Source organism: Myotis myotis, unplaced genomic scaffold (assembly GCF_014108235.1).
Source record: "Myotis myotis isolate mMyoMyo1 unplaced genomic scaffold, mMyoMyo1.p scaffold_m19_p_7, whole genome shotgun sequence".
Taxonomy (NCBI): Eukaryota; Metazoa; Chordata; class Mammalia; order Chiroptera; family Vespertilionidae; genus Myotis; species Myotis myotis.
In genome coordinates this window covers 82,045,150-82,189,328 of record NW_023416379.1, presented here as the reverse complement: position 1 = coordinate 82,189,328, position 144,179 = coordinate 82,045,150, and the positions used below count along the sequence as shown (strand labels likewise).

The window sequence follows — 144,179 nt, the reverse complement described above, 5'->3', positions numbered from 1 at the left end:
GCAAATAAAATGAGCAGCTGAAACTAATAACACCCACCCCGAATTGGCGAAATATACTCAGCTGGTGTTTGCAGCCGGGAAGGGCAGAGTTCCCCTGGAAAGGTAAAAACCAGGGATCTGGGCAGGAAAGTTTGCCAGACCTCTGAGCCCAGAGGGTCAGAGGGAGAACACGTGGCACCCAGCCGCATCCCTTGGGACAAGCACAGCCCCCTGACTGTGGAAAGGAGATCCTCGGGATTGCTGGCCCTGGGGGATTCGAGATCTGGGTTCTGTAATTACAGAGGACTGAGCCTAAAAGGGGCAGCCTGAAGCACTGACCAGATCATGCAGTGCCAGTAGGAGAGGAGCTTACAGAAACTCAGTCTTCTCCATTTCTGTGGCCAGCATTTGTTTGTTTGTTTTCATTGAACCCTGTTCATAGGACATTTCGGATACAGACACTCACCCGTGCTGAGGAGCGGGAGAAGGTGAGGATGAGTGGAATCTGGGGAGAGGCTGGGGAGAAGGGGGTCCAGGAGAGGTGGCAGCAAATTGAGTGCTGAGTCACACCTGAGCCCAGGACTTGGGCAGCCATTTTCTCCTGAGAATATAACTCTTCCCTCCTGGCCCCAGGCAAGGAATACAGCCACACCCAGATTCCACCCTGAATGGGATGAAGGATTAAAATAATCTGATTAGTCCCTGGGAGTTAACAGGGTCTGGCCTATAGAGGGGCTTTCAGTCCCAGCAACAGAAAAAAAAAAAAAAAAATCACAGACATTCCAGAAAACTGGGATCTTAAGCCAGCCAAAGGAATGACATTTCAATTTTTCATTTTTATTTTTTTATTATTATTTTGTTAGCTTTTTTGCTTTTTTCTTTGTTCTCCTTTTTTTTGTTTGTTGCTTTATTTCCTACTTCTTTTCACGTTATTTTTTCAACCACGTGAGCAGCAGACACATGAGCAGCACACTCTTGTCCAAGGAGCATCAGCCCCGTGAGCAGCCTGCCTTAGGCCTAAGAGCAATAGCTTCATGTGGCCTGCCCCTATCCAAGGAGCAGCAGCTATGTGAACGGTCCGCATCCCCTTCTGAGGAGCAGCAACCACACGAGCACTCTACCTACTTCTGAGGAGCAGCAGCCCTGCGCAGCCCGCCCCCACCCGAGGAGCAGCAGCTGCACACAGCCCGCACCCTGCACTAGTTCGAGGAGCAGCAGCTGCGCAAGCATCTTGCCCTCGTCCAAGCAGCAGCAGCTGCAGGAGCTGCCTGCCCAATCCAAGGAACAGCAGCTGTGTGAGCAGCCTGCCCCCATCTGAGGAGCAGCAGTTCTGTGAGCAGCCCATCCCCATTTGAGGAGCAGCAGCAGCCCACCCCAGTCCAAGGAGCAGCAGCCACATGAGCAGACCGCCCACATCTGAGGAGCGGCAGCCCCCCGCAGCTTGCACTGGTCCGAGGAGCAGAGCCACACACAGCCTGCACCTGTCCAACGAGCAGCAGCTGGGTGAGTGGCCCGTCCCCGTCCGAGGAGGAGCAGCTACGTGTGCAACTCACTCCTGTCCAAAGAGCAGCAGCCGCGAAAGCAGCCCACCCACATCCGAGGAGCAGCAGACTTGCAATCAACCTGTCCAAGTCCAAGAAGCAGTAGCCCCACAAGCAGCCCACCACATCAGAGAAACAACAGCAGTGTGCAGCCAGCTCCCATCCAAGGAACAGCAGCCACGTGATCAGTCCGCCCCAGTTCAAGGAGTAGCAGCTGCATGTGTAGCCTGCCCCCATCCAAGGAACAGCAGCCTCGTGATCAGCACACCCTCTGTCTGAGGAAAAGCAGCTGTGTGAGAAGCCTCCCCCCACCAGCCAGAGGAGCCACCACGGCTGTGATCAGCACCCACCAGAGGAGCTGCTGCCAACTGAGGAGCAGCTGCTACCACAACCGCCTGAGGAGCAACCGCAGCCCGAGGAGCCACTGCCACCCAAGAAGCAGCCCCTGAATGACTCAACATCTAGATATGTTGGTGAGATCAAACATGGGTAGACAAAGAAACCCCCAAAGGAAAGAAAAGGAGGACTCGCCAGAAAAGCAGCTAAGTGAAACAAAGGCATGCAACATGACAGAAAAAGAATTCAGATTAAGGGTCCTAGAATGCATACACCGGATGGAGGAAAAAAATCAACAACTTATGCAAGAATCAAGAAGAAACGGATGCATATGAAAACATGCTCAAAGTCACTAATCATCTGAGAGATGCAAATCAAAACAACAATGAGGTACCATCTCACACCTGTCAGAATGGCTATCATCAACAAATCAACAAACGACAAGTGCTGGAGAGGATGTGGAGAAAAAGAAACACTCGTGCACTGCTGGTGGGAATGCAGACTGGTGCAGCCACTATGGAAGACAGTATCGAGTTTCCTCAAAAAACTACAAATGGAACTCCCATTTGACCCTGTGATCCCACTTCTAGGAATATATCCCAAGAAACCAGAAACACCAATCAAGAAGGTTATATGCACCCCTATGTTCATAGCAGCACAATTCATCATAGCTAAGATCTGGAAACAGCCTAAGTGCCCATCAGTAGATGAATGGATTAGAAAGCTGTGGTACATCTACACAATGGAATACTATGCTGATGTAAAAAAGAAGGAACTCTTACCATTTGCAACGGCATGGATGGAACTGGAGAGCATTATGCTAAGTGAAATAAGCCAGTCAATGAAGGAAAAATACCACATGATCTGACTCATTTATGGATAATAAAGACCATTATAAACTTATGAACAAAAATAGATACAGAGGCAGAGCAGCCTCGAACAGACTGTCAAACTACAGCGGGAAGCCGGGGAGGGTTGAGGGGTGGGAGGGGGTGGGGGTAAGAGATCAACTGAAGGACTTGTATGCATGCATATAAGCATAACCAATGGACATAAGACACTGGGGGTAGGGGAGGCCAGGGGATTGTCAAGGTCGGGGAAAAAAGGAGACATATGTAATACTCTTTGTAATACTTTAAGCAATAAAACAATAAAAACAAGTGAAAAAAATAAAAAATAAATAAATAAATTTATGTATTGTTTATCTGAAATTCAAACTTAACTGGGTGTCCTGTATTTTATCTGGCATCCTTACTGTGTAATAGGTTTTATGCTATAGATTCAAGATAGAAATGCTGAGAGTGAGTTCTAGGAATAATTAAAACCAAGATAGCCCTGCTGAAGTTGAGCATCAACCCATGAATCAAGAGTTCCCTGGTTCGATTCCCGGTAATTTGGGACAAATGCCCAAGTTGCAGGCTTGATCCCTAGTAGAGAGTGCAGGAGGCAGCCGATAGATGTCTCTCTCTCTCTCTCTCTCTCTCTCTCTCAAAACATATTTAAAAACAAAAACCAAGATATGAAAAATGACAAACAGATGGAATACTGAGATGACGCATAAGGAAAGATCACACCTAGTTGTGTAGTTAGGAAGGGCTAACAGGTGATATTTGCATTTGACCTTAGAAGGCAAGTAGAATTTGCCTGTATGTGAAGGAGAAAGGTGGCATTTCAGGCCACCGAATGGTGTGAGCAAGGACGTGGGGGTGTGGAAAAGTAAAGTTATAGCTAATCTAGCTAAGAACAATGAATTGAGCTGAATTAGAATCCACTTTTTTCTGTCTCCACAGTCCATGCCTACCAAATTGTACTAATTACAGAAGAATGAGGTCTACACAGGGTAGAAGCCAGTGACAACAGTTGTTTGGGAACAAACTGTCCAGGGACTAGAATGCCAGGATGAGTCTTCTGGGCTTAATTAAGAACAATTTAAAAATAATGAGGAAAGATACCACCTCTAGAGGACACTACATGCCCAAGCCAGAACTAACAGAGGGGCTCCAGAAACGTTTGGGACTGAAGGTGAGGAGGGCGGTAGGGGTCACAAAGCTGGTCAGTTGGCTAGATGCTTTCCTCACCACGCCAAGCCCACACCCTGTGTGCACATCCCTAGCATATGTAACAGTGTGACTGGGAACCAAAGAGGCCATGGCATTTTATTGGCCAGAGATGCATTTGGCTTCAACTAGTTATCAGTGTTCCAAGCATCCATTTTGTTCTTGTTTTTACCAAAAAAGTTTCAAAAGTGTGCATCTCCATTGTAAGACACCAACAAAGAGAAAAGCAGCTTAACAACTTCACCCATGATTGTGCTGACTCTGAAAATGCTTTCCTGATGAGTGGCTAGGTCATGGCAACAGTCATTCTGACCTTATCTTGTTTGCAAAAATGTGTCTTCTCACCCAGTTGTTCCTCCTGTGGAGGGTGAGGTTGGTCAGGTTGGTTGAGACTTTGGAGTGGGGGCGGGAGGGGCCGGGGCAGTCAAAGTGGATAAACGTGCATTGTCTGTTACCAATGACTCACTGGAGAGCACCTGATTCCCCCAGGGCTGTGTATCTCCAGAGGGCCTCATCCTGAAAAGCAAATCACTCACCACACAGATCACCCAGTTTACACATCCATCTGAAGCTCCAGAGGGAGTTAGGGTCCATTTATAATCATACCCATGACCTCAATATTGAAGAGCTTTGTGAATGATATGCCCTAGGGAAGGAGAGCCCTTTAGTCAGGGCATTAAATGAGACCTCTTCTGGCCAGAGAAAGGACACAACCAAAGCAACTGCTGTTTGTCTGTATCTGCCATTTGGCAGGTACTATGTATCTTTGAAAAGTGGACAAATTTATTCTGTAGTTATGAGTAAGATCACTTAAAATTTTTTTAACTTGACCACACTGAATGTGGCTCAAAGATACCATATAACTAATTTATGGGGATAAATTTATGGGGATATAAAGCAGAGTAATGCCTTCCCCCACCTCCAACCACCCTCCCCACCCCCACAGTGGAAGAATGATTGACTAGAAAATGGCACAATGTAATTTTCCAGGGTGATGAAAAGAGTCATGTCTTGATTGGGATGTTGGTTTCAGACAGTATACATTTGTTAAAACTCATCAAATAGTACACTTAAGATCTATGCATTTATTGTATACTAGAGGCCCGGTGCATGAAATTCATGTACAGGTGAGGGGGAGGGGGGGGTCCCTCAGCCCAGCCTGCACCCTCTCCAATCCGGGACCCATCTGGGTATGTCTGACTAAACCATCAATTGGACATCCCTCTCGCAATCCGGGACCACTGGCTCCTAACCACTCACTGCCTGCCTGCCTGCCTGATGCCCCTAACCATTCTGCCTGCCTGCCTGATCACTCCTAACCACTCTGCCTGCCTGCCTGCCTGATCACCTCTAACCCCTCTGCCTGCCTGCCTGATGCCCCTAACTGCTCTCCCCTGCTGGCCTTATCACCCCTAACCGCCTCTGCCTTGGCCTCTGCCACCGTGGCTTTGTCCAGAAGGACATCCAGAAGACATCGGGTCTATCCAGTCTAATTAGCATATTACCCTTTTATTAATATAGATTATACCTCAATTTAAAAAAATACAAGCTTTTTTTTTAATGCCTGCTCCCTAATCCTACAACCCAGAGTCTATGGAAATCATCTCTCACTGGAGCCTGAGTAAGCCCTGTGGCCTAAGGAGGGACTTCCACAAATTCTACATCCCCACAAAGCACTCCAGAAAAACACTGGTAGTGACAGTCCTATTTCCAAAGTTAGATATTTAAAGTCTTTATGGCTATGCATTTTGTGTTTTAATTTTTGTTTTACATTTTAACATGTATTAGCTCACCTGGCCCAATAGGTACATGATTGTATAGATATTTCTTAAGAAAGATTGAGAAAATAGATGTTGTGATATATTTTTGCTAGTTGTCTAGACTATCTCGTCCTCTTATTTTATTCATAGAACCCAAGTTTTATTCTTAGCCATGTTACTAGTTAAAAATAGTTATCTCCTCAGACTCTCTTACAGCTAGGGTGGTATGTGGCCAAGTCTGGCCAATGAAATGTAAGCAAAAGTCTATTGGAGAGGAATTTGGGAAAAACTATTATTTTCCTGATAAAAAGGATCAGACACTGGTAGATAACTCTTTCCCTTCAATTCTCCTCCATCACCCTCTCCAGCACCACCATCCATCTTCCTGAAAAACTAGATGAAATGGCTGGCTAAGGTACAGATATTTTGGACAATGAAGATGCTAAGGATGGTAGAAAAGGAACAAAGAGGCTGTTTCCTTGAGCAGCTGCCCTTGTGCTGCATATTTAACTGTAGTCTCTTCATTACATGAAAAACAATTCCCAAGACTGGTTAAGCCACAGCAGTTGGTTTTCTTGTATATCCAGCCAAATCAAATTCTGCTACTTTATATTTAAATTTTTCAACTTGAAAAGTATGTTACTTACGTATAAGTATAGTTGATCTATTATGCAGAAGACATAAGTATGAGACACAAATGACTGATATCTAAGAAATACTGTACTATACCATGAACTCTTTGAGGATGGGGACCATGTCTGCTTGTCGTAACACCTTTTCATGAGCCCAGCACTGGAACACAGTACAGGTATGATCTATAGCTACTGCGTGGAACTCCCTGCTGCCCCATGCAAGGAGCCAAATTTCAAGAGAACCTATTTCCCAGGTCCTGGAAATAGGTTTTCTCTATAGAAACTTGTCCGAATAGGGACAGTTCTTGCATTTAGGTGACTCTTCCTTCAACCAAACTTGAATTCTTCCTGAGACTATGTAAGCACTTAAATTCACTCCTTTTTTTCCCTTTAGTTTTATTGAGATACTACTAGCCCTGCAAGCAAATCCCTGCACCAGTAGCTCGCTGCCACCCTCCAGTAGCTCTCTGCCCGCTGCCCTGCCCTCCTGTAGCTCCCCTGCTCCCCCCCTGCCCACCGCCTTCCCCATAGCTTGCTGCCCTGCCCCCTCCTGTAGCTCTCCACTGCCCACTTGTAGCTCACTGCCCTACCCTTCTGCTGATCCACAATCCGGTTGTTATGCAGTCGGTTGTTATGCTTCACGACGTAACAACCATTTGCATATTACATCTTTATTATATAGGATAATTGACATATAATATTGTATTAGTACAAACTGCACAACATAATAATTTTATAAATGTATAAATTGTAAAATGATGACCACAACAAGTGGTTACACAGTTACTTTTTTTTATGATGATAATTTTTTTTTTTAATATATTTTATTGATTTCCCACAGAGAGGAAGGGAGAGAGACAGAGAGCCAGAAACATCGATGAGAGAGAAACACCGATCAGCTGCCTCCCGCACACCACCCAGTGGGGATATGCCTGCAACCAAGGTACATGGCCCCAACCGGAATCGAACCCGGGACCCTCCAGTCCGCAGGCCGACACTCCATCCACTGAGCCAAACCGGCCTCGGCTTATGATGATAATTTTAAAGGTCTCTCTTAGCAATCTTTAAATATACAACACAGTATTACTAACTATAGTTATCATGCTATATATTTCATCCCCAGAACTTATAAATGTAAGTGTTTACCATTTGACTACTACAACCTTCCCTCCTTGACCGGTCTTTATGCAAGGCAGAAAATAACATATACTCTCATTCCAAAAATTATGAACTCAAACTCAATGCAGATTTTGAAAGGTTATTTTACTCATATTGTCTCTGGGCTCACATTAATATTCTGGCCTCCCTATGTGAGGATTATGTTGAGAATCACCGTAATGTTTTGTGATGAGACTGGGTTTGAGCTTCTTGGGGTGATGTGCTGCATGGAGAGACCTGATTTGTGTATCTTTTCCCTACTTCTGATTCAGTGACTTCTCATTGTAGCTTAACATGGGCCATGGTGGAAATATTTATATCATGGAAATAGGTAAATGCTACAAATCAGGGGTCTTCCCACCCCATTTTGGTCCCAAGAACTGGCTACTAAATATTTAATAGCACACCACTACGCTTATCAATCCATACTTCCTGTCTCAGTTATAATGACAGCCTTGTATTTAGATAATGGGTTACAGTTTTGGAAGTGGAACTACATAAATTATCTAATTTGGCTCTCACAGAAGCTCTAAGAAGTAGACAGGGCAGTTATTATTTGTCTCCTATAGTTTCCTACTGCTACTGTAACAAATTTTCACACACTTAGTGGCTTAAAAATAACACAAATATTATCTTACATTTCTGGCAGACAGAAGTCCAAAATGGGTTTTATGGGGCTGAAATCAAGGTGTTGGCAGGGCTGTGCTCCTTCTGGAAGCTCTAGGAGAGAATCAGCTCCTTGCCTTCTCTAATTTAGAGAGACCCCTGTATTCCTAGGCTGGAGATCCCCTTCTATCTTCAACGACACAGCAACCTGACTTCTGCGTCGGCGGCGGGCACATCGCCTTCTCCCGCTCTGACTCTCCTACCTCTCCCTTTCACTTATAAGGACTCACATTGAGCCCACCTGGATACTATAAGATAATCTACCCAACTCAAGACCCCTAATCACAACTGCAGATCCCTTTTTACCAGGTAACATATTCATGGGTCCCAGGGATCAGGGTGATCTGGGCTTAGGCCATTATCTTGCTTAACTCCCTCCTTTTCTCAGATGAGGAAGATAACAGTCCTGCGCAAGTTCATGAAGCTGTCAGTGGACTTGGGCCAAGGTCAGTGCTCTGTCCACTGCAGTGTGCTGCCTCTCTTTGTGAGCATTTGTCCAATAGCTAGTCCAGGAAAGGACATACTCTGGGGCAATGTGCATAGCATATCTAAGGATAGAGCCTCTAGGGAGCTGAATTTTGGATCTTCTGAGCCCTCCCAGGCCCAATCTTCTACTAGCCAAACTTTCTTAATTTTTCTTCCCAGCATCCCTGGGAGACTTGGGAGGTCAAGGTACAGTGACCTGAAGTCCCTACGAGCTGGATTTTCTAAGTGTCAGCTGAGACATAACTGAGGACCTGCCAAGACACAGGGACACATTTCCTCCCACCCCCTCTTTAACCATTCATGATTAACCCCTTTCTTTTCTGGGGCTTAGCCTCCAGCCTCATCACTTCCTACTCTCTCCTCCATGGTAACCACCACCTCCCTTAGTCAGATGAAATAGTGGGTAAACAGGGGAAACTATTAGGATATCAAAGCATGGCAAGGACATCTGTTCCACTCAAACTGATGGGATGGCGATGGCCTTAGAAATCCAAACTGGAAGAGGGACTAGAGCCCTGGGCTACTCCTCCTGCTCAAAGTCAAAAGAAGTCAGACTAAAAGATTCTGAGTTAGGAAGCCTTCATTCACACTCTCCTTCCAATTCATTGCATGCATGAGTCACTTCTTGTGAACTTTCATCTCCTTGTCTGGATTGATGCAAGGGGCCCTTTGCTCCATAAGGTCCTCTAACTTGGTGTGAGAGTGCCGGATCTAGCATCAGACTGCCTGAGTTCATAACCATGGTTCCATCAGTGGGTACATAGGTGAAGCTGGGCAAAATACTTAACTTCTCTGTCTCTCATTTTTCTTAGAAATAAAATAGGGATTCTAATAATGTCACCAACCTTACACTTAATGTAAGGATTAAATGACCTAATATGAATAAGGCACTTAGTACAGTGCCTGAAACATACTAAGCTCTTAATAAATGTTAATTATTGTTGCTATTGATCAGTGATTTTCAAAGTGTGCTCCCTGGATCAGCAACATCAGCCATGCCTAAGAAATTGTTAGAAGTACACATGCTTAGGCCCATTCCAGGTCTTATGAACTGGAAACTCTGTGAGGTTGGGAAGTAGGATTCTGATGCTGCAGGTTAAAGTTTGAGAAGCACTGTATAGACGATTCTAAGATCCTTTCCAGTTCTTGAATTCTACTTCCTGCAAATGTATCCAAGGCTCCAGGAAATCATTATTATTTGCCCATGTTGTTCCACAAGCATTTATTATATCTCTGTTCATGCTGAAATCTGGGGGGTATTGGGGGTGGGAGAGACAAGACAAGACAGAGCTAAGACTCAACTAGTTTACAGTTCATCTCACTAACTCTAACTTAGAATTTTAAAAATATGCTGTTTGTAAGTTTTTCTGCATTTGTTCATGAATACATGAGTTTCACTACATGAAAACAATATTTTTGAAAGTGCTTTCCTGTGGTTACAGTTTGAGTAAAATATTAGCTAAGTGACCTTGAATCTCAGTTTCTTCATCCTAGAACAGGATTTGTGATACCTATCTCACTAATTTGTTATGAAGATTAATATGATTAAATATGATGACATGTATGAAATGTCCTAGTTTGTTATAGATATCCAGTAATGGTCAGTTAGATCTCAATCTGGATCTACTTCATAATTAAATATTGTTGATTAGTATTGATTTGGCCTTATGGTGTATGTTATTAATATACAAAATAAAATGAACATAGATCAGCTCATTATATGTTGAAATACAGCTCCTGAATATTATAGAGAGCATGCACCACTTTCTCTTTTCTAGACTTCAGGCAATGAAGACCCTTTGTACTTCAGAGATAAGTCACAGACGTAACTTGTGTTTATCCTAAAAGCAAAGTGCAGGCCAGGAGTCAAAGGAAAGTTCACACTCAGCTACAGGCTTCTCACTATTTATAGTCAAAACTTTGAAATCCCCTCTGAAAACTCCCTTTTGATTATTATCTCATTAACCAGGCAGTCCATAGATTCCAGAAGACTTTCAACCCTTGTTATTTAAAGTCCAAGACCTGCCCTGAGCTTGAACTGGAAATGGGACTCCTTCTAATTCACCAACTTCCATTCAACAAACATCAAAGACCACGAGGCACTGCTTTTGAAGTTCATGACTTCTTCAACCACAAGGGCTCACTCAGAACTTGAAGACTTTCTAGATGAGAACAGAAACTTTCCCCACACAGGGAGAAGGACAACCACCACCCAACCCACTGATATGAAGCATTGTATCTGTTTTTCCTTTATCTGCCAGGCTCCTGAGAGAGTACTTTTCTTGAAACACTTTGGGCTGAGATTTGAAATGTGAATCAAGATCTTGCTGCTCTGATAAGTCCCAGCCAGAGAAGAAAGACTGCTGAAAAAGGCACCTCATCACTCCTTAGGGCACTAGGAGTATTCCTCACCCTTCCCTGCTGCTTCTCACTCTTCCCCAATCTCCAGTTGCCGAAATCCAAGTGGTTTCTTTCTTGTTAATGAATCCAGGTGAGCTTTGAATTTTTAACCAGGCAATGATAGTCCCAGGTCCTATGAAGTGAGTTAGCACATCCAAATAAGAATGTTGTGAGGGTTCCTATGTTAAAAGTATAGCTCTTGATAATTGCTGTAAGGGACACAGTCTAAGATGCCTTTGTCTATTTGGGGAGATGTTTTATCTACAAGATGTTCTTCAGGGAGCTGGGATTTAGCATGTTGAAACCCCAAATATCATCATCACTCTATTTCACTGAGTGTTTGTTATATATGTGTCAGGCACTGTGTGAGACCCATTTCTTACTTGACCTCATTTCAACCCTCATGACTCTGCAAGGCTGATTTTATCAACCCCATTTTCTAAGGGGAGACATCAAACCTCAGCCTGGTCAAATAATGTAGCTAAGTGTCCATGGTTAATTCAATAAAAGTGAGATTGAACCCCAAAACCCATAATCCAAATCTGTTTGTTCTGATCTTTCTCCTTTTCCTATGCTCCAACCATTGGTAACCACTTAGAGTTTCCTGAATGCACTGTGCCCTCCAACCTTAGTGCCTTCCAATCCATAGTTGGCTCCCTCTGCCTACATCCTATGCAATTGATTCTCTCTCATTCTCTGAGACTGAATTCAAGCATAACAACTCTAGTAGAACTTCCCTATGATCACAGCTATCCTCTGAGGTTTATACTAAAGGCACTGTCTATACCATAGTGATCAATTTGCCAGACTGTCAGTTCCTTGTGAAGTGGGCTACAGGCTTCTTGAAAGGGACTGGCACATAGTAAGTGCTCAGTAATTTTTCTGAAGTGACAAATAGTGAAGGTAGTATATGACAAGGGACAAATAAGTTCTACAGAAAATAAAATAGGGGAAAAAAGCTACAAAAAAAGTTTGAGAGAAGGAGACCATAGTCACTAGAAAGTCCAGCAACATCTTCAGTGTACATAAGAGAAAACTGAGGCACAGAGAGTTTTAATAAGTTTCCCACAATCACACAGCTAGTAAGTCAAATCTCAAGTTGTCAGGTATCAGATTCCATACTCTACCTATATGAACTTTTTGTATTTTAACAGTATGCATTTAATTCACAGTGTATAAAATATACATATGAACTAGTGATTTCATGAATATTATCATTTAGAATGAAGATAAGATAATGATTAGCTCATTGAAAAAATAATAGGGGTTTTCAAAAGAACAAAAATCAGGAATGTTAATAACTGATTAAGGGTCATCTTTATGAAACACATAATTAACTATGATAAAAGTTAACAGGCACATAATTTACATTACTGTGGCAGATAGTGGATGAGATGCACTGTAATGCTAGGCTTACGTGACTCAATGAGAATTGATTGACTGGTTAAACCTTATTACTGTACCCTCAGGAACTCTCATTCCATTGTCAATAAATTCCTTTACACTTTGGACCTTTGGCCTGAATACTTGCACTTTTTCCTCCCCCTTCCATTTCCTTCCATTACTGAAAAGCTAACTTTCCCTCTAACCAGCTGTGGTCACCCTCTTGGTAGATTTCCATCCTTCCTCATTTCTCCTATATCTCAAAGTCAAGAAAGGGACATATCTCACTACCCTCTACTCCAATTGCACCCAGATCGATTTGCATTATTTTTTTCCTCCTAAACTCAACAACCTCTCCTGTTTGTGCTTTTTAAATATATATATATATATGTTTTTATTGATTTCAGAGAGAGGAAGGGAGAAAGATAGAAACACTGATGAAAGAGAAACACCAATTGGCTGCCTCCTTCACACACCCCACTGGGGATCAAGCCTGCAATCCGGGCACATGCCTGACTGAGAATTGAACTAGTGATCTCCTGGTGCATGGATTGATGCTCAACCACTGAGCCACACCAGCTGGGCCCTCTCCTGTTTTGAAATCCATGTCAGATTATCATCTTTATCTTTGCCCTGCTATCTAGTAGTCTTCCACATGCTGAAGACTCTGGCCACAACATTTGCGTGTGACTGCCTTTTCCTTCTTGAAAAATCTCTTCATTTGTCCTTTGCTGGCTTTGTGCTTCTCTACTAAAAAGGTGGGATTTCAAGGTCCCCCTACATGCAGCACTTAGCTCTTTTTCCTTTCTCTTCCCTCCCTGGTGACTGCCACATCTTCAACCATTATCTCTTTTCAAAGGTCTCTCAACCCCACATATCTTGCTCAAAACTACTCTGAGCTACAGGCTGTAATTTCCAAAGGTCTCTTTGCAATATCTCCAAAATATCTTGTCTCTATAAGAAAAAAAATCAACACTGTCTTCTTTCTAAACCTGGCTCTCCTTCTGTCTCTTTTCTCCCAGAGAATGGTAACGATATAGAAGAGAATGCTGAGAGTGACTTCCAATGACTTCCTCTCTTTGGTCATTCCCAACATGCCTTTGGTCACCATGCCTCTCCAATCAATCATCATCTTTCTGTTCTTATAGTTGCTCAACCAGGCTATCCCACATGCCTCACCTTCTATGGACACACTGCATCAGTTAACAGAATGGGCTACTAGACTAACGGTAGAACACATCATTCTCTGACTCAGATCTCTCCCAAGTGTCAACTTTGTGTATAAAATGGAGTTAAAACTTTTTAGCTTGAAAGCCAAGATTCTCTCCCCAATATTTTTCATCCTCACTTATATACTAGTATATCCTATGCTATCCAACCCAGATTTCTTGATGTCACCTGAACAATCAATTCATTCATTCACTCAAGAAATTAAAAAAATAAAATAAGTAGCCCTAGCCGGTTTGGCTCCGTGGACAGAGCATCAGCCTGCGGACTGAAGGGTCTCTGGTTCAATTCCAGTCAAGGGCACATGCCTGGGTTGCCCTTGTAGGGGGCGTGCAGAAGGCAGCCGATCAATGATTCTCTCTCATCATTGATGTTTTTCTCTCTCTCTACCTCTCCCTTCCTCTCTGAAATCAATAAAAATATTTTTTTAAGTAAAATGATAATAAGATACCTTAGGGCTTGCTAGATTCATCTTTAACCTCTCAAAATATTTCCACTATTATTCACATACTTTACATATTCTAAATTTTAAAAAATCATTACCAGTTTGATTCTGGATATAAATGAATACTCTACAAACCAAATTTCTGATTCAAGTGAAACAATCCACTCAACTTTTTTTGTTGGTTTGTTTTGTTTTTACTTTCTGACTTTATTATAGAATTTTTCAAGCATACATAAAAATAAAGAGTCTAATGAATCACTAAGTATGCATCACTCAGCTTCAATAATTAATAGCATGTTGCCATTTGTTTTATCTACTACTACTCTCATCATACCTTTGAAATATTTTTATATATGTAGAGCAAATCTCAAACGTCATGTCATTGCACCTGCAAATACTTAATATGTATCTCTAATAAATAGACTTTAAAACATATCACAAAAAAGAAGAACAAATGTAATAATCTGAACAATAAAGATTTAATTAAAAAAATAAAAAACATATCACCAAAATTCCATTATGATATCTAAAAAAAAGTTACAGTAATTCCATAACATCTACTATCCAGTCAATTTTGAAATCTTTCTGATTGCCTTAAGTTTTTCTTTTGGTAGTTAATTTGTTTAAATCAGAATTCAAACAAGTTTCTACTTGTGCATTTAGGAATTATGGCACTACATTTTTCTTTTTTTCCCCCACTCAACTTTTTAAGCTCAAAACATTCAAGTAGCAACTCATTAATGAGGCTGAGTTAACTATTCACACATATCTCCCTTTTCCAGAGAACAACCTAGGAAATTGTTAAAGCAAGCCAAAACAGAAAAGTGACATTGGACTTTTGGTTTTCTAAGGATTGAAACCAAAAGGATAAGTCATATTCTTAAATTCTAAATTGTCTAATGGTCATTTGGAGATGGCTGATTTGAAGAGGGCAAGGACAATAGCTAGACTGATGGATGAATTTATTACATTGTAGATAGAAGGACTTTGAAAAATGTTCAAACATTTTAGTAGCTGAGGACATTAAGATCAACTTAAACTCTAATTTGTACAATTGATAAACTTCAGTTTTAAAATATTTTAGAATGTCTATTAAGAATTTTTCAAAATTATTCTGCAACAGAATCTGGAGCTTTTGTCACCTCCCCCCTCCCAAAGCCCAACCTTTAAAATTTTTTATTTATCACATGATTTTTTTTTTTTTAATGGGGAGAGAGAGAGCGAGAGAGAAAGGGAGAAAGACAAACACAGAGAGAAAGAGAGACATGACTTTGTTGTTCCACTTATTTATGCATTCATTGGTTGCTTCTTGTATGTGCCCTGACAGGGAATTGAACCTGCAACCTTGGCATATCTGGACAATGCCCTAACCAACTGAACTACCTGGCCAAGGCCCCCAAAGCCTCACCTTTTAAACACAAAACATGAAGGTCGCCAGCTAATCCCTAGGACACAGGATAGAACTGGTATTCAAGTGCAATGCTACATTTCTTTAAAAAAACAAAACCCCGAAGCAACTACTGCTAAATGTTAATATCTGACAAACTGGATTCTTTTCTATTGGTGTGAAATATTTCATGTCTTTACATGAGAGGAAAAATGCCCATGTATTCCAAAATCACTGGAGAACTCAATAACTGAAAGAATTTTCTGTACTGTTTCTTAATTATCCAAGTTCCCTACTTGCCCCATGAGCACCTAGGCCAGAGCTATTTCTTCAGTTTCCAAAGGAAGAAATAAAAGGAGTTAGGAGAAACCAAGTGATTCTGGAGTAAGGGCAGATCCAAGTTCAAGTTAGAGTTAGAATCTCAAACACTGAATGCCATAATAGACATTCAATTAATACTTATTTGATTAATTGGTTGCTTGTTTAACAGGAGTTAAAGCTCAGCTCCTTAAGAAAGCTGGGATATGTCACCTTCTATTCACCACTGACATGGCAGTGCTGGCTCAAACTCGGGAGACCTTTGTGTGAGTTTAGTAGTGACAACAGTTTATTAGTAATATGGGACCAATCCTACTCTCAAGAATCCCTGCTTGGGGCTGGTGGACCCAGGGGTATGGGTACTTTATATAGCCTCAGTGTGAAGCAATGTAAATAAATCCAAGACTAGAAAGAACAACTGAATCGAAGGACAAGAAAGAGCAGAGCTATCCCCAAAGAAATTGATTTCCAAGCTGCTCCCTCATTTTGCCAGCATTTCAGTGGCTGCAGAGGTGACTAGAGGGTGTTGATTTGGTTGGTGGAGAGTCCACCAACAAGCAAGGAAATGGGTGGTAGTCCCAGTACAGCTCTCGATTTCTGCTCTCTCCTTCAGTTCCATGCAGCAGCATTTATTAAGCACTAACCTTTACTGAGCACCAACAGTGAGACACCACTCTGTCTTCTCCCCTCCCCTCTCAGTGTGTTCTCTCTCTCTCTCTCTCTCTCTCTCTCTCTCTCTCTCTCTCTCTCTCTCACACACACACACACACACACACACACACACACACACACACGCCCTGCTCCCCTCCCCCTTTCCAGGAGCCAGCTGCTCAGCTCATTCCCAGTGTCCTTGACTCATGCCTCCTTCTCTCTCTCCAACACCACTGCCCATGAAACTTTGCCTCAAACAGGCCAGTCCAGGCTTGTGGCCCTCCTCTTTCTCATACGCATGTTGGCCCATGTTCTCCTGAGAAGTCTCTGAGTGTCCACCCACTCACCCAAATCCTCCCAATCCTTTCCCCCTGGAAACCTTCCCTGGACCCATCAGCTCCTCAGCTTCCTGAAGAGTCTGCGGCACTGAAAACCTCTCCTGTCAGTGGGGGTTTCCACCTAAACCTCTCTGTAGGGTGGGTTACCTCACTCCCTTCACCAGACCTAGATCCTTCCTGCTAAAACCCTAGCCTGCGCTGCTCTGGGACAGCACCAAGGGCCTGGGGCACCCGCGTACCCATCTCCGGGTGACTCTGCTGTTGTGAGGCATGAATAGCTGAGAAGGGGGTCTAGAAATTCAAGGAAATGGGGCAGAGCAGAGGAACCAGGACATGTGTGACTTAGGAATACAAGCACATTAAACATGTAGAATTTCCCTTGGCTGTGTCTCAACCCAGAGCCTTAATGTGTGCAGAAGGATTTTAGTGACAAGGACACAGGTAATATATTCACTGAAGCTTCAGGGGGTTGGGAGGGGGGAATGTAATTCAAATTCATCCTCTCTGGAGAGAGAGATCAGAGTCACAGGAAGCAAAATTGTGAGTGTGTGAGGTGTGTGTGTGTGTGAGGTGTGTGTGTGTGTGTGTGAGGCATGTGTGTGTGTGTGTCTGTGTGTGTGTGTGTGTGTGTGTGTGTGTGTGTGTGTGTGTGAGCATGTGTGTGACTATTGTTTGCAGGAGTGGTTCCTACTTGGCCGTGGCTTTCCTGTGCCCTCACTGGGCAGCCACAGTCTGGTTAGAACCAGAACTCACACTGAGAATGGGAAGGTCCTCGGGGACCCTGAAGGCAGAGCTGAAAAGGAGTAAGAGAGCAAGAAGCCCATGCCCCATGGCACCAGTAGAGAAGTGAGGTCTGGAGATGGCACAGAGCTTGGACCAGGCTATGGCTGAGCAAGAGCCGCAACTCAAGCCCTGCTCCTGACCTGTGGTGAGGCGGGGCACCAGTGCCCGGGGAGCCTACTTTGTTACCTATAAATCACCGCCTGTGAGGGAGCAGCCGCAGCCAGGCTCGCCCTCTCGTTAAGTTGCCATCCGAGACTTGGCTGCACATAGTGTCTCTCCAAGCCTTGACGCTGGGACTGGCAGCAGACTGTCTCCTCACAGCCAGAGAGGGTGGGGAGGGTTTAAGTAAGTGCGATGTATGAACAGGTGGGAGAGAGGGCACCCAGAGGAGGGGCCGATGAGGTGCGCCAAAGAGAAGCCAAGGTGAGCCAAGGAGTCAGCTATGGACGTGTGACTGCCAAGGCCCCTGGCCAAGTTTAACAAAGCGTTTCTCCTCGCAGCAGGGGAGAAAAGCCAGACCAGGCAGGTTCTGGGAGGCACCTCAGAAAATCCAGCCTCCTGAGCCCTTAGGTTTATATTCCCGTAGCATAGAGCAAAACTGGTGTTAGGATGAGCCCCAGATGCAGACAGGTTCCCTAGGTAATTCCAGTCTTACTGAAGGAAGCCACCATAACTGCACCTTGGAACCAAAGCTGGGCCCAACCTCAGGACATGGTAGTTCCTTTGAGTTGCTGATCAACCATTGGTCTGAACCTGTCTAAGACCAAGACATCTTGTGCCTCAGCCAGCCTAATCCTGAAAAATGCTTTCATCTTACCCCTCCCTGGATTAGATCACTCTCCTGGGTCCACATCGCCTCCTGCTTCATGTCTAAACTGTTCTTCCCCATACGAGGAACCCCAATCCAGCCCTGCCTCACTCCCATCCTTAGACCCCTCTCCTCATGCACACTCTGGAATTCAGACCCCTCTCCTCATGCACACTCCTGAATTCATCAGAACTGCCTCCTCACTCTTCCCTGCACCCTCTGCACTCAGTCCTAACTCTGGTGCCTTTTTTCCCTCCTTCTTCCCCAGGAAATCCTGTCTTCTCCCTCTGCCTGAAAATAATCTCCTACCCACCAAGGTGTGGCTCGGGCTCACTTTCTTCCATGAATTCTTCGTTACCAATCCACACCGATCTCTCAAAATGTCATTGTAACAGCCCAGTGCACATCAGGGATTGAACAGTGTGTGCACTGTAGAAAGCCCAGGCTTATGCTCAGGCAGCAAAATCAAGATTCAGTGCACCGACTCTGGAATCGGCTGGCCCTGGGTTCACACTGGGCCACGGCTAGCCCATAGGCACACTTGCGTCCTTTAGAAAGAGGTGTTCCCAGCCTGCACAGCTGTCCACAGCAGCCCTGGTGCAAATCTCTCCTCTGAGGCCCACCAGCTGCATGATCTGAGGCAAGTCCTTCTCTTCTATTATTGCAGTTCCTCTTCTGCAGAATGGAGATAATAGTGCCTCCCCCACTGGGTTCTTCTAAAAGTTAAGAAGCGTAATGTAAAGTGCTCAGCATTAGAACCCATTGGGTGCTCACTAACTATTAGCTATTATTGTCATTTGTCTTCTCTGCTTTGATGAGCTATCTCCAGAAGAGGAAGGGGCATCAGTAATTTCTTGAGAGAGCAGCAGACTCGCCTACTTCCTTCTCTTCCTTTTCCTTTGCCATTATATCACCACATCTTTTAACTGGCAATTTCAAAGACTTCAGAACCAAAGATAATACAGCTTTGTGAAAAGTATTTCTGGGGACTAAGAGTAATCATAGTTAGCCTAAAGCAATTCAGCATCAGGTATCAAGTAAAGAGAGAGAGAAAATTAACCTCTAAATGGGAGGAGAGTGAAAACGTTTTCCCTAAAAAAAGTTTTCCCAGCATTTGAGAGTGGGATAGTATCAGAACAAATGAAATGGATGAAGAAACCAGGCATTATAGGGTTGACTTGGGTGTTTCTTAGTGACTAACTGAATTGGCTTTGGAGTCAGATGCCCTAAGGTTTGAGCTTCAATCTATGCTTAACTTGCTGTGTGCACTAGACAAGTTATTTAGCTTCTCTGTGTCTTTTTTTTTAAATTTATTCCTTAAAGTGTTACAACGAGTATTACAAAGGTCTCCTTTTCTCTCCCCCTTGACATTCCCCCGGCTTCCCCCACCCCCTAGTGTCTTGTGTCCATTAGTTATTCTCATATGCATGCATATAAGTCTTTCGGTTGATCTCTTACTCCCCCCAACCCTCCCCAGGGTTCCCACTGTAGTTTGACATTCTGCTCAATGCTGCTCTGCCTCCGTATCCATTTTTGCTCATCAGTCTATAATGTCTCTTATTATCCATAAATGAGTGGTTCATGTGGTATTTTTCTCAGCTTTCCAGGGGCCGTCTCAGTCTCACAGGGGCCTTTTCAGCCTCACAGGGGCCATCTCCACCTCACAGGGGCTGTCCCAGCCTCACGGGGGCCGTTTCAGCCTCACAGGGGCTGTCCCAGCCTCACGGGGGCCGTTTTAACCTCACTGGGGCCGTTTCGACCACACCAGGACCATCTTGACCTCACCGGGGCCGTCTCAACCTCTACAGGGCCGTCTCAGCCTCACATGGGCCGTTTCAGCCTCACCAGGGCCGTTTCAACCTCACTGGGGCCTATTCAACCTCACTGGTGCCATCTAGACCTCACTGGTGCCGTCTCAACCTCCCCAGGGACGTCTCAACCTCACAGGGGCTATCTCGACCTCACAGGGGCCGTTTCAACCTCACTGGGGTTGTTTCAACTTCACAGGGGTCGTTTCAACCTCACTGGGGCCGTTTCAACCTCACCAGGGCAATTGCATCCTCACCAGGGTCACTGCAACCTCACCGGGGCCGATTCAACCTCACTGGGGCTGTTTCAACCTCACCGGAGCAGTTGCAACTCACCAGGGTCTTCTCAACCTCACCAGTGCCTTCTTGACCTCACCAGTGCCGTCTCGACCTCACAGGGGCCGTTTCAACCTCACCAGGGCACTTGCAACCTCACTGGGGCTGCTGCGACCTCACCGGGGCCAATTCAACCTCACCGGGGCCGATTCAACCTCACCAGGGCTGTTTCAACCTCTCTGGGGCATCTCAACCCCACCAGGGCCATCCCACCCCTGCCAGGGCTGTCCCAGCCTTGCTGGGGCCATCTCAGCCTCACCAGGGCCGTCCCAGCCTCTCGGGGGCCACCTCGGCCTCACGGGGGCTGTCTCAGCGACACGAAGTTTGGCATTCTGTCCTTTGTTGGGTGGCTCCTTGCTAGACAAAATCTCCAGGCGTTCCTGGTGGCTGAATATCTGGTATGCTTGCTTGGATTTCGTTTTCTACCAAGACTGCCTGTCTGCCGTCACCCAGCATCCCATGTGATACTGGATCTGGAGGGCCTGCCTGTGCATTTGCTGGTACAGCGGTTCCACATTGCTGGCCCAGCCGTGTCTGGCTCCGGCTTCCTCCAAACCTGATTCTGCTTCTTTATTGTGTCCCTTATGTATGCGAGGAGTTGAAATCTGCATTCTGCTGGGCTGGGCTGCAAAAGCGTCAGTGGTTCTCTTTGTGTCACTAACACAGCTTGGTTGAGGATGTAATTTGAGTAGGGCGGGGTCCCCGGGAATCACCAGGGCGGGGCCAAAGGCAATGGCGTCTCCGCTTCTACTCACCTCTCTGCAACTCAGCGACTAGCGTCCCGGAGTGCCAGCAAGCAGTTCCGCGAGACAGCCATTGTCACTCTCCGGGTCATTGCAAGGCTGTCCCACTTCTCCCCATAGGGGTGTGGGACCTAAGGATCCCACCCCAAACACGGTCAGTGGATTTGATAGTCCACCTCCCCTTCTGGTTGAAAAAAAACCACGCAACCAGTTGCAGCCAGCCTGGCATGAGATTCCATACCTCCGTTCTTGGAGCCTCTGCACAACCTACTCAGTCTCAATGCTCTTCTTTCTTTCCTTCCAGTTGTAGAGCTTCCACGGGGCCAGCTTTCCCATGGTTCTGAATGACAGCTGTTTCTTTTATAGTTAGTAGTCTCGATGTTGTTGTGGGAGACAGCACGCACAGGTCTGTACCTTACGCTGCCATCTTGGTTCTCCCTCTCTGCGTCTTAATTTCCTATCTAAAGATAGTAGATGAGTGAAATCATATAAGGGATATGGCATGGTAAGTGTCCTCATATTTGGTGGCATGCAATGAGAAAAACTATGCCCAGTAAATGTTGATGGGATTAATAAAAGGAAGTTAGGAAGTTAAGAGATTGGTTAGGGCCCTAGCCTGTTTGGCATAGTGGATAGAGCATCAGCCTGTGGACTGAAGGGTCCCAGGTTCGATTCCGGTCAAGGGCACATGCCCGAGTTGTGGGCTTGATCCCTGGTTGGGGGCGTGTAGGAGGTAGCCAATCAATGAATGATTCTCTCTCATCATTGATGTTTCTATCACTCTCTCACTCTCCTTTCTTGTCTGAAATAAATAAAAATATATTTTAAAAAAAGAGAGATTGGTTAGACAAGAAGGCAGGACACTAAGAAGAAAGGGAAGCGGAAAGGTAAGAGAGATGTCCCATGGAACACTACAATATACAACATAAATTCAGAAAGATGGCTCTTGCTAGCCAGGTGTGGGGCCATAGATGACCATCTCCCCCCAAAGGAATCAGGGTCAGGGTCCAGGACAACTGGGTTCAGGTTGAGGAATAAGCAGGAAATATAGGGATAGTTTCATTTATCACAGTAAATCTTATGCCTTGTCAAGAATCTGACACATTTCACATGTGCATTAATTTTTGATGAAGGCATATACAAGCATTCAGTTAGTATTTAATTTAACCTGGTAAATTATTTAACCAGAACAGAACTCATGATTTCTGCAGTATTTATTTTGAATTTTATATTAAAAATAATTTACACAAAAGTAGAAAAGCTTAATAAGCCCTAGGGTAGCCATCGCCCAGATTCAACAATAATCAAGTCATAGCCAAGCTTATTTCATGTATATCCCACCCACTCCCTGCTGACACCCAAACTATTTTGAAGCAAATCCAAAAAAACTATATCATTTCATGCTGAGGATACTTCAAACAGAAAAAAAAGGGGGGGGGGAGGGAGAGAAGAGACACATGCATTTTACATAAATTTTATTTACCCTAAAACAAGGGATGGGGCATGGCAGAAAGGAAAGCAAGACACCCAGTTCCTAGGATGGACAGAAAGCGACTAATTCTACTCCATTTTCATTGCTTTTCCACTTTACCTTTACACAGTCTATTCTTTATCATTGCTGTTGAATCTGTTGCCCTGTAATTTCAGCTTTAATGTTCTCACTTGGGTTTGCCTTATCAACGCCTATGGAATCGGAAACACCTGACAAGCAAGAGACATCTTATTACATTTAATGCTGTGTATTGTAGTGGTCTGTGGGACATCTGGCTTACCTTCCTATCTCCCTTCCTTCTTCATGCCCTGCCTTCCTCCCTAGCCAATTTCTTGACTTCCTAATAACTTCCTTTTATCAATCCCATCAACATTTCCTGGCCCAGCTCCTAGCATTTAAGTAGACAAACTAAAAATGGAACAGATACTTTGCAGGCCCGAAGGGAGTGGCACGAAATATTTAAAATGATGAAGAGCAAGGACCTACAACCAAGATTACTCTACCAAGCAAAGCTATCATTAGAATCAAAAGACATGTAAAGAGCTTCACAGACAGGAAAAAGCTAAAGGAGTTCGTCACCACCAAATCAGTATTACATGAAATGTTAAAGGGTTTATTTAAGAAAAACAAGGAAAGAAAAAGATCAAAAACATGAACAATAAAATGGCAACAATTGAATCTAAAAAATAAAAACATAAACTAAACAAGCAAGCAGACCAGAAACAGACTCATAGTTACAGAGAACATTTTGACGGTTGCCAGATGGGAGGGAGTTTGGGTGTATGGGTGAAAAGGTAAAGGGATTAAGAAGTACCAGTTATCCTGGCTGGTTTGGCTCAGTGGACAGAGCATCGGCCTGTGGACTGAAGGGTCCCAGGTTCAATTCCAGTTAAGGGCATATGCCTGGATTGCAGGCTCGATCCCCAGTAGGGGGCGTGCAGGAGGTAGCCAATCAATGATTCTCTCTCATCATTGATGAAATCAATAAAAATATAATTTTTTAAAAAGTACAAATTGGTTATTACAGAATAGTCATGGGGATGTAAAGTACAGCATAGGGAATATAGTCAATAATATTATTTTTAAATATATATTTTATTGATTTCAGAGAGGAAGGGAGAGTGAGAGAAACATCAGTGATGAGAGGGAGTCATTGATTGGCTGCCTCCTGCATGCGCCCTACTGGGGACCAAGCCCGCAACCTGGGCACGTGTCCTGACAGGGAATCGAACCATGACTTCCTGGTTCATAGGTGACACTCAACCACTGAGTCACACCAGCGGGACAGTAATATGCTAATAACTATGTATGGTGTCAGATGGGTGTGAAATTTATCAGGATGACCACTTAGTAAGTTATGTAATGACTAGTCACTGGGGTATGCACTAATATAATATTGTATGTCAACTGTAGTTGAAAAATAAAAAATGATTTTTAAAAATGAGGTGAAAACACTTAGCAGACACTGGAGGCTAAGAGCTGGCAGGAACATGGTGAGTGCAGCTGATCCTTGAAGAGTAAGAATGAACTCGCCACTGAAGGAGGAGGCGGGAAGTAGTTGAGGGTGCAACAAATGCATTCTAGGCCGAGGAAGCAGCCTGGCAAGCGTCTGGGATGGAAATTTGGGGCCTAGTTGAGGAACTGCAAAATGTACCATGTGGCTGAACCAAGAAATGTGATGGATAAAGGAGAAGGGGGTGGGGGGGAGGGCAATAAAGATTGAAAATACAGAATTAAGCATAGTCCAGATCTTGGAAGACAGTACTGATTGAACTGAGGGGATGAGGGGGCCTAGTTGGAGTAGAGCTGGTGGGAAGAAGAGTCCTATAGACAAATGATGCCTCTTCAAGCACCGACATTCATGGCAGCACTTCCAATTTCTACAGCGTCTCCTATGACAACATATCCTCCAAAATCTACCGTTTTCTTCTATAGTTTACTAAGGACTGGTGCCTCCACCAAAGATTGTTCCTTGATATAGGAATATGTCAGATTAGCAATATTATCCAAGGCACGCACATTTATTTAGTTTGCAAACATTTGTTTTCCCAGAAAATGTTCTCAAACAGAAACTAGGTCAGACCTTATTATTTTTATATATTTGTTTCACTTGGTGCGACAAAACAAATGCTAATGGGAATGGAAGGATGGGAATGCAGATAAATCATTTTTATTCAGGTTATTGTTTTCACTAGGTTGACTGTAGCAGCAATGCACCTGTGCCTGGGGAAATACATTTGGAAATGTTCACTTCATGGCACAAGAGCTGCTTAATCATGTAGCTGAGACTTTGAGCTAGATTTGCATATCTCAAAATGAAACCCAGAGTTGCCAGTTGGCGGCTGAGTTGGAGTGGTGCAGATAAACATGGCCATGGCGTTATCTCCTCTGGCTATCACTGCTGCCCCAATTTGTTTGGCAGTTGAAAATTTTACACTTTGCACTTGACTGGTTTCAGAGCCCCAGGGCTGGAGGGAGGATGTTTTTTTAAGTTCCAGGGGTCATGAATTTGAATTGCAATAAAGTATGCAACAGAGCTTTGGAGTGAGAAGTATGATTAAATGACCTCTAATGTTCCTCGCATTTGCATAATACTCTGGTCCTTGGGCCACAGCTATCTGGAGCTCCTAAATGTCTAACTTTTTTCTAAAATAAAAGTTATCCAGACTTCAGGGAGATGACTTGGTGTCCAGTTTAGATGATGTTGGGAAGAGTGTGACAAGATCAAGATCTAGTTTCATACTGACGAGATTTAGATTTGGATTTCATCAAGAATCTTATTCCAGGACATATCGGCTCCCACATTAAGACATGACCTTGTTTTCACCCATAAGCTGTCTCCATTTGAGTCAGGGGCTCACTCACCTGTTTTTCTCATTTGTAGTCCATGGTTTTCCATAAATAATATATTTATTTATTTTTTTAAGAAACCCACTTTATTTTTTAATTGTTTTTGTTCATTTTCACCTGAGGATGTTTTTCCATTGTTTTTTGGGGTTTTTTTTAGAGAGTGTGGAAGGGAGGGGGAGAGAGAGAGAGAGAAACATCAATGTGAGAGAGACATATCAATTGGTTGCCTCCTGCACGTGCCCAACCAAGTCTGCAACCAATATATGTGCCCTTGACCAGAATCGAACCCAGGACCCTTCAGTCCATGGGGCTGATTCTCTATCCACTGAGCCAAACTGGCTATATATATATATATATATATATATATATATATATATATATATATATATATTATTTATCTATTTCAGAGAGAAGAAGAGAGAGAGATAGAAGCATCAATGATGAATTATCCATTGGCTGCCTCCTGCACACCTTCTACTGGGGATCAAGCCTGAAACCCATGCATGTGCCTTGACCAGGAATCCTAACCTCCTGGTTCATGGGTCGATGCTCAACCACTGAGCCACACCAGTCAAGCTGTAGTCCATGGTTTTCTATGACCTGATTGTACTGTCTTGCTTGGCTGCCATCCATCCACCTCTCACCTTCATCTATTAGGTCAATTATGCCTCCAACTCCAGGGATAGATCTGATCTTAGAGAAGACAGGCTGTTTCTTGGATACTTACAGCTGATAATCCTTGTCTTTAATCCCCCCACTCACAGACCGTCACTAGTGGGTCTATTTCCAATCATTCAGAGGCTGCTAGCTTTCTTCATAACAACATTCTACTATGTGGACGTTGGCTGATCTCCCACACTACCCCTGCTTGGAGCTACCGCTGAATTTTAAACCATAAGGCCTTGAAAATTGTCCTTGTGACCTACAACTTCTAGATCCCTGGGACCCATACCCTCTGGAACCCCACCATCATACATCTCCCAGCTGGGCTCTCATATGGACCTTCAGTCTCTATCTTGACTTGACAGCTCACCTGGACTCGTACTCCCACAGTTCCAGAGTCTGTCCCAGCCCCTGCCAGACCTGAAGCCTCACCTATGACTCTGGACTTCGTTCCCACCCAAGGAGAAAGTGAAAGTGAAATGTCTGGCTATGCCAAAGCCTTCCCTCAGTTACCAGCACCGCATTATCACTAACTGATTTTCTTCCTTATATGTCCGGACACTGGTCTCTGACCCAAAGTTTGACCTGACCTTGGTAACAGTGTCTGTCTTACACTTCTTGCTTCCCTGGAATTCTCAGGGCCTCTTGAGCCACTGGAATATTACCTTACTCTGATGGTTGGCTCGGATGTACTCAGACCTTTCTAGCCATAACCAACAGTAGGTGGGGGCCCAGGACTTCTGACCCCAACCCAGTGTCCTTTCTAGGATGCCACAATGTTATGATCTACCTCAGAGTCCTCTAGACTCACCTCTGTAGAAAAGTACTATTCTATGAGACAATAGAAATTTGTAAAGAGGGGGGGGGGAAAAGGAGACAAATGTACTACTCTTTGTAATATTTTAAGCAATAAAAAAAATTTTTTTAAATGAAAATTTTTTTTAAAGTACATATATATACATATATATGTTTATTTCATGATCGTGTGAATTTGGGAAGCTTCATTATAGGACTTTCGGAGTCCTTTAATATGCTACTGATGAGCATTATAATATTAAAGGCATGGTGGGAAAGGGGCAGAGTATATAGTTTTTTAAAAATGTGTTGGCCTACAGAAGTTTTTCTGTGAAATAGTCTACATGTCACTAGAAGTTCCCTGGAACACCACGTGGGAAATACTGAGTGATTTAAGCTCTTTTCTTTGATGCTGACCTGGAGCCAGCTGAACACATTTCCCTCTAATTAGAACCTACATAGAGCAGGAGCATCAAGACTTGTCTTGATTCTATATTACAATGAAATAGAATCCTTATCTTACACTATACACAGCAATCAACTCTAAATGGATCAAAGGTTTAACCATAAAACCAGAAACTATAAAACATAGAGGGAAAGCTTCTTGACTTTGGTCTTGGCAATCATCTTATGGATATGACACCAAAAGCACAGACAACAAAGCAAAAATAGATAAGTGGTATCCACCAAACTGAAAAGCTTCTACACCACAAAGAAAGTAATCAACAGAGTGAATGGAATGGGAGAAAATACTTGAAAATTATATATCTCATAAGGCATTAATTTCCAAGATATATAAGGAACCCCTATAACTCAGTAGCAAAAACAAAACAAAAAAATGAATAGCCCAACTTAAAAATGGGCTAAAAGGTTGCATAGACATTTCAGAAGACATACAAATGGCCAACAGATATATAAAAAGATGTTAAACATCACTAATCTTCAAAGAAATGCAAATCAAAACCACAGTGAGATATTACCTCACACCTGTTAGGATCAAAAAGTTAAAAAGTTAAAAGTTAACAAGTGTTGTTGACAATGTAGAGAAAAGGGGACCCTTGTACACTGTTGGTGGAAATGTAAATTGGTGCAGCCACTGTGGAAAACAAAATGGAGGTTCCTCAAAAAATTAAAAATAGAATTATCATATGACCCAGCAATTCCACTTCTGGGTATGCACTCAAAAGAATTGAAATCAGGATCTCAAAGAGATATTAGCATTCCCATGTTCATTGCAGCATTATTCATAACAGCCAACATATGGAAACAGCCTAAATATCAACTGACAGATAAATGGATAAGGAAGATCTGGTAGATACACATAATGGAATATTGTTCACACTTATAAAAAAAATTCTGACAACATGGATGAATCTTCAGGACATTATGCTAAGTGAAAAAGTCAGTCCTTGAAAGATAAATATTGCATAATTCCATTCACATAAGCTATTTAAAATAATCAAATTTATAGAATAAAAAAGTAGAATAATGGTTGTCAGGCTAGAGAGAGAGAGAAAATGGAGAATTATTCATCAATGGGCATAAATTTCAGTTATGCAAGGTGAATTACTTCTAAACATATGCTGCATATCTTTGTATCTATAGTCAATTATACTGTACTGTATGCTTTAAAATTGTTAAGAGGTAGATCACATTTAAGTATTTTTGCTACAATAAAATAAAATTTTTAAAAAAGAAAAAGAATATAATTGTAGTAATTAAAAGCATTAGAAAAATAGGACTTTCAATTTTAAATTCTTGCATTTGTTCAAAACTTTATAAATTCAAGTTTACATATTAGAATGACTAAAATAAAAACATTTTAATAACATTATAAGTAATATATTTTTAATAAAAATAAAATACAACAATATTAAGGACTAGCAAGGATGCTCTTGAACATACAATGGTACTACCACTGTGAAAACAGTTTGATAGTTTCCTATGAAGTTAAGCATACATTAACATATATTCACTATACTACCGAGCAATCATACACCTGGATATTTGCCCTAAAGTAATGGAAAACATATGTGCACACAAAAACCTGTATGCAAGTGATCATCATAGCAGCTTTACTTGTGGCAGTCCAAATGTCCGTCAATGTGTGAATGGTTAAACTGTGATGCATCCTTATCATGGATACTCCTCAGCAGTTAAAAAACAACAACAAACTGTTGATATATTCTACAATTTGGTTAGGTCTCAAGGTAATTATGCTGAGTAAGAAAAAACCAATCTCAGCAGGTTACATACTGTATGATTCCATTTATATAATACTCTCCAAGTGACAGGTAAATAACTCTCTCCACCACTGCAGGGATGGAGAACAGTTGCCAGGGTGTAGGGTAGTGGGAAAGCATATAAAGGTTAACAGGAAGAAGTGTCTTTGTGGTGATGAAACAGTTCTGTATTCTGATTATGATGGTGGTTACATGAATCTACAAATGATAAAATGTCATAGTGCTATACACCAAAAAGAAATAATTATAAAAGTGCATGTAAAAATTGGGTGTGAACTGAGTAAGGTCTGTAGCTTAGTTAATAACATGGTCAGTTTCCAGATTTGGGTAATGTTTATGGCTACACAAGAAGTTATCCTTAGGGAAGCCAGGTGAAGGGTAGATAGAAATTCTCTGCACTGCTTTTGAAATTTCTTGTATGTCTTAAATTATTTCAAGAAAAGTTATTTTACTTTTCTTGCTTAATAAGGAGAAAGCCAAAACTAAAGCTAAAACAATTCAACTTTGGTGGAGTCCAGATGAAAGGCTCTAGGTCGGAAGACAGGAATTGAGTCCACCTTATTTGCCATTCAGAGCCATGCCTGGCTGACTCCATTCTATAGCTGGCCTTCCTGATTCCACTACATACTAGTTATGTGACTTTGGGAAAGTCACAATCTATCTGTCTCAGTTTCTTCATCAGTAGAATAGAAATAATAATGGTTCCTACATCATAAGATTGGCTGGTGTGGCTCAGTTAGTTGAGTGTTGTCCCGTACACCAAAAAGTCACTGGTTTGATTCCCTGTCAGGGCACATGCCTAGGTAGTGAGTTTGATCCCCAATAGGGGATGTGCAGGGGGCAGCTTGCCGGAAGCCGGTCCACCCTTGCTGCTTGACACAGTCGCTGCAGGGAAGAAACATCTGCACAGCTTATGTTTCAAGGGACCTGGTGTATATGGCATATGTTTGCTCCCCCTCTTAGTGCTATGTGTTTTAAATAGGACCACCTCTCTGAGAAAGGTTGTTTCCCCAGGTGAGGATTTTTCCCTGGAGTTAGGGATTAACAGGACTAAGGAAGAGAATAAATCAGTAAAACCCCCTAGTGTTACAGAAATGCCATGTACTACTTATGAAGAACTTGGATTAAGACTGTTAGCAATAAATTTGGGACTTGTTGGGCCCACATCCCCAGGGGTCTGCCCACCAGGGAAAGCACCAAAGCCTATACCCCTGGAGACCCACTGACACAGGGCAGTCCCAGGGAAGGCAAGCAGCGAGGCTGGGAGGACATAACCTTTACTGGGTAGGATAATCTCCTTCAGTCACTTCCTTGTAGTTTATCAGTAGAGCAGTGACCTTGGAATAGCCCTTATAACGGAACACAGATATTAACCTAGACAAGATTAAAATCAACAGAATTAGATAGAGACAGGATTTTTGGCAAAGGTCAGATAAGAAGCTATGGAAATAAAACAAGGAACTGTAGAAGGTTACCCAAAACATACCATGATGTGATTATAGAGGCATGCTTATAGGATCAAATGGTATAAATACAGATGTAACAGGACAATAAAGAGAGAACCTGGCTAGGCTGATGATCTGAACGCTGTCTCCATGTCATTCCTTCATTCTTCGCCGACTCTGTCCACACCTTTGGGAACCCCTGGACCGCTGGGGCTGGACCTCAACAGCAGCTGATCAATGTTTCTCTCTTCCTCTCTCCCTTTCCCTTCCTCTCTCCTAAAATAAAAAAATAAAAAACATTTTTAAAAAGATTCAGGTTAAGGTTAAAGATGAATAGTGTCAAGGGCTTTGAATACTTTATAGGAGGAGGAGTTCCATGAAGGGATATATACACTCTATTCTATAAATATGTGATATATACAAACAGTCACATGATTGGCCTTATGTCTGGTCAAGATGGTTTACAGTACACCTGAGAAATGGTGAAGGAGCCAATGTATAAATGATATGAACTTCTTGCTTTTATAGTAATTCTTCACTATACCTATATTTTCCTTATGGTTTTCCCCCTTTTCAACCTACCTCACTTCCCAAAGCTTTGAAATGCATGGAACACCAATTGTTAATGTGTTGCTTTTGACACAATTTTTCTTGAAATGAATACGAAGGAGGGCTGACACTATGGAACTTTGCAATATTTTCCTTGACTCATTTTTTGTTTGACTCTCTTAAGGTCCGTTTTAGTGTTTCCATCATTTTATGTAGACACATTTGATTATAATGTCCATACACCTGGTCCCCTTACGGAGCTGTGAACACGAGTTTGGAACTTGCATGCCTTCATTTATTCAACATATAGTGACTGAGCACCTACCGTGTTCCAGGCACTATTCCAGATGCTGAAGATACAGCAGTGTACAGACAAATGGCCTGTTCCTGTTGGTGGTTACAACGTTGTATGGAATTCTTTGTATTTCCATAGTTCCTGGCCCATGGTAGGTGGTTAAATGTTTCATGGATGGATGGGTGGAGTAATAAAATGAATATTTCTGATGTCAGATACACTTATTTAAGCAAAATAAACCCAAACCTGATGGGAAATTGGCTTCCTGAGAGAATGAGAAACAACTGTCATGACTATTGCCAATGAGCTATTGCTTTGCCTCTTCCTCCATCCCGACGAGATTTTCTACTTAGCATTTTGCTCAGTACAAAGCAGTAGGTGAACAAAACAAGACGATGTCAGCAATGTCCTTTGGAGAGATGAAGAACTACTAAAAGATTCTTAAGAAATCTTTGACCTTTTTTCTCATGAAGATTTTAATTATAAGCAATTTCTGTGCTGAGAAATATAAAAAGATTGGCCAGAAAATAGCTGCTATGCTCCTCTCTGAAATTCTAAGCTTGAATTGTCTCCATTTGAATTTTGCCTCACTCTAATGCTTGTTTCGGCCAAGTCTAGGAGAGGATCTAAAATCATAAAGAGATTGGGGGGTGGAGTGCCACAGCAGGACAAGAGGCTGATTCTCTGAAGATTGTACTAAAATGCTCCTCACAAAGCTATTACTAATATTTTAAGTCTGGTCCATGTAACGCTTACCTTGGTTTTGAGGTGTGTAGATTCACTGGACGCCATAGAAATATTCTAAAACTAATATTAATATATAAATTTTTTAAAATTAAACACTACACACAACAAGGTACAAAACTTACAAGGCTCCAAAGAACAAATTGCCCAGCTGGTGTAGCTCAGTGTTGAATGTCGACCTATGAACCAGAAGGTCACTGCTTGATTCCGTCAGGGCACATGCCAAGCTGTGAGTTCCAGTCCCAGTAGGGGGCGTGCAGGAGGCAGCCGATCAATGATTCTCTCTCATGGTTGATGTTTTTCTCTCTCTCCCTCTCCTTTCCTCTCTAAAATAAATAAAAACTTAAAAAAATAAAAGGATCCAAAGACAAATAATGATAAAAACGTGTCCTTCCTCTCCTCTTCCTGTCTCCTGGCCACCCTGTTCCTCTCCCTAGAGAGGAACATTAATGTGTTTCTTATATCTTATATATTGTATGAATATCTATGTTTTGGAAATAACAAGACTCCAGCATCCAAACATGTTTCACATATGCAGCTACTTGGAAGTCAAATAGACTACGTAAAAACTTTTTCAGATTTCTAATTCTAACAATTCCTGCACACATGATTAATTTTATTTTCTACTTATTTTCAAGAAAAGAAGCAACAAGGGATTATCTTGGAATTACGAAGGAGTGCTGGTGGGGACTAAAGCACCGTGGCTCTGTCAGTAACAGGCAGATACAGCCTGACTTCCCACCTAAAAACTACAGGCTTTCTAGATGACATCCAAGCTCCTTCCAAAGGTAAGACCCTCAATTCTGCTAAACAAGAGATCACACTTGCTCTTTTCCAAAGCTCAAGATGTACCCACAGGACTGTACAATGTTGTACCTGTTGTACCCACAGCTCTGCACAACGAGATGGATGCTCCAATGACTCAGGTGCTACAAATCTGAGATTCTCTGATATAGTCAGTGCAGTTTTATGACTCATTACAGGTTACTTCATTGCTTTGACTATTGAGAAAATTTCAATCAAATATATATAGAAATATCAATAAGAATAACATCACTTCCCAAATGTTCTTGACTAATCATATCTTATACATTATACTCAAAACCACAAATTGATTAGTTGCAGATTTTATCAATGCAGTGTAAGCTTTAGGATGTTGCCCCATCCATGCTTGGTATTGTATCAACTCTTAATAGTTCCATAAGCTTTTACAGTAAGGCTATGGGCCCTACAGCAAGTCTACAGAGCTGAGCAGGACTGTCTATAGGAAAATCATAATGGCAGATTTATCCCTCTAAGATTTATCCATTAGATCTGGGGGTGAGGCTTGAGAATCGCTCCCTTCGAAAGCTCTTCTATCAGTGGTTCTCAAACCAACTCTACTTTGGGACCTCCTGAGGAGCTTTTTTTGTTTTGTTAATCTGAAAGGGCGAGGGCTACGCCCTTTATCTTACTCCGGATCCTCCATATTTAGGCAGTAGCCATCAGCCATGTGCTCGGCAAGGAGCTTTTTTCCGGAAGCCCAAGCCTCTGCTCTTTAAACTAACCAATGACAATCAAGGGACGTGCGCGCCATAGATATGACCACATCCTGTGTAACAAGACCCGACTTGCACCTGGCCAATCGGCAGGGCCCACAGTCATCTCTCCTCCCCTCACTCCAACCCCCCTATTAAACTCCTTTTCCCACGGGGCTAGCACTCTCGTCTCGCCGCTGCATTGGTAAAGAGGCTGGGAGCCAAACCCTGGGTTTTAATAAAGACTCTCAAGTGCTTTTGCATCGGACTCGGCTGGCTCCCTGGTGGTCTATTGGGGATCTTGAAATCTGGGCATAACAAATCCTCATCCAAAGGTATTTTTCCATTGATTTTTAGAGTGGAATGGAGGGGGAAAGACAGAGAGAAACATTGAAGTGAAAGAGACACATCGGTTGGTTGCTTCCTGCACACGCCCTGGCTAGGGCCAGGGATCGAGCCTGTAACCCAGGTACCTGCCCTTGACCAAAATCCAACCTGGGACCCTTCAGTCTGTGAATGGACACTCTACCCACTGAGCCAAACCTGCTAGGGCCTGAGGAGTTTAAAAATGCAGATGCCTGTGTCCCATTCCCTGAGATTCTGATGTAATTGGTCTGGGATACAGCCTACGCATTGGGTTCTTAAAGCTCCCCTGCTCATCCCAATGTGCAGTCAGGACTGAGAGCTTCTGCTGTAGATTTTGACCTGGGTTACCTGCCTGGAAATCTCTTTGGATCAACAGAAATTGTTTACTTCCCTCCCGTGGAATTAGTGTAATCTCCATTATTAGCACTACTCTGCGTGAAAGCGAGGCATAATCTCAGGCCACTCGGTGTGATCTGGAGACCAGCACATCCACATCACCAAGTGCCCGACCCTCAACAACTGACACAGAATCTGCATTTTAACAAGATCCCCAGGTGTTTCACTTGCTCATTTAAGTTTAAGGAGCTCAGCAGAGTGGCCTTAACCACTATGCTGTACACCTGAAACTAAAACAAATATTGAATGTAAATTATACTTAAAAATTTTAAAAAATAAATAAGAGCGTTTGAAACAGTGGGGGGTGGGGGGGGGGCTCGGCCTGCCTTCACAGACTGCTGGTCCCAGGTGATTCTTATCTACAGGAAGGTAGAGAACCACTGAAGCACGCCCAACTTGTCCCCAGGGTACGAGTCTTTCTCTCCTTTGCAAAGCAGCCCAATCTAATTGCTTAAAAGCTCCTCTGCATTTAACCCAGTGGTTCTCAACCTGTGGGTCGAGACCCCTTTGGAGGTCGAACGGCCCTTTCACAGGAGTCACCTAAGACCATCCTGTATATCAGATATTTACATTATGATTCATAACAGTAGCAACATTACAGTTATGTTTATTTGTTACTAATGTTGGGGCCCCACCCCATAACAAAGAAACAGAATGTCCAGAGGATGAGGCCCAGAAATCAGGATTTTAAAAAGATTCCCAGGTGATGCTAATGTGCATCCAAGGTTGAGAACCACTGCTCTAAAGAAAAACCGTCTCTTCCTTAGCCCTTCATAATACGGACGAGTCTTTCCCTTGCCCGTGTGGTCTTCATCAGGCTTCAAGTCCCCAACGTTTGCTCCTGATTCTGTTTCTTGCTCTTCTGGTTACTCCCACTCCCCACCCCGCACTGGAAACCTTCCAGTTCAGCACACCCCTCAAATTACACGGCTCAAACCAGAGGAAACCTCCAACATGAGCAACATAGTATAGAAAGAAGACTATCAACTCGGATCAGAATATTGTACTTTTAATCATGCAGCAGGAGGTCGCTTTATGTTTTGTTTTTAGAAAAGCTCTGTATCATGTTAACTTAATATTAACCTTGTTTACCAACAACTGCTATATCCCTTTCCCCTGGGTCTTCAAGAGACACCACCAATACTTTCACAATTATGCATTGAACGTAAGTACAGGGCTTTACTTATAACCCATGTACATTTCATCACTTGATCTTGGCCCACTGTTTCAGCCCAACAGTTCTGGTTACTAGTCCTGGTTACTAGTCTTGGATTCAGATTCAAGTCTGACCTCTACAACTCTGCTGTAGGGCCTTACGCAAGCTCCTTAGCCTTTGTAAGCCTACTTTTCACTGTATAGGTACAATAACAGTTCCTATCATAGGCCAGTTGTAAGGATTCAATAAACTAATGTAAAAAGCCTTTATAAAGTACAAAGCTGTGCAAATGGTTAAGACTCAGCGGTTCTCAACCTGTGGGTCGCAAACAATGAAAATACATCCTGCCTATCAGATATTTACATTACGATTCATAACAGTAGCAAAATTACAGTTATGAAGTAGCAACAAAAATAATTTTATGGCTGAGGGTCATCACAACATGAGGAACTGTATTAAAGGGTCGCAGCATTAGGAAGGTTGAGAACCATACAGCCGTGGGCAAACTACGGCCCGCAGGCCCTTTGAAATGAATAAAACTAAAAAAAAAAAGACCGTACCCTTTTATGTAATGATGTTTACTTTGAATGTATATTAGTTCACACAAACACTCCATCCATGCTTTTGTTCCGGACCAGTTTAAGAACCCATTGTGGCCCTCGAGTCAAAAAGTTTGCCCACCCCTGGCCTAAGACCATCCCCAAGCTTTGAATAATTCACACTTAATAACCGTAATATTTTTGCATCCATTCATTGTTTCCCACCCTCACAATAAGTAAGTGGCCGTCCTGAAATCTTTTGTAATAAAAAATCTTTCTCCTCCACTACCATCTATGACCCATTCTAGTTTGCCTTTTTTAAAAGCCTTTTTCTTTTTTTTTCTTTTTTTAAGAGAGAGGAAGAGGGAGCGAGAGCAAAAAAACATCGACACGAGAAACAGACCTGTTGCCTCCCTCATGCACCCCAACTGAGGATCAAACCCACAACCTGGGTATGTGCCCTGACCGGGAATTGAACCCACAACTTTTTGGTATTCAGAATGATGGTCCAACCAGTTGAGCCACACTGGCCAGGGCTAGTTTGCTTTGTGTGTGTGTGAATTCTTGTCTTCTGTCCCAAAGGAGGAAGGGAATCATAGCCTGAGAACCAGTTAAACCAAATACCAGGATAGTTCCCTAAAACACCCACGTGGAAGTGGATGACACAAAAATACCCTGTCGTGTCCCTGACATGGGTCAAAGTGTTCAGACAGAGTATCTACTTCCAGTTTCTCATGGAAAGAAGAACTCAAAATTGCTGATTCTAGCATCGGAATTGTTGAGCCAGGGTTCCCAAGATAAGCTGTGATAAAATATAAAATATAATAAATGTAATGTTATATGATATATCGTACCATAAGATTTCTCCCAGCCTTACTGCCAAGAAAGAAGTTACTTGGGGCAATGTGGTTTCATACAGAAGCCAATGAACTTGTATAGACCCCATGAGTGATAAGTTTCCTAGATGGAAATGAGTAAGACGAATATACTCCAAGGCCTCACCATTTGTACCTCTTCACCCCTAAATCCTCATTTCTTAATATAGGGACAATCTCAAAAACAGGAGCCTCAGGTTTACACAGCGAAAGATGAGGAAATGCTCGGCCACTTAGTGCTCGGTAATCCTTCTCTGCGAATCTCCAGGGACTTTTCCAGACACAAACTTTTGCTAATTTGCATGATTTACAGAATAGAAAGGCTGGGGTTTTTATAGCCTAAATACTTTCCCAAGAGCTGAATCAAAGAGTTATAAGGTGAGCACATGTACAAGGCAAGGATTCAATATACTCAGACGACTCAGGTAACAAACACCTAGTATTTATTAATAAATTAGTACACTTGAAGGCATTTTTCTGATATCAGTCCCTCACCACTATCCACAAACCCCTCCCACACAAAGGGAGTCCACATCACCTTTGATTTAGAATCTGACAACTGAGCATTAGAGAGTATGTTTATAAATGGAAGCAGAGGTGCAAATATATCAGACAAGAGCTCTTACAGCTGCAGCCACTTTTGACGTGATTGAATGATGCAGGAATCCCACCGAGACCAAGGCCTTGATCCAGGGCAAACTGGACCTGTCAACTACGTGTGTATTAAAAAAAAAACACCTTGAAAGCAAAGCGGGGCAAATTCCCTGTGGAAAAGGTGCCCTGACACTCAGTTGTGACCTTCCAAAGTGCAGCAATATGTTCCCAAACAGCTTGACCCCTAAAAAGATGAAGTTCAAGTTCTTTGGTGGTCCAATTGTTAAGCCACTTAAATAGCAGGTCCTGGTGGCTTGAGGATTTCACGTCTCCAGCCCAGAGCGCATTAGAGGAGGACAAGTAATCAAGCATTCTACATGGTGTCCAGGTGAAAACCAGACAATTGGCAACGGTGTGGTCAAGTTTCGGCCATGAGTATGAACAACACAACAAGGCATTTGAAAACGACAACGCAACATCTCATTGAATTACAGTAACTCGACAGGGTCTTACATGTCCTTCACCCTTAAGAAAATTCGCAAGTGACAATCATAAAAAAATGGTAAGAATAAAAAACATAGATGTGGATGTTGAGACACGCAGACCGCTGACAGAATTCACAGGGCGCCATCACACTGCTGAAGAGGCTCACAGTCCGGTGCGCTGGAGCAGTCACAATGCATTTGTGCTACATGAAGTGAACATAAAGTGCGCAGAACAACTTGGAAAATACATAAGAAGGCAAAACAGAGAAAATATGGAACCTAAAAAACTTTAGTGGTGGGTATTTTGCAACAGTTATATCTTGAAAAGGTTTATAAACTAACTTCCCAGAAGGGCGGGGGGGAGGGGGGGACGACAAAAAAAAGGAAAGGACTCAAAAGACTGGCCATATACTTACTCTGATACACACACACACACACACACACACACACACACACACACGCGCAAACATACACATACCAAAAGCAACAACAACAAGAAAATCAACCACCCTGACACTAAGATGAGTAACTTCCAGAGTGCAGTCTTCCCTGCGTCCTACAACAGGTCGGGAAGATGGCTATAAACAGAGTCTAGGAGGGTCTGGCTGGCTTCCTGGCTCTTGACGCCAATAATCTCAAATAGCCGGTCCAGCTTGTCCTCAGCCTGAGGAATCTCTTCAATCACACGCAGCTCCTCAGGATTCAGAATGTGGAGCATGTCATCAAAAATAGGCTGCAAGTCACAGGGGTCCAGGCGTACCTGCCGCAAAACCGTGTCCTTCTTTTCTGCACAGGGGAGAGAAGAGGACAGCGGTAAAGGGACTGTGCTGGGGGCCAGGGAGGACCGCTAAGAGTGACAGCCACTCTCCCCCCAGGCTAACCCCAACCTACCACCCCAAGGTGAGTGAGGGAACCTCTGACACATTTTGAAAAACACAAGAGTTCTTACTTGCATTGCATGTAAGAAAACAAAATAATATTTGCCTAATAAAGATCAGACAAAGATCTGCTTCAATGGGTTGCTGATGTGTGTGTCTTTTAACAGGACCTTTGCCTAACCCTAAATGACTTCTAAATTCTTCTAAAACTCAGAAGGAAAATACTGTAATACCTTTTTAAAAATCTGAAAAACTACCCCTTCCCTCAGATATTTTACTATTTTCCCCATCAGTAGTTTGCTCACTAAACAAAAGACCTCAACCCACCTTTCTCCTCACCTCTGTTTATTTCAAGGCAATGTGATCTAATTATATGACTGTCTACTTATGATGCCATATTTTAAAACTGAACTGCTAAGAGCAAAAATACATACATGAGAAAATAATGCTTCTTGGGTCATGCCTTACAATGGTGTGAGAAACTATAACTTATCTATCTATCTATCTATCTATCTATCTATCTATCTATCTATCTATCTATCTATAAGTCTAAGCGACAATCCGACCAGTAGCTATGATGCGCAATGACCACCAGGGGGCAGACACTCAACTAGTAGGTTAGGTTGCTGCTGGGGCCCTGTCAACCCCGAATCTGGTTCACCAGCACCCCGGACCCAGAGAGGAGGGAGGAGGGAGCCCAATTCCTCACGGAATAGCCCGTGGGTTAGCTTGCTGATGGGGCCCTATCGGGCCTGAATCTGGTTCACCCACACCAGATTCCCTTTCAATGTGCACAAATCTGTACACCAGGCCACTAGTTATTACCAAAATCTTTCTCACCTGGCCGGCATGGCTCAGTAGTTGAATGTCGACCTATGAACCAGGAGGTCATGGCACATGCCTAAGTTGTTGGCTTGATCCCCAGTCGGTGGCATGCAGAAGGCAGCCAATCAATGATTCTTTCTCATCATTTATATTTCTCTCTCTCTCTCTCCCCCCCTCCCTTCCTCTCAAATATCAATAAAAATATTTTTTAAAAAGCTTTCTCTAAAATATAACACAAAATATAAATATTTTACATAAGTATAAAATAGATAAATATAAATATGTAAAGTATTTAAAATATTAGTATGTAAAATAGAACATATTTTATGAATTATAAAATAGAACATAAAATATAATCCTTCACTAAAATATAACTGGAATTAAACAAACTAGGAAATTCCTAACAAAATATCTGTCATCGATATAGTGTGCATGTTAATTCCTAACTCTGCTGTTAAAAACTGAAAGTGGCAAATTATGTACCAAAAGTACCAACTCACAATGCTTAAAATATTGTTATTTACAACTAAGCTTAACAGTGAACTTTAATTCGAGTCACTAAAACCTATACTTCAGCCACTCAAGAGAGGCTAATGCTTTAAATCCGTGGGTTCTGCAAGCCTGGTAAATAATTTTCAGAAAACCTGCCAGACTACATTTTATAGGACCTTTTCTGAAACACACATTTGATAGCATGAGGATCAAGGGTGACGGACACTCCAGGAGCACAGGCTCTCAGACAGACAGCCAGGGCTGTCAAGAGTTTCCACGTGGATCCCCACTGGCTAATGACATGATTTCTCCCGGGCCGGCCTTATCACGTTGCTGGGACAGGTTCCCTAGGACTGTGGAAGTGGCAGGGAGGCGTCCTGAGGGCTCTTATGGGGAAGGTTTCATGGCTGTACCTTTGGTAATAAAGGAGCCCGTCCTGCTCAGCGCAGAGGAGCCACTGGATGTGGAGTCGCAGCGAAGAAGGGGCTCGGACTCGTCCACAAAGAAGCCCTTGCTCTTCTCCAGCGGGGAGGGCTCCACGGTCAGGAGGGTGGAATTCTCAAGTTTCGGGTTGGGGCTGGGGATGGGGCTCGGGCTAAGTGGGCTGGGGCTCATCGGGAGAGCCAGTTTGTCGGCATCCAGCTGTGGGAGGGAACAACAAAAAGAATGTGTTTAATGATATACTTAAAAGTCACAGAGAAAGAAAATGAAATTAAAATGTTCTCAGATGCTTTTCTGTCTCATTTAATATTTTATAGATAAAGTCTCCCATTGACAGCCCTTACTAACTTATATTATTGTTAAACACACACAAACTCACCATACACAACACTTGAAAGAAAAATTTTATTGATTTTTTAGAGAGAGAGGAAGGGAGAGAGCGAGCAACATCGATGTGAGAGAGGAACATCAATCGGTTGCCATCTGCACACTCCCACTAGATAGAGCTCAAAACCCAAGCATGTGCCCTGACCAGGAATCGAACCAGCAACCTTTCAGTGCCTGGGATGATGCTCAACCAACTAAGCTACACAGGCCAGGACCACATAGACTTTTAAACCCTTCAAAAATATACATAAGAATATGTATGAGCATTAAAAATCGGGAGCATATATATCGAGCTGTCACCTCATAGGAGTAGAACTGAACAGGGAACAAAGGGGAAGATCTCCAACTTATAGTGTAATTTTGTAGAGCTAGAAAAGGTCTTAGATAATAACTGGTATACTCCTCTCTGATATGGTTTGAATTATACCCCTCCATCTCCAATTCATATGTTGAAGCTGTAACTCCCCGTATCTCAGAATATGGCTGCATTCAGAGATAGAGCCTTTGAAGAAGTAAGTGAGCCCTGGCCAGGTGGCTCTGGTTAGAGCATTGTCCTATGCCAAGGTTGTGAGTTCAATCCCCAGTCAGGGCACATACAAGAATCAACCAGCGAATAAATAAATAAGTAGAACAATAAATCAATCTCTCTCTTTTTCTCTCAAAACAATAAAATTTTAAGAAAATCTTAAGGAGATAATTGAGGTACAATTGGGTGCTGATCCAGTATGACTGTTGTCCTTATAAGAAGGCACAGACACACACAGAGGGAAGATCATGTGAAGACACAGGGGGGAGACGACATCTTCTCCGAGAGAAGCCTCAGAAGGCATCAACCCTGGTGACACCTTGATCTCAAAGGTCTAGCCTTCAAAATTGTGAGGAAATAAATTTCTGTTGTTTAAGCTTCCCAGTCTGTGCTTTCTTATGGAAGCCCTAGCAAACTAATTACACCTCTTTACAAGTAAGGAAACCGAAGCCTCCAGAAGTGACTTAATTAAGGACTCCCAACCAGTAAGCGCCAGCACTAAGTCTAGATTCTAGGTTTCCTGATTTCCATTTCAAACTAGCTCAGAGCACCCAAAGCATGAGCACGAAGCTTGCCTTCTGTAGTGGGCACCAGAGAGACATAACAAAAAGCAAACACGAGATGGTTTCTGATGGAGAGAGTGAGCTTCATGGCCACCCGGGCTGGTGTGCTGACAAGAATCAAGGTAGGATGACAGCATGCTGCAACTTTGGCCAGGTGAGGTAGAATCAAGGCTGTACCCGGTGTATAGTGGAGATGGGGGAAGTGATAGTGTTATCACCCCATTTTACAGGTGAAATAAGGTCACACAGCTACTGGGAGAAAATCAGTGTTCACCTCAGGTCTGCCTGCCATCTCTACACAGCCCTGTCGTTTGACACTATACTTCAGGACTCTGGCAGGTACTTGTGGTATTTCCTAGTCCATTGACTTTATCTTTTCATTGGCTCTTCTGGCATGGATGAAAATCTGGGAGCAGGTCACACAGGGCAGGGTTCAGGGATGAACACTCTTCCCAGAGCTGTTAATCACTACTCATTAGAACCCTCAGACTTCACTCACACTAGTCAACTTCAAGTTCCTCAGCCAAGAAGACACTGACCCTCCTTTCAAAGCATCACGTTGAATAGTTGTAAAACGCATAAAGCAAACACAACTGCCTCTTTTACAACCTTTAAGGCCTAAGAAATTCTTACAGTGGACTGCAGATTCTGAAAACCACTGATTACCTCACGTCTAATGTTGTTCCAAGAGCATTTTTCCTCTGTACAACCACCCACACCTCACTTTTGCTTCCAGTGCAAGTTTAAGACTTGGAAAACACACATTCCCAGCAGCCCCCGTCTGATCCACAGATAAGTTTTATGTATATGCTTTTAACATTTTCTTTCAATAGGCACTGGCATGTTCCCCTGCTCCCTGCAAATGCACATGGCCATTCATGCCAATACACGGTTTTCATTCACTCAGACAAAGAGCACTTGTCTACACTCTGGTTCTCAGGGACATTACATTGGACAACATGGTCAGTCAATATAGTGCACTATTCTTGCTTAAAAAGCAATTCTCACACACAAATCACATGATAACAGGCTAAGAAATAAGATGTCCACCCACCTATTTCCTGAACTCAGTTCAAAACTTTAAATATTTAATCCCCTCCCCCTACTTTTGCCAAAGGACTAATCATGTGATTTCCAACATAACTTGGGAAGACAGAATGCTGATGTGATGCTCTCCTATAATTAGGAATGAGTCAAGTGAATATGAAAATGCCCCTAGGAATTGTTTTAGCATCACCACACTGGAGCTAAGCTAACATCTACCACTAAAGCCAGTGGTAGATCATCTTTCTAGAAAATCTATTCTACTAAGGATACACAGTAGCTGGTTGCATTCGAGATTTCTCTAAAGTTATATGCATTTTTTCACTCTAAGAAAAAAAATTGATCCTAGAAACTTACTTTTTTCCTCTTTACTTTAATATTTACAATATCCCCCAAAATTGGTTTGCAACACAGCATGTAACTCAAGCACTGTGTTACCTGTGGTAGCTCTCATCAGAAAATCAATCATCAGGATATTTGGAATAAATGAATTCTTTCTTTTATTAATTCAGAAAGTCCTTGGTTCAGTATGGAGTTTATAGCAACTGAGGAACACTTATAATAAGATTTAGAAACTGAAAGAGAAGACAGATATTCTAAACAAGAAAGCCAGATTTCCACAGAAGAGGGTCTTTTCTTACAAAAGCTTTGAGCGTAAACTTTTCAAAACATGCACAAAATGAGTAACTTAATTTATTCCTTATGCTTCTTTGAGCTTTCCAAATTCTCTGCAGGGACATATTAACTTTATAATTAAGAAAACAATAAATGTTATTTTTGAAAGCAGTCACCACTGATAAGTATATTTTCCTTCTGCTAACTTGCAAATGTTGTGGCCGCAGCCTCTTTTATTTATATCGGTAGCCAAGAAACAGGATAGTTGGAAGAGCATCTACTTGGCTGAGCTCCTCTCTATACTTTTGTTAAATGTTCATGGGCACAAAAGGGCAAACCCCCCCCACACACACACACACAAAAATAAAAAATAAAAAACACCTCTTGCAGTCAGGCAGATATTAAGATGTAAAAGAAAGGCCCCTGGGAAAACTTGGCCAATGAAGGAAACGTATCCACCAGATATCTGAAGCCCCTTTGGAGAAATGTGAAAAGTTCGGTTCTTAGCCATGTTTTATAGCCATGAGGTAATCATGCTATCTTGGAAGGCTCAATTGAGAAATGAGGTAGAGACAGTAAGACAGACCAAAAGGGGAGGGGGCAGGGATAATAAAGAAAGAACCAGCCCAAAACAGATGGTTCTATTGTGGAAACTTCAAGAGCATGTACTATATTTTGGCCAAATGAGCCCCAAATGTCCTTCTGATTAGTTTCTTTCCATGGAAGTACACTTAGTCCTTCCAGAGACTGCAGTTATTAGTCCAACCTGAAATGGGAAGAGATAAATGGTTCCCCTGACTCAACAGCTGAGTCACACCGTAGAGGAGCTCCACCGCTGACCTGACCATCTTCCTTTGATTTCCAGAGCCACCCAAATCGGTTAGTACACGGGGTATGGACTGAAATGTGTGAGCTTGAACACCTCTGGGCTACGGAGGTTTGTAGCCGTGTTTATGAGAACGAGGATTTTACTTGTACTCGTGTTGTACTGGAATGAGCCATTTCCAGCTGTGTCCTTACAACCCTCTCTCCTACCTCAACCAGAGCCCCCAAACTGAGTGCTCACTCTGGGTGCTCCACCAAATCACAACCAGAAACTGAAGCTGGAGCTAAAGTCTCCTCTTTTCATATCAAACCAAAAGACCACTTGGTTGCCTGGCCTTCCCTAAGATGCTAGGAAATGGAAAGTCAAGTGTTTCACTAGCCCCTTGGGCGGGTGGAGCCGGGAATGGTAAAGGAAAGTCCTTCCATGCTTTATCCAAGAAAAGGGCAGTATATACATGAAACAAGATTTTTGAGAGCACTTTTCTTCTCTCCTAAGAGCTAGCAGCATTCCTGAATATATTCTACCAACAGGAATGTGCCCAGAACTCTGGCCTCAGAGCTACCTTTTCAGCATGCATTTCATTTTTTCCACAGTCAACTTTTAAAAAATCAAAGTCATGAAAATCCTGGAATATCATTGCAAGGGAAGGTGTGATCTTAGAAAAACCATTTCCTTCTGCAGACCTGTTTCCCTGTTTCTAAACAAAAAAGTCTAGACAAGGTCATCTCTGTTCAAATTATGTCATTTATTGTTTGTCTTCCTATTGCTATTTCATTCTCTACTCCCATCCCAACCCCCACCCCAAATCCCTTTCTCCTTCCAAGTTACCGCCAACTGGTTCACTCAACTAAGGTTTACCTCCAAGTTAATTTCAATTACTACCCAATTACAATCTCCCTGTGGATGCACAATCTGTTTTCATAAAACTAATTAACAACTTCAATGCCTCAGTAACCCCCTGAAATGAAGCAGTAATTACCCAGCCTGGGTGCTCCTTACCAATCTGCTAAAATGATTCAACTTAACCCCCTGGCTCCTGGCACTGCCCATTTGGATTCCAGGAGACACCCCTTGTCCTCTCTGCAGCCAGATATGCCTGACAGACTCAAGAGGAAAGCTTCTTAGAGTCAAAAGTCACCCTTTCAACTAAACTTTTCCTCCAGACCTCATCTAACACTTAGAAAAATTTCCATCACTTTAAAAACGATTTTTAAAAAGCCTATTTGCTAAATTCAATGAAATCAAATTGCTATTCCATCTAAGTTGACCATCTTATCACACAGATCCAGGATGCAAAAAGGACCATTAAGAAATGGACCACTATTAATACTGTGCAAAATGATCCAGCATGAAATATATGTAATCCATTTACTGTTAAGGTAGCTTTTTATTAGCTCCATTTTACAGATGAGAAAACTGAGGCTCTAAGAGGTTTAAGTAACCCAATCAAGGTCACAAAGCTCCAGGATTCAAGATCGGTTCTGTCTAGTTTCAACTAATCCTCTTTCCGGAGCCTTGTCACTTCCCTGTCTGGACCCACTGCATTTAGGGAAATTGACAAACACTATAAACTCAATATAAAGAGTCTAAGGAGCTGCCCTGGCCCCTTAGCTAGAGTGAAGGGGTCAGAGACAGGGTCTGCAAGGATCTGTCACTCAATGGCAGAGCTGACACCCCAACTGGTTGACTGCCTGGAGACAAAGATGAGAGATTCTGTCAATACCAATCACTTCAACTGTAGCCAATAACTTTGTTGTCTATTGGAAAATATTTCAGATCCAACAGACCAGTGACTGTTTAAAAAAAAACAAATTCCATTTCTATTAAAGGTTTATTTCAAAGGAATTAATACACAAGTAAATACATAACTACAACTACTTAAGGATTATAATAGCTAAAGCTTGTTTCTCCTGCTTTCCCAGCTGCTCATGTAAATGAGATTTCATGACCTCCTACGTAAGTAAGTGCACTGGAGCTCCACTAAAAACAAGCATTATTCTCCTTGCCCTATAAGCATCTCTTGATATCTGAATCTATTCAGTCCATTTTTATAAGAATTTAGATAATAAGAAATGCTTTGTTATCCAAATCCAAGATTCCAGCTATAAATGAGGGCTCAGATAATCAGGGTTACCAGCCCTGATACCAAGGAAATACCTATAAACAATGATTTCTCCCTTAAAACAAACAAACAAACAAACAAACAAAAAACCAAATACACCGCCCCGAGAAAAAAAGAAAAATCGAGGCAGGTTTCTTTAAAATCCTAAATGACAGTTTTACAGGCGGTGTTAGCGAAATTGGACCTCGGTTCTTGAGTTTGTTTGGCAAAGAAAGATTTCAGAGCCAAGAACTCAAATTATAAGAGCAAGTTTATTCAGAAAGTTAGAGGTAATAGAAGGGCCCTTGAAGCTTAGGAGAGAGAAAGGCAGAGGTTAACATTCCTGGGGGTTTTAAAGGCTGATTGCTTAGGGGAGGACCTCAACACAATACTCATCAGCTTTATGCTGATGCACCAAAATCAGATTTATTCCCCCGACTTCATCCGTCCTCAGGTGTGTTTGACACAAATGGCACTGATTGGATTTGTTATCTCCTGAGGAGGGTGATGTAAGTTATTCACCCTCTGGCTGGGGAGTGTAAACTACTTACTCTTAAGTGTCCTTGGTTAGGGAAGATAGGATTTTTCGGTTTATTAAATGGCTGTAAACTGCTTGGCGGTTTAACTATCTCAGTTTCCCTATCCCACTTGTCCTGGCTTACCAACCTGTCTCAATCAATAGGTGACTATGATTTTTAGATTCTTCTGAGTGTGAATTCTTGTTATACCCATCCCAGAGTAGGGATTTGGGCAAGGATAATCCACATTTACTCGGCATAATTTTTGCAAAACAAAAAGAAAAAAGTTGAGGAAAATAGACAGATGCTGATTTTTAAACTTTTTTTTTTAAAGAGTTAGGTTATCAGTTATCAGAAATTTGGAGGAAGTCTTAGAAATGAAAATATGTACTACAAATATACACTCACATATATATAAAGCAAAATGATAAAATGCAAAGAATTATTGAATCGAGCTGATGCATTTATAGGTGGTTGTTGTACTGTGCTTTCCACTTTGTTTGGTAAGTCTTATTTTTAAAACTCAGGAAAACAAATTTAAAACATGGGCTAAGAGCCAAATAAGCTTATGACAAAAATTCCCCAAACTTTTCCTCGTCTTTTCATTGTTTAGGCTTTTGTTGTCTTTCCTGCTTTTTTCTTCTGCCCGGCCCAGATCACAGGAAAGGGAGCAAGGAGTGCTTCCATTGTATAGGTAGGGAACAGGCTGACACTTAAATCTAAAATGATCCACTGGCAAGCAGACATTGTTGACCTTAGGCTGTCTAGAGCTCCCTGAGGTCATTGTGACACAGTCCAGTAAGCCACGATAAGTGGAATAGGGAAACTGAGATAGATAAGCTGAACAAACCGACAGAACAATTTACAGCAGATACAGAAGGTCGCCTTCCTAGAGATAGCATCCAGGCCTCAGTTATATTTCAGCTCCAGATCCAGAAAAGCAGCAAAACCAGGTGGGTGACACCAGGACCAGCTTCGATGACTAATGACAGTCACTGACACTGACCAGCCCTGGAAGAGCACACCTAGAAAACTGACTAACATTCTGCTGAAACCCTCCCCTGAAAGAAAGAGATAAAGCCTCATGACAGAGTACCCATTTCATGTTCTCTCTTTGGGGAGCAGCCCTGCTATTCCTCTTTTCCCTCTTCTTCCCCCAAGGCATGCATTTTCTAAACCCTAAAGGACCCCACAAGGCTTGAACCAGGGGAGCAATGGGCAGCAGCAGCTGGCAGCTCATACCAGGCTCCGCTGGACCTGATCCCAGGTCGCTTTTCTCTGTTTTCACAGACAGCGAGGGCAGCCTAGCATGGGCTCTCCTGTTGCTTCTTCTATGCCAGTAGTTCCCAACCTTTTTCTGGCCATGCCCCACCTAAGCATCTCTGGAGTCCTGATGCCTCCCCTGTGACATATGATTCTTATTCAAAAAGTGAACTCCTATTCACGTGGAGGAAACCTAAAAGGCCATTAACATGGTCTAAGCAAGCTTCCAAAGAATATGGCATCCAGGAAAGAGAAAAATAAAAGAACGAAAGGACAGTTGAAGTACTGAGGAAGAAATCACTAAGAAATTGTTAAAAAAAATAATAATATGAAGTGATTATGAAAAGATAGCAAATAAAGTTTCAAAACATATAATAGCGAACTGAAATGTATACTAGTAAATGTCACAAAATATATTTATATACTACTGTATATGAGGCCCTTAGAACCACAAGAAATGCAAAAAAAAAATCACTATTAATAACTCATTCTCGAATTGCCCCCGTTAAAAATTAAGTTGCCCCCCTGTAAGGCATGTGCCCCACGTTGGGAACCACTGGTCTATGCTAAGCCCTTCCTTGTTTTACCTCCCCGGCTTTAATAAATGTTCCCTCACAGTCACCTGGACTCGCGTTGTGAAATTTTTCCTGCACGAAGTCAAGAACCCACACACTACTTACTGGCTGGCCCTAGGCAGACCCACCAAGGGTCAGGTCGTCCTTCTGGTAACAATTGGAGATCATAGTGTAGACGCTGGAATAAGAGTGGTTGCCAAGATGCACCAGACCACAGGGGTTGCAGAACCCAATGAACACTATGCTGCCCAGGTGAGTGGGGAGCAGAGCCTGCAGAGTGAATTCTCCCACCCTCAAGAGGCTCACAGGATGAACTTGACTGAAAAACTGCCAAAACCGCTGGGGAGTTAGTTATTTAAAAAAAAAAAAAAAAAAACCCTCACCCACCCTAAATCTGTCCAAGCATTGGATAATGAAAGGATTTTGTTTCAACTGCAACCTTACGTAAGATTATATTTAAACTTTAGTCCAGCCTAGCTGGTCATGGTGTGTTTTTCCCTTAAGTGCCCCAAACGCAGGTGAAGGTAGCTGCTCTAGTCTTGTGTATACAGTATAGGTCATCTGCGAATTCTGATCACTTCTAAGAGTTAATTTCAAAAGGCTACACATCCTGAAGGCTACAACATCCACCTACATTTAAGTCAAGGTGTAAGTGGCCAATCCTTTGCCCTAAGCAAGGGAATTGTTCCTCTTCTGGAAGCCTGGGGGGAAACCACAGGAAGTCACACAAGTAGGAGTGCTGTGCAGAGCTGCCAAAGCTGGTAAGAACCAGCCGGCTCTGGAGGGAGGAGGGCAGGGCGTGCCCCGCCCAGCTGCTGGTGCCTGTGTCTGCAAGCTGTCCGGCCGCTGACATCAACAGTAAGGCTGCGGCCCTGAGCTGACTCACTGGCTCTCAACAAAGCAGGCTGGCTCCCTTGGTTCAGAGTCAGAGTCCACTCACATTCGAACGTACTGCCGCGCCTCTAAGAGCTCAGCCCCATGGAGACGTGAGGAGATCATGCTGTTGGAAATGATCTCCTCTTCAGTGTGTCCTAAACTTCACTGAATGAGACCTATTAGGAAGCCTTTCCACAAAAAAGCCTTTGGACAATTCTAACCATGAAAAAGAAAGTTGCACAAAGCATGCCATAAGACATTGCGGAGGATAGAAAGTTCACAGGAAACGCGTGACTTTGATGTAAGAAGGCTCGAGCTCATCTGTGACTCAAATGTTTTGAACTTGCCACATTTGATTAGATTAGCATTATTTCATAAAATGGTCCATTGGATTCATGTCATCATAATTGCACTATATGCGGTACACTATTCCAAAGGTTCAAAAGAAATAGACTTCTCCCTCGCTAACCACTGACTTCAACCTCTGGCTTCGAGGTCTCAGCTACTCAGTTCCACTCCCGGGTGGTAACCACCATTACCAATTCCCTGTGTACTTCCAGAAATACTCTACACTCACACCAATAAAGAGGTACATATATTTTCCCACCCCACCCCAGCTCTTCCTTTTCATTTGTTACAATTTTTTTACATTCTTTTTTACAATATGTGACACAGTGTACGCATTGTTCTACACTTTGCCTTTTCCCATTTAAATGCAGTTCTTGGGGTTAGCACATACAGATCTGAGTCACTCTTTTAGACAAGTTCATATTGTCTCACTGCATGGATGTTCCATGACTTACATAACCAGCTCTCTATTGGAGGGCATTTGTGTTATTTGCCTCCTGTTATTACAAATGATGGTCTAAGGAACACTTGCAGGACCTGTTGCTAGAAATGGAATGTCAATGGTCAACTGACAGTTACTCTGGTAGCTAACGCCAGATGGCCCGCCACGGGGACTGGGCCACTGCACACACCCATTATCAGTGGACGCTGTTCTTTCTCTGTTCCCTCACAACACAAGAATTTTCAAGGCCACACTTTTCCCTCTTCGCCAGTCTGAGTGGTTAAAATTATATCTCTGTAGGTGTTGATTCGAACTTTTCTTATTAGGAACGAGGCTTAAAATCTGTATACCTTTAAAAGCCTTTAGTATTTTCTTTTGTGTGAACTACCTTGTTCACAGACTGCCCATTTTCCTTTTGAGTTGTTGGTGTTTTAGTTAATTTATAAAAGCTCTTCATTTTTTTCAAGGAAATTAATCTCACATTGCAAATAACTACTCCCAGTTATTTAGTCTTTAGATTTGCATGTCTTCCAGCTCACACAGTTAAGTAGTTAAATCTTTCTTGTATAGTTTCTGCGTTTCATATTACTCTCAGAAGAGCTTTACCTCCTATTGAAATTATAAAAAATTCCCATTTTTTTCCCTAGTAGTTTTTGGGTGATAAGCCACTCTAAATGAATGAGTGGTTATTCCAGCTTATCCCCTGAAAGCCCAACTGTGGAGAAATCAAAATTCCCCCTGTGGCAATTTTTTCATGGGAAAATCATGAGTGATAGCTGTTTCAAGGAAATTGTGAGGGAAAAGCAATTCAAATGTTGAAATTAATTGGGATATAATAAAACTTGCTACAATTCCTCATCAGCAAGTGTACCCACTATTAGCACTTGAGCTATAACTCACAACCATGGGTGGAGAAGCTAGGCCAACAGTGGAAGCTACTAAGCTTTATCCAGATTATGTTTTGGCTTTTAAAAAATGAAAATATGATCTTCAGCTCTGGTAACTGATGAAGAAAATACGCTTCTTTTCACAATATTGATTCTGATTTCTTCCCAATGAACCTTCTGAGAAAGCCAGGAAGTGTGTAGAACAGGCTGAAAATGTCATCAACTGAGAGACTCAGCCTTTTCTGGATGTTGAGCACATGTCTCCAGAAGAAAATAAAAGCCCACCTCAAATCATCTACATAACAATTTCACAGAATATATCCTAAAGGTTGGCTCACCAACCTATCCCTCCTCTAAAAATGTCAGCATCTGGAGGGATGATTGTGTTTTTATGTTTTGGTGTGTGTGTGTTTCATTTAATATCGTCAATGCTTGGTGCAGGGCTCAAAATACAATGGGTGTTCTAAGAATATTTACTAAATTAATTGCTTGTGTTAAACCATTTCAACCTTAAAGGCTACTGGGGGAAAAAAGAGGCATGTGTATATGTGTGTGTTGGGAAGGGAGAGTACATCGATGGCAAGACCCCAAAAATCTGTTTCCCCAACTTTTCTTTTTGTAACCTGAATACCTCAAACTCAACTACTACATTTCATTAATTCTATGATGCATATTTTTCACATTTTAACATCTCTGAAATGGGGATGTATCTTACAACTATAATTGGCAGTATTTTTATTTCTTTCTTATCCTATTTGGTACATTTTACAACTGACATGGCCTTCAACAAAATACAGAACACATTTTAATTCCATTACCTACCTATACCTCGCATGACCATGAAGCTTGCTAGATAAGCACAGATGTAAAGCACTCAGATGGTGTTTGGGACACAATAGATACTCAGCAAATAATGCTTTCCTTTCTCCTTAATGTGCATTATTGAAAGCAGAGTGGTATTATTTGCTCTTGAGTCCAAAAAAAAGAATGTGGAATTCAAGTTCTAACATAGGATACACTGTGCCCTACTATATGTCAAGTGCAGGACGACGCATTTATGTTCACTGTATCTAGTATATACACTCGCTATCTTCGTATACACTACTACACTCACTATCTCTAGTCCTCACCAGATACTTACTAGTAACAAGGCAACTACGAAAAAAACTGAGGCTTGGAGACACAACAGGATTTGCCCAAGGTCACACAGTAGGTGCCTAAAGCACGATCAAACCGAATCCAGAAGAACAAAAGCAAACTGTTCAATTTGTCAGTCCCTTCCATTAGTTCTTGGAGATGCAAAATCCAAACCCAGCACTCGACATGAAGTGGCACCTTGTTCCTATACTTTTAATATCACAGATCAGTGAATGGTTTCTGAAAAGCTTGCGACTGAGCAAACAAAACAAGATTCTGAGTAAATCAGACGTTCTTTGCAGAATCAAAGGCTTGAGAAGCCCCTCGTGTGAAAAAGCAGGGAGGGGGGGCTCCCTAGGCAGAAACCGGATGGGAACGTCTTGCGGAAAAGACCAAAATATAGTCTTGAAAACACAGTCTGTTTGTTTTAATGACTTTCAAATCAACTAATGCATACCTGCTCTTGTTTCTTATGTGTGTGTGTGTGGGGGGGGGGGGGTATTCCTGCTTTCTGATACTATCTTATATGTCCTTGTGCACCCACACTTCTATTTAACATTTGCTTATCCCACTGAACTGTAATCATTTGCACACGTGTCTCCATCTCGGCTCTCGAGCTGTGAAAGGCAGGGCCCACTTTTCTTCTTTACATGGTACCAGGGCCCCAGCTGGTGCTTGACCAAAGGTCGTGGACTAACTGAATGAAACCTTAAAAGATGATAAGAAGTAGTACAGCCTGAAATGTCATTCACACTCTAAAGGCTTATTCACGGACATCACTTCCCTATGCACAATGACCACCTTACACACAAGCGTCGTTCAGTGTCCCTGGGCCTGTTGTGTGTCAGCAATCCTTTTATAAGGTCTCCTCATCACCCCAGAGGTTCCCCACAAATTAAGTAACCTGACCTCACATGGCCCCACAACGGAAGGCAGGCGCTACTAGATCCATGCAAGCTGAGCCAACATCTTAAGGCCTTAGGACAACAATCCCTATTTTATAAGAGACGACCAACTGGCAAAGTGACGACAAAGACAAACTGGAATAGCCAAGAAGCCAACAGTTAAGTGTACAGCTGGTATTTGCCTCAACTCGTCCTCACTGCAGTACATTTCTGAGAGTGGCTGGTCTCGGGCAGGTCTTGGGTAAGGACAGCTGCATCCTGCAGGTGTAAGCAAAGCCCAGTAACTGTAGCTCCCTCTGCGGCAGAAGCCAAGACCATGCCCAGTGCTCTTCTCACTGTAAATCTCGCAGCTGATTTTACAGAGCGAAGCCACCCAGCCTCCAACAAAGAGTTTACTGTAGCCGAGAGAAAGACAAAGGTGAGGGGGCTGGGGGGTGGGGGGGGGGGGGGGGGTGGTGGCGTTCTGTCTCTGGGATGTATTCCATGTGGTTTCTGGAAAGGATAAGATACCCTTAGAAATAATCAAATCATTCTACCACATATAAGTCAATAACAACAACATTGGCTTCAGTTCCATTAGTTGTTAAGTTACAGCGTGGCTTTTACCTACCTAACCTTATGGAAGGACGGAAGGAGGGATCAGATCAATTCTTTACACTTGTGAATCTCTGGTCAAAGCAGACAACTAAAGTAACACTCTGTATTATTTTAAATTATTGTGGTTGTTTTTAACATTATCATTTTTACATGTACACAAAATTCCTTCTTCTTCCCCTTTTCAAAAGGCAACAACAAAGGAAGGCTGGAATTCAAATCCCACTAAGCATCACTTTAATACCTCACTTTTCCACATCCCACAATTTAGCAGGCTATTACCTCATTTAATTCTGATAACACTTGAAGTCCCATTTTAAACAGAAAAATCTAAATCAATAAAAATGCAAACAAATTCACCCCCTTCGAGGTGCGTGTGTCTTTTGGGGGGTTTGGGGGGAGGGCCGGGTTGCACTCATTAAGCCTATCTACATATGCAACGTTTCAAAAAGAAAAAAGCATAAAAGGGAACCCAGACATTCAGTTGCTCAATTTTGTTTCCCTTTTCTGACAGCTATTGAAAGCACAGACTGTTATCTGCACACATACCATCACCTTTGTTTCTCCACTAGAGAAACCATCCCTGCCGGCCGAGGAACATTCGCCCAGGGAGAAAGAAATAGTTACCATGCGCTGGAATGTCCAGTCCTTGGGTACTGAACCCAGATGGCCGCCCTTGTGCTCCACCATGCACTCTAAGCAGCCTTGGAGTTGGGAGTACCTCCCTACCCGACACGAAGGGACCCTCGTGGCAGGATTTAAAGGATCTATTACATGTATGCGTTGGAGCTGTCAGGAAACATTCCTCCATCTCTCTTACCTCCAGGGCCTGGAAATGACTGCAACTATTAATAGTATAGGCAGTAAGTGCTGACTGTGGGTCATACCTAATTCTCACAACAAGCTCACAGGACAGGCCCTAATCGTGTCCCCGTTTTCTCAGGAAAAAACTGAGGCAGAGAGGCCAAAGAATTTACCATAAAGTGAGAAGCTGCCAGACAGAAATTTAACCTGGCACACACCTCCACACTGATGTTGCGATCTGGAGCCTTACTGGCTGATTAGTTGTACATCCAGTACTCCCTCCGCCCACTCTTGGTGGATTTACTCCCTTAAATTATATTGGTCTGTCTAAATTTCTCCCATCAACTACAAACTACCCTTGACGGCACTGACTGTCTTACTTATTCGTCTCTGCATTGCCCAAAGTGCCGGGTATAATATTGCACACATCATTTCTTATGTAATATAGATTTTAAAATAAAATCACATCATCTCCTTTGCTGTTCAGCAGGGGAAACATAAACCCAGGCATGCAAGTACTGAAGGAAAATTAACTGTCAAGCTTCAATTCTATTTTGCAACTAGCTATCCTTCAAAGACAACGGGCAAATCATGCAACTTATTGCTGGGAACCTGCAGGAAGTATCCTGTAGGCCAAATGATGGCAGGTAGAAGCTGAAGCTGCAGGGAGAGATGAAGAACCGCAGAAAATATTTATCTGCAGGTAAATCAACACGAAACCATAATAAATATGTGTTTTGGGGTTAAGAAATGTACAGTGTTAAAATTCATGACAAAAAAAACACACACATAATGCAAGAAAGACTAAACAGGGCTAAAGTCTTCTGAGGCTGTTATACTGTTTGGAAACAGTAAGAAGTGCACATTTATAAAATGTCTCTCATAACTGAAGTCTTCATGTTGTAATCTCCATGGTATCCACACAGAGTAAAGTAAAAAATGTGTAACTGACAAGCTACCAGAAGAGAAAAAGTGGAATAACAAAAAAATACTTGATTTACCCAAAAGAAGACAAGAAAGAAGGGACGGGGGCAGATAGGACAAATACAAAACAAATAATATGAGAGCAGATGTAAACCCAAATATGAGTAATTACATTAAAAATATAACCACACTGAAATCCCCTAAATGACAGACACTGTCAGACTAGATTTTTAAAAACCTTACAAATATGCTACTTACAAAAGACTTTCTTTAAATAAAGCTACAGAAAAAAATCAAAGTAAACGGATATGGAAAAAAGATAATATACAATTTGGAACGTTCTGCTAGGCTTTTGTTTCATTTTGTTTTTTAAAGAGCTCTGGTCAACAATCAATGATTCTCTCTCATCGTTGATGTTTCTATCTCTCTTTCCCTCTCCCTTCCTCTCTGAATCAATAATATATATATATGTATATATTTAAAAACATAAAAAATGTTTTTAAAAAAATAAATAGCTTTGCCCAAGTCCCAGTAACTTCCCATGATTGTCCCACTGCTTTGCTATTGCTTCTAAATGCTTATGTCCTGGAAAGGGAAGAGTCGATATAATTCTGAAAGGCTGGGTTCACTTTAGATGTTTAAAGAAGAGGGTACATAAAAATGCATCTCATACCCAAGAAAAAGAGTGAAGTGGGTGAATGGTTAAGTGTGGTACATCCAGACAGTGAAATATTATTCAGTGCTAAAAACAAATGAGCTACCAAGTCATGAAAAGACATGGAGGAAACTTAGATGCATATTACTAAGTGCAAGAAGCCAATCTGAAAAGGCTACAGAATGTATGATTCCAACTATAGGACATTCGGAAAAAGGCAAAACTATGGAGACAGTAAAAAGATTAGGGGTTAATGGGAGTGGGGTGGGAGAAAGATATAAATAGGCAGAGCATAGAGGATTTGGGGGGCAGTAAAAATATTCTGTATATTATAATTATGAATATGTGTCATTATACACTTGTCCGAACCCACAGAATGCATAATACCAAGAACGAACCCTAAGGTAAACTATGGGTTTGGATGATTATAATGTGTCAATGTAGGTTCATCTTTGGTGAAAAAAAAAAAAAAAAAGTCATTCTGGTGAGTAATATTGATAATTGAGGAGTCTATGAATGTGTGGGAAATCTCTGTACCTCCTTCTCAATTTTTATTAAAACCTAAAACTGCTTCAAAAGAAAAGAAACAGGTATAAAAATAAAGAGAGAGAACTCAAAGAACAGTACACCAAAAAGTGAATTTTACACTATAATTTTTGAGTATAAAAAATTTTTTTAATGAAAAAGTTAGGCTCTGAATGTGTTTAATTTAAAAATGGCTAATAGGCTACCATGGTTAACAATGAGCCAGCTGTTCTGGACAGAAATCACTGAAAAGCACACTGGGGCTGATCCTTTGAGTGGAACATAACATAGGTACCTCATGAATAGGAACAAACATTAACCATTTTTAAGCGCACATACACTCGCAGTAGTTTTTACACATTAAGAGGCCATTAGCTCCTGGGGCAAAGTCTCAAATCCCCAGCAGCACCACAATACGCAAAGAATACAAATCCATCATAAGATGGGAAGAATCAGTCTCAATTATGCCCCCAGGGTTCTGATTCCTTGTTTGACTCTGACAGATCTCAGAGGTAAACTATGAGCCTACAGTTACATAGTGTGCAGTTAGTAAGATCTGGCAGCCAGAAACCCATGCTCGTTAGCTACTAAATTAGAGTCCAGAATGCTGCAGGACAATGATGGACATTATTAAAATATGGAACAAGAAGCATAATATTGCCTTCTTAGCCTCCATCATAACACGTAGACTATCCTAGCACCAAAAAGAAAGCTGTAAGATGCTTTGATGCCACTGTTTCATAGAAAATAAATAACAAAAAATAGATATGAGATTTTTTTTTTTTTGTACTATAGAGGAAATAGAGGGGGAAAAAAGAACTAAAAGGTGCAAGAGTTTGGTACTTGGGACTGTTGTGCTTATTCATTGATGCAGTGGCTTTTCTTATGAACCACCCTCCTTGATATGCATTCTCTTGCATGGAGACTTTGGGCCCACTGTTCCTAGCAGCTATGTCAGTGCCTAGAATGAAGTAGGTGCTCAGTCAACTGCTATGGAACAGCAGTTTCCATTATTTCAATGGAATCATCAGTGAAACATAAAAATGTCACTAGTGATAGTCAATACCCTATCATCATCACTACTACCACCCCTAAAATAGTACCCCAAAGACTAGGTCCAAATTCTAAGTGATTGTTGAGTGCACAACACAGAGAAATGAAATGGATTTGCAGAAACCAAAAATGAAGCAAGTTTTAATAAGCTTTTGGCAAATCTGGCCCAACATCACAAACCTCAGGCAGTCCTAATAAGGAAGAATTGACTGTCACCTAAATCACTGCTCTCCCTAAATTAAAATGAGGATGATCCCTCTCTCAGTTTAGCACAGTAAAGCAAGCCCTACCTATCCTTTCTCTTGTGCCCTTTCAGCTGTCATTCTAAAAAATATTTAAAATCACAAAAGCAATCTTCCTCATTATAGCAAATGATTTAAAAAGAAGAAAATCACTTCTAAGTCTACCATCTAGGTTCAATAACAACATTAACATTTTTATGCATTTTCATTTTCCTTTTTTTATATATCCCCATGCTCACATTTGCTTTTTCTAATGAGAAATATGAAACGCAGTTCAGTAACCTCCTTTTCCCCTAACAATATATCACGATCATCTTTCTACCTTATTCAATATTGCACTTAGCCTGTCCTAACATGGCATCCATTGCATTTTATCTTTCTTGTGGGCATCATCAAGGAGACAATGTGACTTATTCTGAAGTATCTAAAGCAGTGGTTCTCAACCTTCCTAACGCCGCGACCCTTTAATACAGTTCCTCATGTTGCGGTGGCCCCCAATTTCATTGCTACAAATTGAACATAATTAAAGCACAGTGATTAATCACAAAAACAACATGTAATTATATATGTGTTTTCCGATGGTCTTAGGTGACCCCTGTGAAAGGGTCGTTCAAACCCCAAAGGGGTCGCGACCCCCAGGTTGAGAACCGCTGATCTAAAGCCTTCTTCAAGGACCTTAGAACCTACCCTGTGCCCTGCCAGTGCTTCCTTAAAGCCAACACTCCAAGGAAACATAATAATATCCGCCTCTGGATTCCCTCCATTCCATTCACCAAAGCTGTTTTCTTTAATTGGATATTTAACACCTCCCTTTGCTTTCCCCAAATCCAGCTGCTTAAAGCCCAGTTTTAGTTGTGAGCTACGCATATTGAGATCACTCCTCAGAAAGTCAGGAGACACTGCTGTGTGCCTTTGAATGTTTAACACTACATCTATTAGGAATTAGTTTTTTCCAAAATTCCACATTTCAAAGAAGTTAAAAATACGCCAGGAGTTTTAAAGACCACCTTCAGAGTCAATTAGCAGCTACAAATTTCTATCTAGTCACTTAGATAAAAGATCCACCTGATGACTATTGGTATGAAAAGATAAAAAGCATTTGGCGTTCTTAAATATATAAAAGGGAGCCCCTTGATATATAAAATTTAGTGCAGAAAAATAGTGAATTAGAGTTAATTCACTAGCTCCTTCAGGTAATAAGTTTGGACCACTAGAAAATACCGCAGGCAGAATGGCCTTTTACATTTTAAGTGGGTTTTAGCAAGTCTCCATGGCAGCATTTTTTCTTACTTTGGGAATATGCTCCAAAACTTTCATCGAAGTCTGTGAGGACTATAAATCAATACCCACATTTGTACTTGATTCACGGCCTTTCAGGGAAGCACATTATGAATAGGAAAGGCTAAGTAAAATGATTTACATCATGGTTATAACTACCACTTGTAGAACACCTTCAATGCGTCAGGCATTTTATGTACTTAATTTCTAGTCTTAATCAACCCTACAAAGTTGGCTTACAAATGAGATACCAGAAGCAGAGAAAGCTGAAGTCCTTAACCCTTGGTCACCCAGCTACTACCTACCACAGCCAGGATTCAAATGCAAGGCACTGGGCCCCCAAGGGCTCAGAGACTATAAGTAAGTCACACTCCTGGGTCCCCTCCATTCCCATCTGATGTGGGGACTTGAACAAACTCAAGGAGGAGGATGAATCGTGTTACTGACTGCTGCCAGCACCACCGGCATGCTCAGGGGGTAAGCTGAGCCACATCACAGAAGTTTTCAAGAAGTAGACCCGGCTGCACAGTCTGACGCTAGAACCTACCCCAAAGACAATGATTCTTAACTGCACATTAAAATCACTTGGAGAGTGCCCTAACTGGTTTGGTTCAGTGGATAGAGCATCAGCCTGCGGACTCAAAGGACCCGGGTTTGATTCTGGTCAAGGGCATGTACCTTGGTTGTGGGCACATCCCCAGTAGGGAGTGTGCAGGAGGCAGCTGATCGATGTTTCTAACTCTCTATCCCTCTCCCTTCCTCTCTGTAAAAAATCAATAAAAAATATTTTTAAAAAATAAAAATAAAAAATTGTTTAAAAAAAAGATGATTTAAAAAAAATCACTTGGAGACTTTGAAAAATACCGATTCCTAGCTCCCCGTAGAGATTCTGGCTTGACTGGTCTACAATGGGACCAAAGTACCAGAATTTTTAAAAAGATGTCCAGATGAGTCTCATGAACACCCATTGAGAACAAATCCCTAGCCAGGCCAGCGTGGCTCAGTGGGTGAGCATCGTCCTATGAACCAGAAGGTCATGGTTCAAGTCCCCGTTAAGCACATGCCCAGGTCTGGGGCTCTATCCCCTGTGTGGGGCCTGCAGGAGGCAGCCGATCAATGATTCTCTCTCATCATTGTTATTTCTATCTCTCCCTTCCTCTCTGAAATCAATAAAAATATTTTTTTAAAAAAAGAGAGAACCAGTGCCCTAGAGGGTGTGTAGGGGTGTGTGTGTGTGTGTGTGTGTGTGTGTGTGTGTGTGTGTATACATATACCTAAACACCTAATATCAGGTACTTTTCCTTATTACATATTCCTAGCAAAATGTGAAGCACTGGAATCGAAAGGTTAGTGGGGACGACAGAAGACCTGGATACATTACCTGGGTGGTATCTTCCATGAGTCCACGGATCTTCTCTACCACGTCGTTGCGCCGGTACTGGCGCAGGGCGCTGATGAGCTGCGCGAGGCTGGCCTCGGAGCCGCGGATGGTCCAGTGCTGCAGGGCCGCGTAGGCCCGCTCATGGTCCGCCGCGTACCCGTTGGAGAAAGCAGCCACCTCCCTCTCGCTGGCATTGCACAGGAACTGATAGATGTCCTTCCACTGGCTTCCCACCTGGGCTGCCACCAGCTTCAGGATGTCAATACCTACACCAGAGATAAAATAAAAAATAATAATTGTAATAAAAGCATGTGAGGGAAGGGTTTTATATAAGGCTGCTCTGTTTCAATGAACTAAAAGAAGCGTGCTTGCCCAGCCAGTGTGACTCAGGGGCTGAGGGTGGACCTATGAACCAGCAGGTCACAGTTTGATTCCCAGTCTGAGCCCAAGCCCGGGTTGCTGGCTCCATCCCAATCCGGGCCATGCAGGAGGCACTTAATCGATGTTAATGTTTCTCTCTCATCATTTATGTTTCTGTCTTCTCTCCCTTCCTCTCTGAAATCAATAAAAATATATATACTTTAAAAAATAATAATAAAAGAAGCATGCTTATTGCTATATGCCAAAGGAATGCATTGCCTACTATAAGCACTTGACACCCGCAGCCCATCCTGGGGACTAAGTAGGTACTCTCCTGCAAATTTCAATTCCTAAATGTGGAACCAGAAGAAGGAGCAATCTTGAAAGTACAATAAATCGCCCCTAGAAGATGTTTTGAAAGCCAAACCTAAACAAAGTCATCAGAGTGGTTCCTTTGTTACTGCTAAAAACAACCAGAACCAAATAGATTAGCGGCTCCCAGACTAAAAAAGTGGTGACTTTTTCAAGAAATCTAGAAAAAGATAAGCCATAGAGGAAAACTGCAGTGGGGCTCCTCCAGCACTGTGTGGGTAAAAGGTGCTCAGCTTCTGGCAAGGGCGTCCATTACGTCAGCTGACTATGCACCCGGCTGTTCCAGCCCAATGGGGACACTCCTTAAGAACGACTCACTTCTTGTGCTCTAATTGATGCTAGAGAAGCAATGTTCTGATCTATTATTCAGTCTCCGATAACACTTGCAGCGATAATGAAGACAACAGCCAAAATGACACTATAATAACAATAGCAATTATCTTCCAGGCAGTATAGGAAGACATTAGCCATTAGCTCACTGAACATCTTTATAAAGCATTAACATTCCAATTCTACAGGTAAGAAGAAGAAAAAACACTTAGAAAAATTATGCAATTTGCCCAATATTACAATATTAGGTTGGGTACTGAGCCCGATTTACTGGATAATGTTATAAATTGTCATTCTGATTTATCAGCCACTTAGAAACTCAGGCAGTGTGGGTCTGCAGTGCCCACATTTGACGAAATACAGGATGAAAAGCCAAAATCCAATCTCAGAATCTACAAACTCAGGACAGGCTGTTGGCACCGACCCTCTGTGAGATGCAGCTTTCCCTGAGTAGCATGCTCTGGTGTCTTCCTCTTTATGGAACCTTCCCCCTGCAATTGCATAACAGCTTTGCCCAAATTTATACACAGAGTGTGTATGCAACCTCACAGTAAGGGCTCTGGTAGTTTACCCAACAGGTGGGTGAGTTCTCTGAGTTAATACTATGTAGTCCAATGAGGCTATATTCACACACCCTGATACGAGAGCTATTTTGGTTAGCAATGCCTTAGAAACATGTACTACTCAGCTTTGGGACAGCATGGACAGACCTGGAAAATATTATGCTAAGTGAAATAAGCCAACCTGAGAAAGACAAATATCACATGATCTCACTTATTTGTGGAATCTAATAAACAAAATGAGATGACCAACAAAATAAGACCTGAAGCATGGAGGCATGGAACAGACTGACACACCTCGGGGGGTGGGGGGACAAGAAGAAGTAAACCAAAGAGCTTATTTACTTATAGGCATAGCCCATGGACATGGGCAATAGGGTAGTGAAGACCTGGGGCGGGCGGAGAGGGGAGGGAATGGGGATGGGGGCGGATAGGGCCTAAGAGGAGGAGGGAAAGGGGGGAGGGAAATGGGAGATATCTGTAATACTATCAACAATAAAAAAATATATTAAAAAAATTTGCTACTCAATAAACAAAATGGGGTCCCGTTCCCAAGTGAAGTCTAGTGAAGAAAGGCAAAGAGAAGAATCAAGGAGCTTCCTGTTAGGGTTAATTGGCTTTTTCAATTAATTAGAGGTTAACCAAGAAAAAACCGAAATGTTGGGAAAACTAAGATGGCGGCATAGGTAAACACCGGGAAATTGTCGCCTCACACAACAATTGAAAATTACCGCAAAGGACTGTGCAAACATCATTCAGAACAACAGGAAGGCTGGCTGAGTGTAAATTCTACAACTAGAAGGAAAGAAAAGCATGCTGAGAGCCAGAGGAGCTGCGGAGGTGAAGTGCAGAGGTACGGCGGCTCGCGCGCGAGGAAAGGGGGTGGCGCCTGAGGACGCGGCTGTCTTTTTGAACCACAAGCTCCCTACGGCTCTGAACTCCGGTTCCGGGAAGTCTCTGGGGACCCAGGACTCATACCGGGAGAGGCTGGTCTGTCTGGCAGTGGGCGAACTTGAGGGCGGCTTTCCCTCAGAGGTGCTTGCAGCCGTTACCGGGACACTGAGACGTGCGACTCTGGGCGGAGAATCGGCCATAGCTGCTTTCTCCGCCCTTTGACTCCGAGACTCCGCCCCACCCAGGCTGCGGCAGAGGCTTTTGCATGTGAATGTACCTAACTGCAGCCGAACCGGGCAGACCCGGAACTTCCAAGAGAAGGCCCAAGGCCCCGCAGCGGCTTGCATTGCTTCACAGCTGAGCCTCTTCGTGGCTCCTGCTGTGTGGCCTCAGGCAGAGGCTGAATTAGCACCTCCTTAGATCCAGGAGCCACTGTACCCAGTGGTCAGAGGGGGACCATCCAGACTGCAACTCCTCAGATCCATAAGGGACACACTCAGGGAGCAGACTCAGTGAGCACCAAAGCCCCACTGAAGCAAGTCTTGCCCCAGAAGGGTGTCTTCAGCACAGAAGTTCTCCCACTTTAGACACAGCTGATTCTCACAGCCAATTGGCCTGGAGGTCAATTCCTCCCAGTGATTCTACAACAACCAAGGCACCAAGAGTGCACCAAGAGTGTCCACCCCAGGTAACTGGGGAGGCTGAGCTACTGGGCCCTACAGGACACCTGGCACGCAGGGCCACTCTATCAACACAGGGAAGCTGCCAAAATGCGGAGACAAAGAAACAGGTCACAAATGGCAGAAATGGAGGAAAGCAAACGATTGGATATAGAGTTCAAGGCCACATTTATAAGGTTTTTCAAGAATTTTATGGAAACCGCCGATAAATTTAATGAATCCCTCAATAAGTATAGTGAGACCATGGAGGACATGAAAAAGGACCAACTAGAAATTAAGCATACACTGACTGAAATAAAGAATAATTTACAGAGATCCAGCAGCAGACAAGAGGATCCCAAGAATCAAGTCAAAGATTTGAAATACAAAGAAACAAAAAATACCCAACCGAAAAAGAAAAAAGAAAAGAGATTCCAAAAATATGAAGATAGTGTAAGGAACCTCTGGGACAACTTCAAGCGTACCAACATCAGAATTATAGGGGTACCAGAAGGAGAGAGAGGGCAAGATATTGAAAACCTTTTTGAAGAAATAATGACAGAAAACTTCCCCTACCTGGTGAAAGAAATGGACTTACAAGTCCAGGAAGCGCAGAGAACCCCAAACAAAAGGAATCCAAGGAGGACCACACCAAGACACATCATAATTAAAATGCCAAGAGCAAAAGATAAAGAGAGAATCTTAAAAGCAGCAAGAGAAAGACAGTCAGTTACCTACAAGGGAGTACCCATACGACTGTCAGCTGATTTCTCAACAGAAACCATGCAGGCCAGAAGAGAGTGGCAAGAAATATTCAAAGTGATGAATAGCAAGAACCTGCAACCAAGATTACTTTATCCAGCAAAGCTATCATTCAGAATAGAAGGTCAGATAAAGAACTTCACGGATAAGAAAAAGCTAAAGGAGTTCATCACCACCAAACCAGCATTATATGAAATGCTGAAAGGTATTCTTTAAGAAGAGGAAGAAGAAAAAGGAACTCTTACCATTTGCCACAGCATGGATGGAACTGGAGAGCGGATAATACCACATGATCTCACTCATTTGTGGAATATAATGAACAACATAAGCTGATGAACAAGGACTGATCCAGAGACGGAGAGGCATTGATTGGACTGTCGGGCCTTGGAGGGAAGGTAGGGGAGGGTGGGGGTAAGGGGGAAAGATCAACCAAAGGACTTATATGCAAGCATATAGGCCTAATCAATGGACATGAACAACGGGGGGGTGAGGGCATGAGCGGGGGGGGGGGGGGGGTAGAGGGTAACGTGGGGACAAGGACACATATGTAATATCTTAATCAATAAAAAATATATTAAAAAAACAAAAAACAAAAAAAAAGATTATACTATGGCAAAAAAAAAAAAAGAAAAGAAAAAAAAAAAAAAAGAAAAAACCGAAATGTTTTTGCTCCAATCAGTTGTTGGGAGGAAATGTTTATAAACTGAGCTATCAATTTTTGTTTAAGAAAAAAGAAATACTAATTCCAGAAGCTTCTTTGAAAATAAAGGACTTTGGGGTTCCCCCATATCAATTCTCCCTCTGCCATGCAATCCTACTGAGGCACACGGTTTAGAAGACTGAATACACACCCTCAATCAACCTCCTGAAAATGATTTTCAAAAAAAAAGTTCATGGCAGAGGCCACTTTCTTGTCAACTGTAAAAGTAGAATGCCACAAATTGAGACATTACTGTACTTCTCACCCTGTTTTCTTTGGCAGTGTAAACTATACTTGGACCGGTTGCTTTTCAGTTTTCACAGCAACGTTGAGCCAGATACAGAGCTTTCGATTTCAAGCAAACAGAATCCTCAAAAAAATCCCACAGGTACCTGTGAGGAGTAAGGCAGCTCTCTGCGGTTGATGTGGCAGATTGTGCCAAACACCAAAAGGCTTATTAGTCCCTGAATCTTAATTTAGGTCAGTTTGACTAAGGTCCACCGTGTCTGACATGAAAACATGACTGTTTTCTTGTATGTGGGTCTATTGCTTAAATCTTCATAATGCCCATGACAGTGTGGCTTTGGGCAAACCACTAACTGTCATGTCCACTTCCTCATTTGTACAACGGAGATAGTCACTGTGGTCCCTGGGGATGAGCTGATTAGCATTTTCTATAGAGTTTATTTATTTTTGGAATACCCCATCATTATAAATGCTCCATATACTACGAGGCACTATAACTTAAGACTAAATGCATTTCTGATGCAAATACACTGCCTTTATAGAGTAATTACAGAGTTGAAAAGGCTTAAGTTTAATAACAGTTCCTTCTTCCAAAACCCAGTATTTGTACTTTTTTTTTCAGCCACAAAATAAAGGAAAAAAAAGAAAAACACAAAGGATAGATAACAGTGGGATTTTCCTTCAACTGAATTGCCTGGAAGCTAAATGTAAGGCCTACAAATCAGGTTTCATCTTATTCTTTTACTATGAAAACATGGAGCCAACACACAAGTGAACTGGCCTGGGTCAGCAAGTCTACACCACCGCCCCCTCCCATTGTGGGAGTTGATAAATCTAACGATGGCAGAGACAGTGGCTCCCTCTGGAGATACCAGCCTTTCATCATAACACGCAATCACTCAACCTCAGCAGGTGAAGGGAGACCAGCCTGAACTAGCCCATAAGTCCGATGCACCTTACTACCAAGGAGAAAAGAAAAGTCTGCCAAGTATCTCAGGAGTATTTATTGAGCAGCCACTGTGTGTTACTGTGTTTGCTGGACCGAGAGCCCTTTAGGAACTTTTAAGACAGAGTTTATCACCATGAAAATGTAGTAACACCAATGAAACACAAAATGTGATGGGCTTTGAAAGTGTTCTTTCTTTAGAAAAAGTTTTAGGCAAAACTAAATACAGCTATGGAGAAAAGCAGTGGGATGATAAAACAAAATTGAGACAGTTACCTCTGGAGGGAGGGAGGGGAATGTTACCAGGTAGGTGCACAGAAGGAACTTAAAAGCTATTCATAAGGTTCTATTTTCTAAGTTGGGTGGGGAGAAAATGGGTCTTTTTATTGTTACTTTATTTGATGTTTATTTATTATTCCCTTTAAAACTGTATATATAACACACTTATATGACGTGTATTTATATATACTTGATACATACACATACTATTGATGAGGAACCTCATGTAGAAAGGTTAGTATTTAGTTCAAGGTCACTCAACTAGTTAGTGGTACCTCTATTGTGGTGAATACGGAATGTAGTGTTGTAAAGGAGCATTACTATTCACTGGGATTATGTTCTAGGGCAGTGACGGTGAACCTTTTGAGCTCGGCGTGTCAGCATTTTGAAAAACCCTACCTTAACTCTGGTGCCGTGTCACATATAGAAATTTTTTGATATTTGCAACCATAGTAAAACAAAGACTTATGTTTTTGATATTTATTTTATATATTTAAATGCCATTTAACAAAGAAAAATCAACCAAAAAAATGAGTTCGCGTGTCACCTCTGACACACATGTCATAGGTTCGCCATCACTGTTCTAGGGCATGGCCATCTAGTCAACCTATGAATGCACTCAGGGCTGGCCATGGTGCATGTGCTTCTTCCTGGCCTGTTATTACTGATGAAGCAGATGCTGGGAACATTTTCTCTGGGGCTAGCAAGTGTATTTCTTGCCTATAAAACTATAGTAATCTAAAAGAAGAAGTCAGTAAACTTTTTCTGTAAAGGGCAACAGTAAATAATTTAGACTTTGAGAACTATATGATCTCTGTCCCAATTCAACTCAGTTGCTAAGGTGAGAACAGCCCTAGACAATACAAATGAGTGTGGCTGTGTTCCAATTAAAACTTTATTTACAAAAACTAGTAGTGGGATGGATATGGCAGGTGCTATAGTTCACCAACCCCTGAAACTATAGCAAAGTTAAAGAGACCTAGACCACCAAATGGCATAACAACTTCGATAATATTTTGTTAGAAGAAATCATGCGTGCACACACACACACACACACAATGGAAGTTTCCACCCCAATTACTAACCTCAATGTGAAAATATAGTAAATGAAATAGAGACCAACTTTCTGTTTGATCATCTGTCCCATCAAAGTTCTAAGAGTTTTCATCTAGACATGAGACAGTCAATGTGTTAAATTGACCTGATTTGTTTAGCTAAATGTGACTCCAAAGTCTCTTTTTTCTTAGGTTGAAAAGCAGTAAAACCGTCAACCCACTGAAGTAAGACAGAGAATGAAGCTTAACTTTGCTTTTTCTGTGATGTCGGGTCCTGGAACACTGGGAATCGCTGAAGTTTCTAAACAAGTTACAGAAGGAGTCCAGGTCTATACATCAGTCTGTACTTCGCCAGGAGTGACAGGCTTGCTCAGGTGGCCCTGGCCATGGGTAAATGCCTTGTGAATTTTAAGACTCAAGTAGAGAAAAGATCATGAACTTTGCCATCACAAGATATGGTTTCAAACTCCATGACCTTGGGCAAATGACAACCTCTAAGATTTCAGTGTCCACAACAGTAAAATGAAAATAACACCTCTTATCTCATAGGGTGGGTAGGATATTTATGGAATCCAGTATAAAAACCATCAAGCACAGCACCTCACTGCACACTGGTTCTCCTTCCCCCGTCCCCTCCATTTCTGCATGGGCAAGTCTCACTGGGCAACGTACCTAAAAGGTGGGAGGAGTTCTACATAGACAAAGGCTTTAATACCAGATCAGAAGAGCTGAGCAATGACGCCACGCACCAGAATTCTGGCTTCCTGGGCTTTTCGAAACCTCACTAGCCTGCGTGAAAAGGGGCACCACTGCAAAGGAGGGGCATCATCCACAGAAAGGCAAACGTGAAAGCAAAAATGCTGCTGCTGCCCCTGCCACACGCAGGCCATCGCAACAGCACACGCTGCTTACACTGCCCAGGCCCCCCATGAGAAAGGCATGAGGTGATCAACTGCGTAATTACGGAAGAGATGGCATTTTCCAGTGCCTTATAAAACCCTGAATTAGATACTATCTGGGTGACAACCCTAATTTGAAGCTCTTTCCCTTTTAAGCTCAACATGAGCTACATTATGCAAAAAAGGTTCCTCCTCTTTTTATACAAACCTGAATTGACCTTTATAATCAGAGAAGGTATTAAAGCTCTTTCCTGGAGACAAATATCTGCAATGAGTGCCATTATTCAGAGCCCATATTAAAGCCTTCCCTGGACGAGGTATGAAGGACAGTGCTGACAGAGCCAGAGCGAACAAAGGCCATCTAACCCACAATGCAGCACTCTGGTCTTCAGGCTGTGCCACCCGGCTCTGCACAGAAAGGGTGCATGGAGGAAATGAACATGTTTATAAGCCTTTTCATGGTACCAAATGCTCATCATTTAACCTTAAGAGATGAAAGCATTCCCACTACATCTCCCAACTTATTAAATGTAATGTCAGTTCTCATTATTCTTCTGGAAAGAGGTAGAGGGAAAAATAATGAGAAAATTCCCATGGAGGTAATTAATGAACAAACTCCTCCAAGTGCAAACGACACCACAGTTCTCCCTGTGCTGGTTTATCTGCGTGCACGCGCACACATACACACACACACACACACACACACACACACACACACACACACACCTGTGTATCAGGAGATATGAGCTCAAGACTACTACCCTTTTACTTACCACCCTGACCCCCACCCCCCACAGACATGCTGTTCATTGGCATGCGCTGTGACCTCAGACTTACCAATTACAGAGCCAAGGGCAAAGATGAACACAACATATGTACAAAACAACATAGGTCATGTTTGGAAATTTGAATAAAAGCCTGTGGACACTGAAATTTTAGAGGCTGTCATTTGCCCAAGGTCATGGAGTTTGAACCATATCTTGTGATGGCAAAGTTCATGATCTTTTCTCTACTTGTGTCTTAAAATTCACAAGGCAAAAATACCCATGGCCAGGGCCACTTGAGCAAGCCTATCACTCCCGGCAAAGTACAGACTGATGCATAGGCCAGGAATCCTTCCATAACTTGTTTAGAAGCCTGGCTTTAGCATTCTTAGAATCCATGTTCTTTCTGTACAATGGTAATTTTCTGACTACTTTTTGCCCCACATCTCCTTTGATTAGCTATCCCAGGACCTCCTTTGATTAGTTATCCCCAGAGCCTAGCACATGATAGAAGTACAATGAACATCTTTGAATGAATGAATGAATGAATGAATGAATGAATGAGATCCTTTTTTGTCATCCCTCCCCTCTTCCCTGAAAGCCCCCACCATTTACCATCTCATTAGCCTCTGTAGAAAGCCATTAAGTACCTGAGCAGCCACATACCATCACACCTTTGCTGTGTGGCTCTGCCAGGTCTCTAGTCTCTAGAATAATGTCAAGAAAGGCCCACAGAGTGGTCACCAATTGGTGGAACCTGAGCTTCCTGGCACAGGAATCCAGTTCTTGTGCAACAACCTCTCCCTCTGCTGGTGCCCTCTTCCCACTGAGGGTGGGCCACTGCGTCCATGACAGGAACAGAGCTCAGCAGGAGCAGAGCTCTCCTGGGTTCTCCCACTGCACCGGAGATGAGCCACCCAGGCCATTGTCTGTCTGGCCTCATAGCAAAGTAAGTGCTCCCACAAGCAACAATCTCACATGTAGATGCGTTGTTGTAGTAACCAGCATATCATAGGGTGATTCAAACATGGTAGAGCAACAGGGATCACTCCCAACGCAGCACACTAGGAACTGGTTTGCCCTGAGTTAAAAAAACACTGCTTTCCTAGCGGAGGTACAAAAGTGGAAGAGAATGTTTAGATTTCATTTTAAACCCAACAGGTGCTTTCTGAAGCAAAATTAATCTCTATCTTGTTGAAGGTTTAATGGACAATAAGTGTAAGCTCTGATGAATCTCAGGAGATACTAAAAACCACTGCGCAGAGGTCTCAGGAGGTTAATGGACAGAATGTTTACCAATGGCAAACTATCAAAACAGCAGACAGTTTTCCAGATGGAAGAAATAGATATCGCCGAGGCTGTGAGAAAAAAAAAAGAATTACACTTTATTTCATTCCACCGGGGAAAATAAAATACACAAAACTCATCTTCGTCAGTGTTTGAAGCTGTTCAGTCAACAAAAGTGTAGTGAGCTCTTGCTTTGCACCAGACACTAATCGAGGCACTTTGTTGTGACAAAGCACAACAAAGCCCTTTCCTTATGAAGCCTGCATTCTATTGGGGGAAGCAGGAAGAATCAAGAAAATAGGTACTAAGATATTTAGTGTGTTAGGTAGAGAGGAGTGCTAAGAAGAAAAATTGAGAGGGGGGGAAAAGGGTGGAGGGGGCGGGGCTCAATTTTAGATACAGGGTCTTCTACCCCATATCTAAGAGAAGGCCTCACTGACGTTGAACATTCCAATCAAGAGTTAAAGGAGGAAAGGGAGGAAGCCATGCCGATATCTGGAAGAAGGGATATCCAGAAAGAGGGAGCAGCAGGTGCAAAGGATGGAAGGATGTTGGCATGAACAGGAGAAGTAGGCTGGAGCCAGTGAGCCAGGAGGAAAAGAGTGGGAGTCAGGCTGAGAGATAAATGGTGGAGGAGTATAGATTGCATTGGGCCATCAAGGCTGCAACTATGGATGCAATAAAACTCACTGGAGATTTTGAATAGAGAATGGCATTTGAACAGGATCATTCTGGCTATTGTGTCAAAAATAAACTGAAGGGGCACAGGCAGAAGTGGGGCAACCGTTCAGAGGCCATCGCAATGATTCAGAAGGGAGATGATAGTGGCTTGGGCCAGAGTGGTGGGAATGCAAACGACAGGAGATGGTCAACATCTGTATGTATTTTGAAAGTAGAGCTGACTGGACTTGCTAATGGATCCAATAAGGGGTGAGAAAGAGGAAAGGAGTAAGGATAATTCTAAGGTTTTGGCCTGAGCAACCAGAAGGTTGGAGAAGCCACTTTGTGCATTGGGAAACTGATGTGGAAATATGGTTTGGGATTCAGTTTTAGACATCTTAAGAGTGAGGTGCCTGTCATCATAATTAAAATGCAAAAGGTTAAAGACAAACAGAGAGCCCTAACTGGTTTGGCTCAGTGGATGGAGCCTCGGCCTGCGGACTGAAGGGTCCCGGGTTCGATTCCGGTCAAGGGCATGTACCTTGGTTGCAGGCACATCCCCAGTGGGGTGTGCAGCAGGCAGCTGATTGATGTTTCTCTCTCATCAATGTTTCTAACTCTCTATCCCTCTCCCTTCCTCTGTGTAAAAAATCAATAAAATATATTTAAAAAAAAAAAAAAAAAGACAAACAGAGAACCTTAAAAAGAGCAAAAAAAAAAAAAGCTGTTAGCTACCTACAAGGGAGCTCCCATAAGACTGTCAGCTGATTTCTCAAAAGAAACTTTTCAGGCCAGAAGGGAGTGGTAAGAAATATTCAAAGTGATGAAAAGCAAGGACCTACAACCAAGATTACTTTATCCTGCAAAGCTACCATTTAGAATTGATGGACAGATAAAGAGCTTCCAAGACAAGCTTTCACCACCACCAAACCATTATTATATGAAACTAGAGGCCCAGTGTGAGACCCCAGACCCACGGCGCCACGAGACCCATCCATGCACCTCCTGGTGACCGGTCGTTTGGTCATTATGACGTTACAGCGTTACGGCCACTGGCCTTTTATAATATAGATTTATAATATAGATGTTAAAGGGTCTTCTTTAAGAAGATAAAAAATATGAACAATAAAATGGCAATAAATACATATCTATCAACAATTGAGTCTACAAACAAAATGAAGTAGCAGAACAGAAACAGACTTATAAACACAGACAGAGAACTTTTTGTTGGCTGCCAGAGGTTGGGGGGGGATGGATGAAAAAGGTGAGGGGATTAAGAAGTACAAATTAGTTGTTATAGAATAGTCATGGGGGATATAAAATGCGGCATAGAAAATTAGTTGATAATATTCTAATAACTAAGAGTGGCATTGGATGGGTGCAAGACTTATTGGAGTGACCATTTATTAAGTTATGTAATGTCGGGTCACTGGGGTGTACACCTGAAACTAATATAATGATGTACGTCAACTTTAATTGAAAATAAAAAATGATTTAAAAAAATAAAAAGAGTGAGGTGCCTGTTAGACATCTGGGTCTGTCAGGCAGGCAAGAAGGAGGATGTTTGCATATCCTGAGCCCTGGGGCTCTCCACTACTTATCAGCGGTTCTCAACCTGTGGGTCGCGACCCCTTTAGGGTCGAACGACCCTTTCACAGGGGTCGCCTAAGACCATCCTGCATATCAGATATTTACATTACGATTCATAACAGTAGCAACATTACATTTATGAAATAGCAATGAAAATAATTTTATGGTAGGGTCACAACATGAGGAACTGTATTTAAAGGGCCAGAAGGTTGAGAACCACTGGCTTAGATGCTGGATTAAAGAAGAGCCAGCCAAGAAGATGAAGAAGAAATACAACAGCCAGAGAGTTGAGAGAACCAGGAGGATGCAGTGTCCTGCAGGCCAAAGGAAGAAAGGGTTTAGGAAGCAGGGGATGAAGGTGCCAAATGCTGTCAATGGGCCTGGTAGAGGAAACCTGAGAACTGAACAACACAGTTAAAATCTTATTGTCAGACTCTATGGAAAAAAAGGCAAGATTGTTGCTAAAATTTCACTGATTCTAAGACATCTCAAGGCATATATATTTTTTTTTCCAAGGCATATTTTAAGGAATGCCTTTCCACAGCTTGGTGGCAGTGGGGTTTTTTCCTTGGTGCTATGTAAATAATGGCATGTCTCGCAATCAATGGCATCTTAGATTTGCTGAAACAAAGTGAGTCATTTTTTTAATTTATAAATTTGAATCCACCTATTTTTTTTTTAAACTCAACATTATCAACAACACGCCTAATATGTGGAATTCTGCACACATATTGCAATGCTTACAACCAATCGGTCGTAAAGAATAATCAACAGATGTCTACCAATTCCTCATCCTCTGCAAAATCTGCTTACACAATGCTTGACCTGGTCGATTCAAGGACACTCATTTTTTTTAAATTGTTTTATTGCTTAAAGTATTACAAAATTGTTTTATTGCTTAAAGTATTACAAAGAGTATTACATATGTCTCCTTTTTGTTTTCTCCCCTTGACCCTCCCCTAGCCTCCCATGTGTCTTGTGTCCATTGGTTATGCTCATATGCATGCATACAAGTCCTTTGGTTGATCTCTTACCCCCCTCCCACCCCCCAACCCTCCCCAACCTTCCCTCTGTAGTTTGACAGTCTGTTCAATGATGCTCTGCCTCTGTATCTATTTTTGTTCATACGTTTATAATGGTCTTTATTATCCATAAATGAGTGAAATCATGTGGTATTTTTCTTTCATTGACTGGCTTATTTCACTTAGCATAATGCTCTCCAGTTCCATCCATGCTGTTGCAAATGCTATGAATTCCTTCTTTTTTACAGCAGCATAGTATTCCATCGTGTAGATGTACCACAGCTTTCTAATCCATTCATCTACTGATGGGCACTTAGGCTGTTTCCAGATCTTAGCTATGGTGAATTGTGCTGCTATGAACATAGGGGTGCATATATCCTTTCTGAATGGTGTTTCTGATTTCTTGGGATATGTTCCTAGAAGTGGGATCACAGGGTCAAATGGGAGTTCCATTTTTAACTTTTTGAGGAAACTCCATACTGTCTTCCATAGTGGCTGCACCAGTCTGCATTCCCACCAGCAGTGCACGAGTGTTCCTTTTTCTCCACATCCTCTCCAGCACTTGTCGTTTGTTGATTTGTTGATGATAGCCATTCTGACAGGTGTGAGATGGTACCTCATTGTTGTTTTGATTTGCATCTCTCAGATGATTAGTGACTTTGAGCATGTTTTCATATGTCTCTTGGCTTTCTGAATGTCTTCTTTTGAAAAGTGTCTATTTAGGTCCTTTGCCCATTTTTTGATTGGATTATTTATCTTCCTTTTGTTAAGTTGTATGAGTTCCCTATAAATGTTGGAGATTAAACCCTTATCGGTGATAACATTGGCAAATATGTTCTCCCATGCAGTGGGCTTTCTTATTGTTTTGCTGATGGTTTCTTTTGCTGTGCAGAGCTTTTTATTTTGATGTAGTCCCATTTGTTTATTTTCTCTTTAGTTTCCAAAGCCCTAGGAGCTGTATCGGTGAAGAAATTGCTTCGGCATATGTCTGAGATTTTGTTGCCTTTGGATTCTTCTAGTATTTTTATGGTTTCCCGTCATACATTTAAGTCTTTTATCCATTTTGAGTTTATTTTTGTGTATGGTGTAAGTTGGTGGTCTAGTTTCATTTTTTTGCATGTATCTGTCCAATTTTCCCGACACCATTTACTAAAGAGACTGTCTTAACTCCATTGTTTGTTCTTGCCTCCTTTGTCAAATATTAATTGAGCATATTGGTTCGGGTCGATTTCTGGGCTCTCTATTCTATTCCATTGATCTATATGTCTGTTCTTGTGCCAGTACCAGGCAGTTTTGAGAACAGTGGCTTTGTAATACAGCTCGATACCTGGTATTGAGGTCCCACCTACTTTGTTCTTTCTCAGGATCGCTGCAGCTATTCGGGGTCTTTTTTTATTCCAGATGAATTTTTGGGGAGTTCATTCTAGATCTGTGAAATATGCCATTGGTATTTTAATGGGGAGTGCATTGAATTTATAGATTGCTTTGTGTAGTATGGACATTTTAATGATGTTGATTCTACCAATCCAAAAACATGGTATGTTCTTCCATCTGTTTATGTCTTCCTCTATCTTTTTTTTCAATGTCCTGTAGTTTTCTGAGTAGAGGTCTTTTACCTCTTTAGTTAAGTTTATTCCTAGGTATCTTAATTTTTTTGGTACGATGGTAAATGGGATTGCTTTTTTAGTCTCTCTTTCTGTAAGCTCACTATTGGTGTATAGAAATGCCATAGATTTCTTGGCATTAATTTTGTATCCTGCTACATTGCCAAATTCATTTATTAAGTCTAATAGTTTTTTGATGGAGTCTTTAGGTTTTTTATGTATAATATCATGTCATCTGTGAATAAGGACAGTTTTATTTCTTCTTTTCCAATTCGGATGAAGGACACTCATGTTTAAGGATTTATTTTTTCTATTTGTATTTTAGACTTGCATGGGGGAAATGCTGATTTATTTTTCAGTAAACGGAATAACTTAAATTCAAAGGCTGCTCCATAAATTATAAAACATACATTTGAAAAATAAATAACTTCCTTCTAAAGCCTAGAGGAAGAAGTCATCAGTGAGTGGCCTGTGGAGGACAGCAGCCTCAACTCCCCAGGGCAAAGACCACATCAGCTACTCTGTCTTTAGATGATGCCTTTAAAGCTACAGCAAGAAGCTTTTCCCCTGCAATGGTTCTGTGTGCTTTAGAATCCTCAAACATCCGGACAGGTTTAAACAGAAAGGTGCTGTCTGCTGGAAGCGGCATGACTGGATGCAAAGGTGGCAAAGGCGGGGGGTGAGGGGTGTGGGTAAAAACTGCCCGCCTATTCCTTCCGCTGTAAAGCAACTGTGGCTGGGACAGCCCTGGGCATGCAGCGCTGGGACACAGCAGCCTCTTAAAGGGAATAATCTACTCCCTTCAGCCTGGCTTCCTGGTGTTTACACTTCAAGTCTACTTCCCATAGGAAACTTGGGCTCAGACAGGCGGACTGTCTGGAATTTTTAGTCAAGGAGGCTCCTGGTGAAGGGAGGACGGCTTCTTTGGCTGCAGCTGCTGCTCTGCCTGGCGCTGAGAAAACCCAAGTTCAACAGATGTGAGTTCAGATGAGCAGGGCTCCATTACTCTGACTTACTTGAAATAGCCCTTATTTTTTTAAAAATAACCATCAGGGCCTTTAGCCATTGGATATCTAGATTTAGAATTCTTCCTTTTCAAGCAATCCCAGAAAAAAGGTAGGAAATCAGAGCGACCTCTACAGAGGAAAACTTCTTATTGATGACTATTTTGTAGTTGCTTCATTTCAGAACAAACTGGGGTTTGTTACGAAGAAAAATAAATTTTTCTTGATTGAGCATGGTTAACAACAACAACAAAAAATCAACCACAGAAACCTGGAAATTTCTAACCTGGAAAAATGAAAATTCAGATTTTTATAAGTCAAAATCCTAAGAATCAAAGCTAAACTAGAGCCCAAGTACTGTACTGCCACTTTCTAGCTGTGTGACCTTGGGCAAGTTACTCTTTGTGCCTCAGTTTCCCCATCTATAAAATGGCAATGATAGTGGTCTACCTCATAGGTTAAGAAAATTACATTAATCGTTATAAAATGCTGAGAACAAGATATTGCACTTGCTAAGCACGGTATAGGGCTTTGTTAAAGAAAAGTAAACAATGAAAATTTCATGGTAACAGAAATATTTCTTATGTTAGAAAAATATATTAGTAATCACAGTGTATGTCATCTTTGCATCCCCAAACCACTTTGTGATCTGTGTCAGTAGTAGCAAACACCCCACAACTTTACTTCAGAATTACTTATTGTCGAATTCCTACCACACTTCATTCGTTCTTCATTTCTGAATACTGAATATGGGAGTTTTAATCATTCAGAAGAAATGTTTTCTTAAGTCATTCCTGAAACCTGATTGAAGAGCATGTTGCTATTGTTCAAATATATCTAGGGCACAGCTTCCAGAAACGCAACATATGTCACCTAACCTACCACAGCAACCTCAGGGTTTTGGGGGTCTTCACACAAAATTTTTTTGTATATTTACACAAAAAACAATCACACTCCACTCCTACAATTGGACTGCATCTTACTACTTAGTCTGGAAAGAGGACAAAGTCTGCAGAGTTATGAACCTGGAAGATGCATTTCTGTCACAACCCTCAATAAAGACCAGTTCTCCCCACGCTTGACCAATCTTTGAAGAGGAACCACAATTCAGGAGGAAAGGAAGCATTTTCCTGAGCCTGTTGTTGGGATTCATAAGGACGGAACAGAGCATGAGCCTGTTACTGAGCAAAACCTAAAGACAACAGATGAGAAGGGATATGTCACTGTTTGTTTGCTAGGTAAGGTGAGGGGATGTCCTATTTTGCTTTTGAGCAGTGAGTTGTGGATAGGGGGCAGGATGGAAGAAATAAAATATATAATACCAGGAACTCAAGGACTATAACAGAACTTGGTTCAAGGACAGTGTCTGAAGCTTTTAGATAAGTGCTCTAAGCAAATAATAGCCTGGTTCTTCATCATTGTTTCCCCTAAGAGCAGTCTTTACATATAGATTAGGGTATCAAAATTATGCAAATCAGAGGTTCAACCACCAAGCCAGCTGGTCTGTACAAAAACGTTGTCTTTGGGTTTTAAGCTTGAAATAAAACGGAAAGCGTTGGGTTGTGGGTTGTTTTCAACTTCACATTTCCATTTTTGCATCACTTTAGGACAGGCTTTTAGAATAGAGGGAGATGTTAGACATACTTGAATCCAAGACTCTCATCGAACAGCTGAGCAAACCAGGCCCACAAGGTTCTTCCCTTTGCACAGCTTCCCCCTCCCAGCCAACACTGCCCCAACCCACTCACCCCATTCCACCAACAGCTCCTCCTCACCCTACAGGAGCAGGCCAGGTGAGCCTCGTTCCTTCCTTTCACCCTCTAGAATGCTGAGAATCAGCCTACATGTGCCACACTGTCATTTTCCAGTTCCTTTTGTACTGGCCAATTGGCCTCTAAGGCATTTTATGGCCAAATTCTAGTTGCAGATGTTTTCTCTGTAGCCATTTCTCATTAAATATGATCCTTAATGGATTTCTACTTGGTTGAAAATTAGATATAGTTGTCCCTCTGCCCTGACCTCAGCTCATCATGTAATCTTCAGCACAGCTTAACTCCCTGACCTTCTTGTGGGGGGGAGAGAGAAAGAAAAGGAAGCTGAGATGGCAGCTTTATCAATGTCACCTATGATCTCAGTCAATGTTCACAAACAACCCCATGAGAGAGACAAGAGTTATGTCCACACTGCAGATGATAAAACTGAGGAGGGGTCCAGTAGCCTGGCACAGTTACAGAGCGAGGGCTGATATTCAAAACCCAGGCCAACCGGACTCATCAGCCCTCATCTTTCACTGCAGTGTGCTGCCTCCCAGGACTTAGTAAAGTATTATTAACCCTGTCTTTCTGAGTCTTGGTTGCTTTTTTTGAATGTGTCTCCCCACAAACCCCCATTCCCCAATTAAGTCAGTGGCTTGAAAACAATCCAACCTTGAATAGGATAAGTGGGTAAGTCACAGGTGCTCTAGACCAGTGCTGTCCAACAAGACTTTCGATGATGGAAATAGCCTGTACCTGTCCTGTCCAATATGGTAACTATTAGCAACACGTGGCTATTGAGCACTGAAGCTGTGGCTGATTCAACCAAGAAACTTGGACTTTTAAGTTTACTTCAATTTAGTTTTACATTTAACAGCTCATGTGATAGCCATATAAGCTAGCACAGTTTGAGACCGCCCCTCCTTGAGCCCTGTGCTATTGGCCCAGCCTAGGGGACACACAATAAGACCCATTGCCTTCTAAGAGCTCCTACGCAATGCGCAGAAACAAACCACAGGCACACAGTTAAACGGTATAAGACAGAACAAACTGAAGGAATTAAGAAATAGAATCTCAGAATATAGTTCTACAGAGTGAGACCTTTGCCCTTTTGCTGCTGCAGGTACAGAGCATCTGCTGGAGAAAGTACACCAGCCGCTTTCACAACCCCTCTTGCAGTTCATTTAGAGGAGATGCTATCTTTCTATCTCGTGTACTTGGAGTAACTACACCGGGAGGGATTACTGTCCCAGTCAAATGCTGACTGTCTCCCTAAGGTTCAGGACTGAGAATGTGCTAATTAGGAACTAAGACAGTTAAAACTAAATAAATCCAATTCCTTTGTCTCACCCCATTTTTCTTCATAACCTGAAGTCTGAAAGAAAAAGGAAATACTATCGAGCAGAGATACTGTCCATTTTTCGCTCCTTTTATCACCTTGCAGAACTTCCTCCACAAGTAATTTCAGGGCAATTTCCATTCCTCATCTGCTTTTTAAACTTCTCCTCAGACTCCCTAGGGCAACAGATTGCTTGGGACCCAAGGTCACAGTTTTTCCAAATAGTCAGTCATAAGGGTGAACAAAGGAGGGGGAGAGGGGGAAGAAGTGGGGAAGGGAGAGAGGAGAAGAGGAAGAAAGGAGGGGAAGGTCACTAGGAAGAACCCGTATTAGAAACAGCAGTAAGAGAACAGCAGTTGGTTCTGTTCTCGGCCATCCCCGTTCCCCAGCTGGGGCTGGACCACAGCTCTGTGTCTGGCATAATTATAAGGAAGTAACTGTTTTGAGACCATCTGAGACTTTCTCAGTGCAATGTACAGCCAGCTGTGTGTGGACTAAGTTTCACTATCTTTACTTTTGTGCTTTATGTGAGAAACAGATCAGACAAAATATACTGTTTTCCATGTAACCTCCCAATTAATGTGAACCCGCATTAATCTTAATTTTAAATAAAATTGAACATGTTGGATCCCACTTACCCCATAATGTTGGGATTATACTACAAAAGGAAATAGAAGTATTACTTAAACAACAAAAGCATAACAAATTGAGCATTAGCATAGATTTACATCCTAATGACACCTGAATCTAGTAATAAACTCATAAATAAAAGATTTGTGTATAAGAATTCTGGGCGCTCTCTCCTGGGATCACACCCATGTGCTTCTTCCCTCTCAGGCATGCGTCTTCTAAACTCTAAGGGGCCCAATGAGACCTGCAACCTGGGGAGCAATGGGCAGCGGCAGCTCATCCCGGGCTAACCCCCAAACCTACCTCGAAGGCCTCTTTTCTCTGACTTTCCTATAACATCTGTAGAGAGCCAAAGCAGCCCAGCCTAGGCTCTCTCCTGTTGCTTCTTCTATCCTAGGCCCTGCCTTGTTTCACTGTCTCCAGTTTTAATAAATTGAAAAAAAAAATTCTGAAAGGACTTCTGATGCCTGTTGCGGAAACAGACACATTACAAGAAACCAGAGTCCAATCCCAATTTACTAAACATTAAATTGCTCTGACTTCATGAAGGAAAGAAGCACACAAAATACCACAGCACCCTCAGTCTTCCATCCTCCTAGCCACATAAGGTGTCTCCAATACCAGGATTCCATGAAAGTAGGATTGCAGTTTTGTGGAGTTCAACTTTAAAAACTATAAATCCTTGGTAGGCAGAGAGGGGTGAGTAGAGCCAAAAAAAGAGGTTCTTTTTTTTTTCTTTTTTTAATCCTCATCTGAGCATATTTTTCCATTGATTTTTAGAAAGAGTGGAAAGGAAGGGGAGAGACAGAGAGAGAAAAACATCGATGTGAAAGAGACACATTGATTGGTTGCCTCCTGCATGCGCCCTGGCCAGGGCTGGGATTGAGCCTGCAACCGAGGTACATGCCCTTGACCAGAATCGAAGCCGGAACCCTTCAGTCTACAGGCCAATGCACTGAGCCAAACTGGCTAGGTTCTTGTAGAGAAAGACAGGAACCAATGGCTTAGCTTCAGAGTGCTGAGGGTCTGTCTATATGGCACTCAGGAGCGTAGCATGGCCTGCTTAAGGTGGGCAGGCGTAAGTGAGGTCTTACAGGCGTAAGTGACCTCTTATGGAGAGCACCCTGGGCTAGGCAATTTGACCCCTACTCTCATCCTCACGAACAATTCAGTGTAAATGGACAAGGACCAGAAAAAGATCTTATACAGGATTATCTGCTGCCCAGAACTCACTGCAATCAGAACAACAAGATAGTGTTTCTAGAGGCCTCTCTGAGCACCTGGAATGGTTTTTATTAAACAGAACCTCTCTTTGTAATGGGATTTTACTTAGTTGAACCTTTCAGAACAGAAATTTGGAAAAAATAGACCTCGTTTAGAAAAACATCCTAAATATGAACATCCCAATGGAAAAACCGGATGGGGGAGGGGGAGAGAGTTAAACTCTTGGAAAAGATAGTTACACTTGAATGAGGCCACAGTAATCCCCCCTTCTCCACGGAGGATACATTCCCAAGACCCTCAGTGGATCCTTAAACTACAGATAGCACCAAACCCTAATCCATAAATTCAACTACCAAAGAAATGGAGTTGTTCCTTTAAAGAAGTAAATAAGGAGAGGAGAGTTTCAAATACTTACATAATCCAACAGGACATTCTCTACTAATTAGACATATCAGAACAAGTGTCTGACTGATCACTTAAAGAGCAATTTAATGAAATACTTGATCCTGGACCAGATTCTATACCAGATAAAAAAAAAAATGCATGCTATCTATGAAGGCCCTTAATGGACTGACTGAGAATACTGGAATATGGATGGTAAGTTACAATATTATATTCATGTTAAATTTATTTGAGGTTGAAAACTGTACTTTTTTTTTTTAAAGAGAATATCCTTATTGTTTAGAAATACACACTGAAGTTTGTAGGCACAAAGGGCCAGGATATAGTCCAGAAAAATTATTTTCTGGATGTACATGTGTGCATATACACAAAATATTGTATATGTTACATTATATAATAAATATAATGAACTATTCTGTATTATACATATTTTATAACTTATAAAGTCTATTTTTAATATAAAGAGGGCACATAATGCAAAAGAGCAAAATATTAACAACAGGTTGACCTGGGCACGGGTATACAGGTATTCTTTGTACGACTCTTGCAATTTTTCCGTAATTTTGAAATGATGTCCAAATAAAAAGATTTTTATTAAAAAGGAGGGGAGGATTGAAGCCTTCCTTCCCCAGCTGGGTTGCCAGCAAGGGGTAGTCTCCTTCAAGTCAGGGCAGGCTCTGTCCCCAGGAGGGGGTTCGTCTCAGTCTGATTTTCACTTGATTTGCTCATTCACACAAATTAGCAAAGGAAAGCAAAATAAGTTACTGTTGTTGTTTTTTTCACTTTCTCTAAATTTCTGATTATAAAAGTAGCATGTGCTACTTTTAGAAAATTTGGGGAAAGGAAAACTAACAAAGAAGAAAAAAAACCCACACATTAATCTCACCAAACTTAAAGAACATCACTGTCATTTTGGCCAATTTTCTTTCAGTCTCTATTTCATAGTTTTAAGGGAACTGGGATTATATTATATGAATTGTGTAGTCTGGGTTGTTTTTTCTTTTCTTTAACCTAGTGTAAAACATTTTCCTATGTCATCAGTCAAAAAATTCATAAAATCTTCAATGTCAATACATTTCATATTACAGATAGGCCCATGGTCGGCAAACTGCAGCTCGCAAGCCACATGCGGCTCTTGGCCCCTTGAGTGTGGCTCTTCCTAAGCCTTAGGAGTACCCTAATTAAGTTAATAACAATGTACCTACCTATGTAGTTTAAGTTTAAAAAATTTGGCTCTCAAAAGAAATTTCAATCGTTGTACTGTTGATATTTGGCTTTTTTAAAAAATATATATTTTATTGATTTTTTTACAGAGAGGAAGGGAGAAGGATAGAGAGTTAGAAACATTGATGAGAGAGAAACATCGATCAGCTGCCTCCTGCACAGCTCCCACTGGGGATGTGCCCGCAACCAAGGTACATGCCCTTGATCGGAATCGAACTCAGGACCCCTCAGTCCGCAGGCCGACGCTCTATCCAGTGAGCCAAACCAGTCAGGGCATATTTGGCCCTTTTGACTTAATGAGTTTGCCGACCACTGAGATAGGCCATCATTTACTTAATTCATTTCCTTAAAACTGTCCCTTTGTTTCCAATTTCAACTTAGTTAAAAGTTTAAGATCTTTTTGCTTAAATCTTTTTTTTTTGGGGGGGGGGGTATTTCTGGTTAAAATAGATGAATAAAAATGGAATTGCTGGAACAAAAGGTATAAGCAGAGTTTTAAGACTCAATACAAAAGGCCAACCGCTTTTTTAGAAAATTAGGCTAACTTTAAAGGGGCAAGAAGGCACCTGACTGAAATTGTCAAAATTGCAGGCCGAAATCTCATTTTAGGATTTATAGAAAGGGAAATTACTGCCACCGTCTGAAAACTCCCATCTCACCTCAAACAGCTCCTGGGACAACTTCCGTAAGCTATTTCTGGCCTTCAAAAAAGGAAAAACAAATATTCCAGCCTGTGTCAACACATACTTCTACTACTATGTAGAAGATGGGAGGCCCAGCCTCAAATGATCACCAACACATTAAGCTTTGAGTGTCTGTCATCTAAAAGCCCTTCCTACCCTGATAGAAATGGGATCCTAAAAATATAAGGAGGGGAAAAGTACATGGGCAAAAAGTATAGGGACCTAGAAGCAAGGTTGAGGTTCTAAAAGGCAAACTTAAGACAAATTCTTTTTTCTTTTCTTAGCAGCCCAGTAGTGAAAAAGAAGTGAGGGTTCCACTAGTCCGGAGACGTAGAGTCAGTCCCATCTGTCCTGAGCAAACAACCAGCCTGAGTCAAGGATGCAGCCAAACCTCTCTGAACTCAATCTCCTCCCATGTTCAATGACAAGGCTGAACAAAGTCCCTAAATGTCCCTCTCACACCTCTCATTTTGCAACATGCCCCTTTAAATGCGCCAGGGGAGAAAAGGGCAGAGTGGTTATTCTCTCTGAACACAGTGCATCAAATGCTGACCACCTCATTTCTCCTAACACATCTAGATCAAATAGCACTAGGTGTACAAAAGACATTCCAGAAATGTTGCATTTCCCACTCCTCCAGACAACAGGGACAAGGGAAAGAGAGGCAAGGAGAAGAAAAGAAAGCTCACCGTGGCCATTGCAGTAGTAGATCCACTTCTCCCGGTTCTGGGTTGGGGCGATGGATTTCTTCAGCCCCGCCTTTTCCACAATGGCACTGGGATCCTGCCGGGGCCCCTTTTTTAGAGTCCTTGAGCTTTTCCGGATACTGCACACCACTATCACCACAAGCACCAGCAGCAGGAAAAGCACAATCATCCAGGGCAGATGCTCATTGATGTCAAAATGCTTGTGCGGGTTCTGTCTGGGATGACCCCTCTTGATGCTTTTGATGGGCGTGCTGGACTTCTCGCCCCCAGTGGCCTCCATGGGTGGCAGCAGCTTCAGGATGTGTCTGTGGTGGGAGCCTTGCTGGTGGTCCACGACCTGGAGGTTTGGGAGGGTCTTGTTCACACCTTCCTCCCACCTTGTGTTGTTGGGGACTGTCTCTTCATGGATGCCACTCAGTTCCTTTGGTCTAACAGAGGCAGAGGAGTTGAATTCTGTTGAGTTCATGCCTAGAAAAAAAAAAGAGTAAAGAGGGGGATGAGTTTTTCTATATTTGGAGATCTATATATCCCATCCTCTTCCTGCTCATCTCCACACCAGGCAGATCATTAAAGAAGAGATGACCTTTGGAGTTTAAAAATAGGTTATATTGCACATTTTCATAAAGATCTTAAAAGCACCTTTACGTGGAAGATAAAAACGAAGGGTAACAGCTAAACTCATTTACTTTCTCGTGCCATAACCAAGGGCATTCTCAGGGATCCAACATCTGACCTTCACAGCAGCTCCCTGTGCTTCACACCCTGAGCAGACACATATATATATTCAGAGCTTTAGTCAACTCTCAACTGTTCTGACTACTCAGAGAACTAGTTCAAATTTAATTCCTTTGTCCTTTAATTCCTTTGTACCTCCTCTCCCAACTTTTGACTATGTCATAATGCAATGGTAAATTTGAGGATATGACTAAGGTAAGAAAAGAGCTCAAACTCAAAACCAAGTTTGACCAGTGAAAGGAAGTTTTGGTGAGACAGGTCAGTGAATAAAATAAGGCAGGACTTCCTTAGTATCTTCTATGAGTAGATTAAGAAAGATTTAGATTTCTCAACCACTGGCCATGGGCATGGCCAGTTTAGTGGACTTCTGTCAGAGAAGCTTCCACAAGTTGTCTCCATTAACGAGTCGTGAGAGCCAGAGATTTTGAGTCCCAAGAAATAGGACCTGTCCTGTATCGGACCCTGAGAAAACCTGGTCAGGTCATGTGAGTCCGTTTCTTCCTTTCAAAATGGCAGCTGCCAGGCTCTCCTCACAGGGTCATCATCAAGGTCAAGTACAATCGCACCTGAGAGGATGCTAGAAAGCACAACTCAAGTGGGCTATCATCTCGATGAAAATTAAATTCAATCAAAAAGGATTTGAGAATAAAGACTAAATTTTATAGTCTGCCTGAGATTCTAAAGGAATCTGAGGAAAACAGTGATATCCAGTGAAGAACCTCAAGTTAGAATCATTTGGAAAAAAAAATGCATTATTTTCCAGATGTGAATGGTAGCTAGTTACCTTCAGTGTGATACAAATTTGCTTGTTTCCTGAAGCTTCTAACTTATTTTCCCCACCTTTGATCCAATATTCATCCCTCCCCTCCACATCTCATAGTATTTTCTTCCCTTCTCCCTCCTTCTTACCTCTGGCTGTATCTACCCAGGATTGACTCCAAGTTGAAAAACTTTTCATCGGAGTGAGACCTTAAATATCTAAATCACTCATTTACTTGACGAGTTTGAAACCAAAACCAGAAGAAGTTCAGTGACTTACATAAGGCCACACACTGTCCTTGTTTTACTAGGTTCTTATTTGCTAGCTTGATGTGACCTAGTTTTTAGATATCTGATCCCCCTAAGTGCAACCTTCTGAGTTGAAATGTTTCTAAAAGGTCCCAAAGAAGCTAGATTTAATTAGCCACAAAATGCAAGCCCCTTCATCAAGGGATATACAAAATGCAAAACCATCCTTGGCACAGGCCCATTGCCAGTACCTTCACTGGGCTCAAAGCCCTCCTCAAATAAACAACTCATGAGGTTAAGTTACCTTGGGAAACATACGTGGAGGAAGGGACTTCATGAGATTCCATGTGCTCAAGGCGTGAAAAGATGGCTGTGCCAGGGGAAGGTGAGGTTGTACTGGAGAAGGTCGGGGGTGTGCCACAGACGTTGTCTGCCACCTTGGTGCCTGGCTTGATCACCACCAGGTTCTGAGCCAGACAGTCTGTGTATGCTTTGCATTTCATCACACTAGAAGGCACATCAGAGAAGGTACCCCGAGCACACTGCTTACACCGCACATCCTCGGTCTCCGTCCCTTTCTTCCGCACACCCCAGCCCACGGGACACACCGTATGGGGAGCGCAGGTAGCATTAAACTGGAACATGCCAGGTGGGCAAGTGCATTCTCGGTCAGTCAAGGCAGTACAAGGTAATTTCTCAATCATTGGCCATGGGCATGGCTGACTACAGTCATGGCATTTCTCTATGCCATTCTCATGCCTGGTAAAGGTCCCCACAGGGCAACTGCTGCAGACACGCAGGCTTGTGTTGGTACAGTGCTCAGATACATAGGTTCCTGCCGGACACTTGTCACAGGTTAGCACCTGGCCGGTGGCACGGTCAACGTGGTGATATTTGCCAATGAGACTTGAGGCCTTCTGTTCTGGCTGAGCAGAGGTGGTGCTAAGGAATCCAAGCTGAAAGAAATAAAAGGGGAAGGGGGAGGAATAAAAACCAAGAAGGTGCTATAAAGGAACAGAGAATAAAAGATGGAACAATCCCACCACCACCATTATCATTCCCAGGAAAGATCTGACGGGTACAGTATCCTCCTAACAGCAGGCTGCTGCAGAAGAGGAAGAGAGAAACAGACTCTGATTCGCCCCCAGCCCCACCCCCTGGCACCTGACCTTCTAGCTGTGAAGCTTTGGTTTCCTTGCCTGACCTTTGCCTCAGCTTCCTTTTCTTCCATGTGTAAACTGAGGCTGACAATACCTCTCGATTATAAAAATCAGCTGAGAATATGGACATGAAAGCACTCTGTAGCTTGTATAAAAAATGCCATATAGTAGCCGGTTTGGCTCAGTGGATATAGTGTTGACCTGCAAACCAAAGGGTCCCAGGTTCGATTCCGGTCAAGGGCATGTACCTCGTTGCAGGCTTCTCCTTGGCCCAGGCCCTGGTCAGGGCATGTGCAGGAGGCAACCAATCGATGTGTTTCTCTTACATCGATATTTCTCTCTGTCTTTCCCTCTCTCTTCCACTCTCTCTCTCTCTCTAAATATAAATGGGAAAATATTCTCGGGTGAGGATTTAAAATAAGTAAATAAATAAATACCTAGCGGTGTGGCTCAGTTGGTTGGAGCATCGTCCTGTACACTGAAAGGCTGAAGGTTCAAACCCTGGTTGGGGTGCATACAGAAGGCAACTGATCAATGTTTCTCACATTGATCTCTCTCTCTCTCAAATCAATAAAAGCATACCCTCAGGTGAGGATTTAAAAAATGCTATATGGAAGTCAAACATTCTTAAAAAAAAATTTTTAAAACAGGCAAACATCCTAATGCAAGAAGAAAATAACTTGCTGAATAGTTTATCATCCTTTCCATGACCCAATGTTACCATATCTTGACACCAGGACAAAACAATTGAGAAATAGGATGGCATGTATCCAAACTGCTACTTTCATAGCACCAGATACTCAGAGTTAACCTAGAGACATGGCAAGGTGTTTTCAAATGTTTCATCTATGCAAAGCTGTACGTTTCATTTGCCTGGTTTTGGGTTTTTTGTTTGTTTTACAAAACAGAGTTAGGCCCTTGACATTCTTAATATGCTTTAATCAGCAGAGTTGATGCTTTTAGATGCATACCCTATTTGTCCAGCCTCTGAAGCCCATGGCCAATAAGGCATGGACCTGCAGCCACCTAAGAACCCAAGCACAAAGCTGGCCTCAGCAAGGAATCAATAGACGTTTAAATTTAATTCATAGAAGAGAAACTTTACCTAGCTAGACAGAATTTTAAACTATCTTCCAGAATGAAAACTTGGGAGAAAGGAAAGTATATTTGTGATACTAAATCCTGAGGTCCTTTGGCAGGGGGTTGGGTAAGTTTAAGGATGCATGTTTAAAAAGAGCTTTGCTGCATTAATGAAGATTGAGAGGGTGCAACAAGAAAGTTTTCACTGTCTTCTACAAATTCTTCAAAATGGAGAGAGGTTGCCCATTCGGCATGGCTCAGTGATTGAGTGTCGGCCTATGAACCAGGAGGTCATGGTCAGTACATATGCCAGGGTTGTGGGCTCGATCCTCAGTAGAGGGCATGTAGGAGGCAGCGATTAATGATTCTCTCTGATCATTGATGTTTCTATCTCTCTCCCTTCCTCTCTGAAATCAATAAAAATATTTTTTCAAAGAGAAATTTAATCTCAAAAAAAAAATGGAGTGAGCTTATGTGTCAAGAAAATAATGGCTACCTCAACTACCAGCTATCCAGCAGGGCAAATTCCTTCTAAACTTATCTCTGTACCAGTAACTGAGAGAGTAAAGCAAGAATTTCTTCAAAGTGATCAGAGTTCCTGTTTCCTTAAAACCTTGAAACATAACCCAAGAGTCCATTCTCCTCTACCTCAAATTTAACTATTTGAACCAAAAGTATCAACCTTAAAGTCCTTTACCCTGTCCCCGAGCTGCCTCCAGTTAAATGACAATATTGAAAACAAATTTTCAGTTTAAAAGAATATATTCATCTTTTCTTTAATCTGAGAGCCCCCCCCCAAAAAAAAGGATAGTAGTTGATTTTCTTGGTAAGAGACTTAACTTCATCTTGGTCTCTGGAGAAAAGTAACCTGCTTGATAATAAATTCTGTAGTAACATCCCTTTTTACTTCTGGCTTTTTTTCCCCTCCTTGTTTTTGCAAAATCAGCCCAGCCACCCTCTTCTGAACATAGTAGATGCATCAGACTGAGAAAGAAAACTCATTACTATTTTGTGGATCCCAAGTGCCATCTGCCAAGTACATGAAGACAAATCTTGTCCCAAGCTCCGCAACGATAAGGACCCAACCCAAGAGGTTGCAAAAGAGGCCCTGCTCTGTACTTCTCCAAGTTCCTTCCTATCTAGTTTCTAAGTGCAAAAGCCACTGTAGAGAACTGCAGTGCTCAGGAAGCCGGAAAGATGTAAACATGCTTCTAAGTCTAAGGTGAGGGATGCCACTACTGGGTTCTGCATGAGTCCCCTGATTACTGAATTACTGGAGGTCCCTCAAGCAGAATACAGAACCCACCTCCAAACCTCACTGCACCCACATGCTTCTCCATTCATTAGGTAGGTTTTCCAGTTCTTTGTTCATTTAAAAGAACTGATCAAGTTTCTAATTAAACAAAACTCTGGACTCTTTAAACTGCACCCTACTAGGTAACCCACTTAAGATGATGGGGCTCTACAAAGGGACCATGCTACAAGAGGCAATTCCAGCTCCTACAAATACAGTGAACAGAAAACAGGCCTCGCAGCCTCACCTGGGCTGAACACTAAACCTGAACCTTGTGCACAGACTAGGTACTGTGAAAGCATTGGACAAATGTTTCTTGAAGATCTGCTATGTGTGTATAAGAACCTTTCAAACTCTACCCCAGGCTTTACGGTGTTTACCTTCTAAGGGAAGACAGACAGAAACAACTAATTACATCAGTAATTACATAATTAGATTGAGATTACTGCTGAGAAGGAGAAATAGAGTCCGGTGAGAAGGGTTTAACAGGCACTTTGTAGCTCAGAGATACCAGAGAAATGTTTTGGAGTATCTCTGAAGGATGGAAACAGAACTTAAGTCTGAACAGGGGAAAGGAGGGGGATTTGGCAGAGGGAGTCTCCGAGCATAAGCCTGAAGCAGAGAAGGTCAGCTCAGGAACTAAAAAACTCGTGTGGCTCTACCTCCAGATGCAACACAGTGGCCACAGTTAAACTCGGAGAGGCTCCAAAGTTTGATTCTAATCCAAAATGCAATGAGAAGTCACTGTCTGTTTATATTGGAGGTTGGTGACAGAGGCATATAATCACATTTGTGAATAAAAAAAAAGTTATCTGGCTGCAGAGGACAGAGAAAGTGGTGTGGGAGGAGAGCAGATGAGAAAACCCACTGAGAAGGTGAAAGCCACGGGGAAGTGGGGGGTGACGTGGACTAGGAAGAGGTGGTGGAAGGAGGAGAAGGCACAGACATGAGAGGTCAGAGCAGCTGAATGTGGGGGATAGTTACCTACGGAAGGAGAAAGAGGAAAACGTCAATGGTTTCCAAATTGGACTCCAGATCGCACAGTACCGAACACATTTTTCAGGGCTGCCCCTGGGCCTGGAGGGTGAGTCAGGGCAAGGACAGGAGGTAGGACTCTAAGTTCCCTGCCTCAAACAATGCAGCTCTGATCTACTAATTTGCTAAGGGTTTCCAAGTAAGAATTCATTTGAAGGAATTCATTTACTCCCTCTGCGCTAGAGGGACCCCTAAGAGCTCCTCCAATCCCAAAGTTAACAGTTAAACCATCTGAGCTACAAAGCTGGAGGAACTAGTTGTTCCCGGGGCTGAAACCTTGCTGAGAGGAACAGGTGGCAATGTCCCTTCCTCTTAGGAGACATTGGATAAAAGTTCTTTTCCTAAGGCCTCAGCTGAAGACCAGTGATCTTTTCTGGAGCTTTTTCCACTAGCCTGGTGGCAACCCTCTGGTTTCTAAGAAAACTAGAAAAACGTAAAAATCATTCCCAAAGGCAATTCAAAGGGTGAAGCAATGGGTAGTGGGGACGAAGGGGGTCACGTTCAAAAACAATATTAAAGAATGTTCCCTATAAAACGTAAACACAGTTTAGGTGATACCTAAAAGCTACTGTTGGGGGAAACACTGGAGTCAGGAGACATGGTCACTGAAAAGCGAACATCCAGGGCTGGGTTCTACCTGGTCGAGACAGTTCATTCTCTCACTTTACAGAAGCGGGGAGACTAAATCAGAGGTTCCCCACAGCCTCAGGCCTCAAGCGCAGCATCAAAATGGCCTGGGAAGCAGCTTTCGCAACAATTCACAGCCTCAGTCCCATCACCTGAGATCACGTGGGTCTGCAACAGGGCCAGGAATTTGTTCTGTTTTTAAGCTTTCCAAGTGATTCTGATGTGCAACGAACTTTTGTACCCCCTGAACCAAGGGCCGAGCGCTCTGGTTTGAATCTTCTCCGATTCTGAGAAACATTTTGGAAACAGCCCGGTGTCACTGTCAGAGCCCCTCCCTTCTCCTCTTTCCCAACCTAGCCCTTTCGTTGCTTAAATATTATTCTTACTTCATCATTATTTTCATAATAAGCATGCTCATAATAATTCTAACAACTACAAGAGAGAATAAAATGTTTAAGAATCTGCTCAAATCCACCCATCCCTAGAGAAACTCACGGTTAAGTTGCGTGCACATCTTTCCAGACCCTTCGTGAGCATTTGCACACAACACATGCACCCATACTTTAACCTGGCTGCTTCAGTTTCATCTAAAGGAGACAGGCCATACATAGTGTTCTCTGATTTGATTTTGTTCATCTTCTCATACTGCATCACTGAAATCCCTCCACGTCAGAACACAGAACACAGAGACAGCTTCATTCTTTAGAATGACAAGTTCTCTTCAGCAGCATGCGTCTGCCTTCCTTCAGAGGTACTTCCTACTGAAGACGTTACATATAGATTGCCTCCTTGTCCTTGTCAGTGTATGCACGCATTTTCTGTATTCTGTATTCCCCTCCTTCACTTCCCACTCCCACCCATTTCCCCTTCCTTCCTTCCTTCCTTCCTTCCTTCCTTCCTTCCTTCCTTCCTTCCTTCCTTCCTTCCTTCCTTCCTTCCTTCCGACAAATGACAGCTACAGCCACATTGCTCTCAGGTTCTTAAGAAACACTTTGTTCAGGGACAAAAGAAGGCTCTGTACACCCATAACTTGGAACCTTCACTCTTCCTCCTCCCTACTAATATGACTTAGTATTAATATGATATAGAATTAACATTAACACCATATGTTTTTCAGCCTGTGGGAGGCCCAGATCCGAAGAAGAATTACTGGGCAAAGCTTGAGAAGACAGAAGACTAAGATCAGTTAGACCTGGTTCTTGTGCAGACCCTGCCCTAAGATCAGTTAGACCTGGTTTTACTTGCTTGTAAAATTAGCAGGTTGGACTAAGTTATATTCAACGCCAGCCTCCGAGGTGTCGGCGATTGTCAAGTTCCACCTTCTCCCTGAAGCCGTGACATTTCCTGGTCACCCAGATCCCAAGCAGATGGGCAAACTTTTCACCCCATTTCCTGTTTCTGTTTGTCATTTAGGTGCCTAATTACATACTGTCTTGTCGTGTTTGCTGATGGCCTCATAAGTGTATGTATTTATCGTCCCATAATGATTACAAGTGGCTCGAGGCCAGGGACAACCACGGAGATGGCATTTCCTCCCTTGCTCAACCACCTCGAAATGAGGATCACCAAAACGATAAAGAAAGAATCCTCCGAGCCAGGGGTCAGCAAACTAAATCCCACACGCCACTGGTTGTAAATAGGTTTTACTGGAACCCAGACATTCATTTAGCCATTGCACGTGGCTGCTTTCACGCTACAATGGCAGGGCTGGAGAACTGCAATAGAGGCCATATGGCCCGCAAACTCAGAATATTTACTATCTGACCTTTTTAGGAAAAAAGTCTGCAGAGACTTCACTGATGGGTCAAAAGAAATGTCTAAAAATGCAGGGACGGGAGTCTTAGGCTTCTTGTAGAATCCAGCAATGATACTGAGTTCCTGGCTGCGTTTCTGACACCCACTCTAACTCACACACCACATCTGATATTTTCATCCCCTGCTTAAAACTCTCAATGGCTTCCCACATCACGTGACTTAGAAAGAACTGCAACATCTTTTACAGAGATAGGACATCCTCTGAAATGCCGTCCTTGCCCCTTCTCCATCCACTTAAGTTAGGTTTCGCTGCCTCCCCTCATCCTTCTTTCCCCTATATGAATACCATAATTCTGTAGTCAGGAATTTTTCCATGGATGGTATCTTCCCCTCTGAGCCACAAGCTCCAGGAGGACAAGGATAAAGTCTATTTGACGTGACTGGTTACCAAGTACCCAGTTCATGGTATACTTGACGAGGGTTTGTGGACTAAATGAATGAATGGATTCACAGACCAGGAATAACTACAAGCAGCGAAGCAACTGCGAGAAACCCCAAAAGCCTCCACTGTGTACCCAACAAAAACTCAAAAGATAAAATCATCTGGCACCAGTAAGGGCAGACAGTTTCACCTGCAAAGATCCTGAGGATATCACTCTGTCTTCACAGAATCATAACTGGCTTAAAAGCCATTATGCACATCATGGTACTTAAGATGACAAGCAAATGTAATGACGAATTTAAAACATACTTCCTCATTTAAAAAAAAAGCATTACACTAATTTGATGCTTAAAATTATAAGCAGTATCATAAGATTGTTTTCCTGAAGTTACTGATGTTCTATCCTACTTTAAACTTTAGTTATTTGGAAATTTTCATTTATTCAGAACATGTACTTCACCAACCATAATGGATAACTGAGCAAATGCCAGTGCACCATCCCAAACTGTATGGGATATGCGGACACTATAAATACGTACTGAGTAGATTAAAAGGTAACAAAGCAAATTTCAAACAAACGGGGGAAACTTTCCTTGCAGTTTACAAGAATAACATACTTATGTCATTCTTGTTACCTATCAAATTGCAGCCATTTTTAATGAAAAAAAACTGAAAGCAGTGATAAACTTTTGTCTACTCATAATGGACAAGCAGGAAGACTTTGAGTTTAACATAGAAAAAAATTTAATGCTGCATAAAACTAGTATTTTAAGAAAAGCCTCAGTTACTGTGGATATTATAACAAAGATAAAGCAACCAAGACCTACTCCAGAGATGGTGACTATAAAACATGCTAACGATGAACAAAAGGCAAAAGGCCGGCAGAGCTAGGCACTCCCAGAATTTCTGACCATTTTATTTTGAGCATCACATTAAATTCGTCATAGCAAGGCTCTGACTGTTGGGACTTCTCTAGATTTGAAGGGAGAAAAAGAACGGATGAAGAGGAAAGCACCAAGGGCAGAGCTTCCACAAAGCACACAGACAGATCTGCTCCCAGGAATGCTATATAAATTGGATTGGCTCTGGCATTTATTCCCTACTATCCTTTCTGACTTAAAAGTCTTCTGTTGCTAGGGCAAAGGCAGGGACTGTTATTAAAGCTACAAATACAGAGAAAGCCAACGCTAGAAGGTGCTGACTTTAGGACTGGAAGGAGGCAAGCTTAGGAGACACTGGGGAAAGGGAAAAAAAGCTGGCAGGGCTTCACCCAGATGCTGTCTTGCCTGGAACCTGCAATGCAGAGGAGTGAGCACTCAGGATTCCGTCCATGGACCACAGACCTTCATCTCCTTCTGCCCGCTGCAATTGACATTCCTACAGGATAAGACCCTCATCTGCGTGCAAAAGCCATTTTGTTAACAAGACGATGGTAAAGGTTTGGGGGAAACTCTCTCCTGTGCTTGCTGAGAATTCATGGAATCCTTACACAAACCAAGGCAACAGTAAGGACACCAGCCAGTACAGCGATTCCAGCATGAACATATAAACAAAACCCATTTTAGTCTGGGGTGTGCTAAGCAGGCCCATTCTCCCAGGTCCTAGTGGGGGATCTGGGCAAGGGACTCAGCCTGTCTGCTTCCTCATTAGTATGAGGAAGATACTAACAACACCTACTCTCTTAAGATGGTTTTCAGAATTAATTGTTACTACAGGTAAAGCAGAAAGGACAAAGTGTAACACAAGTAAGTACAATGTAATGTTAATTATTTTAATTATTACTCCTTCTATTTATCATTTTCGCTTCATTCTCTTGGGATTAGACAATCTTTTTAAATGCCCCAATTAAAATGCAAATATTCACTTCCTGAGAAATGTATCAAAGACTCCAGATTTAAAAAGCTCATATGCCTTACTAGGCTTGGAGCATAATACAAAACAAAAAAAAATACAGATTGTACAACAATGAGGCAAAAGACAAACCTGGGGGCATTTCAAAACATATTTAAAATATAAACTTGGGCCCTGGTCAGCATGCTCAGTGGTTAGAGCATAGGCCTGCACACTTGAGGGTCTGGAGTTTGAGGTTGCTCCTCTTTTTTTAAAAAAAAAAAAAAATGTATTTTTTTTATTGATTTCAGAGAGGCAACCAATCAATGTCTCTCTCTCCTTCCTCCCTTCTACCTTAAAAAAAAAAATCAATGGAAAAAGTATCCTCAGGTAAATATTAACATAATAAAACAATATATAAACTTAGTATATCTAGTAAATGAGAGAACACAAGTGAGGAGAGAGGATTTACTTATTAATAAATACACTTTACACAAATGGGGCAGAATTTCAGTAAGCATTTTCCAGCGTGAGTTTCTTTGATCTAGTCCCACAAGATGTTAATGATTCCAGGTTCTAAAACATGGGTGAACAAGCACCAGCCAGCTGCCTACTTTTTTATAGCCCAGAAACTAAAAATGCTGTTTACATTTTAAATTGTTTGGGGGCGAGGGAGGGATCAAAAGAAGAACAATATTTTTGTGACACAGGAAAATTATTTGAAATTCAAATTTCAGTGTCCATAAAATTTAGTTTTATTGGAACACAGCCATGCCCATTCTTTTAGGGATGGCTTAGGCTGCTTCAAAGTACTACAAAAGCAGAGGTGAGTCGTTTCCACACAAATAGAATGGATTTAAGGATATTAACCTAACTTTGGTGTTATTATAGTATTCAAATTAGAATGTAAAAATATATGGCATACACAGATAATGAAAACTTATAACTGAAAATGTAAAGAATTAATGCAAATGAGGTTAACATAAATTTCACTCAATAGTTGGGACAGCCCGGCAGGCATGGCTCAGGGGTTGAGCATGGACCCGTGAACCAGGAGGTCACAGTTTGATTCCTGACCAGGGCACATGCCAGAGTTGCCGGCTCGATCCCCAGTGTGGGGTGTGCAGGAGGCAGCCGATCAATAATTCTCTCTCATCATTGATGCTTCTACCTCTCTCTCTCCCTCTCCCTTCCTCTCTGAAATCAATAAATGTATATTTTAAAAATATAGTCGGAACAGAGGGCAACGTGAGTAATGGTAATTACCACGTGGATAAGTTATGACATCCCTCGAAACTACTGGAATGCAAATTTGTGCAGCATAACTAAATTAAAGTGATTAGCTCCAATGCTGGCAGGCTTGTGGGGTAAAAGGCACATTAATAGGTTGCTGGTGGCACTTTAATCCAATCTTTCCAGACAACCTGGACATATGCAGCAAGAACCATAAAACTGTTCACTTCTTTCCTGTGATCCAGTAATTCCACTTTGGGGAATACACCTCAAATACCCCTCACTTTTGGGAACAGCCCAAAAAGAAGAAGAGCAATGGTTTGCACACAGACAACTCATTAGTGCTGCTTGCTTGCAGCAGGAGAACAATGACAGCAATCCAAGTGTCCAACAAAAGTAGGATGGCTCAATGCACCGCCAACCGGAGAGGCAGCTATTAGAAACGGTAGGCATGAAGGCTTGAACTGACAAGATCACGGGTACTTCGAACTTACTAACACCAATCCAAACTCTGGGTTCCCCAATCCCACCCACTCGTACCCCTTATTTCCCTTCCAAGTAATCAGACCACCACAGACTCAACTAAATGACTGCTTTCCTTCAACTCCTCTTGCCCCCGTATATCACCATCAGTAAACTCTCCCCAAAATCTTTGAAATCTATCTGTTAATCCCCATCGTCACTGACACCACCCCAGAACGGTCCTCTCTCCCCTGCACAGCAAAAGATTCCAACTGGTCTCTTGCTTCTATGCTTCCCTCTCTAAGCCATTCTCCATGGAGCTGCCAGAGTGATCTTTAAAAAAATCTACCGGTAATTCAAGTCACATTGTAACTCTGCTTCCCACTGTACTCCGGGTGATAGCCTGACACTTTCACACCTTTAAAAAGGTCTTGTATGATCTGGCCCGACTACCTCAACCTCAATCCACGTGCCCTTTGCCCCTTTTTGCTGAACACCAACCATATCAGCCTTCTTTCTATTCTTTGAACATGCAGACTCTTTCTTACCTCTGGGCCATTCCACATCCTGTTCCCTCTTTCCAACATACTCTTCCTTCCATTCTTGAAGGCTTGTCCTTCTTTTATCTTCCTTGATAAACTACGAACTCCAAGAGGAAAGGACCATAAATAGCCTTTTACTATCACATACCCAGAGTCTAGCAATGCGACATTTAACAGAAGCACCATATAAACATTTGTTAAATATATGAAAACTAGAAATATGTCACTAAGATAACAGAAAATAGCTACAGAAGCAAATACACATTAGTTTTAGGTATATGTAAATGAAGAAAAGCAGAACACAAGCAAATACATACACATTAGTTTTAACTAGATGTAAATGTTTGTACAGTCAGAGAACAGAAATGAATTGGGAAGACGCATAAAGAGAATTCCATACCCGTTCTTCTAGTCTGCTTTGTAGCTCTCAGTAGTGAGATATAGTTCAAGTTCCAACTGCCCTCTAACTTGTCTAGAATGAAGTTAATTTTTGTTGTTTTACTTTGTATTAATCCTTACCCGAGGATATTTTTCCATTGACTTTTAGAGAGAGTGGAAGAGACGGGTAGAGACAGAGAGAAACAATGATATGAGAGAGGCACATCGACTGGGTTGCCTCCCACACAAGCCTGGACCAGAGCCGGGAATCAAGCCTGCAACTTAGGTACGAGTTACGTGCCCTTGACCAGAATCAAGCTTGGGACTCTTCTGTCCGTGGGCGGACACTCTCTCCACTGAGCCAAACCAGCTAGGGCTAGAATGAAGTTAGTTTAGAGCAAGATCCTTCTGGAATTCATTCATCATTTATTGCTTAACTACTAGGTGTCATGGCACTGAACCAGAAACACAAAGATGAATAGCACATTGTCGTCTTTGAGAAGTTGAAATGGAATCGCAGCCTTGGCCCTGAGGACTCCAAATGAGGCAAGAAGCACACCCAAACCCTGTCTGATCTGGTATTTTTCCTGGACCCGGTTTTAACACAAGATTTAAACCCAAAAGGAGAGAGAGAAGCCCTGGACTTCTAGAATTAAGGGAAGAGCAAGGCATGACTAATAACCAGTTAAATTATTCTGGAAGCCTGTCACCATTTGCCTTTGAAGCTTTTCCCCCTTTCTCAACCCTCCCGCCTCTCCTCGTCCTGATTAAACAAACTTACCTGGCCACACTGAGAATGAAATCAGATAATGGTCTTGTCTCAAAGGTTCTCTGGGAGACCAGAACTCCAACCTCTTTCCCAGAATCGGTGATTACATTTCTGTTCACCCTTTGCCTTTAGTCTACTCAGTATCTGCAATCTATGAAGTGATATGCTTGAAGGCTTGCTATGGGAGCGCGCTACCAGGGAAGTCTGATAAACCTCACACAATCATGGAGTTAAAGCAGTATCTCAGAGACCTGAATAGTTAACAAAGGAAATGCTAACAACCAATGATGCAAACTCATGCACTAATCCTATACAAATAATCAGGTTGGCGGCAAAGAAAACCTAAAAGGTCTTCAATTTCTCAGGATAAGTGAGTTGAAACCACGCTGCTAAGCAGAACCCATGTCACACTGTTACTCACTAAGCAAATATTTTTCAAAATGACCCAAGTAGCAGGAAAGCAAAGTATCCATTCCCTATTTATAACATTTCAGTCTGCAAGCATATCTTTCCACCTTACCATGGCACCACTGCCCGTCACAGTCACACCATAGGAAAATGCTTGCCAATGACTCCACGCCCTCGCCTTTCAACCCACACACACAGGTTGTTCATGCTTTATAATCGGCTGTTTGGGCTAAAATTCCAAGTGCCATCCTAGAGCAGAAGTGCTCTTTGGATGGCAAGAGAATGTTCAACTCTCGAGTAAAACCATTCCCTTAACAGAAAACAAAATTCCAGTAAATTAAGGTTACTCATCCCCTACCCGCAACTTGGCAGAAACGGCCGTGTGTATGCCGCCACAGTGGCCTAGATTTGAGTCCTCTGTTTAGCAGTTGCCAACTACTTCACTCTAACCTCTCTTACATCTCATTCCTTATGTGTAAAAGGGGGCTAATAACATACCCCATGGATGTGTAAGATTAACTGAGATCATTTTTAAAAGGTATTCAATGGTAAGCTATTCAATAGTAACTACTCAATGAATAGGAGCTAGTAATATTAACATCAATGATTAACAGGAAAAGCCACCATATTCCTCCCCTCTGAGTTATCAGTGCTAAAGCCCTCTTGAATCCACAGCCGCTTGCTCTCTTTTGATTCCAAGACTCATGGCCTCACTCCTTTCTCCTAAATCCATTCCAGTCGTCTTCCTCCTCCCAAAACAGTTCTGCAAATGGCTCCAAGTGACTGAGCCACCAGGCAATTCTGGTGGCAGAAGAGCAAATGGAAAATTATAGAAAGATCAGATAATGAGCTTTGTTAGGACTTAGCTTCCTAAGCCCCCTCTCCTGCTTTTTTTTTTTCTTTAAAACAAACCCTTGCCCTGACCAGTTTGGCTCAGTGGATAGAGCGTCGGCCTGCGGACTCAAGGGTCCCAGGTTCGATTCCGGTCAAGGGCATGTACCTTGGTTGCAGGCACATCCCCAGGAGGGGGTGTGTAGGAGGCAGCTGATCGATGTTTCTCTCTCATCGATGTTTCTAACTCTCTATCCTCTCGCTTCCTCTCTGTAAAAAATCAATAAAATATATTTAAAAAAAATAAAAAATTAAAAAATCAATAAAATATATTTTTTTAAAAAATAAAAATAAAAAATAAAACAAACCCTTAGGCATAATTTTCAAATATTCTAAAGAGAAGATGGGGCTATCGCTCAGCACCCTCACTCCCACCCACACCCTGCCCAGGCCTGCCCTCTCTGAGATCCCTCTGAGCATAACTTTCCCACCACTGCAAACATCTGTCAACCTCCAACACCAGGATGTTGACATGTGAAAACGAAAAATTTAGATAGCCAGAATCTAGGGAGAAAGAACCACTCCCGGCAGCCTTTACCACCCCTCGAAAAAGTGAGATCACCACTCTGAATCAACAGCCTAACACCCGTGAGCCCCACCTCCCTCAGCCCCAAGTCCAGCACACACGGACATCTGCCAGGTTCCTCCCAGATTATGACCTCTGCCCAGCTCCTCTTGGATTCAGGCTGCAAATGGGAGGTGGTAGGAAAGCCAGGTGGCAGCATTCAAGCCAATTTAGGATTCCTGTTTATTTTCGGTATTTGACAAATACAAACACTGGTGCAAGGCCAGTGTTTATTCACGATCTCACCCCTATTCCTAAAGAATCAGAGCTCAGCAGCTGCTCCTCCAGCAGCCGCAAAGCCCAGCGTCCAGCTAACGCTAAATGGAGATCCAATTTGCGGACCCTGTTGACTCCTCTGATGGCTCGTTTTCATTCTGTCAAACAGACTTATCTGTGCCTGATGGTCCAGACTGAGTCTGCTCCAAATGGTCATGGACACATGCCCAGAGGTAGTGAGGCCACCAGGGTTCTTCCTGCCATAGAAGAGAAGCACCTGAATGTGCCAGGAAATTGCCAGTGACCTGGCACCACCAGAATTTGCCTGACGTGCTTGGGGTTAGAGGGCCAGCAGAGTATTATTGCTTACTGGACTATAAGCTTCGAAGTATCCATAGTGAAAAGTCACTTAGGGGGGTGGAGGGGTTGGAGGTGGAAGAAGGCGTCGAGGGGATAAATGGCGATGGAAAAAATAAAATAATAAAATAAAAACAAAAAGAAAGAGAAGTCACTTAGTTCAAGTCTGATGATGTATCTGACCATTTCCCATATGAAAAAAACTAATTTAATAAAGTTTAGTTAAGCCAATTAATTATAGTTCACATGCTTTATAAAGGGCCAGCTGAGTACAACACCAACTTGCAATTTGCCTACAGAGTCTCCAAAGAGGCTTTACGTCTCACCTTCACGGACTGAATCAAGTGTAAAGTTCAAGTGTGATGTCTCCGCCTTCTGATCTATGATGCAGAAAGTACACACATGACCAGCAGCTCACACCTACTTGCCCTTATCCAAAAAGGATGTACCCGGAGAAAGGGGCCTTCTGCAAACTGTCCTGGGAAACATGGCATAACCATGCTTACCAAATCGGGCTATTTGATAGACTTCGTCCTTAACTCCAGATTGAACCACACTAACATATGCAATGTACCCAACTGGTAGATCTCTGCCTACTTAGTCTCGGGGTTTTTCTCAGTTTAGGTTAGTACACATTACATTAAGAAGGGACTTTTTTTCTTGCTGATTTTAGTTTGCTTATGTATTTTATTTACACTGGAGGTTTGCTTTTCTTTTGGACGGGACCCGAGGCAGATTCATCCATATGCCTTTAGAAACAGTTGGGATAAAAAAGCAAGTTGATCACATTCTATACATTTGACAACAGGGATGGAGATCCCTGGGGTCAGTCCAAGTCCTGCATTCCAGGCCAGGCCTGCCTCACCCCTTCTGCTGACTAGAAGCCACTTTCCCTGTGGAGGCTAATGTATGTCCTTCTGAAACTTGGCAGATTTTTCTTCCTCTGACTTGCAGACTAACAGCCAAATTTACTTCTGGTTTTTAAAGATTTTAGCATCAATCACATCATGTGCTTTGTTTTTTGTACATTCATCTGCTGGTTCCATTCAAGAGAGTGAAATCCACCCTCACAACTAATGGCCATGCACACTCTATGTACCATACAAACTGTACGTACGGACAAGATCCAAATCCTTGCTCATCCCCAGTTCCCACTGCCTCTCGCAGAGAACATGTTCAACGTAGGCTTATTGACATGAAAAATAAGTTGTGTTCCCAATCTAGGCTGGTTTTTCCCCTCCAGGTTGGTTTCCCTTACAGTTTTCACAGTCTAGGGTTCTGGAGTTAAGGTACACAAAAAGGAGAAAATCTTTTGGATATGATATCAGCTGATTCAAAGTTCTACCTGAATGTGCCACCAAGTCCAAGTCAAGACTTCAGCCCCCACCCCCCAGACCACTCCATGCCTGCCTAGTCAAACAGTCAAAGTCAAGTGCCAAGATGGTGATAATTAAACTTGATAAACGAAGGTTGGGAGCTAGACATTTAGTCACAACGACCGTGACAAACGCTAATACTTGGCGCTTTGTAGGCTAGCACACAGCTGAACAGGCTCTTACAGCAAATGTCCCTCTATCTGGAATTCATGATGCATGCAGAACAGTGCTTTCCAAAATTTCAGACCTCATTTCCTTGTCAATTATGGCTCCCTTCTCTTCAGACTGCCCACTGCCAACATTCTATCGTCCCGTCAAAGCCAGTTCCCTGAGGGCAAAAGATATCTCTGAGTGCGTTGTTTCATAGGAGGCAAGCTCTTCTAGGGCATTCCTTAACACTAGTACAAACCCAAAGGTCTCACTTATCTTCTCCACAAGCTTTTGGCATGGAACACATAATATTTTGTCTTTCAGTTTATGGTTGACTTTCCAATATCATGCAGACACAATTCATCAGAAGCAAAAGTGCAAGCGGCAAGAACATCTCCTTCCAAAGACGCTCATGTAATTTTCATTAATGTTTTGCAACAAATCAAACCACCAGTCTCAACTTTCCCCCAGTGAGCCTTCTTTGTTGTTACATTTCACCATCTAGAAATTTGGAGTTATGAAATAGAGTGGCACAGGACTGGGGGTTCCGGCAGTCCTGGGGTCCAGCCCCAGTGCCATCACTTGTGAGCTGTGTGGATCAGCACAAACCAATGACGTTTTTGCCGCCTCATTTTCTCACCTATAAAAGAGAGAACAGCACAGGCTCCACAGAAATGTCGAAAGTAAATAAAATACTGTATATAAAGCACCTAACACAGCATACTTTTTCTATATAATCATGACATAACATAGTAAAAAGCTAGGAAAATTCCAGGACAAGTGGAATAGGGAAACTAAGACAGTTAAACAGCAGTTTGCAGCAACCTAGGAAATCTTATGCTCCCTAAACCAAAAATACCTAAAAGTAAATGATTTGCACATCTCCTCCCAAACCAGAGGGGTAAATAGCTAAATCACCCTACTCAGGGAGAGATGTAACAAAAACCCAATTAAGGTTCATTTGCCAACCCCATCAAGGACAGACAAATGAAGAAAATAAATCTCATTTTGGTACATCAGTATAAAGCTGATGAATATTCTATTGACCCTCTCCTAAGATCTCCCCTAAATATCCAGCCTTTAAAACCCCTGAAAACAAAGATCCCAGGGTGCTCTCCCTCCAGGGAGCCTACCAGTGCCATTCCCTTCTCCCTCTCATTCCCCACAGGAATGCATCTCCTAAACTCCAAGGAACCTCACTAGACTTGCAACCAGGGGAGCAATGGGCAGCGACAGCTCATCCCAGGCTAACCCCCTGAACCTGTCTCCAAGGCCCCCTTTTCTCTGACTTCCAGTGAGCCAAAGCTGCCCAGGCTAGGCTCTCCTGTTGCTTCTTCTATGCCCTTCCTTGTTTCATTGCCCTAAGTGTATTTTTTCCTATGAACAATAAATTCTTGCTTGCTTTTCTACACCAAGGTCTCACTATCTCACCAGTAACAATCCTCAGTTTATTTTGTTCATTAGATTCCAGGTATGAATCAGATCATGCGATACTTGTCTTTCCCTGACTGGCTTATTTGACTGGGTATAATACTCTTCAGATCCCTCCATGCTGTCTCAAAGGGTAAGAGGTCTTTCTTTTTTTACTGCTGCATAGTATTCCATGGTTTAAATGTACCACTGCTTTTTTATCAACTTGTCTACTGATGGGCACCTGGGCTGTTTCCAGATCTTAGCTATTGTAAATTGTGCTGATATGAACATAGGGGTGCATACATTCTTTCTGATTGGTGTTTTGGATCTCTTAGGATGTATTACTAAAAGTGGGATCACTGGGTCAAATGGCAATTCCATATATACCTTTTTGTGAAAATTCCGTACTGTTTTCCAGAATGGCTGCACCAATCTGCATTTCCACCAGCTGTGTACTACATCCTCTTTTCTCCACATCCTTGCCAGCACTTGTCATTCGTTGATGGTAACCATGCTGACAGGTGTGAGGCAATACCTCATTGTCCTTTTAATTTGCATCTATCAAATAATCAGTGACTTTGAGCATTTTTTTCATGTCTCTTGGCCATCTATAAGTCTGCTTTGAAAAAATGTCTATTTAGGTCCTTTTTAATTGGATTGTTTGTCTTCCTTTTGTTAAGCTGTATGAGTTCCTTATATATTTTGGATATTAACCATTTATCAGATGTATCATTGCAAATATGTCCTCCCATACAGTGGGCACTCTTTTCAATTTGTTGATGGTTTCTTTTGCTGTACAGAAGCTTTTTATTTTGATACTAGAGGCCCGGTGCATGAAAATTCATGCACTCAGGGGGGGCGGGGGGAGGAAGTCCCTCAGCCCAGCCTGCGCCCTCTCGCAATCCAGGACCACTTGGGGGATGTCCACCTGCCAACTTAGGCCCACTCCCGAGGGAATCGGGCCTAAGCTGTCCGTCAGACATCCTTAGCACTGCTGTAGAGGCGGGAGAGGCTCCCACCACCGCTGCTGCACTCACAGCCATCAGCCCAGCTTGTGGCTGAGTGGAGCTCCCCCTGTGGGAGCACACTGACCACCAGCGGGCAGCTACTGCATTGAGCATCTACCCCCTGGTGGTCAGTGCGCATCATAGCGACCAGTCATTCCATTAGGGTCAATTTGCATATTACCCTTTTATTATATAGGATAGTCCCATTTATTTTCTCCTTAGTTTCCTTTGCCCTAGGAGATGTATCCATAAACATTTTGCTACAAGAGATGTCTGAGATTTTGCTGCCTATGGTTTCTTCTAAGATTTTTATGGTTTCACAACTTACATTTGTCTTTTATCCATTTTGAGTTTATTCTTGTGTATGGTGTAAGTTGGTGGTCTAGTTTCAAATTTGGCATGTATCTGTCCAATTTCCCAACAGTATCTATTAAAGAGAGTATCTTGACTCCACAGTATGTTCTTGCCTCCTTTGTCAAATATTAACTGAGCATAATGACTTGGGTCAATTTCTGGGGTCTGTGTTCTGTTCCATTAATCTACATGCCTGTTCTTGTGCCAGTACCAGGCTATTTTTATTATGGTGGCTTTGTAGTATAACTTGATATCTGGTATTGTGATCCTCTGACCTTATTCTTCTTTCTCCAGATTGTTGTGACTATCTGGGGTCTTTTGTGGTTCCATTAAATTTTTGGAATGTTTGTTCTAGATCTGTGAAATATACTGCTGGTATTTTAGTATATGTGCTGCCAAAGCGAGCACTACTGCTGGTATTTTAATAGGGGTTGCATTGAATCTATAGATTGCTTTGGGTAGTATGGAAATTTTAATGATATTAATTCTACCAATCCATGAACACAGTATATTTTTTCACTTGTTTATATCTTCCTCCAAGTCTTTTTTCAATGTCCTGCAGTTTTCCTAGTACAAGTCTTTTACCTCCTCGGTTAAGTTCATTCCTAAGTATCTTAAATTTTTTTGTTGCAATGGTAAATGGTATTGTTGGTTTAGTTTTTCTTTCTGAGAATTCATTATTGGTGTATGAAAAAAGCCATCGTTTTTTGGGTGTTAATTTTGTATGCCACTACATTGCCAAATTCATTTATTAAATTTAGTAGTTTTTGGTGGAGCCTCAGGGTTTTCTATGTATATCATGTCATCTGCAAATAATGAGTTTTACTTCCTCCTTTCCAATTTGGATGTCTTTTATTTCTTCTTCTTGTCTGATCACTGTGGCTAGGACTTCCAGTACATGTTGAATAAGAGTGTTGAAAGTGGACAACCCTGTCTTGTTTCTGTTCTTAGGGGAAATGGTTTTAGTTTTTGCCAATTGAGTAAGATGTTGGCTGTAGGTTTGTCACATGTGGCCTTTATTATATTGAGATATGATCCCTCTATTCCCACTTTGCTGAGTTTTTATCAAAAATGGATGTTGGAATGTGTTGAATATTTTTTCTGCATGTATTGATATGATCATGTTTTTTCTCTTTCAATTTGTTTGAGTATATCACATTTATTGATTGGTGAATATTGTACCAGCTTTGCATCCCTGAAATAAATCCCACTTGGTCATGGTGTATGATCTCTTTAACATATTGGTGGATCCCATTTGCTAATATTTTGTTGAGGATTGTTCATCAGGGATATTGGCCTGTAATTCTCTTTCTTTGTGTTTTTATCTGGTTTTGGAATTAAGATAATACAGGCCTTGTAAAGAGAGCTTATAAGTCTTCCCTCCTCTTTAATTTTTGGGAGTAGTTTGAGAAGGATGGGTGTTAGATCTTCTTTGTTTGGTAAAATTCACCTGGGAAGCCATTCAGTTCAGGATTTTTGTTTACTGGGAGATTGTTTATTACTGCTTCTATTTCATTCGTTGTTACCAGTCTATTCCAGTTTTCTGACTCCTCCTGATTCAGTTTTGAAAGACTGTGTGCTTCTAGCCAAAACCGGTTTGGCTCAGTGGATAGAGCATCGGCCTGCGGACTGAAGGGTCCCGGGTTCGATTCCGGTCAAGGGCATGTACCTCGGTTGCGGGCACATCCTCAGTGGGAGATGTGCAGAAGGCAGCTGATCAGTGTTTCTCTCTCATTAATGTTTCTGACTCTGTCTCTCTCCCTTACTCTCTGTAAAAAATCAATAAAATATATTAAAAAAAAAAAAAAAAAAAGACTGTGTGCTTCTAGGAATTTGTCGATTTCACCCAGACTGTTCAATTTGTTGGCACATAGTTGTTCATAATATTTTCTTACAATCCTTTGTCTTTCTATGATGTCAGTTGTTACTTCCCCTCTTTCATTTCTGATTTTATTTCGGTCCCCTGTGTTTTTCTTTATGAGTCTGGCTAACAGTTCACCAATCTTGATTATCTTTTTGAAGAACCAGCTCTTGGTTTCATTGATTTTTTGCAATGTTTTTTAAAGTTTCTATGTCATTTATTTTTTCTCTAATCTTTATTATTTCATTCCTTCTACTTCAGCGGTTCTCAACCTGTGGGTCGTGACCCCTTTGGGGGTCGAACAACCCTTTCACAGGGGTCATCTAAGACCATCAGAAAACACATATATAATTACATAGTTTTTGTGACTAATCACTATGCTTTAATTATGTTCAATTTGTAACAATGAAAATACATCCTGCATATCAGATATTTACATTACAATTCATAACAGTAGCAAAATTACAGTTATGAAGTAGCAATGAAAATAATTTTAGGTTTGGGGGTTACCACAACATGAGGAACTGTATTAAAGGGTTGTGGCATTAGGAAGGTTGAGAACCACTGTTCTACTTACTCTGGGTTTTTCTTGTTGTTCTCTTTCTAATTATTTAAGTTGTAGGGTTAAATAGTTTATTATTAATTTTTCTTGTTTTTTTGAGGTAGGCCTGTAGTGCTAGGAACTTCCCTCTCAGGACTGCTTTTGCTGTGTCCCAGAGATTTTGGGTTGTTGTGTGTTCATTTCCATTTGTTTCCAGGAAGTTTTTTATTTAATTCTTGATCTCCTTGATAATCCATTCATTGTTTATTAACATGCTGCTTAGCCTCCATGTGTTTGAATGTTTTTGACTGTGTTTACTGTAGTTGATTTCTAATTTAATTCCACTGTTATTTGAGAAGATGCTTGATATGTTTTCAATCTTCTTGAACTTGTAGAGATTTGCTTTGTGTCCTAACATGTGGTCTATCTTTGAGAATGATCCATGTGCACTTGAGAAGAATGTATATTCTTCAGCTTTGGGGTGAAATGTTCCATAAATGTCAATCAAATTTATCTGATCCAGTGTATTGTTTAGAGTCACTGTTTCCTTGTTAAGTTTCTGTCTGGTAGATCTATCCAGTGAGGTCAGTGGGGGTGTTAAAGTATTATACTACGACTGTATTGCTGTCCATCTTTCCTTTAAAACCCTCTATATTTAGGTGCTGCTATATTGGATACATATGTTTACCAGGATTGTATCCTCTTGTTGTATCTATCCCTTTAGTATTATGTAGTGACCTTTGTTGTCTCTTGCAATGGCCTTCATTTTGAAATCTATTTTGTCAGATATGAGTATTGCTACCGGGCCTTTTTATTTTCCCCATTTGCATGGATATTTTTTTAATCCCTTCACTTCACTCTCATCCGGTGTGAGTCTTTTGCTCTGAGGTGGCTTTTTTGTAGATAGCATATAATTGGGTCATATTTTTTTATTCATTCAGCTACCCTATATGTTTTGCTTGGAGCATTTAACCCATTTAAATTTAAGGTTATTATTGATAGGTACTTATTTATTGCCATTTTAATTCTGTATTCCTAGGTATTTTTTCTCTCTCTGTTTCTTTTTCTCATTACAGCAGTCCCATTAGCATTTCTTGCAGTGCTGATTTGATGGTGATAAACTCCTTAGCCTTTTGTGTCTGGGAAGCTCTTTATTTCGCCATTTATTTTGAATGATAGCCTTGTTAGATATAGTAATCTTGGTTTCAGATCCTTGCTATTCATTAAATTGAATACTTCATGCTATTCCCTTCTGGCCTGTAGAGTTTCTGATGAAAAATCAGCTGTCAGCCTTATGGGAGCTCCTCTGTAGCTAGTAAATTACTTTTCTCTCTTTGCCTTTAATTTTTGGCATTTTAATTATGATGTGTCTGGGAGTGGGTGTGTTTGGGTTCTTCTTGTTGGGACTCTCTGTGCCTCCTGAACTTGTGTAACTTTCTCTTTCACCAGGTTAGGGAAGTTTTCTGCCATTATTTCGTCACATTCTCTATCCCTTGCTTTCTTCTCCTTCTCTCCCTCCTATTATGTGAATATTGTTACATTTCCTGTTGTCCCACAGCTCCCTTAAGCTGCCCTCCTATTTAGTTGTTTTTTTTATTTTTGGTTCTCTGATTGAGTGGGTTTTTTTCCTACTGTCTTCTAATTCACTAATCTGATCTTCGACTTCCCCTAATCTGCTATGTATTCCTTACAATGTGTTCTTTATTAGTGCTATGTCATTATTTATTTCTGACTTTTTTTCATGGTTACTATCTATCTTCTCATACTGTTGAGTATCTTTGCCATCATTATTCTGAGCTCTATAGCTGAAATTTTTTATCTCCATTTCATTTAGCTTTTCTTCTGGAGAATTCTCTTATTCTTTCATTTGGGAGTTGTTATTCAGGCTGGATTAGCCTCAGGCTATTGACCACAGGGCGGGGCAAGAGGTCTTCCATTTTGGCTGACCGTTTGGGTTTGTGTCGATGTATTAGGTAGATCTGCTATAACTCCCAATCTCTAGAGCAGGACAATGTCAGACGCTGTTTGTTACTGACCCTGAGTACCCTGCTTGGACCTAGCAGCAACCCATAGCTTGTGGTTCCTTCTGCTGGGGCTGGGTATCTTTGGAAAGGGCCAAGATGTGCACCAGTGTCTGCTTTTCCTAGCCCAGAGCCCCAAAGGAGATCAGGCAAAGTCTCAAAGCCTCCAGAGATCTCCCTCTGCCTGCAGTCTGATTGTATTCAGGCTGGATTAGCCTCAGGCTATTGACCACAGGGTGGGGCAAGAGGTCTTCCAGCAGGCAAAAACCACCTGGATAGCAAAGGTCCATGGAGAAAAATGTCCTCTGCAGCGTAAGGGAATGACTCAGCATAGAAAACCAGGGTGGCTACCCTTCAAAGCCCCCAACCCTGGACTCTCCTCACACAGCTCCAGTCCACTCTGCCCTCCCTCTGGCGGAGCCAAAGGTGAGTGGCTGCATACACAATTTTGTGCTTTGGCCCTTTAAGAGTGTGCCTGCATTTCCAGCCATCTCTTGCTGGCAGACAGCAACCCTGCTGCTTTTCACAGCCACATGTTTTGTGGGCACCTTTCCCAGTTCTGGCTCTCTGGGCTGGGGAGCCCAGCTTGGGTTTTAGATCCCAGAGTTCTCAGTGGGGACCCCCCATGGCTGAGATATCTCTCCAGACCTTCAGCTGCTGTCTGTGGGAGCCTGGCCAGCCCTTTGGCATCTCCACACTTTCTGCCAGTCTCCATGCAGTCTCCACTTTTTGTCCTTGGTTATCAGGGTTCTCTCCAGCTAGTCTTCAGTTGATTTTTCAGGGTGCTTTTTCTGTATTTTAGTTGTATTTCCAGTTTGGTCCTGGGAGAGTGTCAGTGTAGCTTCCATTTTTAAGACTCCAGTTCATTACTTTTTATTTTATTTTTTTTAAATATGTTTTATTGATTTTTTATTTTTTTTAATATATTTTATTGATTTTTTACAGAGAGGAAGGGAGAGAGATAGAGAGTTAGAAACATCGATGAGAGAGAAACATCGATCAGCTGCCTCCTGCACATCTCCTACTGGGGATGTGCCCGCAACCCAGGTACATGCCCTTGACCGGAATTGAACCTGGGACCTTTCAGTCCACAGGCCGACGCTCTATCCACTGAGCCAAACCAGTTTCGGCATTATTGATTTTTTACAGAGAGGAAGGGAGAGGGATAGAGAGTTAGAAACATCAATGAGAGAGAAACATCATCGATCAGCTGCCTCCTGCACACTCCCTGCCAGGGATGTGCCCGCAACCCAGGTACATGCCCCCCGACCGGAATCGAACCTGGAACCCTTCAGTCTGCAGGCTGATGCTCTATCCACTGAGCCAAACCGGTTAGGGCTTTTTTTTTTTTAATATATATTTTTATTGACTTCAGAGAGGAAGGGAGAGGGAGAGAGAGATGGAAACATCAATGATGAGAGAGAATCATGGATCGGCTGCCTCCTGCACACCCCCTACTGGGGATCAAGCCTGCAACCCAGGCATGTGCCCTTAACTGGAATCGAATCCAGGACCCTTCAGTATGACGCTCTATCCACTAAGCCAAGCCAGCCAGGGCTCATTACTTTTTAATCTAACTGCAATGTATGGGTAAGGTCAGTAACCTCCCACTTCCTTCAGGAGCATCCTGAGCACCTGACAGGTTTACCTGGGCTCTGGGTCCTGGTGCCTGTCAATTTCTGTAGCCAAGAATCCAATGGGATAAATAAGCCTTAGAACAGCAGTTCTCAACCTGTGGGTCGCGACCTCTTTGGGGGTCTAACGACCCTTTCACAGGGGTCGCCTAAGACCATCGGAAAACACATATATAATTACATATTGTTTTTGTGATTAATCACTATGCTTTAATTATGTTCAATTTGTAACAATGAAAATACATCCTGCATATCAGATATTTACATTATGATTCATAACAGTAGCAAAATTACAGTTATGAAGTAGCAACGAAAATAATTTTATGGTTGGGGGTCACCACAACATGAGGAACTGTATTAAAGGGTCGCGGCATTAGGAAGGTTGAGAACCACTGCCTTAGAACGATGCCATAAGATCATTTTATACCTTAACAACACCTATCCTGAGGACTGGACCTTGCAGAGTGGGGATGTCAAAAATAAGATATTGCTCCCCACCCTGCTTGTGGGTTACAGCATAGCCCGGTCCTCGGAACTCTGATCCGCCCTCTCGGTTACACTGTGGGACAAAGGGATCAACCCCAGGCCATTCCATGAATTGAGTACGAGCCTTTCTATTATAGTTAGCAAGACACCAAGGACTCCTCTTTTAGTTAACACCTTGAGATTGCTTCTAAGCTATGCTATAAATTTCATTTTTTAAAGAGATAGCCAATTTTAATTCTCAGGCCTTCAACTGAGAATTCTTTACATACTAAGTTTAATTACTTAGGAAAAAGAGCTGGGGTCTTTCTCATTCGGTTAAAGCAACCTATATACTTAGATTACATCAAGACCTTACTTTAAGCACCTATCTCATACTAACAGGTAAAATAAATGAAATATTACATTGACTTAAGCGTTAATCTAGGAGTAGACTCTATGGGGAGAATAATTGTGTCGGTGGGACAGAGAGGCATGGTGGGGTAGAATAATAGATCTAAGGTGGAGAAGGAGGATAGAGCTAACTCCACGGATGGTAAGGTTACTAATATGGATTTAGATGGGTTTCTCTCTACACCAAGACTGTCAATCCAGGTTTACTGTTTGAAAGGACCCCCTCCTGCTCCTTACCCACACTTGTTTCACATAGAAATCTTCACTTTGTCATTACTATAAATGGGCAGAAAAGAGTCTATGAAGGGAGACTGGTACTTGCTTCATTATAATTGCTAACAGCACCAAACTTTCTTTAGTCTCTCTCTTCCCCTTAAAACACATACTCACACAGGGAACCAGAGTGTCTGTAGGATGAATTCCAGGCCATAGCAACTGCACTGCCCTGGGATCTAAGCAGATCTTGGCTGACCGGGCATTAAACCCTTTCCAGGAAGGAGACAGCAAGCCTGCCTTTAGGCTTTTTGTTTTTTTGTTTTTGTTTGTTTGTTAGCTAAGAATCTCCATCTTCTCTGCAGAGACAAAAAGATAGTCATGGGAACCTTATGGTGGCTCCAGGGTTTGCTCTCAGAGGCATTTTCTTCCACCTAACTCGCCCCCTCCCCTCTAACATTTAGAAAGGAAGGGATCTGGGGGAGTTTGGGATAAGTTTTGGGTCAAGCACAGTTTCAGGCTTCGACCAAGTAAGTGATGGAGGACTAGGATTAGGGCATGCCTTAGAGCTAAATGCAGTTTATGTCCCAAAGTCTGGGCGCAGGTAAAGGAAGGATAGGTAAGACTGGATAAAATTCATCCTTCCTTTATGTAGTTCTCTCTCCCCCTTACCCCACTCAAGTGCCAGCTCTCTGGCTGGCTGAGAGCCGGCGCTCTGGGGGCGACTGAGAGTGGGTCGAGGGGTTCTGTGTTCTTGGCGTGCAGAAACTGGGACCCACCCGAGCCCAGGAGCAGAGGCGGGGGAGGGGTGGCTTGCGCCCTGCCGGGAACGCTAGGCGCGGTGCACCGGGCGGTCTCCAGTGCCCGGCGCGCACCGGTACCAAGCTCCCACTGCGGTAGCATCCCGACATGACACTGCAGCTGCAACAAAGCGCCGGCCCCGCCAGCCCTCAGCGCCCCACACCGCAGCCGCGGACCCACGCCACTCCGGGAGACCGGCGGCCGGTGGCTGGGGAAGGGGGGAAGGTGGAGCATGCGGGGGGCGAGTAGGGGAAAAGCCCTGAAATGCGCAGGAAGCACGGCGGCCACCTCTAGCGCCTCCTCCAACGAAGCCCGATTGCAAGGAAAACCATTCGCCTTCATTCCCTAGTCCCAGCTGAGCCCTGCGACTCCCCCAAAATAACCGGTCGGAGCCCTCCGGTGTGTTGCCTTCCCTTGCAAGCCCCCTAACCCAGCCGGCCGGACACCGCGCCCCCCGCAGTCCACGCCCGGGGACCCGCCCCGCTCCCGGAGCGCGGCGCCTGCTGCTCCCGCGCGGCCACAGCCCGCGGTCCTCCCTCCCGAGCGCTCACCAGGAGGAAGCTCGCGATCATCGTGGCTCCGGCGATGCGGCTGCAGGAGTCGGGGACCGTGCTGCGGCTCGCAGAGATGCCCATGGCTGAGCCGGGGGCTTGCAGGGGCGCTGGGAGCGCGTGGCTCTCCGGCAGCTGGAATCGGCGGCTGCTTCTGCCCAGCGCCGCATCCACCGCCGTCTCCCCGGCCGGGAGCCCATCTACCTCCAACACCCCATATGCACTGCGGCAGCCGGGCAGCCGGGCCGTTGGGCAGAGGAGGGAGGCGGCGACGGAGGCTCTTGGGGCGTTCAGCACCTGCCCAGCGGCGCGGCCGCCCGGGCGGGGAGAGACAGCTTCGGCTGCAACCGGCGCCTCCCCGTGCTCTCCTCCGAGAGCGGCTGCGGAGAACAAGGGGAGAGGGCTGGGCGCGAGAGAGCAAAGAAACAACTTCCCATAGCGAAGCTTCCAGGCACTGCCAACCACCCTCCTCCGCTGCCTGCACCCGCCAGCGAGGGACTAAGTCGGTGGCCGCCGGGCGTGGGGACACACGTGGTGGCGCCGAAGGGGCGGAGGATCGGCTCTTTGTGACGTCACCCGGGAAGAGGAGGGTCTCTTTGTAGGATCCGAAATGGGAAGGCTTTCCCGGTGGAGCCAGGAGGAAGAGGGTGCCCCTTGGCGTTCGCTGAAAAAACTGCAGCTGCTTTCGGACCCAAGGAAAAACGCTGCGAGGGCATGCACTCCCGGACCACAAGCCCTTTTTCCCAGGGTGATTCCGAGTAAATGCGGTCTGCGACAGGCGCCTTTCTATTGTTTCTGACCCAAGGATTAAAAACAGCCATCGAACATAAGCACTTAGATCAACTGCGTGTCAAAAAGAGGCCAGTGAGTTGGTTTTCAAACTTGGCTGCGTTTTAGACTCACCTGGACAATTTAAAACATAGACTGTAGACTGACACCCGGTCCCACCCAGGGATTCTGATTGAATCGGAGCTGGGTGTGGCCTGGGCATTTGGGATTTTAAAAGTTCGCCAGGTGATTTTAATGGGGGCTGAACTTGGAAACTTCCGGGCTAACGAATGCAGCTAAGGAAATCCAGGTTAAGGATTCCAAACCCCAAGGCCCTGCAAGCTGGTTCCATGGATGTTCCCCGGGAGGCCTTGGAAATCCTTGAAATGGGTGGGCAGATGCATTTTCCTAATGAAAGCACCCAGAGTTTTTGAATCAGATTGTCATACGGATAAGAAACACTGCCCTACCCCACTCCACCCCCCCCCCCAAAAAAGTGAATGTTTCAGTTGAGTTCCAAATGTCTTTGTGCCTGTGGATGGGTAGAAAGAAAGGGAGTAGCCTGCTTCAGAGCAGCCAGAGCATCTTCCTGGATGGCGGGCATCTCCCACATTGCTGGATGTGAGAGAGTGGTACAGAATACTGAGAAGCTAGGAACATTTCAGGACAAGTGTCTAGGACAGTGATGGCGAACCTTTTGAGCTCGGCGTGTCAGCATTTTGAAAAACCCTAACTTAAATCTGGTGCCGTGTCACATATAGAAATATTTTGATATTTGCAACCATAGTAAAACAAAGACTTCTATTTTTGATATTTATTTTATATATTTCAATGCCATTTAACAAAGAAAAATCAACCAAAAAAATGAGTTCGCGTGTCACCTCTGACACGCGTGTCATAGGTTCGCCATCACTGGTATAGGACTTAGTTATTCATCATTCCTCTCCTTCGATCTATCACCAACACCTGCTAGTTCTGTCTTAATCAATTCTAATTTATTCCTATCATTTTTCCCCTGGCTCCTCTTCTATAGCCCCTCTGCTCTGGTCTAGGCCGCTTACATAGATGGTTACACAAACCTCAAGGTTGGCATCCCTGCCTCTCCTTTTGCCTGGACTTCTCAATCCTTAATCTCTTCTTCATGCCCTAAGGAAAATGAACTTTTTAGAACCCAGATCTGATCGTGTCCTTCCCTCGCCAAAAGCCAAACAAACAGACGTGGCACTTGGAGCCCTGACTTCCTATATCCTCAGCTTAGTTTCCCATCCCCACTACCTGCCAATCCTTGTGAACTGTAGGTTCGCATACACTAATCCCATTAGATCATTGTTTCTTAACTACCTGGTCCCTTAACTAGCTGGTCCCTGTCATACTTCCAGGCTTTTGTTAGGTATTATTATCTTTTCATTTTCCCTCCTCTGCTTATTGACTTCTCACGAATCCACCCTTTAAGACCAAACTCAAATGCTACCTCATCTGAGAGGGCATTTTTTCTAATGCCCTCTCTTCACTTTCTCTACCCTCATTTGAAATGGCTTCGCTGTTCCTTCCTCAAGTTTTCCCCCCACTGGTCTCTGTTATAGCATGTATGACATTATACTAGAGTTCATTTACCTCTCTGTGTCCTTGAGCAGACTTTGAGTCCTTTGGGGCCAAAGTCTCTGTTTTAATCATCTTTATATCTCCATACTTGAGATTCAAGATGTTTACCTGGCTCAATAAATATTTGCTGAATGAAACAAACTTAGGCAGTTTGATAAGCAGTGGAATAGTTAACACACCTGGTATACCTTTTCATTTTCCAAGTCTTACTTCAAACATCCCGAGTTGTGTTATGAAAACAATAACACGTTTAATCTTGCATGTTACCAAAGGCCATTTCCCAGGCTAGGGTTAAACAACTGGCCTGCAGCTCTGTTTCCTTAGGAGAATTCATTTAAGAACTTGCTGTTCTTTGGCCTAAGGAGTATCAGCCAGTCAGTAATAGATTGCAAGATTAAGTGCATGAGCATGAGTTTGACCAAGTCTCCATGGTGACAAGGCACTCACAGGTAAGATGAAATGGGAACAGAATTGCAAAGCTGGCAGGATTTCAGGAGTTTTCTTTTCTCTCGGATGATAAAAGAGAGATAATTTGAAAATATAAAATAAAATAGCCAGTCCTGTGAAGGCATGACATATTTGTCTCATTCCCAAGAACAGTGGGGCAATTAAATTGTTTTTTTCCTTTGCAGGAGAGAACCTGTAGTATTGTGAAAAGAGGAACTCTCCTTGAACTGCCTGTTATCCACGTGCATTAGAAGTCCACACCTGTAATGTTTTCATTTTGCCATAAGCTTTTTCCACTCAGAGTCCTGAATCATTTCTCACTTGATGGGAAAGTTGATGAGAAAATAGATCTCGTTTAATAGTTTAATGGAAAGATAATGGGTTTCTTGAGCCACCAGATATGGAGCAAGTCTCCCTTGTATTACTTAAGTGGGTGGGTTTAGGCAAGAACCTTACTATCTTTTTTTGTTTTTCTGTCTCTTCATTTATAAGACAGTAAAAACTATCTCATGGTGATAGTATGAGGAATAATTGAGGTACAATATGTAAATCTCCCCACATTGCACTTGTCCCTTAGAATGTACTCAATAAATTAACTCTTCTTCTCCAATCCCCTTTGGAGATGATAATCTTTCATAAGTTACTTTAGAGAAGAAACATTAGGTTTAAAAGTTTGAAATTTCTTCAGACACACATTAGAATTTAGGGTTAAGATAGCTAGAAAAATTGCTTGCCTGATATGCAATATAGTGTCAAGAAAAGTGTAGTGGTTGGGAGCTCTGATTTCTGCTTGCCTCAGGCATTAGCCAGCCATGTGAATTTGAAGAAGTCACTGCCCTTCTCTGCATTTGTTCCAGTTTTCTTTTAAGCTTCCCAATGTACCAAATGATAAATGTGGATCAAGTAATCTTTTATTATCCTTTCTACGACTGAAGTTCCAGGACCCTGAGGGTCCCCGCAGCTCTGCCCAAGTCAGTCAGAATGGGGAAATAAGACTACAGTTTTAACCAGATACTGAACTAGGTTGCAAGCCCTCGCCCCCCCCCCCGCCCCCCCATTTTCCTTTTCACTAAGAGGCAGGATTGCAGACAGCACATCAAGCAAGTTCTCTGCTTTCCAGAAGTTTCCATAAAATCAGATAGATGAGATGAACATACATGAAAGCCTACAGGATCAGACTGTAATTTAGTGCTGAGATGTGTGGCCTGAATTGTACAGGTATAGAAGAAGACTGTTGAAGTTTTGATTACTTGGAGAAGGTTGGATGGGATATTCCCCAAATGAGGAAATTTGTATTAGAATTAACTGGCTGGGTTTCTGAGCCAGGAAAGCAACACAAGCAAAGGCACAGAGACAAGGAAGACATGATATGGCCATTTCTAGCTCTAAGACCAAACACCCTTATTATAGAACTAGAAGCCCAGAGCATGAAATCGCACGGCTCTGCCCACCCACCAGCGCCAGCCTTGCTGTGATCAGAGCCTGTGGGTGAATCTCAAGCCCCACCCCACCACCGGGAGTGGCTCTCGGGCTGGGGGGAGGGACTGAGAGGTGCTCCATGGTCCTTATGGCGTTAAGACCTTACAGCTGCTTGCTTTTTATAATATAGATAGTAAGAAGCTAGGAAAATTCAAGGACAAGCAGATTATATAAACAGCAATTTGCAGCCACCTAGTAAATCCTATCTTCCCTAATCCAAGGGCATTAAGAGTAGATGGTTTGCACTCCTCCCTAACCAGAAGGTAAATAGCTTAAGTCACCCTACTCAGGGAGACAGATAACAGAAATCCAATGAAGGGCCATTTGCCAACCACACCTAAGAGCAGACAAATTAAGAGAATAAATCTCATTTTGCTACATCAGCATAAAGATGATGAATATTCTAGTGATCCACCCCTAAGACCTCCCTTAAATTCCCAGCCTTTAAAAACTCCTGGAAATGAAGGTTCCAGTGTGCTCTCCCTCAGGGGAGCGAGACCTTGCCATTTCCTTTCCTCTCTTCTTCTTCTCCCCCCTCAGGCACATATCTTCTAAACTCCAAGGGACTCTAGGAGACTTGCAACCAGGGGAGCAATGGGCAGTGGCAGCTCCTCCCCTTGAACCTGGCTAACCCCTTGAACCTGTCTCCAAGGCCCCCTTTTCTCTGACTTCCAGTGAGCCAAAACAGCCCAGACGAGGCTCTCTTGCTACTTCTATGCCCTTCCTAGTTTCACTGTCTTAAGTGTGTTTTTGCCGTGGTCAATAAGTTCTTGCTTGCTTTTCTACACTCTGCCTCTTGATTAAAATCTTTCCTTCAAGAAGACAAGAACCGAGGTCTCTGGTAATCCCCTGTCCTTCCCCGGCCCCCTTTAGCCCTGCTGAGCCTGCCCTGTACCCTCCTCATGGTTTCTGATCTCTCTACCTCTCCCTGCTCTCCCAGTCTGTCCTCTCTCCTCCTTTTGTCACTTCATTTGCCCCAGAAGTGTTCACCATGGCCTACCATCCTCACCTTATGTTTACTAGTATTTTGGCAGAAACCTAGTCTTCATTTTCTCACATCAGTGTTGGTAAACAAGCCCTGTCCATGCTGACAACTCCATGCTGTCCTACCTCAGCTCCATCCCCACTGCTCAGCAGCAATCATGCTTTTCTCTTTTACTTCTATTTTCCTCAAATCCTCTGTCTCCACCAGATAAGCTTGACATCATGGCTGTGCAATGAAAGCTTCCTCCACGTCCTTCTTCACAAGTCTGAGTCATTATCTTTCCTTACCTTTTTTTTTTTTTTTCCTTCTATTTCAGTGGTTGAAGCACTAGTCTTTCTTGCCAGGACTGAAGCTTCCTTTGATGATCGTGAGTTCCCTGCTCCTGCCTTCTCTAAGATTGCAACTCCTTTTCTCCCTGCATCTTAAAAATCAATCACAACCTTGATTACATTTGAGAGCTGCTGAGGAACCCTTGACCGATGACTCCCCATGGACTGAAAAATTAAGTATAAAGTTTTCATTTTGACATTCAAGGCTTTTTCCACAACAATGGTCTCAACCTCCCTTTCCTGCCTCATCATCCACCACTCCCTTTGCCATAAAGGACATGAGTTTCTCACTGTTGCTAGAGCATATCATGCATCTTCTTACTAAGTGATTTTGTTTAGTCCATTTTCTCTACCTGGAATCTCTACCAGTTGAACTCATCTGTCCAGACTCATTTGAGGATTTTTACTTCTATTCAGTTTCATTCAATTCAGCAAATATTGACTGAGGACTGACACTGTTGAATGCATTATGCTAGGCAGTGTGAGTGTACAGTGGTGAATAAAGGTGACTTCTGCTTTCAAGGGGCTGCAATATTATTGAAAAGACATATTGGCAACATATAAATTGTTCAGCGTTTGACACTATACTAAATGCCTACCTAGAGCTTGGCTCACAGACCATGCAATGCATGTTTGTCGAATGACTGAATAATTGTTATATGAGATGCAAACATAGTGCGTACTATGCATAGTGCATAGGAGAGAATAGGAAATAAAGACTTATCAACTGGGGTCCATCTGGGAGGCCTACAGAAGTTACATTTCGAGCAGAGGGATGCCGTGCTGTGTAGTGGTCAAGAACCTGGGCACAACGGGAAGTTAGATTAGATGCTGCTATTGTTCTGAAAGTTCACCTGCCAGTTAAAGGGAGCCTGAGACACACAGCCTCTGTCTCCTGAAAAGTCCCACCTCGTTTCTTGGGCCAGCCCTCTCTGCATAGTCCTTTCTTGCATCTTTCTTTTTCTCAGCATCCCTAGACTTCCCCCAATCGACCAGGTGTCTGTCCCTAGGAAATCCCAAACTATTTTGCATAGAAAAACTTTCATGTCTTAGAGAAGAAAGATTTTACTTTGCTATTCAGAGCCTTCTGGACACCAGAGGACTGTTGCCTTTCAATCAGGCATTTTGCAAAACAAAAGAGTAGTTTTTTCCTTTTGCCAACTTCAAACAAAGAAACCTGATTCTTTTTGCAATGGGGGCAGCGGAGAGGATTTGGGGCACTGTAGTCAGAGTAGCGCTAAGAGTCAGCAACATGTATTAAACATTTACTATGTACTAGTCACCATATAAGTCTTTTACATACATTATCTCATTTGATCCACACAGCAAACTTTTGAGGCATAGATTATTAGAATCCTCACCCCCATTTTACAGATGAGCAGACTGAGGCTTATAGAGGTTTTGTAACTTGCCTATGGTCACATACCTAGCCACTGGAGGAGACAGAACCTGAACTCAAGTCTTATGCCTTCATAGCTCACCTGTTTAGCCAATACACAAGAGCTTTCTTCACAATAATACATTATTGGTTACAGGAAAATTTTTGGATGAATGGACACACCAGCACCTCTCTTGAGCTATTCTTTCAGCTTTTGGAAATTATAAGGGCAGCATTAAAAGCCTCTGACAAATGGACAGAGAAAACTTCCTTGGCAAAAGAAAACTGGATCCAGAGTCACTACTTACACAATGGAAATTTAGGCAATATTATCACACATTCCCCAGTTTATTATCACACACATACAACCTGCCTCACCCTTTCAAGGGCCTTTAAATTTGTTTTCTTTTTCTTTTTTTTCTTTTTCTTTTATCGTTTGAAGTTTTACATATGTCTCCTTTTTCCCCAGTTGCCCTCCCGCCCCCCCCCCCCCCACACCAGCCATTCCCACCCCAAGGCTGTTTTCTTTTTATGACTAGCCTGCAGCAACTAATCTGAGAGGTGGGGGTGGGGGGGGTGGGGGGGGGATCTTTTACCCAGGAGGAAATTTTCCCTTCTGATTAAATCTTTCACTTTTATTCCCGCACAGCACTTACTATATATAGTGTTTTACAAGGGGTATCTCAAAGGTCTTAGTGCAGTTTGAAACTTTAGTACTTTCAGAAGAATATGTGTTACAAACTTACCACAAAATTTTACAAGTTTCATTTTTTAACATTTTTGTACAATTACTACATTTTTTTATTTTTTGGAATGACACATTTAATTTAATTTTTTCCCCTCTAAATGAAGATAGCAAACATTGACCATAACAAAAAAAAAAATTTTAATAAAACAATTATTGAAAATGAATAAAAGTAAAGAAATTGAAATAATACACTTTCAGGAGATTTGTTGTTGTTTTTGTTGGTGGTGGTGTTTGTAACAAATGCGAGAGAGAGAGAGAGAGAGAGAGAGAGAGAGAGAGAGAGAGAGAGAAAGGAAGGGAGAAAGAAACATTGATTTGTTGTTCCAGTTATTTATGCATTCATTGGTTGCTTCTTGTATGTGCCCTGACCAGGGATAAAACCTAAAACCTTGGCTTATGGGGACAACGCTCTAACCAACTGAGCTACTAGGCCAGCATCCATATATTCTTTTGGAAAAATTAAAGCTTAAAATTGTATTCAGATTTTGGGACATCCTACACATACTATGCCTTAGGTTACATTGAAGTAACTTGCTTGCACCTGAAGTCACTTCCCAAGCCACATGAACACCCAAACTTTGCTCAAAAAAATAATCATTTCACTAAAGTATCTAAAATATTTACAAGCCTTACATTAATCAGCCATGTGGTGTTACTTTGCAAGGTTGTTGGTCATCTCTCTTCACAGCACTAAAATTAATGCTAAATAAAAAATTCAAAATGATGAGCACAATGGATACTTTAACTGCTTTATAGACAGTGTTTGAAAACCCACACTGCTTACATGTCTGCTCCACAGATTTGTTAAACTCTGTCTTTAAGATCAAGCTGTTCACTATTTTTAAAAGTAAGAGTTAAACATGCCATTATTGGTTGCTGAATTGGTATTTTCTGCAATTTTTCTCTTAGAAATAATTGTAAAAACGAGTGGCATTTTAAGGCATTAAATTACTGTTTTCCTAATAAAATAATTATATCTGTTTACAAACATTTGAAGAAAAAACACTCCCTCATTTATATTGCTTTTTTTTTTTTTTTTTTTTTTTTTTTTTCAGATTCTCCTGCTGTGTGGGCTGAGACAGAGGGATCTGCAAAGCAAAGAACAGAATCTAGGGATGGGGAAGCCAGGGCTAAGAAGTGGAATGTTATCTCTGCAGAGATCAGAGACATAGACAACTTTATTTATTTTTTTTGACAGGGCTGTTAAGTTTAATTAGATTTTATCATAGTTATGATTTTAAAATATATATATATTTTTTAAATTTTTAATTAAATCTTTATTGTTCAGATTATTACATTTGTTCCTCTTTTTCCCCCCCATAACTTCCTTCCTCCCAGTTCCCGCCCCACCCTCCGCCCTCACTCCCCACCCACTGTCCTCATCCATAGGTGCACGATTTTTGTCCAGTCTCTTCCTGCATCTCCCACACCCCTTCCCCCCCCCCCCCAAGAATAGTCAGTCCATTCCCTTTCTATGAGAGACATAGATAACTTTAAATTTCAGAGTTGGAAACTTTTAGTATGAGCGATTACTGTATGCCAGAACTTTTCAAAAATATATCATATTAATCCTGTGAGGCAAGAATCCTTAACTATATTTTACAAATGACGAAACAAATTTTCAAAGGCAAGCAACCAGTCCAAGATCACACAACCAAGTGATAAAGCTGAAGTCCAACTTGACTGCTTTCGGATGACACCTGGTGGCAGAAACAGACACAGTTTGAGAAGTGCAGCTTTATCCTGCTAAGATCAGAGGTTTTGACCCTTGCTGAAGACAGCTGTCTAAATTCACTATATATATATATATGCCACCATCACCACCCTGCCCCATTATTACATATCCAAACTATTGAAAAGTTATTTTTTTCTTTTTTATTCCTTTACTACCTATTCATTGCAAAGATTCCACTATGTGCTAGTGATGGTTCTGAGTATGTGGCAAAAAGAAAAACAGACAATAACTCCTACCCTAATGAAACTTACTAAGAGATAAAAATAAATACTTCAGTTATTTTTAATGGGCTGAATTGTGTCCCCCGCCAAAATTCATATGTTAAAATCCTAAACCCCAGTACCTCATAATGTGGCTGCATTTGGAGATAGGGCCTTTAAAGAGGTATTTAAAGTAAAATGAGGTCATTGGGGTAGGCCTAACCCAATAGAACTGGTATTCTTATAAAAAGAGATAAGGACACAGGCTTGTACAGAATGAAGACCATGTGACGACACAGGGAGACAGCAGCCACCGTGGAGACAGGTTTAGGATGAGCTACGGCTGCCCATTGCTCCCCTGGTTGCAAGTCTTCTGGGGTCCCATGGTTGTCTTCTGCAAGGGATGTGAGAAGACTGGATTCTGCTAAATAAAGAGCCCCTACTGTACTGGGACCTGGATATTTTACCAGAAAGCAAGGGGGATTTTGAGGAGCAGGAGGAAGAAAGGAAGTGTAATTGGACAATCAATGTATCTGTGCTGCTTGTCACTACTTGAGCCAATTAAGCAGAGACAGGGTTGAATCATATATGGGCATTTATTCAAATACTGCCAGCAGTATGGGAGAGCAGCAGGTCATCCACAAAAACGTGCTCTGCAGCCCCCCATAAGCCAGCTGCTTATATAGGGTAATACAAAGATTACACGGGGAAATATGGATTATGACATGGGGAAGTAGGAGGCTGGGGTGGGACTTGTTTGGGCAAGAAGGTTGTTAATCTTTCCCCAGGATAATGGACCACATTCCAAGATTGACTCCCAGGTACCAGGGGCATACACCTCCCAGTCAGGTCAGAATGTCCTTTAACCAACACAAGGCAATCATGGTTAACAGCATGATTAATATTTCCCATAATCATAGCTAGTCCCCAATATTCTATTCTTGCCCCTAACAGAAGCTGGTGTGACTGGAAATCAGGGCTGGGGCAGTGGAAATTTGCTGTTAGTGATAAGGCTGGAGGACTTTGTAGATATTTTAGGGATTCAAAACCAGTCATCCCAAGATGTGTCTCTGTATTGATGTGCCTTTGTTTTGAGCTAAAGGCTACCAAGGCTCAAGATAAACTTCTGGGCCCTGGCTGGGTAGCTCACTTCGTTAGAGCATTGTCCCCATACACCAAGGTTGGAGGCTCGATTCCAGGTCAGGGGACATATAAGAAGCAACCAATGAATGTATAAATAAGTGGAACTGCCCTAACCGGTTTGGCTGAGTGGATAGAGCATCAGCCTGCGGACTCAAGGGTCCCAGGTTCGATTCCGGTCAAGGGCATGTACCTTGGTTGCGGGCACATCCCCAGTAGGGGGTGTGCAAGAGGCAGCTGATCGATGTTTCTCTCTCATCGATGTTTCTAACTCTCTATCCCTCTCCCTTCCTCTCTGTAAAAAATCAATAAAATATATTTTTTTAAAAAATAAATAAATAAATAAATAAGTGGAACAACAAATTCTCTCTCCCTTTTTTTTTTTTTTTTTTTTTTGTTTTCCCAACCAGGATTTTATTTTATTTTATTTTCCCATACCTCATGATTTTTTTTTATTAAATCTTTATTGTTCAGATTATTACAGTTGTTCCTCTTTTTTTCCCCCATAGCTCCCCTCCACCCGGTTCCAAACCCCACCCTCCGCCCTCACCCCCCTCCACTGTCCTCATCCATAGGTGCACGATTTTTGTCCAGTCTCTTCCCACATCCCCCACACCCCTTTCCCCCCCAAGAATAGTCAGTCCACTCCCTTTCTATGCCCCTGATTCTATTATAATCACCAGTTTATTCTGTTCATCAGATTATTTATTCATTGATCTCTCTCTCTCTTCTTCCCACTCCCTCTCTCTCTCAGTCTAAAATCAATAAACAAAAACTTAAAAAAATATAAACTTCTTCCCCTCCCCTTAACTACCTAGAAGGATGTGAATTAGAGGCCTTGCCTATAATAAGAGATAATCGCAGATAACCTTTCTTGACCTATCTATGGGGCAGGACAAACTGCAATGACCCTCCTCCCCCTCTAAAGCCCTAAAGTGATCCTTAGCTCAGAAGGTCATATATCGTTCATTTTCCCTTTCTGTCTTTGAACCTCTCATGTATGTGGGGTCTCTTACTCTCCCATGTATGCAGAATTCCCAAACATCCTATATAATAAAAGGTTAATATGCAAATCGACCGAATGGCAGAACAACCAGTTGCTATGATGTGCACTGACCACCAGGAGGCAGGTGCTCAATGCAGGAGCATGGGGAAGTAGAGACAGCTGTCTAAATTCATGCACAGTGAGAGCACCGCTCAGCCAGAAGATGGGCTCAGTGGTGGCGAGAGCCTGTCCCGCCTCCACGGCAGCACTAAGGATGTCCGACTAATGGTTTAGGCCCACTCCCCTCGGGCATCTCCCAAGAGCTCCTGGACTGTGAGAGGGCACAGGCCAGGCTAGAGGACCCCCCTCCCCCAGGTGCAGGATTTTGTGCACCAGGCCTCTAGTACATATATAATTGAATTCGGTCATTTTCTCTTACTAATAACAGCCTCATGTCTATTTAATCATCAGATGGGCTGAAAGAACATTGAGGGTAAAGTTTCCTCCTCCCGTACAATTTGAAGATATTTGCTTTTCTGCAATGTAAAGCCTCTCTGTCTCCCTAGGTCTTCTGTGAATCCTATATCACATCGTTGGGATGAAAGTTTCAGCAGGAAGGAGGGATGGCACCCAAAATTTTGCCAGGTGAGTCATCAGAAAGCTAAAGAACTCAGGAAAAACAGGAGCTTGGAGCAGAGCACACTGGAAGCCGCCTGGAATTATAGTTACCCTAAGGTGGGCTTTGAAATCCCAGGAGGCAAGGAATAAGGTGCACCATAGTCACATTTAGATATTCCTGGCCAGGGATGGTCCAGCTAATGGTTAACTTATAAAAGCCTCTCAACAAATTTATTGAAAACAAACAACCAACCAAATCAGTTTCTTCATCTGTAAATGAGATAATCATGGTATCGGTCTCACAAAGTTGTTTGTGATGATTAAATAAGATGATATACGGAATATGCTTAGGACAGTACCCATTCCCTTGAGTGCAAAATAAATGTTACCTCTTGTTATTGCAACACCCCAGCATGCCCTTTGCTCATGCTATTTCCTCCTTATGATTTCTATGAAAATCTCACACACTTCCCCAATTTTCCACACTAGAATTTTTAGCTGGCTTTATTTCTTATTTAACATCTATTCAGTATTTCTGAGATACACCATCTCAATTATCCCCAAACTTGGCCGATTAGAGGAATCATCTGTGCTACTCACAGAAAATACAGAGTCACTATCCTATCCCAGAACTTCTGCGTCCTGAGATGTGCATTTTTAATAATGTGATCCCATGGTGAACAACTTTCAGAAGCATGGTCATATAGCATAGTTCTCAAAGACCCGGCTTTCAAGTCAGACCGATCTGCCTTTTGAATTTCCCACTTTACCAAGCTCCAAGACCCAGGTTAAGCTTCTTAACTTCTCTAAGTCTCAGCTTAGAGACATATCCTCATCTGTAACATGAGAATACTAATTGTACCTACTTCATAGGATTGTAGTGAGAATGAAATGAGATCTTATGTAATGCGTTTACCCCAATGCCTGGCAAAGTAGATGCTCAGTCAATGTCAGGCTATATCAAGTGCCTACTATGCGTTAATACTTGGCACACCTCCTCTACTCCTGTCTTTCTTTGGCAGATAATACTAAATTGTATAAAATATACATACTGAATGATTACTATGAGAAAACAGGTTCATAGAATTTAGCTACCTTATCCAAGATCATAAAGCCAGCCAGCAGCTGAGCCAAGATAATCAGTCGAAACATTTGTTGCTTCTAAGCCCACCTTCTTGCCACTATGTCACACTGAAACACAAGATCTCGTTTCCTTCTTTAAACGGCTATAGCATTGCTTCTGCATCTCTCATGGTATCATGATGTCTCTGTCAAGTTTTCAACTTACCTGTAATCATGTCTTATCACCTCTGTAGGCCAGTGGTTTTCAACAGGGGGCAACTTCCCCCCAGAGATCATTTAACAATATCTGGAGATATTTTTGGCCTTTACAGTTTGGGGAGGGCAGTGCTACTGGCATCTAGTGGGTAGAGCCCAGGAATGCTGTTAAGCTTCCTACAATACACAGGACAGCTGGTCCTTTCCAAGAAGGAACCATCCAGCTCAACATGTCAACAGTGCCGAGGATGAGACCGCTTAGACTCTCAGTTCCCTAAACGCAGGAAGCAGGTACCATCGTGTTCTTGTCCTGTACAACAGCCTTTCTCAACACCCTACATTTCACAACCACTCGGAAGCTGCCTAAATCACCCAAAAAGTCTGACCACATTGGTCTGGGTGAGGCCTGGGCATCAGTCTATTTTAAAGCTCCGAGGTGATGGAAATGTTCTAACGTTGCATTGTGACAATGTTCACACAATTCTGCAAATTTATTATAAATCATTGAATTGTATACTTATCCCAGGTGAGTGTTATGGATATGGAAATCAAACCTCAACAAAGCTGTTAAAAAGAAAGAAAAGAAAAGCTCTCCAGGTCTCCTTATTTTCCCTTCCGTGAGTGAGAACTGCTATTCTTAAGCAAGTAGGTAGTGCTTTGTTCATAGTAGCCACTCAGCAAATATTAACTGTGTAAATTGATGTAACTGGATTGACTTAAACATGTGGAACAAATGGCCTTTATATCAAAGCCAGAATGTAACTACTTTAAGTTCCTATAAAGGTTATAAGCCTTTCACAGAAAATTGCATTACATTAAAAAGGGGTAAAGCTCTGGCGGGGTAGCTCAGTCGGTTCTATTACACCACGGTTGCGGGTTCGATCCCTGTCAGAGCACATGCAAGAATCAGCCAGGGAATGCATAAGTAAGTGGAACAACAAATTGATGCCTCTCTCTCTCTCTCTCTCTAAGCAATAATTTTTTTAAAGAGGGTTAAGTTCTTTGGCCCAAGAGCTTTTGAAGTTGGTCACCCTGGAGCTGGCTGAGTGGCTCTCCGGGGACCATTGTGACATGGCACTTGAAAGGACACCCTATGTACATTCCACCAAGCAGGGCACTCAGCTTCTGCACCCGGAAAATAGGAAACCTCTCTTTTCCCAGGGAGCATTGGGGAAATGGGTTGGCTATGTAGCCATGAAATCATCCGTATGCTTAAGGATTTGCTATGAACTAGCTGTCAATACCTTCCTTTTCCAATTAAACTATATATTTTTCCAATTGGGAGCTGTAGGATGAAACTGGCCTATTTGTGTGGGTTGGTATGTTATTGCAGGCCTATGTGAAATCCTGAGTTTAAATGAACTAGCAAAAGAGAATTTTTTTTAACATTTAAACTCTTCATTGTTTAAAGTATTACATGTGTCTCCTTTATCCCCCATGGACCTCTCCCCTGCCACTCGCCCCCCGCCACTGCTCACCCCACCCCCACCACCCAGCACATGCCCTTGCCCTCCTACTGTCTGTGTCCATTGGTTACGCTTAAAGAGAATCTTTTTGACTGTGAGTGTTGCCTTTCATCTGGAGATAAGGATTATCTACTTTAGATTTATTGTAGGAAAAATAAATTGTCCCCTCCCTTTGTGGCAGCAGCAGCAGAAGTTGAGTCACTGCTGTATTTGTGGAGCATGAGACACAGGATCTGGCTTCCCCTTGCTGGGGCCCCTTTAAAAACATAAAGAGGCATTCTCTCCCTCCCAGGAGCACTCCCATGCCTTCCCCTTCCACCCTCCCTTCCCCCACACGCACTGTATCTCCTCAACTCTAAGGGACCCCATGAGACTTTCAACCAGGGAGCAATGGGCAGTGGCAGCTCATCCCAGGCTCAGCCCCTGAACCTGTCCCCAAGACCCCCTTTCTCTTACTTCCCAGTGAGCCAAGCTGCCCCGCACTGGCTCACTTCCCACCTAGTCCTTCCTCTGCTGCTTCTTCTATCCTAGGCCCTTCCTTGTTTCACTGTCCCCAGCTTTAATGAACATCCTCTCAAAATCGAAAATAAATAAAATAACATTGAGACAAATGAGTGCAGGTAGCCTCTCTGTGGCTGAAAACAGTTCCTTCCATTTTATTTTACCTAAAGGACCCTTGTCTGATGAGGACTGTCAGACTTTTTCTTCTATCACTGGCCGCCAGGAGGGTATTTTAAGGGAAATGCAGGGCTCCCTCTGTTCTTATATCTTCATGGCACTTTGGTAACGTGCAGTCAGGCTCCTGGGCTAATGAGTATTATTTTGGATCTGCTCCCAGGAATGCACGCAAACTGGATTCATCTTACACCCGTCCTCCTTTGTTCCTCTCCCTTCTGACAAGGTGCAGTTTTCTTAATGCCTCTCGCAGTCCTGTGGCCTTGTCTTCTCAGGTTGGTCACATCCAGGTCACCTGGCTATGAAGAAGTTCATCTTCCCCACGAAGATTCCCGGGCTCCCTGCTGACCAGGGAAGGCCAGGAGAGGCCTGGAGAAGTGGCCTTGCTAGCCGAGTCCTAACCCCATCAAATCCCGCTCCCCCCCCCCCCCCCCCCAGGCATGTGGATGGACCAGGAGACTTCCCTCTGGCCTACTTAGTCACCAGGAAGTCTGAGGGACTTCTGGGGAAGCATTTCTGTACGTTAAGACTTGTGAGGCAGGATGTCAATTTCTCTTTCTTCCACCTTATTTAACTCTCGGGTGTGGTGGTGAAATAGAGTAGACCAGGCAATAGATAGAGACCTTGTGCAAGTTATTCAAACCCTGTGTGCCTCAATTTCCTCATTTGTAAAACAGAGATAATAAGAGTTTATATTTCATAGACTTAAGTAGTCAATGAATGGGAAGTATTTTGCTATAAGGCAATGTAGAAATAGAGGCTTTGTTAGCAGAGCGAGGCAATGCAGTTATTCTCTGAGCAAAATTTTACATTGACAAAAGGCATACTGTTTGCTTATGGCTCTGAAGTGCCCCCCATCTGAAGAATCTGAAGGACTTAATGCCTTTTTCAAAGCAGGGTGGAGATACTAGTGATTCCCAGGGCACAGAGGCCCAGAAAATGCTCCCCTCGGTGCCCTGTGGAGTGCAAAAAGGAAAGAAAGGTTGGGAGGGGCCAGTCAGGGCAGGAAAACAGAGGGACCACATTGGAAAAGGCCCCTGGTGCCTATGGGAGGTTGGCTCTGTAAGCACTAAGAGGCGACTGTGGGCACACACAGAAATACTTGGCACTATCCTGGGCACTGCAGTTGTCTAGCAGTGACACATGGCTTCACTTTCTGGTAATAGACTTTCCTGCACACCTGTCCAGGCAGTTTGCACCTGACTGAGAGGTCTTTCTGGAGGCTTCTAGGAAGGCTGGGAGCACTTTAGTCAGGGTGTCTACAAGGGTTGGTTAAGGGTCAATTCTTTAGGCACCAGAGAGAGAAAATGCAGAGATGAGTTAAAGGCAAGGTCCAAAAAAGGAAAAGAAGAAAGAAAGAAAGAAAGAAAGAAAGAAAGAAAGAAAGAAAGAAAGAAAGAAAGAAAGAAAGAAAGGAAGGAAGAAAGAGAGGATGGCGGCATAGGTTAACGCCGGAGATCGCTGCCTCGAACAACCACTTCAGAGATATAACTAAAGGACAGAACGGACATCACCCAGAACCACGGGAAGGCTGGCTGAGTGGAAATTCTACAACTAGGAGGAAAGAGAATATCATACCCAGACTCAGAGGAGGCACAGTGCTGAAGTGAAATACTCAGGTGCGGAGTGTGCGCGCGGAGCGGGCTGGCGGCAGAGGGCGCGGTTGTTGTTTTCAATCGGGAGGGAGTTTCAGACTCTGAGCTCCAGATCCGGGCGAGTCTCTGGGGACTGAGACTCAAACGGGAGAAGCGGGACTGTCTGGCTTCTGTCGGAACTCGAAGGCAGCTTTCTCTCCGAGGTTTGCAGCCATTGCTGGGGCTCTGAGAGGCAGAGCCCCTGGGGAAGGAACTGAGAGTCGCCATAACTGCTTGTTCCACCCGCCCTGTAGATCCCCGGGGACCCGCCCCGCCCAAGCCCTGCGCAGCGCCATTTGCCGGATAGCCTCAGGCAAAGGCTAGATTAGCACTGCCCTAGAGATCCAGCACAGAAGCCCTCCCACTACAGACACAGCAGACTCTCATAGCTAGTTAGCCTGGAGGTCAAATCACCCCGGTATTGCCGACATCAATCAAGGCTTAAAGGCAACAAGACTGCGGACAAAGACCACTAGGGGGTGCACCAAGAAAGCATAAAAAATGCGGAGACAAAGAAACAGGACAAAACTGTCAATGGAGGATATTGAGTTCAGAACCACACTTTTAAGGTCTCTTAAGAACTGTCTAGAAGCTGCCGATAAACTTAGTAAGGCCCTCGAAAAGACTGGTGAGACCGCCGATAAATGTAGTGAGATCCTCAAGAAATCCAATGAGACCCTTGATGTTGTGATAAAGAACCAACTAGAAATTAAGCATACACTGACTGAAATAAAGAATATTATACAGACACCCAACAGCAGACCAGAGGAGCGCAAGAATCAAGTCAAAGATTCGAAATGCGAAGAAGCAAAAAACACCCAACTGGAAAAGCAAAATGAAAAAAGAATCCGAAAATATGAAGATAGTGTAAGGAGCCTCTGGGACAGCTTCAAGCGCACCAACATCAGAATTATAGGGGTGCCAGAGGATGAGAGAGAGCAAGATATTGAAAACCTATTTAAAGAAATAATGACAGAAAACTTCCCCCACCTGGTGAAAGAAATAGACCTACAGGTCCAGGAAGCGCAGAGAACCCCAAACAAAAGGAATCCAAAGAGGACCACACCAAGACACATCATCATTAAAATGCCAAGAGCAAAAGACAAAGAGAGAATCTTAAAAGCAGCAAGAGAAAGAAACCCAGTTACCTACAAGGGAATACCCATACGACTGTCAGCTGATTTCTCAACAGAAACTTTGCAGGCCAGAAGGGAATGGCAAGAAATATTCAAAGTGATGAACACCAAGAACCTACAACCAAGATTACTTTATCCAGCAAAGCTCTCATTCAGAACGGAAGGTCAGATAAAGAGCTTCACAGATAAGGAAAAGCTAAAGGAGTTCATCACCACCAAACCAGGATTATATGAAATGCTGAAAGGTATCCTTTGAGAAGAGGAAGAAGAAAAAAAAAGGTAAAGATACAAATTATGAACAACAAATATGCATCTATCAACAAGTGAATCTAAGAATCAAGTGAATAAATAATCTGGTGATCATAATAGAATCAGGGACATAGAAAGGGAATGGACTGACTATTCTTGGGGGGGAAAGGGGTGTGGGAGATGCGGGAAGAGACTGGACAAAAATCGTGCACCTATGGAAGAGGACAGTGGGTGGGGAGTGAGGGCGGAGGGTGGGGCGGGAGCTGGGAGGAGGGGAGTTATGGGGGGGGAAAAAAGAGGAACAAATGTAATAATCTGAACAATAAAGATTTAATTAAAAAAAAAGAAAGAAAGAGAGAGAGAGAGAGAGAGAGAGAGAGAGAGAGAGAAAGAAAGAAAGAAAAAAGAAAGAAAGAAAGGAAGAAAGAAAGAAAGAAAGAAAGAAAGAAAGAAAGAAAGAAAGAAAGAAAGAAAGAAAGAAAAGAGTTTATATTTCATAGACTTAAGTAGTCAATGAATGGGAAGTATTTTGCTATAAGGCAATGTAGAAATAGAGGCTTTGTTAGCAGAGCGAGGCAATGCAGTTGAAGAAAGAAGAAAGAAAGAAAGAAAGAAAGAAAGAAAGAAAGAAAGAAAGAAAGAAAGAAAGAAAGAAAGAAAGAAAGAAAGAAAGTTTTAAAAAAATAAAGCAAAGAAGGAAAAGAAAGTTTATGCCAAGCTTTTCCTGGTGCGATAAGACTTACACCATGAGGTAGGATTACAATCAAGACAGAAAGTTACTGCCCTGGTGGGGTAGCTCAGTTGGTTGGTGCATCATCCTAATACCAAGGTTGTGGGTTGGATCCCCAGTCAGGGCACATATAAGAATCAACCAATGAATGCATAAATAAGTGGAACAACAAATCAATGTTTCTCTCTCTCTCTCTCTCTCTCTCTCTCTCTCTCTCTCTCTCTCTCTCTCTCTAACAACAACAATAGAAAGTGATTGAGTTGCACTTACGCGTGGTGGGGAAGTTCCAGGAAGAGAGAGATCAATAGAGACAGGGACATAGGGATAAATATTGATTTGAAAAGCTACTCGAATTTTTCCACTCACACAACTTGAAAGTTTGGCATTACTTTCCCTATTTCACTCAGAAAATTGCAGTGAGATTTAAAACAATGCCCAAACTCATGCAGCTAATAAGTAGTTGCGTCTAGATTTGGACCCAGCTTTGTCTGTACCCAGCATCCTTTCTCATTCCACTCTCTCTTGGACTTAAGATGAGATTTGAAGAATGACAATGAATTGGATGGGTGGTGGTTCAGTAGAAGGAGGGGCATTCAGTAGAAGGAGGTATAGTTTGGACTGGTGTTTGATAAGGGCGAATCCTCATTTTCTTTACTTTGGTAATTGCTGTGCATGAATCACACAAGAACGAAAATATCCCAGTGGCTTTCTTCCCTTGGAAACTCTCCTGATGATCTGGTGTCACCGAATTTTGCCTGGGCAGCTCTGCGGAGACAGTCCAACATAGTGCTGGAAAAGTTCCAACAGTGTCTTCATGATTTTATGAACAGATGGCACCGTTTGGACCACATTTCAGGACTTACAGATTTTGTCCAGGAATTTTTTAGTTGCCTTTTCTGTGTGTAATCATATGTGCCTTGACACCTTGCCTTACTGAAACATTCTCCTTTTAAACTCTACACTCCCAGTTGGTCTCTATCTGGCTACACCAATGGCCAGTTTAAACAAAGAAATAGTAATTTCTTTTACAGAAATTCATGGCCGATTTTTGCAAGAATAACTCAAACTAAAACTTTTGTGAGATTGTTTAAAGTCCACTTGGATGATTATCTCTCTAATTCTGGTGCTAAGGTGGACAGAAGGAAAAGGAGAATTAGCAATGGGTGGTTGCCCTGCTAGTCCCTAAAGCATACATTATCTTATTTTGTCATCAGTAATATTCTGAGAGTCTCAAGCAGACAGAATTGGACTGATAGGACCAATCAGATTCCTTAGTTTGTGGTGCGTTATTGACAGCACTACCTGCATTGTCTCTCTTGTTTTTTATTGATTGATTTCAGAGTGGGCGGGGAAGGGGGGGAGAGAGAGACACTGATGTGTTGTTCCACTGACTTATGTATTCATTGGTTGATTCTTGTATGTGCCCTGACCAGAGATCGAACCCACAAACCTAGGCATATTGGGAAAAGGCTCCATCCAACTGAGCTACCCAGCCAGGGCCTTTAAAGTCTCTTTTTAATGTAATTTTATGCATATATATTTTTGTCATCTTCACCTCCCACACTCAATGTCATTCTCCATCTCCTCTCTCACTATACACATTCATGTTCATGTATTTAATGAAATTTGTATGACAATGAACAACATAAAGTATTATTTTATGTTATGTAAAAAATATATTTTTTATTTTAATAGTATTACAGATATATCCATTGCCCCCTTCCCTCCCCTCCTAGCCCCTACCCACCCCTCAGGTCTTCACTACCCTATTGCCTGTGTCCATGGGCTATGCATATCTATAATAATAAAAGCATAATATGCTAATTAGACTGGACATCCTTCCAGACAACCTTCTGAACGACCTTCCAGATGAAGCCGGGGCTTCAAGGGAAGCCCAGGTTCCAGGTGCCAGAGGGAAGGCAGTGCCAGCAGCCAGGGGAAGGAAGGCCTACTCTTGCACAAATTTTGTGCATCGGGCCTCTAGTAAGTATATAAGTTCTTTGGTCTATCTCTTCTTGTTCCTCTAACACCACATTAAGGTATGTCAGTCTGCTCCATGCCTCCATGCTTTTATTTTATGTTCTACATCAGTTATATTGTACTAAACATTTCATTTTGGGGGGTGGAGGGTAAAAATTAAAAAAATAGTAATATATCCAAACTATGAATATTTTGACATGTTACTAATATTATGAAATTAGTTAGGAGATCGCTTACTTTTTAAAATACTAAGTCTTCATAATCTGGTGTTTTACATTTACACAACATCTCTATTTGGACTACCCCCACCTTTCGAGTATTCAGTAGCCACGTGTGGCTAGCAGTTACTTCATTAGACTGCAGAGTCCTAGAGCAACCTGTGTCACCCCTGTCATCACACGCATCACTCAGGATTGTTATTCTGGTTTACTAGCCCGTCTTTCCTTGGACTGTAAGGCCCCTGAAGGCAGAGACCGTCTTCATCACAGTTATATCCTTGGCATCGAGCATGGGGCCTAGTGCATACGTGTTTGCTGAGTGTGTTTGGTTAGAAGGTGAGTATTCTGACCTTTTCCTACTTGAGAGGTTGACCTCTGTGGTCTTCTACACACTTAGGATGCTCAGAAAAACTGGAACTTGAGAGATCTTGCCTGAAAGAAATGCCAATGTCACCTTCTCTAGTTAACATTAATATCAATCATTACTACTCTCAGTCATTTTTAGTTTTCATTCTGTTATTTGATACAAAATCCCCATGAGATGGGTAGAATACGTTTATTCTCCCCCATTTAAAGTTGAGGAAACTGAGGCTTAAAGATATTAAATTACCTAATCAATATGCTGGTAAATGTTTCACAACAAGCTTTCTAGGGAGGGAAGTGGATGAGGAAGTCCTGACTGATAGCATTTGCCAATTTCCATAGTGTAAATATTCCCGCCATAGCAAATTTCAAGCTACCACCATGATGTCCCTGGAACAAGAAGCAGTGCATACAATTGGCCCTAGCCAACTCTAGTGTGAGCCAACTCCAACACACCACTATGTGAGAAAGAGGATTTGTGGAAGGGAGATGGCAACTGATATTTTTGAGTACCTGTTAAGCACTGGGTAATCTGCAAGGTGCTTTTCCAATATTATCTTAATCATGATAAACATTTGAAGTAGGTATTCATTATCCCCATTTTAAAGCTGTGGGAAATAAGACAGGTTAGGTACCAGGCCCAAGGTTGCTTGCAAATATGTAAGATGACTAAATCAATGGCAAACCCTCCCTCCTTGACTTTTCCACTCTCTCTCTATGCATTTGAGTTCGCTATTGCTGGCTTTTGTAAAAGTCCTATTTTTACCTGGACTGTGTTTCTATGCTAGCTCCCCCAATACCAGGGTCACCTCAGCTTGGCTTACCAGGTTCCTACAGCTACATTTCCTGCTCCCAGGAACTTTCCATGCGCTCCTAGAATATCTTAGGGCTTCCTCAAGACAGAAGGCTCTCAGAGACTTCTCACAGTGAGGAGCTCTCAAAGGGGGAAAATACAGTATGTGAGGGTTCTGGCTCGGGGACATCGCAGGCTAAAGCTCGGGGACATCACAGGCTAAAGCTCGGGGACATCACAGGCTAAAGCTCGGGGACATCACAGGCTAGAGTTCATAGTCAGTGTGAGTAGAAGACATGCGGAGTAGGACATCGACAGTGTACCTGGAATGGGAGGAGACACCCATCAGATGACACGTTCATATATCTTTTTGTTTTTTTACACTTAAATAATTTTTTTTATTGATTTCAGGGAGGAAGGGAGAGGGAGAGGGAGAGATAGAAATATCAATGATGAGAAAGAATCATTGATTGGCTGCCTTGAGCCTGCAACCGGGCATGTGCCCTGACTAGTAATTGAACCATGACCTCCTTGTTCATAGGTCGATGCTCAACCACTGAACACACCAACTGGACTATATTTCTTTTTAAACTAATTTCCAATAACCTCAGCTATAACCAAGGGTGAGTTTATAAGAAAGATGTTTCAGGACAAAAAAAATACATAAAAACAAAACTATTGGGTATTTTTTTGAAGCAAAATTTTGAAAGGATTTTTTGAAGCAACATTTTTGAGGCAAACTTTCGTTTTCCAGACCTATTTATTAGCCTAATTAATGGACAATAGTTTATTCTAGCATAGAGAAACAACTGGCTACTTTCTTTCACCAGAACATACAGCAGGAGTTATCAAACTTAATCCTCTCTTCCCCTAGAGTGCCAGAAACAATAACACCTACTAGTTTTTAACTGTTACAATGCAGCATATGGTTTAAATACACTTCTCTAATTCTTTCAACAACCTTAGAAGATTGGTATTATTATTCCTGTTATAATCATGGCAATAGGACTCAGACATTTAAGTAATTTGCATCTGTCTACCTAACTGCCAAGCACACGGTGTCTCTGTCCCACCATCCTGAAACAGGTCCCAGACCAGAGCTCTGCTTACCCAGCAGCCTCTCTGGAGCTCCTTTTCTGCCCTTTGTTCCTATTGTGGCATGTTTCCTTGCTTGGCAGTCTATTTGATGCCAATCTCAGTCTGAAAGCTGGGTGAGTGGCACCTGGCATGTGGGCAGACAGATAATTAAAAGACACTTTCCACCTCTCCTGTGTTCTCTTGGATTAGGCAAGCAGAAACTAATGAAGCTTACTGACGTCAAAGGTATAGTCCTGTGGGAAGGTGTGGTGCTCTCACGCCCATTTCACAGACCAGGCAAACAGAGGACTAGGGAAAGAGCCAGACCTACTCAAAACAAATAGGTGGGAAGATGAGCCTAATACTTTGTCTCATTGCCTCATCATTATACCTGTTCACATAGATTACCTTTGAGATAATGTTATTATTCTAAAATTTGATATCTAGAGGTACATTTCAGAACTTTTTCAGACGGGCCTGGGTATGTGCCCTGACTGAGAATTGAACCTGACCTCCTGGTTCATAGGTCCATACTCACCCATTGAGCCACACCGGTTGGGCGCATGTTTCATTATTCATTGATTCAATAAATGTTTGTTGAGTCCCTGCTATGTACAATGTACTTCATCGCAAGCTGATTCAGCAGAGAATAGATTAGACAGTCCCTGCCTTTATGGAGCTTATAGTCCAGATGAGATTACAGTTACTATTCAAGTCATTACTGGAACACTAACTTTGACTTGATTTGGGGTGGTGAACACACAGTACAGTGTGCAGATGATGTATTGTAGAATTGTGCACCAGAAACCTGTATCATTTTGTTGACCAGTGTCACCCAATAAATCCAATTAAAAAATAAAATAAAATTTAATTTTTAAAAAGAAATACTAAGAAAGCCACACCTGGTTGAATTGGAGTACAGGAGTGTTATAATCTTTTAGGAAAGAAAAAAAAAAGAATGTTGAGAGCCACAAATCTAGAAAATCTAATTGACCTGGACTTGATCTAGATTTTTTTTAAGTTTTTTTTTTTTGTTTGTTGTTGTTTTTTAAAATATATTTTATTGATTTTTTACAGAGAGGAAGGGAAAGGGATAGAGAGTTAGAAACATAGATGAGAGAGAAACATCGATCAGCTGCCTCCTGCACACCCCCTACTGGGATGTGCCCGCAATCAAGGTACATGCCCTTGACTGGAATTGAACCTGGGACCCTTCAGTCTGCAGGCCGACGCTCTATCCACTGAGCCAAACCAGTTAGGGCTTGATCTAGATTTTTAGACATCTGCATCCAATGCTGTGTCCCAATGTGGGAAAATTAGGTTCAATTTATATAATCTTAATTGACAGGCTGTGTGAAGAATGTAGCTACAAAATAGATGAAAGAGCTGGGCTATTAATTTGTTGTGTTGGGTCAGGACTCCAGGGCCTGCTCAGAGTGGCGGAGCACAGCTGAGCTCAGTAGGTGGAGGGAACAGCACATGCCACTTAGCCTGACAGCCGAACACCGTGCTTACCCTTCTCACTTCCTATCTGCTTAGGTAATTAAGTGGTGCCCATCTGCCACTCTCCAGCCACCGTAAACAGAGTGAAAATGTGGGATGGAAACTCCACCTAGACTTGCTTCTTCTATTTTCTACTCTGTCTTCATCACTGAAGCCCAGAGGGCCTCCTAACCTTAGACATAGCTTGAATGAGTGAGGTGTTTCATGGCACCCTACCAAATAAAGTTGGCTATGAAAGTGACTCAGATCATAAACCACCTAAGTCCTAGAATGCCCTAATCCAATCCTGGTCTATCTTTCAGAACACAGACCAAGTATTTCCTTGTAGATTTTTCTGACTATTCTACCAAGTCCACATTGATCTCTTTGAATTCATAATCCTTCCAATGAGTTCAGGTGAGTTCTCTATTCTGACTTTCCATTTATGAATTGGTTAAGGAAGCAAAAGTGGTCATAATTTGTCAGTATTTGCTAAGGGTGGATCATTAGGATTGTTTTATAAAGTTAATCCTCACCCTGACTGGCAGGGAGACAACCACCCACATCACAAACAATAACCATTGATAAATGAGGATCTGGCAGGGCACTACCAGTTTACAATGGAGGAAAATAAGATTAACAATAATGACAAAATCAGAATAAAAGGCTGATTAGAATACCAAAAGATTAAGAAGGGCCCTTAAAGCCCAGACAGTGTGGCTCAGTGGTTGAGCATTGACCTATGAACCAGGAGGTCACAGTTAGATTCTCAGTCAGGCACATGCCCAGGTTGTGGGCTCGATCCCCAGTATGGGGTGTGCAGGAGGCAGCCGATCAATGATTCTCTCTCATCATTGATGTTTCTATCTCTTTCTCCCTCTCCCTCTCTGAAATCAATAAAAATATAGGTATTTTTAAAAAGTCCTTAACAAAATTGATGGCAACTCAATTATTTTTTTAAAAAGAGACTCTGTGAGTGAGTACATTAGTTTCCTATGGCTGCTGTAACAACTCACCACAAGCTGGGCATCTTTAAATAAAAGAAATTTATTTTCTCATTGCTCTGTAGGCAAGAAATCTGAAATCAAGGTGTCAGCAGGGTCACACTCTTCCAGTAACGATAGGGGAGAATTTGTTCCTTGTCTTTTCCAACTTGGAGTAGCTGTTGGCATTTCTTGACTTGTGACCACACTATTCATTGACTTTTTGGTTATCTGTGTGTCTTCTCTTCCATGTTCCTCTCTTATAAGAGTATATGTGACTGCGTTTAGAATTCACTTGGATAATGCATGATAAGCTCCCCTTTCAAGATCCTTAACTTAATCATATCTTTTGGCATAGAAGATAATCACAGCCTCTAAGGATTAGGACATAGAATAGACGTATCTCTTGGGGCCCACCATTCAATTTACTGTAGCAGAGATTTTTCAACTGGTGTGCTGCAATAATTTTTTAAATTATATTTTTATTGATTTCAGAGAGGAAGGAAGAGGGAGAGAGATAAAAACATCAATGATGAAAGATTCATCAATCAGCTGCCTCCTGCACGCCCCCTACTGGGGATTGAGCCTGCAACCAGGGCATGTGCCCTTGACCAGAATCAAACCTGGGACCCTTCAGTCTGAAGGTCGAAATTCTATCCACTGAGCCAAACCGGCTGGGGCTGCAAGCATTTTTAAAACATGCATTATCTGACTATTTAATCAGGGGCACTGACCTCTCTTCCCTTAGATCAAGGGTCCTCAAACTTTTTAAACAGGGGGCCAGTTCCCTGTCCTTCAGACCGTTGGAGGGCCGGACTGTAGTTTAAAAAAAAAAACTATGAACAAATTCCTATGCACACTGCACTTATCTTATTTTGAAGTAAAAAAACAAAACGGGAACAAATACAATATTTGCATTTGCATGTGGCCCGCGAGCCGTAGTTTGAGGACCCCTGCCTTAGATTGTTAAATTTAAAAAAATGACAACAGCCAAACAACAATAGCCATCCAATGTGAATGCCCTGTCTTGCTTGAACCATAAATATATAGGTCATATAATAGAGTTTCATCATATTGGTCACATTAACTCTTGATACCAGAAATCTTTATATACAAGAATACAAGAATAGATACCTGACTTTTTAAAAAAGTCACTTTGGAGCCCTGACCAGTTTGGCTCAGTGGATAGAGCATCGGCCTGTAGACTGAAAGGTCCTGGGTTCGATTCCAGTCAAGGGCATGTACCTTGGCTGTGGGCACATCCCCAGTAGGAAGTGTGCAGGAAGCAGCTGATCAATGTTTCTCTCTCATTGATGTTTCTGACTCTCTATCCCTTTTCCTTCCTCTCTATAAAAAGTCAATAAAGATATATTCTTTAAAAAGTCACTTTGGAGCAAAAAAGTAATTACTGCCCTGACAGGTTTGGCTCAGTGGATAGAGCATTGGCCTGAGGACTGAAGGGTCCCAGGTTCAATTCCAGTCAAGGGCATGTACCTTCCTCTCTGTAAAAAAATCAATAAAATATATATTTTTAAAAAGGTAATTACTATTATTATTATACTTGTAAGTCAATCAAATGTATATGTCTTTTTTTGTCAGATCAGCAAAAATATAATTTATTCTTTGATGTGCTGAAGAATTTCAGTGATTAGTTTACATGTGCCATGAGATAGTTACACATATCATGAAGATACAGAGGACAGCAAGATGAACAAGATCATTACCCGCATGGATTTATAGTTTTATATCTGGTAACCAGTAATTACATTATAGTAACTAGTAACCATTTTTTCCCAACATAACATAAATAATAAACAATTCAGGGAGTCCATGTTTCCATCATCTGCTGTAAATCCTCTTATAAGGTTCTGTTAATCTTGCTTGTGTTTAGTGGTCTATGGTTGTAAAGTTTATATAATGACTTAGCTGAGCCATGCTTGGAGGCCTCCAAAGTCTAGCATACTATGTAGCCAAACTTCTAACTAGTCCTTTAAATCATGACTAATTAATTGCTTGGATGGAATAACAAAAGCTGATTAGACAAAGATATGTGTTAATTATCAAAAGGAAATTGAAAAAGTAAAACAAAAAATGGAAGGCAAAGCTCTTGGCCCTAGAGAAATGCATCATTTAAATCACAAAGAACACATGCAAAAGTACCAACCTGGAACTCCAGCTCTGATGAAAAATACACAGTTAAGAGTGAAACGCAGAAGTCAACAAATATTTAGTGGGAGCTCATTCAATGCTGGTTTTTGTTCTAGGCACAGAGGATAATGCAATAAACTAGGCCATATCCCTGCCCTTGTGGGTCTTATGTTCTCATGTGAGACAGAGACAATGAGCAAATTAGCAAATACACATGCAATACAATGACAGATGCTGTGATGGAAAATCAAGCAGGGTAAAGGAATATAGTTGGCTGGGGCTACTATCTTATATAAGGAAGCCAGGAAAGAAGGGAGCAATGAAATGTGAAGGCATGACTCATGAGAATATCTGGGAGAAGAGAGTTCCAAGGGGAGACACAGGCAATAAAGCATAGTTGGCATTCCAAGGACCAGGACTAAGACATTGAGAACAGAGGGCAGTGAAAGGGGAGGATGTGCTATGAGGCCAGAGTTTGTAGCCTTTTAGGCTACGGTAGGGGTTCCATCTGAAGGCCACCAGACACCAGGAGCGGCATGTGTCAGGCCTGGTTCCCTTGCATCCCTTCTCCAGTTCTTCCAAAAGGTGTTGTTTTGACAGTCGGTCTGAGGAAAGAGCAGACATCAAACACATGGGTCATAGTCTACCATTAACGGAGTTA

The 144,179-nt window shown here is 42.4% G+C and overlaps 1 protein-coding gene across 1 annotated transcript; it reads right to left on the bottom strand.

Moving 5' to 3' along the window:
• Nucleotides 1–37,588: 37,588 nt before the first annotated feature.
• On the bottom strand, nt 37,589–115,378 carry TNFRSF21 (TNF receptor superfamily member 21). The gene is made up of 6 exons (XM_036316401.1): nt 114,893–115,378; nt 87,355–88,006; nt 85,290–85,775; nt 61,352–61,617; nt 40,855–41,083; nt 37,589–39,032 (listed from the first exon to the last, which is right to left on the bottom strand). The coding sequence occupies exons 1-6, from the start codon at nt 114,974–114,976 to the stop codon at nt 38,803–38,805; spliced, it is 1,947 nt and encodes a 648-aa protein (XP_036172294.1). The 5' UTR covers nt 114,977–115,378; the 3' UTR covers nt 37,589–38,802.
• Between the last annotated feature and the right edge of the window lie 28,801 nt (nt 115,379–144,179).

What these genes read in the sequence shown, in the direction of transcription:
- TNFRSF21 (XM_036316401.1), bottom strand. Translation starts at nt 114,976, where the DNA reads ATGGGCATCTCTGCGAGCCGCAGCACGGTCCCCGACTCCTGCAGCCGC. An exon ending in CTCCACGTATGTTTCCCAAG is followed by an intron (nt 85,776 to 87,354) that starts GTAACTTAACCT and finishes TTTTTTTTCTAG; the next exon opens with GCATGAACTCAACAGAATTC. An exon ending in GGGCTCCTTTATTACCAAAG is followed by an intron (nt 39,033 to 40,854) that starts GTACAGCCATGA and finishes TCCCCTGTGCAG; the next exon opens with AAAAGAAGGACACGGTTTTG.